The following is a 144,179-nucleotide window of genomic DNA, read 5'->3' on the forward strand; positions in this document are numbered from 1 at the left end:
CTGAATGAGAGGGCTTCCCTGGTGGCGCAGTGGTTAAGAATCTGCCTGCCAATGCAGGGGACATGGGTTCGAGCTCTGGCCCAGGAAGATCCCACATGCTGCGGAGAAACTGGGCCTGTGGACCACAACTACTGAGCCTGAGCTCTAGAGCCCGCAAGCCACAACTACTGAGCCCGCGTGCCACAACTACTGAGGCCTGCACACCTAGAGCCTGTGCTCCACAACAAGAGAGGCCACGACAATGAGAGGCCTGCGCACTGCCACAAAGAGTAGCCCCTGCTCACCGCAACTAGAGAAAGCCCGCGCACAGCACCGAAGACCCAACACAGCCAAAATTAAAGAAAGAAAGAAAGAAATTTATATTTAAAAAAAAATCTGAATGAGAGTCTTGCTGGGTAAAGTATTCTTGGTTGTAGGTTTTCCTCTTTTATCACTTTAAGTATACTGTGCCACTACCTTCTGGTCTGCAGAGTTTCTGCTGAAAAATCAGCTGATAGCCTTATGGGAGTTCTCTTGTATATTGTTTGTTGATTTTCCCTTGTTGCTTTTAATATTCTCTCTTTATCTTTAATTTTTGTCACTTTGATTACAATGAGTCTCAGTGTGTGCCTCTGTGGGTTAATCCTGTATGGGATTCTCTGCACTTCCTGGATTGGGTGACTGTTTCCTTTCCCGGGTTAGGGAAGTTTTCGGCTATTATCTCTTCAAATATTTTCTCAGGCCCTTTCTCTCTCTCTCCTCCTTCTGGGATCCCTATGATGTGAATATTAGCATGCTTGATGTTGTCACATAGGTCTCTTAAACTGTCTTCATTTCTTTTCATTCCTTTTTCTTTTTTCTGTTCAGCAGCAGTGATTTCCACTCCTCTGTCTTCCAGCTCACTGATCCGTTCTTCTGTCTCACTTAGTCTACTACTGATTCTTTCTAGCATATTTTTCATTTCAGTTATTGTATTCTTGAATTCTGTTTTTTGTTCTTTTTCTAATTCTTTGTTAAAAACTTCTAATTTCTTACTCTGTGCCTCCATTCTCCTCCTGAGTTCCTTGATCATCTTTACAATCATTACTCTGAACACTTTCTCAGATAGATTGCCTATCCCCATGTCACTTAGTTCTTCTTCTAGGGTTTTATCTTGTTCCTTCGTCTGAAACATATTCCTCTGTTGCCTCACTGTGTCTAAATTGCTATTTGTATTTTTATGTATGTGGTAGGTTAGTTAGGTTTGTCAAACTTGGAGAAGTGGCCCTCTGAAGGAGATGTCCTATGCATCCCAGGAGTGCAATCCCCTCTCATCACCCGAGGGCCAGGGGCCAACTGGTCCCAGAGTAGTGTCTGGCCTGCATTTGGATTTGGTCTGCAGGCTGCCGGACTGTAATTTTCTTGCTTCTGGTGTCTGCCCCCTGGTGGGTGAGGCTGGTCTAGAGGTTTGTGCAGGCTTCCTGGCAGGAAGGGTCAGTGCCTGCCCCCTGGTGGGTAGAGCTGGGTGTTGGCCCTCTGGTGGGCAGGGCCATTCTAGGGGCATGTCTAGACGCAGCTGTGAGCTCAGGAAGTCTTTAGGCAGCTTGTCTGCTTAGGGGTGGGGAATGTGTCCCCACCCAGTTAGTTGTTTGGCCCGAGGTGTCCCAGCACCGGAGCCTACAGGCTACTGGGTTGGGCCAAGTCTTGGTGCTATGACCCAAACAAGATGTCAGCCTTCAGGAGAGTTCATGCAGATGAATGCTCCCTGATACATCCACCTCCATTGTCTATGCTCCCAGGGTGAGCCATAACTGCACCCTACCTCTGCAGGATACCCTCCAAGACCAGAAGGTAGATCTGGCCCAGGCTTCTATGAAGTTACTGCTTTTGCCCTTGGTCCTGGTGCATGTGAGATTTTGTGTGCTCCCTTTAAGAGTAAAGTCTCTATTTCCCCCAGTCCTGTGGAGCTTTTGCAATCAAGGCACACAGGCCCTCACACCAAATGCTCTGATGGCTCCCCTTCCCAGTGCTGGACTCTCAGGCTGGGGGCCCTGACATGTAATATAATTTTATATTATATTATATATAATATATATAATTTTATATAATTTTATATCTGTAATATAATTTTTCTCCAGTTTGTGGGTTGCCCACCTGTGGGGTATGAAATTTTATTATATCACATATCCGTTCCTCCTACTGGTCTCATTGTGGTTCCTTCTTTTATGTCTTTAGTTGTAGAAAATCTTTTCTGGCAGGTTTCAGACTTTTTCAACCATGGTTATTCTACAGATGGTTGTGATTTTGGTGTGTTAATGAGAGGAGGTGAGCTCAGGGTCTTTCTACTCTGTCATCTTGATCACTCTCCTCTGCCCTTGCCTCCTTTCAGTCTGTTCTCAACACAGCAGCCAGGGTGATAATATTAAATTGTACATAAGACCATGCTCCTGCTCAAAACTTTGATTTCCCATCTCATTCAGAATAAATGTGATCGTCCTTGCTGTGATCCCGAAGGCCCTCATCTCCTAATACTGTCCCCCTAGTTTAGTCTACTCCTCCCCACTGTTCCTTGAACTCACCAGGCATGCTTCTACCTCAGGGCCTTTGCACCATTCCCTCTGCCTGGAATACTCCCTCACTATCTCTGTTTCTTACTCACAGGTCATCTTCTCAGTCAGACCTCCCTGATCACCTGCTCTAAAATTACAGAGTCCCCTCGCTCCAAAATTTTAAACTTAATTCTTCCTTCCTTATTTTTTCTCTTTACCATTTATAACTATATAGCATACTATATATTGTATTTACTTATTTACCTTATTTATTGTCTTTCTCCCCACAAAAATGTAAGCTTCAATGAGTTCAGGGTTTTTGTCCATTTTGTTCACAGCTCTAATCTCAATGCCTAGAAAAGTAACTGGCATATAGAAAGTATTCAATCAGTATTTGTCAAATAAACAAAAGAACTGATGGACATGAAATAAACATGACTGATAACTTTGGAAACTGTCTTAATTCATTTGCTTCTTTTTAAGCATCTAACTAGGACAAAGGAGTACATGAAAATTAACACTAGATGGCACAATATTACAAAGAAAGCAACCTAATCCTTTCCTCTGGACTGGAATTGCTTCAAGAAAAGCCTAAGTGTTGCCAAGTTTCCTCTGGCCTCCCCACACCCCAGCCTGCAGATGTCATGTTTTGCTGTAATAACTCAAATTTCACTGATTTATACTCCACCTGCATAAATGTTATTCTGCCCTGTTGAGGATTTCAGTGCTTCCATGTGCCAGTCCATGTTACCAAGTTCCTCCTCCCCAACCCTTGTAACCTCCCAACCCACCTGCAACTGGAGTCATTAATGCACTAGAGCCTTCAAGTTTCCAGAGCTGTGGGTGGTCTGTGGTGAGAAAGAATCTGTCCCCTCTGGGTCACACTCTGTTGCGGGGGTAAGTGTCACAGGTTTTTACCCCCAACCTCTTCTCTCCCCAGAACTCACATTGGATCCATGGGTTCCAAGGGTTGGGGATGGATCTGAATGATAGCTACCATGGAGTCAAGAATCACCATTTCCCTGCACCAGTTAAAGGCTCTCTTACTGGGACAACTTTAGCACATCTTGACTACTCACTCCCTAAAGACTGGTTATCCCAGAAGGTGACTCAGTGCTCATGCCAAGAAGCTACTGTCACTAATCAGTCTTTGCCAGTTCATATTAGGTTGTGGTGACCAACTCATTCCGGTTTTCCAGGGACTTTCCCTGTTTTAATGCAGGAAGTTTCACGTTCTAGGAAATCCCTGACTCTGGGACAAACCAGGGCAGTTGACAACCCTACATTAATCCCAGATCTCACTCCACTCAAACTCAAACCAGAACTGTGTCACATCTGTGTAAAATTTTTAATGCACATATTTTGTTCTCCCCTCCCACCCACGTCATCAGTCACCACATCGGTCAATTCTATCTCCCTTTTGTCACCTATATTCATTTTCTCCTTTATATTCTCACTGCAAAAGTTAGTGGGAAACTACAGTAACCAAGACAAGACAGGACCACTGAAGATCCAGAGCCTTCAGGAATGAAGCTTTGGATCACACCACCTGGTACAGGTGCTGGCTCAGAGTAAAGGAAATATAGAATGAGTAGGGGAAGAAGGAAGTTACAAGTATCAACTACAAGCTCATGACCAGAGAGAAGAAAGGACTAATATCTAAACGTTAGTTTCTTTTTTGCTCACTGTATGTCTGTATATGTGTGTGTTTATGTATTTGTGTATATACCAACTAATTTTTTCTTCCTTCGCAATGTAAGAATTAATGGCAGTGGTTAACTTTACAGTTTCATCTTTAGTGTACAGGATATTCAAGAGGGACTCTAACTGAACTGGAGGAGTAACTGACATCATTCAAAGATCAATAAAATGACATTTGCGACCTTTTTTTTTTGTGGAAAAGGTGAGAGTGCCTATTTCTACAAAGGACAGCTGTGTCTTGTTAAAGAAAAGCTGAAATTTGTTATTGCTGTACAGGAAGTTGAAATACATGTAGAAAGTTGTGTATGGATATTGAATAGGTAAAGTGATGAGCTGTCCCAGTTATTACACCATTGTCTCTCAGTTCAAACCCACACTTTTATACTCTGCTTTGTGATGCTAGGTTGGGACTATGAGAACTATATTTCTACTTTGCCACTTGACTTCCTGCAAGGAAGAGGAGGGAGAAAGGATGCACTCCTTTCCTGACAAGTGGTTATCAATTACAGTATTCAGCTTGGGGGGGCACTCCTAGAACCAGCCTCACATGTCTAATCAAAGATATCAGCAATAGTCAGCTATTGAGACCACATCGGAGGTCTCAGGATCCTCTCCTTCAAGCTTCCTTTTGTCCCCCCAACCCCAGGAGTGACAGCTTCATCATACAGTTCCTATCTCTGGGTTAGCTCAGTAGCCCCTTTTTTGCCTTTTCAGTTCTCCAAAACTGCTTAACTAATTCCTTATATTAAATTCTCTCTGTTGAAATGCCAAGTGTGTTTTCTGTTGTTGTGACTATATCCTGACTGATACAGTCACCTGCCAAGTAAAGAACACAACCACCTGAAGTGCTAGCTAGAAACAAAGGAAATATGGAATAAGAAGTAAAAGAGGGAAGTGATAAATATGAACTATGTCCTTGTGAATTTATACAGCAATAAGGATGATAGCACTAATGCATATTTTTGTTATGTACCTACTAACCAATGATTTCTACTTTTCCCCCTTCCCCTTCTCCTGCAGTTTTGTATGGAGTGTTGGTGGAATTTAATTTACAATCTAGTTCATAGGTCACCAGGTCACAAAAAGTCACATCTGGAGCTGCTGGAGAGGAGTGAGGCTCACCAGTAGATCCTGAACATGAGAAGGAGACAATGACTAATGGGACTTTGAGTCTCTCTTCTCGTCTGGGGAGAAAGGGAGAGTGTCATTGTATGACAGGCAGAAGTATGAAGGTATTAAACATGGGCAGAAGGGTGAACTTAAATGCTAAGTAGCAAAAGAGCTGGCTATTTAGATTCTGAACATGCTTGTCCTCAAATCCATTCTTTGCCCTTCTGCTGCACTGCTCTGGACTGCAGGGGGCTGACCTCTGTTAACTGTGATACCCAAACTCACTATCAGCTGATTTCTAAAAGACTGAAGACAGGGAGGGAAGGAATACGCCAGGACATTTCTCTCCTCTCTCTTCTAACTCAGGCACTTCTTTGGCAGGGACTGCACCTCCTTAGTGGACCCAGCTCCCACTAGACAGATCCTTAGAGGTCCTGGTCTCCAACAGATGACACGCAGCTCTGGGATTCAGTAACACAGTTTTTCATTTATGTCTCTCCATGCTACAAGCTGTGGCTCTTCTGCTTAACTTTCTCAGTTAGGCTCTCAGCTCTTCTATCACCTGGTAATCACTTCCACGCATTACATTTTCTCTGTTGTAAATACTAGAAGTGGGTGCTATTTTTCTGGTTGTCCCTGTCCCTGACAGCTAATCCCACTCCAGATCCACCGTAATACTAAGTCAAAATTCTGCAATGCTCCAACTTCTGGGTATTTAGGTACAAATATACCTACCCACTTACAAAATTAGGGTTTTTTTTTTTTTGTTATTTGTAGTTGTTGTTGTTTTTTATAAACTTATTTACTTTTGGCTGCATTGGGTCTTCATTGCGGTATGTGGGCTTCTCATTGTGTTGGCTTCTCTTGTTGCAGAGCACGGACTCTAGGCGGGCAGACTTCAGTAGTTATGTCACGCGGGCTCAGTAGTTGTGGCTCACAGGCTCTAGAGCGCTGGCTCAGTAGTTGTGGCGGACGGGCTTAGTTGCTCCGCAGCATGTGGGATCTTCCTGGACCAGGGCTCGAACCCGTGTCCCCGGAGTTGGCAGGCGGATTCTTAACCACTGCGCCACCAGGGAAGTCCCACAAAATGAGGTTTGTAGTAGGTTATTTATTGCAGTGTTGTTTGCAATGCCAAAAAGGAGAAACAAACCCCATTTCCTATAGGGAACTGGTTAAACAAACATTGGGACAACCACAGAGCTGTAAATATACCAATGCATATTATTCAGTGAAGAAAGCAGAGCACAGAACAGTTTAAATAGTATGTTATCTTTTGTGTAAGAAGGAGAAGAATAAGAATATGTTTGTACTTACATAAAGAAACACCAAAAAATACACACAAGAAAAATAATAAAACCAGTTACTAATGGGGGTGGGGCAAGGAAGAACAAGGCAGACAGAGACAGGAGGGAGAATTTTCAATATATACTCTTTATGTTGTTTTAGTTTTTGAGCCACAAAGATGCATTACCTATTGAAAAAGTAATAAAAATTATTAAAATGCATAAAAAGGAAAAAACTGCAACCTAGTCAGTAAATGATAAACATAACCAATATCAAAACACTTTATATAAAATTATAGGAAAATGAAAGATGAGAAAAGACTACGTATTGTATAATTTCAACTACTCTGCATTCTGGAAAAAGGCAAAACTACGGAGACAAGAAAAAGATCAGTGGTTGTCAGGGTCTGGGAGGGAGGGATGAATAGGTGGAGCCCAGAGGATGTTTAGGGCAGTGAAAATACTCTGGATGATATAATAATGATGGATACATGTCATTATACATTTGTCCAAACCCACAGAATGTACACCAAGAGTGAAGCCTGAGATAATCTACGGACTTTGGGGGATTATGATGTGTCAGTGTAGGTTTATCCTTGATAACAAAGGTACCATTCTGGTGAGTGATGTTGATCATGGTGGAAGCTGTGCATATGTTGGGGTAGGGAGTACAGGCACACCTCAGAGATGTTGTGGGTTCAGATCCAGACCACTGCAATAAAGCAAATATCGCAATGAAGCAAGTCACATGAATTCTTTTATTTTCCCATTGCATAGAAAAGTCATGTTTACTCTATACTGTAGTCTATTAAGTGTGCGATAGCATTATGTCTAAAAAAACAATGTACATACCTTGATTTAAAAATACATTATTGAGGGCTTCCCTGGTGGCGCAGTGGTTGAGAGTCCGCCTGCCGATGCAGGGGACACGGGTTCGTGTCCCGGTCCGGGAGGATCCCACATGCCGTGGAGCGGCTGGGCCCGTGAGCCATGGCCGCTGAGCCTGCGCGTCCGGAGCCTGTGCTCTGCAATGGGAGAGGCCACAACAGTGAGAGGCCCGCATACCGCAAAAAAAAAATAATAAAAATACATTATTGCTAAAGAAAAATTGCTAACCATCATCTGAGCCTTCAGCGAGTCGTAATCTTTTTGCTGGTGGAGGGTCTTGCCTCAGTGTTGATGGCTGCTGACTGATCGAGGTGATGGTTGCTGAAGGTTGGGGTGGCAATTTCTTAAAATAAGACAACAGTGACGTTTGTCACATCAATTGACTTTTCCTTTGATGAACAATTTCTCTGTAGGCTGCAATGCTGTTTGATAGCATTTTACCCACAGTAGAACTTCTTTCAAAATTGGAGCCAATTCTCTCAAACCCTGCTGCTGTCAATTAAGCTTATGTAATATTCTAAATCCTTTGTTGTCTTTCAACCATCATCACAACATCATTACCAGAAGTAGATTCCATCTCAAGAAGCCAATTTCTTTGCTCATCCATAAGAAGCAACTCCTCATCCATTAAAGTTTTATCATGAGATTGCAGCAATTCAGTCACATCCTCAGGCTGCACTTCTACTTCCAGATCTCTTGCTATTTCCACCACCTCTGCAGTTTCTTCCTCCACTGAAGTCTTGAACCCCTCAAAATCATTCATGAGTGTTGGAATCAACTTCTTCCAGACTCCTGTTCATGTGGATATTTTGACCGGTTCCCGTGAATCATGAATGTTTTTAATGGCATCTAGAATGGTGAATCCTTTCAAGAAGGTTTTCAATTTACTTTTCCAGATCCATCAGAGGAATATCTATCTATGGCAGCTACAGCCTTATGAAATGTATTTCTTAAATAACAAGACTTAAAAGTTGAAATTACTCTTTAACCATGGGCTGCAGAGTGGAAGTTGTGTTAGCAGGCATGAAAACAACATTAATCTCATTGTACATCTCCATCAGAGCTCTTGGGTGACCAGGTGCACTGCCCATGAGCAGTAATATTTTTAAAGGCATCCTTTTTTCTGAGCAGTAGGTCTCAACCATGGGGTTAAAATATTTAGTAACCCGTGTTGTAAACAGATGTGCTGTCATCTGGTATTTGTTGTTTCATTTATACAGCACAGGCAGAGTAGATCTAGCAGAATTCCGGGAGGCCCCACGATTTTCAAAATGGTAAATGAGCACTGGCTTCAACTTCAAGTCACCAGCTGCAGTAGCCCCTAACATGAGAGTCAGTCTGTCCTTTGAAGCTTTGAAGCCAGGCATTGACTTCTCCACTCTAGCTATTAAAGTCCTAGATGGCATCTTCTTCCAATATAAGGCTGTTTTGTCGACACTGAAAATCTGTTGTTTAGTGTAGCCACGTTCACTCATTACCTTAGCTAGATCTTCTGGAAAACTTGCTGCATGCAGCTTCTATGTCAACACTTGCTGCTTCACCTTGTACTTTTAAGTTATAGTGATGGCTTCTTTCCTTAAATCTCATGAACCGGCCTCTGCTAGCTTCAAACTTTTCTTCTGTAGCTTCCTCACCTCTCAGCCTTCATTGAATTGAAAAGTTAGGGCCTTACTCTGGATTAGGCTTTGGCTTAAGGGAATGTTATGGCTGGTTCAATCTTCTATCCAGACCACTAAAACTTTCTCCACATCAACAATAAGGCTGTTTCACTTTCTTAGCGTTTGTGTGTTCACTGGAATAGCACTTTTAATTTCCTTCAAGAACACTTCCTTTGCATTCACAACTTGGCCAACTGGTGCAGGAGGCCTAGCTTTTGGCCCACCTTGGTTTCAATGTGCCTTCCTCACTAAGCTTAATCATTTCTTGTTTTTGATTTAAAGTAAGAGGTGTGCAACCCTTCCTTTTACTTGAACACTTAGAGACCACTGTGAAGTTATTCACTGGCCGAATTTCAATATTGTTGTGTCTCAGGGAATAGGGAGGCCTGAGGAGAGGGAGAGAGATGGGGGAACAGCCAGTCGGCGGAGCAGTCAGAATACACACAGCATTTATCAATTAAGTTCACCATCGTATATGGGCATGGTTAATGGCTCCCCCAAATAAATATTACACAATACTAACATCAAGGATCATTGATCACAGATCACCACAACAAATGTAATAATAATGAAAAAGTTTGAAATATTGCGAAAATTACCAAAATTGACACAGAGATATTAGGTGAACAAATGCTGTTGGAAAAAATGGCACCAACAGACTTGCTTGATGCAGGGTTGCCATAGACCTTCAATTGTAAAAGAACACAGTATCTGCAAGCACTATAAAGCAAAGCACAATAAAACAAGGTATGCCTGTATAGGGGAACTCTCTGTACCTTCTTCTTAATTTTATCATAAACCTAAAACTGCTCTTTAAAATTCTTTAAAAAAATTAGAGGAAAGGTGAAAGCCAAGGGAGGGAGAGAGAAAGAGAGCAAATACGTGGAGAGCTACAGTCCTCATTTACACAAATGGTAAAGAAGCCATAGTGGATATGTTAACTCCCTTCCTCCATCAATTCAAGCTTTGGTTGCCTTTGGCTAGTGTAAGTCAGTTAAAGTTCTTTGCCTAGTCAACTGACCCTTAGACACCTTTGATTCCTGAGGTGTCTAAGCCTGCCTTGTTTTTTGTTAAACTTAATAACTGGGCATGTAAAAGAAAGCATCCAGACGCCACTAGCTTTATAACAGTAACCCTAATACTATAACCCTAATACAGTAACCCTTTGATAATCAGGGCCAATCACACCAACCAATACTAGAAGCCTTACTTCTCTAGCTGTGAACTGAGTTTCTTGACTGATCACAATGTTTTATGAAACACAACAATGGTACCAAAAAAAAGCATTCAGTGATTCCATGGATTATATCAATGGTAGAATTATGACAAACAGAAATGGCAAATAATGCAGATTAAGTGTCAGTATTGATGATTAAAAAATGTTTCCCCCAAGGCTTCCAGATAAAGATGGCAGATTGAGTATAATAATTCAATTTCACTTCCTCTGAAACTCCACTGAAAGTACGGTAAAGAGATTTTTTTTTTTTAACTCATAAACCTATAAATCCAGAGAGAAGAGAAGAAGAGACAATAGCAACAAAATATTAAGGCTGGAATGTGGAAAAGTGACTTAGGATATAGTGGGGAAAGCCAAGAACTAAATTGATGTATATCACAGAATCTTCCAAAGGCTCAGGAACTAAGTGGACTTTTGGAAGTGGGGGGAGGGGGCAGGGTAAGAAGGGATATTAAATAAGGACTGATAGAATGCAGTTTTAAAATACATTCCCAATCTCCCAATTCCTCCCAACCCCCTTCCCCGTTGGTATCCGTACATTTGTTCTCTACGTCTGTGTCTCTATTTCTGCTTTGCAAATAAGATCATCTATAACATTTTTCTAGATTCCACATATATGCGTTAATATATGATATTTGTTTTTCTCTTTCTGACTTACTTCACTCTGTATGACACTCTCTAGGTCCATCCACATCTATACAAATGACCCAATTTCGTTCCCTTTTATGGCTGAGATACATACACACTATTGATACTATGTAAAAAATAGGTAATTAATAAGAACATACCGTATAGCACTGGGAACTCTTCTTAATGCACTGTGGTGACCTAAATGGGAAGGAAATCCAAAAAAGAGGGGATATATTTATATGTATAGCTGATTCATTTTGCTGTACAATAGAAACTAACACAACATTGTAAAGCAACTACACTCCAATAAAAATTAATTTAAAAAAATAAAGTACATTCCCCACCCCTTGAGTGTGGGCTGAGCTTAGCGACTTTCTTCTAAAGACTAGGGTATGGGAAGAGAGACACAGGTAACGAGAGAACCCAGAGACACCACCTTAGCTACATGAGCACTCAAGTTTAAGATCACCAGTCACAAGTCATGTTGGTGTCATGTTCTCCTGATACGATGCAGTGAAAAGGGCAGTTCATCTGTGGCATTCTTCCCTCAAATCCATATTCCTGATGTAATCATGACAAACCCAAACATCAGGCAAACCCAAATAGAGGGGCAGCCTACAACACCTGACCTGTACTCTTCAAAACTGTCAAGGTCACAAAAGACAAGGAAAGACCAAAAAACCGTCACAGCTTGGAGACTAAGAGATCATGATGATTGAATGCAGTGTAATATCCTGAAACAGAGAAGGGCATCAGTGAAAAAACTGGTAAACTCCAAATAAAGTCTGTGGTTTTGTCAACAGTATTGTCCTCATGTTAATTTCTTAGTTTTGGTAAATGCAGCTTGATTATGGAAGATGTTACCTTTTGGGGAAGCTTGGGGAAGTGTGTACAGGTACTCCGTACTATCTTTGCAACTTTTTTGTAAATCTAAAATTTCAAAATAAAAAGATATAAAAATATAAAATGGAGAAAAGGAGATAGAGCTCTACTTCCCCTCCCTCATGGCATTAACTCTTCCTGCAGAAGACTGGAACTGGTAAATGCAGAATGACTGAACAGCTGTGGTGCAGGTACCCTACTGGGAAACAGGAGCAGGACCTAAACTGTGCACACTGAATGATAAGACCCAACGCCAGCCTTAGAACTGAGCGCCTGGGCCCCCCACTTGTTAGAGAGCCCTATGAATCAGAGAGATGAGAGAATAAATTCATGGAAGAACACATGGGTATTGTTATCAATCAAGGCCCAGCACCCAGTGCTGGCACAGTGCAATCTATAACCTTAAGTATGTCCCTTTTGTGACACTAACTTCATTTGAAGATGCTTCTCCCCCTCGCTTGCTCTTGTCCTCCTTTCTCCTCTAAATAAAAGGTGACTGTCCCTGAATGCTGTATAGGAGTGTGGGTTGTGCTTCTGCTGTCAAACACAGACTTTGCTACAGAAGGAATATGAACAGCAAAAGCACTTCGGTAAGAGAAAATACAAATTAATTAGTTTGACAATCTTTCTTTCTGAGAGCACGGATGAAATAGATACTTGCATATTAAAGTCTCAAGAGTGTCGGATGTCCATCTTTTTAAATTTCACTTCAAATTCTAGCTGGAGTATCCAGTGATATGCACTAATTAGCATACTATTCAATACCATTATACACAGCAACTGAGAAACACTTTGTAATATTAAATAATTCATATTACTCTTAAGTCTGTGTGTATATATGTCTAGATATAACAAGTGTGAAGTAAGCTATGTATTTCACACTGACAGATGGATACTAATTCTAGAATTGTAATTTGTTTTAGTTTTATAAAATGGTTAATATGATTTAAACAAAACGTTAAGTTTGAATTACCAGATAAGCAATAATGAGAGATGGAGCATGAGACGACTTCTCAGTTTTCTCCCTCAATGAGTCATGGTTTCCTTAGGCAAGGTTTGCACAACAGGTAACACTTATCCAATGCTTCTCACACCAGAGGCAATTTCCTCCCTTGCCTCACCTTGGGGGCAGGCATTTGGCAATATCTGGAGACATTTTTGATCGCCATGACTCAGGGCTGGGGTGCTACTGGCATCTGGTAGATAGAGGCCAGGGATGCTACTAAACATCTTACAATGCACAGGGCAGCCCCCCAGAGCAAAATAATCCATTCCAAAATGTTAATAGTGCCACAGCTGAGAAGTCTGTTTTAGATAAATCTAGGAGCTTGGGGTTCTCTAAGCTTTGATGTCTCTCATATACTACTATTCCACTTGTCAAGACCCCACTCTTCCCTAATTTAGCTTAACCTGACATTCATATAAAATGCTTGGCAAAGTATGTGGATTCACATACTAATATAATTTACCAAATCACAGAATCAGTCTCTGAATTTGGTTTTCAGTTACCTCAGCCCTATGACTACAAGCAATAAGAGATTTTTACAACACTATCCCATAAAGGCTTTTGAGTTTTATTCTATTAAGGCAACACTTTTGCAATTTGAGTATGTCACCTGCTTGCTTTAAATTACCCCATGCGATTAAAGGCACCCATCATGGTTTAATCACACCTGTTCCCCTTTAAATTGAACTATGGCAACAGCTATCTGATTCCCCAGAGCTTCCTCCTCAGTGCGTACATAGTTCCATATAATCATACAAAATAACTTGATTGGCTATTTTTCCATTGCATACGGAATGCCACTTTACCATCATGGAATATGAAAGAAAGTCTCTGCATTTTGTCTGACCTCTATGTAATAACCGTTTCCCTGAGGACATGTTGCCTGCAGCCCACTGTCTGGAACCACTAGATAGTAAGCTCCATGGAGCCAGGGACCAAGCCTATCTTATTAATCACTGTATTCCCAGCACCCAGGCTGTACTTGGCACATAGCAGGCACCTAGTTAATATTTGTTGAATTAATTAGTAAAGTTAAATGTCAATTCCTCTAAGAAACTTTTTTATTAAAGTGCTTATTACATATGTTTCTTCATCTGCTTTTCCTCCTCAACTAAGTCTCTCAAGACAGAGACCTAATAACAAAGATACTTAGTAACCTAGTTACCAAGGTACAGGAAAGACCTTTCAAACAACTCATACAATAAAACCAACATCCCTGCTACTATCGTCAAAAGAGACAGTGTGAAAGAACTGAGAGCTTAAGAACTTATAGGCTCTTCACATAGGGAAGTAAAACTGTGGAAAGGCTGAATAGCTTACGTTTCTAAGTACACGCAGTACTGGTCTCCAAGAGATAACCAAACTGCTTTCACTCCTATCCTCCCCAAAAATGCCCTCTTGAAATGGCCTGAATTTTTTTTTTACATCCTAATAATGAAAGAAATTCTTCCAAATTTAAATTCATTTGAACAGGCATTCTTCTTTAAAATAACAATTATATCTGAAAATGTTAAGAGGTTGGCTATTAATAATCCATGTACTCATTAGGGCAAATCACTACAGTAAAGTTACTTTTTTTCTAATATCAGAGACTCTCCAAAACAGGAATGTAGGTAATTTTAGTGCAAAGAGAGCTTTGACAGGAGAAGATAGGCTTGAATGGACTGGGGCAACGTGGTAACTAGGGTAGTTAGCACCAAGCACTATGAAGTAGAAGAGAAGCAGATAAGAGAAGTGAAAGGATGCTGAAGACAATATACACCAATTTACAAACTGCCTAAGATCACTTCAAGACTTAGAGAACATAGGTCTTCCCTGGTGGCGCAGGGGTTAAGAATCCGCCTGCCAATGCAGGGGACACGGATTTGAGCCCTGATCCGGGACGATCCCACATGCTGTGGGGCAACTAAGCCCATGCGCCACAATTACTGAGCCTGCGAGCCACAACTACTGAAGCCCAGGTGCCTAGAGCCCGTGCTCCGCAACAAAGAGAAGCCACTGCAATGAGAAGCCTGCGCACCACAACAAAGAGTAGCCCCCGCTCGCCGCAACTAGAGAAAAAGCCCGTGCGCAGCAACCAAGACCCAACGCAGCCAAAAATAAATAAATAAATTTATTTATTTTTTAAAAAAAGACTTGGAGAACATCTTCGGCTCTTGTTTCTGCACTTCACTTGCTCTCTGGTTAGTACTGTGGTTCACCTGCTTCTAAATTAAGGATTACATGATGGATTCTGGGAGGAGGCTTCTTCTGAACATGAAGTCCACTAAATACCACCACTGTGCTGCTCACTTTCCTTGCAGCCACAAAATTGTGCATGCCCAATGCCCCTGTTACTACTGTTGAGGCAACAATTAACTTTCTGCCACTTTGGAAGGTCTAGAGCTCTCAAAAAAGTCTTGTGACTAAATTACCTGACACAGAGCTAAGAATGATTCAATGACTGCTTACAGAGTATAAAAACTGATTAATTCCACTCAAGGGGAAAAAATCACTGACAAAACCAAACACTTTTACTAATTACTGTACTGCCACTCCATAAACACATGGTAGCTTTTATAGTAAAAAAAGATAGTTCCACTATGCTGAATTACAATCACTTAGTTGAACGCTAAGCATAATTTAATTTTATTAATTTTGAGGGGATTTGTATAAAATCACTTCCTTAATTTTATGAAATGCAGATTACAATACAGACTGTTTGCCATGATTTAATGCATAGCTTGTTTTTTTATTTTCCTTTCAGTCTATGTATATTTGATTAATAAATAATAAAAATAGAACCAAACACAGCAGTAGTTCTCAGCTTACCTTCTTCCAGTAGAAAAAGTTTCCATTTCTCCATGGATAAACCAATGTTTACGGGAAGTGTGACAAAAAGTCACTTTGTTTTTATATTTCAAAAAAAAAATCCTAGGGGTGGAGCCCCTCATGGCGCAACTGTGTGGGCTGAGGCGGTACTGGGCACCCCTCACCCTGCTGGCATCGCTGCTCCTCTCCCGCTGAGGCGGCCGACGGAGAATGTGGCGTCCATGGAAGCAAGGGCATCTACTAAGAGTGAGGTGTTTCTCCAGCCACACACAGCTGCACAGACTTTTGCCGAGTTTCGAAGAGTGTGGGGAAATGCCGGGCCTCCATCCCTAAGTGGTGGTACAATGTCACTGACGGATCCTGCCAGCAGTTTGTGTACGGAGGCTGTGGAGGGAATGACAATAATTCCATGACCAAGGAGGAGTGTCTTGCAAAGTGTGCTGGTGTCACAGTAAACACCATCGATGACCTGTCCAGGAATGGAGCAGATTCCTCTGTCCCAAGTGTTCCCAGAAGGCAGGATTCTGATGACCTGTCCAGTGATATGTTCAACTATGAAGAATACTGCACTGCCAAGGCCGTTCCTGGGGCTTGCCGCGCATCCTTCCCACGCTGCTACTTTAATGCCGAGAAGAACTCTTGTGATAACTTCACCTACGGCGGATGCCGGGGCAATAAAAACAGCTACCCCTCCAAGGAGGAGTGCGTGCAGCGCCGCTTCGGCAAGCAGTTGTGTCCTGCCCTGGCCTGCACTAAAGCGGTGGTCCTGGCAGGGCTGTTCGTGATGGTCCTGACGCTCTTGCTGGGAGCCTCCGTGGTCTGCCTGATCAGGGTGGCGCGGAGGAACCAGGAGCGCGCCCCCCGCTCTGTGCGGAGCTCTGGGGACGACAAAGAGCCGCTGGTGAAGAACACTTACGTCATGTGAATGCCCTGCCGCCAAGGGGCTGCCCTCCTCAATCGCCCGTTAATGAAGAGAATCTGGGAAGGGAGGGGAGACAAGTGTTGAACGCATCTGTGCTTTTTCAAATAGAGTGATTGGTTTGTATTTGCGCGATCATTAGGGCTTTTGGTCTGTTTGTTAATCCAGAAGGTAAGAGGGCTGCTCCCTGGTCTCCCGGGATGGGTTTGCTTTGGAAATTCTCTTAGTGAAGGGCTGTGCACGTTGCAAATGGTCTTAGCCCTAGATCAGAGTCGGTTCCTCTTCGATTTATTTCTTTGCTCCACGTATAGTTTTCTTAGCTTATGTTGAATCCTATTGTCTCCTTTCCGATCACAAAAGTAATGTTTAATAGTTTCCTTTGTTTGTTTTCTGTTTTGTTTTTTAAAGTAAGCAGAAACATGTTTTTTTAATTAGGATTCTGAAAGGAAGAAGTAAGATGTACAAGTTTAATAAAAACGGCCTTCCCTTTAAAAAAAAATCCTAAAAGTGGAAGGAAAAAGCAATCATTAGTTTACTTCCTATATATGGTTTGACTAACTTTTAGTAACCATAACCCCTATGTTCAGTACAGATTAGAAGAAACCTTATATTCAGACCATTTTAACTCTTCAGGGTATGTGGATTCTATCAGGAATAAACTTTTAATTTTTCTTTTAATTGAAACAGTGTTTACTATTAAAAAATCACATGGCACTGAGAAGCAGAAAAGAAGATTTGAATAAATGGAGAGAGATATACTTGTGGATCAGAAAACTGGCCCTTCAGCCATCCATGCACTACGGACTTCTGCCAGGTGGTTAGCTTCCCTAAGCCTGTCATGAAATACCGACAGATTTCCTGCTTCCCTCAACTAGTCAACTGGTATCTTTGGATTTTCTCTTTCAATCTAATCCACCTGCCATTATCTCCCTGCCTTTTGAATTGTATACATCACTTTATCCCTTGAGTTTCCTTTGCCTAAAAAGAACCCTTTCTTCACCATTTTCTGTTCTTGGTAAGATGCAGCACTTTTTTCCCAGGTCACACCAGCCCAAGAGTAAAGTATTAAGTCTCCCAAATCCGTATGTCTCTGACTCTGATTCGGACTCTACCAGCACTTCAAGAGCTCCAGGTTCCCTGCCACAGCTTTGGGTGCCCCAACGGCTGCCTCATGGATGCTCTACAGAAAAATCCTCTTAATTACCCACTTGGTTGGCGCCATTTGCTCTTCTGCTGCTGCTGTTCCCTGGCATTGCTAATGAACAAAACAGCAGCCATGCTGCCGTGGCCACCGACGGTACTATAGCTAGCTACTGGGACCCACCAACAGGTACCAGTCCTGATGGAACCTGCCGATGTCTGTGCCATGGGTCCTGTCCTCTGACACTTCCCAAGCCTTGCAACTGATGCTATTGACACTTTCTGTTCTCAGTGTTACAGCCACTATAATTCCTACACCATTTTCCACTTTAGCTACCATGCTCTATCATTCTGAGTCTGAGAGTTGGGCTGTAGAACTAAATGCATAAGCCATTTAGATCATCTGTCCACTACAATGCTGGCCAAATGTCCTTCAATCAAACATAGGCTGCTGAAAAATCTTCCCTAGTTTAAAAAATTAAGCATTTATTTATTCTGCCTTTTTAGGAAAAACTTAATTCATCTCCAGTTGATAAAGGAAAGCTCCTCTTTATTGAAGAATGCTAGATAGTGATAATAAATGTAAAAAGAATGGGAGAATCAGAAAATCACCATTTGGCACCCCCTGCCCCTCAATGAAATAATTGATTCAAGCAACAACCATCAGTGGATGTCAAAAAAGATAAATAAATAAAACAAATATGGCAAAATGCTAGCACTTACTGAATTAAGTGGTGGGTAAATTCTTTTAATCTTCTGAAAAAAATTTTTTCAATAGCAAGTTGGGGCAGGGTCAAGTCTCCCTTAAGGTGAGGTCTTTCTCATGAGGATTGGTGTTCCTTTATGTAAATGGAACCCTGGAGTCATCTACCCATGCCAGAAGCCAGATATATACTGACTTGTGAGGTGAGCACAGCTTCAGCCTGAGCTGAGAGCCCGGCTACACTTCAGTCATAGTGCCTTCCTGATGCCTTCCTCTTTCTGACCCTTTCAGCTCTGTTTCCTCCCATCTGTCTTAAGGACAACCCTTGAAAACAAATACGAGTTTACAATTGCATAGTCACAACAGGGAGCAAACCAGAACCATCTGGGGAGCTTTTTCAAAAGATACACACCCAGAGCCTGACCTATAGATATTTCCATTCTTGGGCGGGCCTTGGGCACATGATCTTGAAAAAGTCTCCAGATAACTCTGATATACCTCTCTGAAAGAGAGGTGTTTCTCTGAAACTATACTTAGGCTTTTTCCTGAAGAATCTATACAAACATCCCTGACTTACAATGGTTCAACTTAACAATTTTTTGACTTTACAATGGCATGAAAATATGCATTTAGAAGAAACTGTATTTTGAATTGCGAATTTTGATCTTTTCCCAGGCTAGCGATGGCACTCTCTCTTGATGCTGGGCAGCCACAGCCCCCAGTCAGCCACACAATCACAAGGGGAAACAATTGATACACTTAAAACCATTCTGTACCCAGACAACCATACTGTTTTTCACTGTCAGTACAGTATTCAGTAGATCGCATGAGACAGTCAACACTGTATTATAAAATAGCTTTGTGTGAGATGATTTAGCCCAACTGTAGGCTAATGTAAGTGTTCTGAGCACCTTTAAGGTAGGCTGGGCTAGGCTATGGTGTTCAGTAGGATAGATGTACTAAACGCATTTTCAACTTACAATATTTTCAACTTATGATTTCAACTTAGGTTTATTGGAACATAACCCCATCATAAGTTGAGGAAGATCTGTATACATAAGAAAGGATGGGGGCAGATTTAGAAATTGAAAAGATAAATATCAACTTAGGAAACTGAAAAAAATTCAAATTGTTGGTATGGTAGTTATTAATGCTGCTCACTGGTGTCTAATTCTCTCTTTCCTAAACCCAGAAAACTGCACTTTCCCCTGCTTGTTTGAAGTTGGACCTAGCTGTGTTACTGGCTTTGGCCAATGAAATATAAGCAGCAGTGCATGTGTCACTTCCAAGCAGAAGGCTTCAAGAGACAGCGCACAAGTCACCATATCCCCTTTTCCCTCCCTTGGTGATGGTGGAAGCACATGTTAAGATGTGCTGAGATCCCTGGGTGACTACGATGAAAAAGCCTCTGTCATCCCAGGACATGAAATGGGAGTAAGAAATAAAGATTTTTGTGGAAAATCATGGAAATATGGAAGTTGTTCATTTCTGCAGCATAATCTACTCTATCTGGACTGATAAACTGGCAAACTTTCTTTCACAGAGCCAAAGCAATTTAAAGAGAATCAGTTCTGTCTTCATCAATGACTAAAAATTTACAGAGACGGTGTTGATAGAGGGAAACGGGGGAGCTTTAGGGTCAGAGCTACCTGTTTAAATCCATGGTGTCATTGTTTGTTGTAATAATAAAAATAGTATATAATGTCTGTGTAATATACAATTACTTTAGTAACCACTAACACTTATGAAGTGCTTACTATGTGCCAGGCACTGTGCTGAGCACTTCACATGGATTATTTCACTTATTCTTCCATAACTTGCCCAAGGTCAGAGAGCTAGGAAATGGCGGAACAAGGATTCTAACACAGGCAATGCAGGCACAGAGCCTGTGATCTTAACTACACCTCTATTTGCCTCACTCATTTGCCTCTTCTATAAATGGAGATTAGGCAATATGCAAAAAGGTAACATGAGTGATTACTTATCATGACCTATGGGAATGCAGTACTGTAAAAAGACAGGGAGCACAGGCACAATAATCAAATGCTACATTACTATACTTGCATTACTTAATGGCTAGTATCGAAATGATCACTGTTAACTTCTTTAAAGAAAGGTTTTTTAAAGTAAAGATACAGTGTACAAACAAATAGCACCCATAAAATGCCCAATGATGTAGTAACTGTATCCAGTAGCTCTAAGCCATTATGTCTTAAAGTCCAGGAAAAAAGTTTTCAAGAATAGCGAGAGGATATTTTACGCTCAGCTAGCCGCAAATGATATACTGGGATCATTCATTTTAATTACCTTACGTTCATATATCAATTGTTAACTACATAAGAAAACACCATTATTAAATGTGAAGCCATTTGTTCTGGGCCCTTTCTTCGTTTGTTTAACTTCCTCCTTTCTTTTGCTTCCTTATATAATACCGTAAGAGTACAAGTACAGACTTTCTACATAGACCGTCATGTCTTCTGCAAACAAAGACAGTTTTATTTTCTCCCTTCCCAATCTGTATATCTTTTACTTCCATTTCCTGTCTTATTCATTAGCAAGGACTTCCAATATGATGTTGAAAAGGAGTTGCCTTGTTCCTGATCCTAGTGGGAAAGCTTCTAGTGTCTCACCATTAAGCATGATGTTCACTGTAGGTTTTTTGTACATGTTCTTTATCAAGTTGAGGAAGTCCTCTCTATTCCTACCTTACTCAGTTTTTATGATTAATGACTATTGGATTTTGTCAAATGCTTTTTCTGCATCTATTGATAGGATCATGTGACTTTTCTTCTTTAGCCTGTTGATGTGATGGATTACACTGACTGATTTTCAAATGTTACACCATTTTATATGTAACTGTATATAATTCTTTTATACGTTGTTGGATTCCATTTGCTAATATTTTGTTGAGAACTTTTGCACCTATGTTCATGAGAGATATTGGTCTGTAGTTTTCTTTTATGTAATGTCATTGTCTGATTTTGATATTAGAGTAATCCTGGCCTCACAGAATGAGTTAGGAAGTACTCCTTCTGCTTCTATCTTATGGAAGAGACTGTAGAGAATTGGTATAATTTCTTTCTTAAATGTTTGGTAGAAATCACCAGTGACCCCATCTGGGCCTGGACTTTCTGTTTTAGAAGATTATTACTTATTCAATTTCTTTAATAGATAAAGACCTATTCAGATTGTCTATTACATGATCTTTTGATAAGAAGGGTTCATTCCACCTCTCTTGCTAAGATCTTCCATAACTTATGGCTTCATAATTTCCTTCTCAGTTTGGCATATGCCTTTTAGTCCATTGTCATCTCTTATCACTCCCACTCCCTGCATATCTGACTACTTACATTTCTCCCAAAATGTCAAACTCTGTCATACTCCCATGCAGTTACAAGGGCTTCTCTGTATTCCTAAGGCATCCTTTTCTAACTTGTATTTATCCTATCGAACTCAGCTTTCTGCAGAAGCGTTTCCTGATGTTTCCAGGCAAGTTAGCTGCCGCATTCAACCTGTATAATAGAGAAACAAAAATTATTCTTTAAAATTACCAAAAAAGTCCAAACTTTTTAATAGTTATTTTAAATGTTCGACGTAATTCAAGGTATGCAATAAATACTGACCTGGTTGTGGATTGTGTCCTTTATAAATTCATTATCTAAGACAGACAGACACACTTTGACACAGCACATCAACGACGATACAAACACTGAACAATAAAGTATCATTTCAAGATAAAGGTGAAGTATATATCAAGATTGAAGACAAACGTGAGTACTCATTTAGATGTATGCTTAGATGTGTCACTTATTAGGAATGCATTACAAAATGTTTGAGTCTTTTTGTTTCTTTTTATTTATCCTGAATGATTAAGCGCTTACACTCTGAAGTCATATAGACTTCAAACAAACACTACTTATAATCTGTGAGATCTTGGGCAAGGGAGTAAACCAAGCCTCAGTTTCCTCATGGAAATAAAAGATAAACAGTAACTGGTAGTGATATTAAATGATGGTATTGATATTACTTGAATTATTAAAAATAGTGTCATTATGTAGACCTCTCTTTAATTCCACATACAGTGATGGATAAAATATTTTTTTATCATGAATCCTTAGTGCCCTGTGAATAATAGCCTGTTGAAAAGAGAACCCTTTCTCCAACATAGTGCCCCTTTATTCATTTTTATAACTTTGACAGAAGTAGTTGAATACAGCGGCCACTAGATGGGGCAACATTCCTAGCAGAGTAATCCTTCCTAACCAAGAACTTTCAGTATTTATTAAAAATAAATCATGTCTAGAAAAATAATCACTCATAATTATAGGTTACCTGGATACATTTTACAGGGAAACATACATGACTTTGAATACCTCAGAGATATTAATATGAGAAAACAAGCAGGACAAAGATTTGAATACACCATAGTCATATGTGGTATTACGGGCTGAACTGTGTTCCCCCAAAATTCACATGTTGAAATCCTAAACCCTGGGACCTTAGAATGTGACTGTATTTGGAGGTAGGGTCTTTAAAGAGGTAATTAAGTTAAAATGAGGTCATTAGGGTGGGCCCTAATCCACTACGACTGGTGTCCTTATAAGAAGAGGAAATTTGGACACAGAAGTGTACAAAGAGAAGACGATGTGAAAACACAGGAAGAAGACAGTTATCTAAAAGTCAAAGAGAGAGACCTGGAACAGATGCTTCCCTCAGGCCCGTTAGAAGAAACCAACTCTGCTGAACCTTGATCTTGGACTTCTCACTTCCAGAACTGTAAGAAAAATATACTTCTGATGTTTAAGCCACCCAGTCTGTGGTACTTTGTTATGTAAACCCTAGCAAACTAATACATGTGGAAAGGAATACCAGAAAGAAAACTCCATGAGGGCAAGAATTTTTGTCTTTTTTGTTCATTGTTTTATCCCAGGCACCTACAACGATGCCTGGCACATAATAGGTATCAACAAATATTTGCTTTGTGAACTGATAAAGAAGATTAATAAAATTCTTGCCATAGATGACTCTATTAAATACCACCAATGTTTCAGTAATGCTTTATATTTTCATAAGACCTGAGGACACAAACACCCAGTGCTCTTACCAAGTGCTGTGGTGTAATTGGTCTGCTGCCACAGCTCAAATGTACAAAATCCACTGGTGAAACTCCTGTTATGATTCAGTTCCGGAGTAATTTCCTGAAGAACAGAAGAGCTAAGAAGACAAAAATGCTGCTGTAATACAATAAAAGTGAATTAGTCCACATAGAGAAACAGATCAACCTAGTTAGACCCATCCTGGTGAAAATGCCACATACAGACATAGCTTGCTGGTACTGCTGTCCCCTCAAAAGCATTTGGTTAGCTGATTTCACTGCAGTCACTGTGAACAGCCTGGAATCATAATTTAAAGGAAAAGAAAATAAATAAGGACTTTTCTCTGTTGTTCTTAAAGCATTTCTTATGTGGACATAGGAAAAAGACTAATTAAATTTCCTTCTGACTTATTCAATTATGAATTCATGGTGCATGTCTGTCTCAAACCCATCTCCATGTCTTAATGTCATCGCTGTCACCATCAATCAATACTTAATTTGGTACCCTGAATATGCTAGGGAAATAACAGCAAAATAAAACTTGAAAGAAATATGGAATAAATACTCTGATTTTAACTTATATGCAAATATACTTTAAATAACAGCTAGAGGAAAAATTCACCAAAATGATAATAGTTCTGTTAGAGGCAATAATAGGAGAAGTAATTCTTTCTCTCTTCAAATTATTTGTAATTTCATATAATAAGTCTCAGTTTTTAAAGCATAAAGTTCTCAAAAAACATTCTAACTTCTAATCACTACTGGAAGAAATTTTAGGACTAGAAATTCTCCCAAAGGGAGAGGGTGATACAATAATATTTATTTTTAAAGTACATTTAATCAATACATTTATACATAATATGCATAAGAAAGCCAGAATACAACAGTTTCAGGGGCAAGTGAAATTCAGCGTTTTAAAATCTAAATCTGTAAATTCCGATCTATTCTGAAAGTAATCTAAAAATCAAGTCAAGTCTTGTTCTCAGCTTGGGGCCTGGAATTAGCTCCCGAACTGATGCAACCTGAAACCAGGGCCAACAAGTGTTTACCAAATTCTTTGTCCCAAAGGGTGAAGCCTCTTTTCTAATTCTCCAGAAATGATGCTGTTGGAATTGCCTTGAGAATTGAATCAACGCAGCAGGCAGGAGTACAAACATTAAATTCATTCTGAAATATTTTCCTTTCCAGCAAAAATGCAAGCTAAATACTTTTTCACAAATTGATTATGCAATGTGTAATCAAGCCCTCCTTTATTAAAAGTTTTAATTAGCCGCCTGTGCATTTGCTCCTCATTCCTGGGAACCGCGGCATAAACAGGAAGTTCATGCCTCTGGGGCTTATTCGTTATGGAATGGAAAAAATGAAGCTGTGGACTTTCTCCAGGATAATTTAGAGAGAAAGGATCATTAAATAACTGTACTCCCCTCCTTATCTGCTCCAGAAGGCTTATAAACCAAGTGACTGCACAAGCTGTACTCCACCCCCAGGAATATAAGCAGTTCCTTCCCACATGTGACTGGAGATCAACTTGAGAGCTCTGCATTAGCCGTGAACCACACACTAGTGTCTGTACCCCAAAGCAACGATGATCAGCCACTCTCTCAACACCTGTTAACAATCGTGTGTGCTCCACTTTCTACCCTGACCACCACAAGGCTCCAGACCTAAAACTAGAGAGAAAGTCTACCATTTCAATTACCCAAACACCACAAAGTGTTAGATATTACAAGGCCAAAGGGAGAACTTTGTGGTGATGGAATAGCTCTGTATTTGACTGTAGTGGTGGTTATACAAATCTATGCTTGAGACAAAATGGCATAGAACTATATATACATTTGCGCCACTGTCAATTTCCTGGCTTTGATACTACAGATAAGTAAGACGTAACTATTGGGGGAAACTGGGTAGAGGGTACCTATAACCTCTCTGCACTGCCTTTGCAACTTCCTGAGAATCTGTATTTATTTCTGCATGAAATGTTTTTAAAAGTGCACCTGCTTGTGTGCATCACCATACTTTGAACGGTTTGCATTCGGACAAGTTTTATCGAGAATAAAACACAGCCTGGTTTTCAAAGGTGAGGTTTCAGCCACCACCCAGCACAAAGCGTGAGGTGCGGAATACTCTTGTCTGTGCTTTTCCCTCCGCCTGGGATTCCCTTTCCGACCTCCCGCCCCGCCAGTCCCCAAGGGTGGCTCCTTCTCATCTTTCAGGTAACGCCTCAATGCCACCTCCTTACAGCAGCCTTCCCTTGTCCCCTTAACTAGAGTAGCTGCCCTCGGCTATCCTCTGAGTCCCCCGTGCCCTTCGTCGCGCTCTTCCCCCCGTATAATGACTTGTTTACTTGCTTGTTACCTGTGTCAACTCCACGAGGGCGGGCCCCGTGTCTGCTCCTTGCCCGCTCCGCCCCTAGCAATGAGCACGCTGCTTGGCGACAGCAAGGGCTCGGAAAGGATTTTACTTGAATAAAGGGCACCACACTCGAATTCACTCCCTTGGGCTCGAGGGTGGTCGCGCCGCTTTCTTCCCCTCACACGATGGGTGCTCCCAGTCTAGGGCTGGGCGCGGCGCCCTCACTCTGGCCACACAACACAGGTGCCTCTCTGCCTCCTCCCTTCACTCGGACCCTACCCCGCCCAAGGAAGGCACCATTTTCTTCTAATTCGTCTGCCCAGAAGGGGCGCCTTTTTCTTCTTCGTAGCCTTTTTTCAGGCCATCCTCTCTACCCCGTCCCCTGTCTCTTCAGCCGCAATTCCTAGCCCTGTGGCCTCCGCCCCTCCCTTCCGGCACCGCCCCACCCTTCCGGTGCTGCCCCCGGCCCGGACCCCCGCCTCAGGGGTCCTTCGCCCCTCAGGCCACGCCCCTCAGCCCTTGGATAGCGGGAAGCTCCCCAGAAGCTGCCGCGCGGGAGGGGAGGGCGGTGGAGGGTGGGGGCGTGTCCTCCTCGGTCCTGGGCGTCGATTGGCCGGGCCGCGGGCAGTGGGCGGGGCTGCTGGCTGGGTTTCGGGCTCCTGGGTCGCCTCCGGGCATTCCTCGCCGCTCCCGCTCCGGCCCTGGCTACAGCGACCTGAGAGTAACGACTCCGGTTCGGGCATCATGTCTGACAAGCGGCCATCAGCGGAAGCCCAAGCCCGGCGGCTTCCCGACTCCTTCACGGGTGAGCCCTGTGCCCCTGGCGAGGCCCTTGGGGTCACCCGCCGCCCCTTAACCTTCTCGAGAACGAGCCTTAGCCCAAAGGTCCCAGGAAGGTCTCGGATGGTTCTTAGCCGAGCAACCGCTGCTCAAAACCGCGGTTTCCCCACTCGTACGCTGAGAATGACGAGCCCTACTTCGCGGGCTGGGGGTCAGGTTTAGGGATGTTAGGGTGCTGAGTGCAAGCCCAGTGCCCGGCACACTATGGACCCTGCAACAGCGGGCGCGTCTCCAGTGCCCACAGCCAGAGCAGGGGCTCGCGTTATCCAGCGGCTGCCAGATGCCAGGCCCTGTGCCAGCGCTTTCCGCTCATTATCTCGTGGCATGCACGCGGACGAGGACGTGCCTGAGTGACTGGCGGCCAGCGAGTGGTGGAGCCGGGCCCAGACCTGCACGCCACACCCGGGAGCCTGCGTCTTCGCCCCACTCCCCCTTCCTTCCCGCCCCACCGGAGGCCAGCTCCTTTACCCAAACCTCGCCCACCCCCAGAGTGCGCCGCCGTCCTCCCGAACTAGAAAGAACTCCTACCCCCCACCCCTGCCAATTTCCTATTAAGCCGCAAGACCGACCTGTGTAGTTTCGCCACATGTTCCCGACACATTTGCGGAAGAAAAGAAGGAAGTCTCTTTTTAGCATCCTTCCTGTATCTCTTTCCAGCTTCACTTTCTGCCCCATTCTGCCCCATCCACTTCCTTTGTTCTAGAAACCTCGCCTTCCGGACTTTTGTCCCTCACAAGGAACTGTAAGTTCCCCACCCTACCAGGGCCTTCCCAGTCTTGAGGCAGAAATTGTGTGAGTGACTCAATTTGTTGCCCTGTGACTAGTACCCTTGAGAGGGCTATCACCTAGAACCTTTATTGGCTATCCTTGCGGGGGAGGAGGAATTCATAAAGAGAGGCAATAAACCACTTGGGAGTACTGGTTGCCTCCCCGGGGCTCTTAGTGATCCAAGGGAATTATTTCTAAGGATGGAATTTCAGACAGAATGACATAGTGAAAGAAGTTCAGGGGACTGGGTGGGCTTTTCCATCACCCCACAAAGAACACTATACTGGACTCATTTATTCTGATTATTTGTAATGCCAGCCTTGTCCACCGATCCCATATGTCCCCATTTCCTTTCCCCAGCAATCTTTGTCTTTAGTTCCTCCCCAGGAACATCAAAAGAATTACAGAAATCTTATTTCCTCTTTTCTGTACCTTGGACAGTTATTTTCCCAAATCAGGAGTGTGACAGAGAGGATGTACTTGAAGAAACTGATACTCAGAGAAGTTAAATTACTTTAAAGTCACACAGTTTATAAGTAATGGAGTCATATTTGAAGTCTGGGTTTGACTGATTCTAAAACCTGCTGGTATAAAAATTGTGCAGTCCGGCCTCTTTGATAGTCAGTTGTCTCTTCCTAGAAAGGAAGGCAGGCAGGATCCTTTCATCTGTACCCTGATGTCCTGGTGGGAAACTAAAGGACTGTGAGGACAATGTTAGAAGTTTGGTGAAACTGCAGTGGGAAATCTGTAGAAGTTCTTTGGGAATAAACATGATCTTTGTACTTAATGTTAGTTGTCTTTCATGGGCACAGAACAGCTTTCACTCCTAAACTCTTCTTGTTGGTTCTACACTACTTTTTAGACAGAAGTCTTTTAAAAATCTATTTAAAACTGTGCACCCTTTCCTCTGAAAATCATATATACAAACAAAATTTTGCTTGGTCGCTGTCACCTTTTTTTTTTTTTTTTTTTTTTTTTATTTTTGGCTGTGTCGGGTCTTCGTTGCTGCGCGCGAGCTTTCTCTAGTTGCGGCGAGCGGGGGCTACTCTTCATTGCAGTGCACGGGCTTCTCATTGCAGTGGCTTCTCTTGTTGCGGAGCACGGGCTCGTGGCATGCGGGCTCAGTAGTTGTGGCTCGCGGGCTCTAGAGCTCAGACTCAGTAGTTGTGGCTCACTGGCTTAGCTGCTCCGCGGCATGTGGGATCTTCCTGGACCAGGACTCGAACCCATGTCCCCTGCATTGGCAGGCGGATTCTTATCCACTGTGCCACCAGGGAAGTCCCGCTGTCACCTTTCTAAAAATGTACGCCTTAGAGACCTGACACTGGTAGGAAAACCACTACTAGAATTTATTAAATAGAATTTATCGAGTGCTTGCCATATGCCAAATACAGCCTAAATGCTTTGAAAGCATTATCGAATGCAATCCTCTAGCAGCTCCACAAGGAGAGTGTCATTATCTACCACTTTACAGCAAGAAAACGGAGGCTCAGAGTGGAAAAATCACCCACACCTGTGAACGAGGTTCAAACTTGGGCTGATTTTCCAAATCATTTTACCTATCCTAGAGCTGCTTCCAAATTGCATACCCAAAAGGAGGAACTTGTCAAACATCAGTACTTCACTGAAGGTGAGAGACAGTAAATAAAGCCCAAAGGAACCTGGCTTCAATCAAGACCCCCTGGCTAGACAGCTCCAGAGGGCTGCTTCTGAGAGAAGCAGTGGAATATAAAAGTCCAAACTGCCCCTTTATGATTTTGCTGATAATTAGTCTTAGGAACATAAATATGACCAAACCTAGGGCAAGACTAGTTTTTCTTAAAGCCAGTGCATTCGCTTTCTAATGAAATAATGCAGGTGGATTGCAAAGAAATGTATGGTTATAATTAAGAGCCATGTCAACAGAATAAATCCCTTCGGAAGAATGCCTGAAAATAAGCAGAATCAAGGGACTGATTTGTTTATTTCAGTTGTTATAGCCGACCAGATTGGAGAGAACTTTGTAATTTATTTAATAATTAATCTGAGTTAAACCATCAATGGTCATAGATTAACTCAAGTGACAACCAAGTCTACAAAAGTTGGCATTTATATAATTTTTTATAATTAAATAGGTCATTGGTTCCACCTGATGGTGTAACTTGTACACTGTAAAAGACACAGTCACTGATCACCTGGTCAGCTTTGAAGAAAAAAATTTTTAATGTTGATAAAGTGATAAAGATTGGATTCAGTCTGTTTTTTAAGAAGATGTGGGAAAACGTTTTCCTGAAAATTACTGTAACCAGAAGAAGTGAGCACCTCTCCTCCGTGTCTGCCTGGCATCTTGTGCCTACCTCTGTCGTAATGTTTATTGCACAGATTATAAATATCAATTATAATCACCTTTGTTAGACCAGGAGAGCTTCTGAAAGCAGTGATTGTGTCCTTCATCACTGTAATAAGTTCAGGGTCAAGTGCATAGTAGATTTGCAAAAATATTTGTTGAAAGTAAAAGGAAGCAGGGAGATAAAGACCCCCATAGAGTAGATCAAGTTGTTAAATGTTTGGTTACGTTGGTGGAGATGTTTTTCTGTTTACAGTTTATTTTTATTAAGTTTGTTACAACCCAAACTATTGATTTTAGGGTGTGGACATGTTCCTCACACAGATAGACTGTCTGGGTTTATATTATCAATAAAGGGATTATAATTGTTATGATAATGTACTGTACTTAAGGAATCTCCTCTTACTTATGAAAGTGTGGAAAGAGCAGTTAGAGGTCACAGTAGAAAGAAGGAAGTGTGTGTCAGTTGCCTGTTGACACACAAATCGTTCCTCCATTCTTTTTGAACCTTTGTCTATACTCTGAGCCTCTATACTCTAGATTAGCCTTGAAGATACGAGCAATAATGTGTCTGTCCTAAAATATCAGACAATGAAAATTAGACACCAGCCTTACCTAGTTGTGGATATGCACTGATGGTAGGATGGTATAGGATAGCGAAATGAGAGTGGAATCTCCAATTTGAAGATCTGAATTGAGACCTCAGTAGCATCACTTTGGGAAGTCTCAGTCTCCAGAGTCAATTCCTCGTCTTCATGTTGGGCTTAATCTTACTGTGGTATCTAACTCCCAAGGTTTTAAGTATCAAATGAGAAAATTTATATGAATGTACTTTTGAAACTTTAAAGTGTAAATTATTAAGATATTATTTAATGGGGAAAACAAAGAATAAAAAGGTTAACAATGACTGTTCGGGAAGCCTAGTAATTATACAGGAAATTAAAATTTATGCACAAAAAGTTGTATAAAAGACGGTCCAGGAAACTTCGGGACTCCAACTTACCTCCCCAAATGTGGTCTGTTTCTCCTCCAAAGACAGAGTCCCCAGGCAGGTTGTTAGTCGATATTTTCTCTATGGTGTTCAGGTCCCAGAAGGCAATTCACTTAATACAAAGTTTATTCCTATAAACTGTATCAGTAATGACCTTAAGGTTCTGATAATAATAATGGCTACTATTTATTGAACGCTTCCTAAGTGTCAAGCATTTTACATATTTTCTCCTGTAAGATAATGACTGTTCTCGTCCCTCATTTTACTAATGAGAAAATTTAGTGGTAGAATGGAAATCTGGCACCAAAACTCCAAGCTCTTAGCCACTGTTTAGCTACTCAGCCTCAGTTGAAGAATGGGAAACCTCATGATCTAGTTTCCTTATGCTTCTGTTTCCCATTATTTAATGAAAATGATGTTGCCCTCCAAAGACTTTTATGAGAAAAACCTAATTATAGTTACTTTTAAGATATCCAAGTAAAAGAGCTGGAAAAAAAACAAAACGGAAGAAGTAGAGGGGGTTTTGTTCTGTTTAGTATATTTCAGGCCTAGTCTAAATTTAATTAACTTAATAACATTATGAAATTGATTTTCTCTCCAGTTTTTCTGAACATAACTATTTTTATCTTTCCAGACATGGGTCATATTCAGCCCATCCTTCTACCTTCCTGAATTCTCTCACCTCACAGTTGAAAAGGGCTGATTTTAAAAAGAGAAAAGGAAAGAAAACATTTGGGGAAAGCATTATGACCACTGCTTTGGGACAGAGGACGATTCTGAACTGTATTCTTTTTTTTTTTTTTTTTTTTAAGTAACATTGGTTTATAAGTTTCATGAATACAACATTGTATTTCTGTTTCTATCTACCTACCATACAGCATGCTCACCACCAAAAATTGATGAACTGTATTCTGGGATCCTGTATGCAGACATGTAATTTCCATTTATCTTCTGTAATACTCAGCCTTTTCTTCCCCTCCCCAGAAAACAGCAGTATCTGGGAATTCCCTGGTGGTCCAGTGGTTGGGACTCTGCGCTTTCACTGGCAAGGGCCCAGGTTCAATCCCTGGTCAGGGAACTAGGATCCCACAAGCCGCATGGCACGGCCAAAAACAAAACAAAACAAACAAAAACCAGCAGAATCACTCAATTCATTCAACAGCTGTTTACTTAACAAATGTTGTTCAAGCATCTGTTATGCACTGGGTGTCTTCCATGATAGCTCACTTAACTCTTCACACTGACCCTTGAGGGGGTACTCTTATTAGCCCTCTTCTTAGATGGTTAGAGTGAAGCACAGAGAGCTAAGACACTTGCCAAAGATCACACAGCTAATAAGTGGCAGAGCCAACTCTGAAGCCTTATGCTGTACTACTTTAACAAGACCAAAATCTCATGAAGAAGACACTGAATAAGATAATTACAAGTATGATAAGTAGTGTTTAGAGAGGGTGAAGTGCTATAGGTTAGGAGAGGGGACCCTATTAAAGACTCAGGGGTTCAAATTTAAAATCATTGATGATAGTCTCACCTATTTTTTCCTCCTGTTTTATGGCTAGAAATATTTGAATGAAGGAAAGCTACAGAAAATCCTCAAGATGCTTGGGAAATAAAATATTTATTTAATTTCCTGATTCTTCTTTTTTTAAAAAAAATAAATTTATTTATTTATTTTTGGCAGCATTGGGTCTTCGTTGCTGCACGTGGGCTTTCTATAGTTGTGGCGAGCGGGGGCTGCTCTTTGTTGCGGTGCGAAGGCTTCTCATTGCGGTGGCTTCTCTTGTTGCAGAGCACAGGCTCTAGGCGCGTGGGCTTGTGGCACGCTGGCTCAGCAGTTGTGGCTCGCAGGCTTAGTTGCTCCGCAGCATGTGGAATCTTCCCAGACCGGGGCTCGAACCCGTGTCCCCTGCATTGGCAGGTGGATTCTTAACCACTGTGCCACCAGAGAAGCCCTCCTGATTCTTCTTGAGCTAAGCACAGCATTCCCTTTATTTCAACTTTTATTGAAAATCTTTCTTAAAAGGACTAGTCCATTTCCTCTCCTTACTGTCTCATGGTAAACACATTTTGAGTTTTGTAATTCAAGTCACATAATGCTTCATCAGTACTAGTTCTTTTAGTCTAGTATCTACAGGTTTATAATAGGGCGGAAAAGTTATGGTCTTCAGTCATGGTTCTTAACTTGATACCATCTGGCCTGTAGCCACTCCAGTCCAGAGCATAATTTCTTCCCTAGAGGTTTAAGGATAAGGGCATTTGAAGAACTGTAAACCATGCCTAATTAAAATAGTCTTTTGAAAGATGGGTTATAGTGTGTGCTTGTTTGCTTTCAAAACCTCTGCCCAATGAACTGCAAGTTGCAGTTGCCAAGTAAACAGCATCATTTTTTCAACATCTGTTTATTGACACCCTACTATGTGCTAAACTCTGCTTTTCTCCCCTCTACCTGTTTGAATCTTTCTCTCTACGGGATGCTGCCTTCACTTTTGTTGTCTCTCTTCTCTTAACTCCTTTTTTCCATTTCTCTTATTTGCCTTTTCTTCTATCGTTTCCTTCCCTTTTCTGTCTTTCTCCTAAAATCCCAGTCATTTGAAAAACTCAGTTATAGTAAAATTCTGATTAATTGAAGATGTATTTATATTCAAATAAAATATTTTATCTGCCCTTTTGCCTGTTTCCGCCTTGAATTCTTATGTATCAGGTCTTTTAAAGACCTTGTTTCAAAACAAAGGGAAGAGAAACTAGGAATCTGGGAACTGTACCCTTACTTGAAATGCCAGAAGAAAGATCAGACGTCTTCTTTAACTCACAATGTCCTCCTCCTCAAATAGATGACTGTATGAGATGGAACTAGAATGCGTCGTGTGGCCTGGGGACCAAACCTGGCCGACTGCTTACTTTGTATACTGCACAAGCTAAGAATAGTTTTTATTATATTTATACATTTTTTTAAAAAAGAGGAAGATTTGAAACTTATATGGAACTCAGATTTTAGTGTTCCTAAATTACATTTTCCTGGAACACAGCTGTGTTCATTCATATATGTATAGTCTGTGACTGCTTTTGCAGAGTATTCAGTGGTTGAGACCGACTTTCTGGCCTGTAAAGCCTTATGTGTTTATTCTGTGGCCCTTTACAGGAAACGTTTACCACACCTTGACATGGAATCTCCAATGAGGAGTAGTTGTGGCCAAAAAGAACACTTGTATGCTGAATATATATGCTTGTAAGAAAAACTCAAAAAATGCCAAGACCTTTCGTTTCGACCTACTATTGCCCCTTAAAAGTTGCTATTAGAACCAGATAACGTGTTTTTGAGACTAAATTCTTAGCCATGCTATCTTTCCCCACCCAAACAACAACGTTTTTGGCAATTTACAACATGAAGCATTTCATCTGTATACTGGGAAAGAGGAAGGAAAAGATTGTGCTTTAAATGTAGGTATTTCAATAATTCTTTGGCTTACCTTTTCTTTGTGTAGTAATGTGTATGACTCAGTCAGATTTTCACATACTGCGTGAAGGTATGTTTCTGGCCTTTGCTTGAAGAAGAAATCCCGTATCTTTTGAACTTTAGAATAGAGTCCCAATGGTAAATGGAATTTATTATTTCACATGATTTCTAGTAGTGCCAAATTCAATCAACCGTAAAGGAAATCAGCTGATATGGGATCATTAACAATATGCAGTACTCTGAAATTATGCCTGTTATAATCTTGAAAAGAATATTTTACTGCCTGTCTGGAAGCCAACCCAACAAAAATTACTGTACAACTTGGTTTTGTTTTTTGTTTTTTCCATTTGTTTCATGGTTTTGTTTTGTTTTCTTTTGTCTCTTTCCAGAAATTCTTTTGCTTTAGTACTTTGGGACTCTGGAAGGAATATGTTATACCTACTTTACAGATTTTTGTAAACATGAGAAATAATGTGTATATGGAGTTAGCTTGTGGCTGATGTGTGATAGGCATTTAATAAATGGTGATTATTAGTGTTAATAAAATGTACCTCCAGAATAAGAGAAATTTAAGAATTGTGTAATTTCATCTTTTCAGCAAAATTAGTTTACACAATAAGGATGTATGGAAACTTTGCTGAAAGTATATTCAAAGCAAAAGAGTTTCTAATTGAGAAAACTGGACACAACCTAAATGTTCATCATATGGAACGATAGAATATTATTCAACCTTTAATAATAAAGAGTATTTCCTGACATGAAAAAGTGTCCACAATATAGGGGGGAAAACAGATTTAAAATTATTATGTATACCATTATTTCATTTTTGAAAAAAAGGACACATATATATTGTGTGTCCAATAGCAAGGCAGAAAATAATCACCGTCCAGAGATATAAAAGTATAGATTATTTTTCTTCCTCTATTCTAAACTGTAATTTTAAATGTTATAGTGACAGTATTTTACTTTTAAAATAAGAAAAAAAAGTAATATTTTTAAAAATTTACGTTAGTTTCCTGGAGGTAAGCCCAATTTGAATGCTCAATTAAAAAATGTTAATGTATGGGCTTGTATCCATTTTCAATACCATGCTTTGGTTAAAATTTTATTCTACCACGGTTTTCAGGAAAGAGTTTTGTAGTAAAAGAAAAAAAAAAGTACTCTAAACCATGGCAAAGTGGTATTTACAACCAAGTATCATGGGATCCCTAATCTTTAAGATTGTTCCTACCCAGCAAGTATCAACAAGTATATCAACCAAAATGTCTCAGAAATACCTATTGTTCATTATTTGTCTTTTACCTCATAAAGGTAGGAGGGAGGATTCAGTCATCAGGGTAATAAGTGGGAATCTTGAAGGAAATGAATTTCATAAAATTTGAGGGAGTAACTGAGATTTCTTTTCCTCTTTGGGCTGTACTGACTGGAAATGACTAAGAGTTTGTTTACAGCCTGGTGGAGTTTAAGCCTCACCTCTCTGAGGAATGTGATTTATGCACCTTTTTAAGCTATAACCAGGTGGGGAAGAGTTTCAGGGTTGAGAATGGGATCGTTTCATTTTAAAGGCACTAGAATATTATGAAATAGCACCATTTCTCCAGTGTGTACGCTCGGATTATTTCTAGCTGAGCATTTGAAAAGTGAAAGACAGGGCTTCCCTGGTGGCGCAGTGGTTGAGAGTCCGCCTGCCGATGCAGGGGATACGGGTTCGTGCCCCAGTCCGGGAAGATCCCACATGCCGCGGAACGGCTGGGCCCGTGAGCCATGGCCGCTGAGCCTGCACGTCCAGAGCCTGTGCGCCACAACGGGAGAGGCCACAACAGTGAGAGGCCCGCGCGTACCGCAAAAAAAGACCAAGTCCAGTTTTCAGAAAATCCACTTAATTTCTTCTTCCTCTTGATTTGCATTCAAATCCCGTATACTCATCTGGGGTTTTCAACAACATAGTGGAAATTGAGCACAAAAAACCTGGGCTGTACTTTCCCGTTTGTCCTTATGTAGATAATAATTCAATAACTTAATAATTTGATTCACTAATCAGCTTCTTGAAGGTCTTTGAATGTCCAGGCCTAGCCTGGCAGGAGGGAGGCACGAAGTGAGGGAAAAATTAAGTAGTTTCAGAGGCTTTTATCAAGAAGAGTAAAAGCTACCTATTTTCCCATTTTTCATCATGGAAATTGAACACTTGAGTGAAATAGGAGAATGACAGAAAACTGTCATCTGTGTTTACTGAGCACTGCCTCAGTCCTGCAAGGCCAGTCTGATTATTTCAAGTAAGGACACAAAGGTTCAGAGAGGTAAAGATCGCACAACTAAGAAGTCACAGAAAGTTGAAACTTAAACATTCCCTATTCTCAGGAAATTCATCTAATAAGGGATATAAATGCACAAGAAATTACATATCTAGTTGGAAAACTGGCTAAGTACTTTATATCCACTCTCTGCAAGGTACTGTGCTAGACACTGAGAATATAAAAATAAAAAAGGAACATCCCTGCCCTCAGGGAGTTTATCATCTATTACAGTTCAGGACACAGAGTTTTGCCTGGAATATGGGAGACTTGGGGCAGTATTTTAGAAAGCACCAAATGCTGTCAGATAAGTATTTGTGGCCCATCTCTTCCTTGTTTGGAATTCCTTTCATTTTGGAAACCTAGACCTGAGCCTGGCAATGAACCTTGAGACTGTCTCTTGCTATAAATAGGCACAGCTGGAATTAAGGGGGCTTCCTCTGTAAGAATATCAGATTCATTCCTGGAACTCCTACCATGCTTTCCCAGCTTGGATTCTGTCTTGAGGAAGTGCTCCAAACACAACAACTTCTTTAATAAGGATTTTTTTTTTTTTTTTTTAATTCAGAGGCAAAGGGTCAAAGAGTGAATTGATTTAGAACGTGGCCTTTGGAGTGAGAAGACCTGTGTTTGAATCCCAAGTCCTCCATTTTGTGACCTTGGGAAAGATATTGCTTCAGTTACTTCATTTGTACGGTGGAATTAAAAACACCTAACTTCCCAGGGCTTTGTAAGGAGTAAATGAGATACGTGTCTAAAGTAACTTATTACAGTGCATGAAGTACAATAAACTGTCTAAAAAGGCTGCTGTGATTCGTATCCGTCATGACAGCACCTGATAGGCTCCTCCACCTGTGGAGAAGTGGCGTTGCTTGGAGTATTCTCTCACTGAACATGTCCGTACCCCTCAAAAGGATAACTTAGAAGCCTCCAGGATTAACTTAGCTCACTTTTACTTAAGTACGCATTAGGATGTTAACCTGACACTATGACACAGGATCGGAAAACTACAAAGTCGTGTATAACCAAAGTACTCACGTGTATTTCTGGTTTTTCATCTTATGTTTTAGAGCACTTGACCTGGATACCCACGTGTGTCTTTTCTTCGTGCTCCCAGCCGTCACTCTGCTTCTTTCTTGGCCTCCTATTTAGTCAAAGCCCCATCTTGCTGCTGTCTTCGCCCCTCCTGATCTGAGTAGTAACCCATGCCTGGCCTACCTCTTCCCCTCTGACCACCTCCCTCCCTCCCATTATTAAAACAGCTCCTGGAAAGACAGCAGACGCCTTCTGTGGTTGATAAGAAAAGCGATCTATCCCTCGGCCTGTTCAGTCCCTCTGTCCCCCACAGAAAGGAAAAACAAACTAAAAACGAGGAAGACATCGGACACAGAGAGTGGGAAACACAACTTAGGAAGGGAAGGCAGTTTCCCAGGATGACAGTGAAAGGCGATCAGAGGAATGGTTGCTGCACCAGGAACATGAATAGGTCCAGACACGACTCCAAGACTCTTCTTTGGAAGGTGTAATTGGTAGAATACCTGAGCCTGCTGAAAGGAGGTGTAGATGATTGATGAAACGTTTGGGGTTGAATCAATAAGTACATTGAAAACTAAGCAAAGGGGAAAAAGACAGACATTGACTCCAGAAAAAAAAAAAAAAGTTGTACAGGAAAAGAAAACGAATTATGCTTCACTACGTGGCTTAGCTCTGAATGGCATTTGCATATTCATGAAATATAAAATTTGATATTGATCTAACCAAAATTATGATGCAATTCCAAGGATGGGTATATTTATGTGGGGGGAGGGGTAGAAAGTCAACAGATAAAGCTCAACACTGAAAAAAGCAACAAATAACCAAACCAGTGTATTATTTAGAAACAGGGGGGTTAAATACGACAATACTCAGCCGAAAGAGCGGTTGCCTTGAGTAGAAGAAATTGCAAGAGGTGAGCAGGGGACTGCCCTCTTGTACTCGTGGAACTGTTTGACTTTTTTAACTTTATGCAAGTTTAACTGATAAAAAATTAAAACTAAAACAGAAGAAGCACAAATGCATAGCGACAGGCTAAAAAAGAAGGTGAAAGAACACTATCTAGAGGGGAGAAACATAGGTGACAAATTTTATTTATTTACTTCGAAAAATGCATGCACATAGAAAGAGTTTGGAAGAATATTTATCATCTCTGAATTGAATGATTTTTCCCTTCTTATACTTTTCTAAATTTTTCTGCAGTGGGGCATGTATTATCTTTGTGATCAGACAAAAGCTACTTCAGGGAATTCCCTGGCGGTTCAGTGGTTAGGACTCCACGCTTTCACTGCCAAGGGTGCGGGTTCAATCCCTGGTCGGGGCACTAAGATCCCACAAGCCTCATGGCGCAGCCAAAAAAAAAAAAGAAGGAAAAAAACGATTCCATGTTACAGAAAAGGGAAACTATTAGAAATGTGAGAGGGAAGCTATGTACAAAGATGTTCGTTATAGCATTGTTCATAATAGTAAGAAATCAGAACCAATATGGATGATACATTGTGCATATACCCAGTGAGATATTTTACAGGTGGCCTTTTTAAAAAGAGGACCTAAATGAGCTTATATGCGTGTATCATATGATTTTCACCTTTAATTGTGCTGTACCCTCGGCTTCAATTCACTTTGCCCTCCTTCCCCTTTTCGTTGGTATTTTCCTTAACCATTACATCCTGCAAGAAGCCCCTCTGACAACCATCACCATTGCCTACCCACCCCACCCCACCCTACCTTCACCTCCATCCCAACGGTGTGGTGTGAGTTACCCCATTCTGTGTTTTCAAAATATGCTGAACGGACACTGTATCTGCACTTAGTATTATAATGATCTGTTTGTCTGTCTTGCCCGCTAAACTGTAACCTTCTTGGTAGTTGGGATTGGCTCTTACTTTTATCACTTCACTGCATAATAAAAATTAGGGAAAGTAGTACCTGCACTTCAAGGTTTTTATGAGGATTCGATGGGAAAATACATGTAAACAGCTGGTGTTCAGTGAATAGCAAGGATGAAGATGATGGGGGGACCATGCTAAGAACAGTGATAAGAGCTGTATGTTTTTGGTTTTCACAGATAGCCCCAGTGCAGGCCTGGGACCTTGTGGATGGATTTTGGTGGCCATATCATTCTTGTTCACAGTTTTAACTTTCCCGTTGTCAATATGGATGTGCATAAAGGTAAAGAATATTTCATCAACATCTGGAAAGGGGTCAACTCCTAAGTACATAAGCCCACTGTGTGTGTGTGTGTGTGTGTGTGTGTGTGTGTGTGTGTGTGTGTGTGTGTGTGTGTGTGTGTGTGTGTGAGAGAGAGAGAGACCATACTGGCCTATAATTCTTAACTCTAGTCACCAATTATCATGGAATCTTAAGACTTCTTTTCAGCCACTGCCCAGTCAGCCCCTCCTGACGATTAAAGTAGGGATCACCATCTAAAATTTTCTGGAGTCAGGGATGTGGGGTAGTCCTGTGAGAACAAGTCCTCCAGAGTCAGGATGCTGAGGTGTGACTGCTGATGCCATTATTTACTGTGTGACCTTTGCCATGTATAATGTGAGGAAATAGCAACACCTGCTTTATAGGGCTGTTGTGAGGATTAAATGAATTACGTACTTATCACAACACCTGGCACGTGTTAGTAATACATTAATAACGTTAAAAATGTCTATAAAGTTATTAATACTGTGATAAATGACTATCATTTTCATATTCCTAAAAGAAAATATGCTCTAAGAATTTTCAGATTATGTTACTATTATAATTTAAGGAATCAGAAGACAAGCTATGAGGACTTTAGCGCTTTTTTTCCTGTATTGACAATGCATGAGTAACTGGATAATAATGTTAACAGCTGAGGAGCGTGGATTTGCTTCTGTATACTCTTCTATACTTTCCAGATTTTATACAAGGAGTATCTATTGCTTTTATGATCCATAATAAAAGTAAATAACTTGGTTATTTTGGCAGGGATGATTAAACATTAACCATGTTACCTATAGCTATTATCTGGATTATAGAGAAGAAAAGAAAATAGAGGCATCTCACTTGTTTGGAGCAGAAATATGTATTTTGAAAGCTATGCATATAAATACTTGTACTCCTCATGTTAAATTATTATTTGTGCTTTTAATCTAGATCATAAAAGAATATGAAAGAGCCATCATCTTTAGACTGGGTCGCATCTTACAAGGAGGCGCCAAAGGACCTGGTCAGTACTAGGATTCTGAACTGTTTGCCTGGAGAACGAGATTCGTCCTTTTACTGATGTGATTTCCCTTATGAGGGTCTCTGTTGACTCAGAAGAGAGTTCTCATAGCAGAAGTTGTGCAACAATAGCAGTGCTGCCTACCAGAAATTACCCTTTCCTTCCTGCCTCTCCCCTCCCTTTCCTACTTGAGTTGATAAGTTTATCTTAGGCCAAGAATAGCCACAGCTATCGAAATTAGAGCGTGAGAGTCCCTACTGAAATAAATGCTTTCAGTCATTATTTTTGGCAAACTTCGATTAAGCTCCCACTGAGTTCCAGGCTCTGGGAATTCAAGGGAGATGAAAACACAGTCCCTGCCCTCAAGGATCTTACTGCCTGGAGGTGGGACACCAACAAGGAAACAGGTAGTTACAATCCCACGTGATAAGTATTATGGTCAAACAGTCACAGATGGCTGTGGAAACCCAGAGAAGAGTGATGACCCCAACTAGTGGATGCTTTCTGGAGGTGACATCTTGCCAGGAAAGGGTGTGAGGCAGGGGAGAGGTGTTCCCAGCACAGAATATGTGCAGAGCAATGCAGAGGAGAGCATTGTAGGCTCAGGGAACTGCAGGCGGCCCAGCCAGAGTGCAGGACGGGAGGAGAGCGTAGTGGGTGAAGAGGTAAGCGAGGTCAAGGTCGTGCAGGACCTTGTACGGCTTGTTCAGGGGTTTGTGTTGGTTCATAGGAGAGAAACTAGAAGGATTAGAAGGATGACTTGGGAAGTGATTGCGTTGGTCTAAGGGAAAACAAATGGGCGACAGTAACAGTGAAGTAAGGAGATGCAATCCACAGGTCTTGTGGGGACAGTTAGATGTGGGAAGAAAGAGCGGGCGTCAAGGATGACATTCCTGGCTTCTGGCTCATTCACTGAGGTGAACTGCTTTCTTTCGGTTTATCAGGTTGATTCTGTTAGAACTGAATGGTGTGGTGAGCTGGTCAGGTGCTGGTGTCTCTCTCTAATCTCGTGTATGTCTCTGTTGCAGGTTTGTTTTTTATTCTGCCATGCACTGACAGCTTCATCAAAGTGGACATGAGAACTATTTCATTTGATATTCCTCCTCAGGAGGTAAGGTTGTCTTTTGCTGTGAGTAACTGAGCTATCACCGGGGAAGGGGCCTGGCGTTGAGAGGCAGCAGGGGACAGTAGTCAGAGCACAGCTTTAGGGCTGTCTGCCCTCACCATTTTCCGGCTGTGTGACCTTGAGCAAGTTCTTTAACTTCTCTGTGCCTCCGTTTCCTCATCTATAAAATAGAGGTTATAATAACAGGACCTACTTTATATGGTTCTTGTGAGGAATAAATGAGATACTCTATGTAAAGTGCTTAGAGCAGAGGCTGATAGGTAGTAAGTGCTATGAAAGTGCTTGTCGTTACTATTATTACAAAACGTACTGTCACGTTAATGTAAGTATAATATTACTGTCATCACCGTTGTCATCATTTTTACTACCACACTTCTCCTCTCTGGGTTTCTGATACGATATTCTTCTTACGGTTCTTGACTGTATTCTAAATAAATTGGTTAGAAGCCAAAGAATTAGAAACTGCCCCTTTGGTACTTTAGATAAGCATATCATGTTTTATATTAGTAATTATTTCAGGCTTTTTCAAATTGCTCCACAAATCACCATTGAAACGCACAGCAGAACCCAGAAAGTAGATGGTTGCAGTGAGACGGAGGAATTCCTCCAAACTACAGTGGTGGAGCCAGGACTCAAAGGCAGCCCTTCAGATTCCCTGTGCAGTGCTTTCCCCACAGCTCCATGCTAATTGCATCCTACAGCAGCTCCGTCCTGGCCCTTGACGCAGTGATGGCCATCCTGGCACTCGTGTCTAAGGAGTTGTAATAACCGTCGCAGATAGAAAGCCTAAAAACATGATGATGGGAGGGACAGAAGAAAACGGCCAGTGTTTTCTGGCCACAGGCCAGGTACTCAGCAGAGTGGTGGAGCCTTGTCACAAAATCCAGAAACCAGCTCAGGCATTTCCCTGCTGGCGCTGAGCCAAGTAGTTAGGGAGGTCAGACTTCATAATCCACACATACCGGGTGAAACCGGAAATCATTTTCACCCACAAGAACAAGACTGAGAGCATTGCTGTATTCTCTGCGTGGAAGATTGGCCCTTAGGAGCCCCGTTCAGGGCAGCGGGGAATTCTCCTGGCACTTTCCTCTGTAAACATGGCAGGCGTCTGGCAGGGTCACTGTGAGCTTCTGCCTTCCAGCTGCTTTCTAAACACAGAGCGGATTGGAACTTGGCAAGCAGTCCTTTTTCTGATCCCCTGTGAACTTACTGCGAAGGGAGATAAACACTCCGCCCACAATAATCAGTAGATAGCGAGGATGCAACTTTACAAAGCTCCAGCTGTGGCAGAGTCACAGTGGCAAGAACTCATTTAGAAACGATACACCTTTTCCCATCACATCGTAGGAAAAGATTAATTTTCACACAAGATGGTAATATACTGTGTATCTATTTACAAATCCCCCACTTCTTTTCCAGGTTAGAAGTATTTTTAGGTTACTAAAAAAAAAGGATTACTGCTTTGATGCCTTGCAGAACTAAACTGCTGTGTATTATCATTGTTTTTATTACTTTCCACATACATAGCTCGCTACACTCGCAAAAGGGCTTCGTTTCCAAACATCTTCTTCTTTGACCTTCAGAGAAATTTGCATAGACTTGGGCCGTATTATTAGCCCCATCTCACAAATGAGGAATCGCTAAGTCAGTCTAAAGGCCTTGCTGGAGGTCACCGAGGGAGGTGCCGGCAGAGCTGAAACTATAGTTGGCGTCTCCTGACTCTCTCACTCCCACTCTTCATCCCTCACTGTATTCCTGGGACCGCATTTCAGTCCCGTTCATCTCTTGTCTACTGACTACCTGCTGTGTGTCAAGCGCTCTGCCAGTGCTAGAGATACAAAGACAAACTTCCCTCAGGAAATTCATAGTCTAACAAAGTGATGATGTAGATAAATCACGTCACTGCAGTGAAGGGGCAAAGGAAAGAGTGTTTGACTCTGCCGAGTGAATCAGGGAAGTTCCATAGAGAAGAGGACACTTGAACTGTGTCTTAAATGATGAGTCAGGACACTCCAGCCTGAAGCCGTGGGGGAGAGGGAAGGGAGGACATGCAAGGAGAGGGCCATCTGCAGAAAGGCCTGGGGCATGGAACATGGTGCATGTGGGGACCTGCATGTCATCTAGCATAGAGTGTGTGCAGGAGTGGGGAGGAATGAAGGCAGAGGGCAGATGTCAAAGGGCTTTACACCAAAGCAAGGACTTTGCCCTTGAATGTGATAGGAAGCACTGATTCATTGTGTCCTGTTGAGCATTTCCACGTAGCCTGCTGTAAATATACTTCCACCTTGACCTCACCCTACGAAAACAGTTCCGTTCACTTTTTGTTCTAGTAACACTCTGCTACTTACAGTTCATCAAACCTCGGCTCCCCGGTACCTCTGTTCCTTTCACACATTATTCTCTCTGCCCTGAATACTCTTTCACTCTATCCTCAGAAAATGTTTATTTCCTTTTTCAAGACTTAGTTCATGTATCACCTCTGCCACCTAAAACTGTCCATCCTTAGTCCCTTAGAGCTTCCCTTGATTCCTCAACCTCTTTGAAAGTGGGAACCAAGTTTTTTCATACCTTTATCCCTGGAACATAGCACAGTGCCTGCTGCTAACTGCTACTAAGTCTCAGTATTTGTTAAGTGATCGAATGAAGGAATGGAATTAATAAATAAATGAATGTACTTTGGTAAAATTTTGTAGACATAGTTAACATTCTGATGCTTTGCTCTCTTAGTCCCTTGGGGCTGCTGTAACAAACCACCGTAGACTATGTGGCTTATAAGCAACAGAAGTGTATCGCTCACAGTTCTGGAGTCTGAGGAGTCCGAGATCAAGGCACCAGCAGCTTCGGTGTCTGATGAGGGCCTGCTTCCACTGTCTTTTCATTGTGTCCTCACATGGTAGAAGGGGGGAGGGATCTCTCTGGGGCCTCTTTTCTAAGGGCACGAATCCCATTCACGAGGGGTTCACTCTCATGACCTAATCACCTCCCAAAGGCCCACCTCCACACACCAACACATTGGGGATTGGGTTTCAACATGGATTTTGGGGGAACACAAACATTTAGTCAACAGCACTTACTAAAGACGATGAGCTAGTGTTTTAAGGTGTTCTGTCACATACCATTCCTTACGGTTTTATTAAAGAAAGAGGTGGTTGACAGTTGTAAAATTGCTTCCTTTGTGTTGTAGATCCTCACTAAGGACTCAGTGACAATTAGTGTGGACGGCGTGGTCTACTACCGCGTTCAGAACGCTACCCTAGCTGTAGCGAACATCACCAACGCTGACTCAGCAACCCGTCTTTTGGCACAAACGACTCTGAGGAATGTCCTGGGCACCAAGAACCTTTCCCAGATCCTCTCCGACAGGGAAGAAATTGCACACAACATGCAGGTGAGGAGTGCACCAGTGCTGCATCTCACAGAAGTTGGAAAATAAAGCAAAGGGTCAATGGGTATTTGAGAACTTTTCATCAAGTCAAGTTGGGGAATCACCGGCCTTTTTTTCTTTGTAGAAAAGTTTTACCAAACTTGATGGAAGGGGATTTTTTTCACATAATTAGCTCCTGGGTTAATAACACTCCGATGTGTGCATTGTTTTTTAATTCCCTCCAGTGTGTATTTTTTTCTCCCAGAATTAGTGTTAACCTTTTTCTTTAGCATAATAGTTCAGAGGCCGTTCTGCAAGATAGCGCAGGTGTAGTTAAAGCCATATTCTGTGCGAGTCCCGTGACTGCCTTTGCAACTCTTACGCTTTCCAGTCTTGCTTACGTAACAGATGACGAATCAAACCTGACTTGTTCAGAAAAGATCAAGTACTATAAATCTGAACTGTTATTATTTGTATAGACTTCACTGTGTGTGAAATCTCTGGTCTTACTTGATGCCCACAACAACCATATGAAATAGAATAGAATGATTTCATTCCTACCGTTGTAAAGGGAGGATACTGAAGCCCAAAGAAATAACGTGGCTCACACAGAGTCACATTGGCTCAGGAGTCTGCTGGCCACCTGTTTTTATAAGTGAAGTTTTATTGGAATACAGCCACACCCATTGTTTAATGTACTACCCATGGCTGCTTTTGACCTACAAGGGTAGGGTTAGTTGCAACAGAGACTGAAAATAAACAATCACTATATGACCCTTTGAGAAAAAGTTTGCCAGCCCACGTTAGCTTATTAGTAACGGAATCAGGATCCGCTCCCCAGTAACCCAGCCCCCCACTTCAGCCTCCCTGCCTGCATGGATAACTGATCTCTCTGCAACCCTCCACCAGTGCCTTTCCCGCTCCAAATCCCAATGAACAGAGCTACCTTAGGCCACGGGGTGGGGGCTGAACATTTCTAGCTTCCTTCTCTCTTCCTAACAGACTACTCTGGATGATGCCACTGATGACTGGGGAATAAAGGTGGAACGTGTGGAAATTAAGGATGTGAAGCTCCCTGTGCAGCTCCAGAGAGCCATGGCTGCTGAAGCAGAGGCATCCCGGGAGGCCCGAGCCAAGGTAACCTTTTTTTTTTTTTGTAGCCCGTTTGTTTTTCCTGTTGAGTTTTCTTTTTTAATTACACAAAGTAAAACGTGTTTGTTGTAAAAAATTGAAACGATCCTGAAGTAGTGAAGATGAAGGCTCTCCCCGTCACTTTACATTTCCCCCAGAGGCCAGCACTCTTAACAGCTTAGTGTACATACTGGAAGATTTCCATTTGGGGTTTATTTGACTAGGTTGTTAGTCTACTGGCTTGTTTGGTTTACAAAAGTGGGATCATACAATACATAACTGTTCTTCACCTTGCTTTTCTCACTCAACAGTATCTCCTGGGAATAGCAGTACACAGAGATCTACCTCGTTCTAACTGCACATCCCATACATTATTCTCCCAGTCCCCTATTAAGGACACATTAACAGTTCTGACTTCAGAGCAGATGGGCAATTGCATCAGTTTGCTTACCATTCATTCCTTCCTTATTTTTGTCTTCTGTTTCATTCTCTGTCTTTTCCCAGGTTCTTCTTTCTTCTTACTATTTCCTCTTCCTTTCTCTCCTCTTCTCTTTTTTTCACTTCTCTTTCTGTTTGTGGCCTCTCCCGAGGTCACAAGTGCACGTCTGACTCCCAAGTGCACGTCCCAAGTGCACGTCTCCCCAGTTGAACGCTGAAGGAGACACACCAGCCCCGATTCCAAATTCACAGCAGAGTGATTCTTTTCAGTCCAACTTCACTCAAAGATCCTAATAAGGTCCCACGGCCCCTTACCTATGAATGGGTGGAGGAAGAGGGATAGTTTTCATAGGAGTGGTTGCTGTGGATGTGACAGATCTCCTAGGATACCAGGAGCGAACCAATTTGTTGCCATTAGAAAACAGTAGTAACTGGTGATAATTGGCTAACCACAGAACCCTGCCCTTCTGTTAGGATGCCCTGTAAGCTACGGATTGGTCACTATAATTTTTTAGCCAGCACCAAATAGAATAGTAGTTCATTTGACACACTGCATCCAGAATTTTCTACTGACCAGGATTTTTAGATTTGCCTGATGTGTTCATTGATGCTTGTGATAACACTACAACACCCTCAAGTACTTTCTCTCCAAACCATCATATTTTATTTAGAAGATTAAATTACATTTGTGCTAATGATATTAAATATGCCCCACTATAATTTAGTTATTTGGAAGATTAGGAATCGCTTTTACCTAGAATATGTCATTAACCAAAAGCCCCATTTCCAAACCATATTGAATAATAGAATTTATCATACATAGAATACGTAGAGTATCGGAGCCTGAAGGGTCCTTAGGGATTATCTTCTGAAGGTGACAAGTACCTGGCCCAGAGGCTGCCACTCCACCCTCAGGCTCCCAGGCCAGTAATTAACCACAGCACCGTTTTCCCCTGAGCTTGACTTGACCTTAGAACAGTGCTGAAACACTCCAGGCGACAGCCTGCAACTGCTTGGAATTGGCCCTAAACATGAAACTTATTTGCCATCTCACACTTTAGATGAAAACGTCAAAGCCCAGAAAAGTTATGTGTTTCCCTGAAAAGCACACAGTTGATTAGTGACCATGGAGATTAGAATTTCTTCTGCTCCCCACTGCCTCTTCTGGGACTTTCCAGGATGGACCGAGCCTCTTCTACCAGCATTCTCACCAGTTAAGAAAGAGAACTCCTGACTTCCCTTTCTAACAATAAGAAGAGATAAAGGAAGCTGGTTAGAATTCTGAATTACTGTGCTCTCACTTGGGTGAGGCTGTCTTTAAGGTTGCGGTTAACACGCAGAATCACCATGAGTCTCATCCTTCCATAAGGTACAGTGACCCCGCAACAGCCATAAGGCCCTGCACTCAAGTTCTCAGGGAAATAGGGGTCACCATTTCTTCAACAAATAAATTGCAGAGGAAAAGGGTGGGAGAGTCTATAGATGAAGAGACTTCAGAGAAAAATTCCTCAAGTTAATTGGCCGTCAGGGAAACGCAAATGCAAGTCACAAGCAGATGCCACGCTAACCATCCACCAGAACGGCTTAAAAAAAGAAAAAAGGAAACAAAAGATCCAAGTGTGGGCGAGGGAGGAGGTTTTGTTGGTGAGAATATAGATCGGTACAGCCGCTCTGCAGAACTGTCTGTCTGTCTGTATCTGCGAGGAGTGCACATGTTTGTGTACCAAAGGGCACATGCTGGAGTGTTCACTCCAGTGCTCCAGCAGCAATTTGTAATTACCCCCGACTGGCAACTACCCACATATCCATTGCTAGCTGGATGGGTAAATAAACATGTGGTTCATACGAAGGTGCACCGCACAGCAAAGAGATGAACGTGTAAGTGCTCACAAGCGTAATTGTGAGAAGAAAGGTCACGAAAGAGGACAGATTATCCTGAACGTGTTATGATACGTTAGGGGGACCTCTTTTTAAAGTTTTCAGACCAACTCTTAATGACTGGAAATGGAATGTCTTCCGTGCTTGCAAATTCTCCCTTATTTCCTTTTTCACGGTTCTCAGAAGAGTGCCTGGCATGTGCTTTCAGGCTCCTATCTCTGGGGCTACTCATCTAATAATTGAGAGGGTGGGGTGCAAGAATGCAGGTCACCTTTCTTGGCGCTTCCCTCAGAGCAGCCCCCCTAGGCCACAGGAGGAGACAGCAGGACGGCCCACGTACCTGAAAATGCCAGCTTTCAACACGACGGTCTGTAAAGACGAAGTGCAGATTGACAGGGGACTACTGCACTTTTTGCAGAAGGCGCACACACCCATGGGTAGCTTGCGTTGCTTCCTAACATCCTACCCATAGTGCCCGCTTTGCCTGTATTAGACACAGCCTGTGGTATTGTGTTCACCTCTTGGGCAGCTCACTCAGAGCAGCTTTTCTATTAACAAAATGTGAGACAGCCGGGTGGGTCTGGCTTCCCAGCCAGGAGATGGTGTATTGATTGGTAGTGGGAGATGAGCTATCTTTGCAGTTGGTCCCTGTCCAGACAGAAAAAAGGACCTAACTGGGCATCTGAGATGACGTGGAAAGAAAATCAGAGCCTGCCATTCTCGTGGCAGGGTCGGCTTGTGCGTTCTCTCCAGTGTTTGCCTGGGAGGACAGTTCCCGGAGTCCCTTTCAGTATGGCTGGCACTGGCCCCTTCTCACACATCTAGTAGGGCATAATGGTTTGCCTTGATAAATTTAGGTTTTTATCCTCTAATCTGGGTTCCATCTCCCAGTAAGTATCCCCTGTCTCACCGAATGCACCGCAATCCAGGAACCTGGACTCAGCCTCTGTTCCCCTCTGGTCCCGTCCCAGTCTGCCCCACACTGTTGAGTCTCCCTCCTGAGCAGCGCCCCAGTCTGTTTCCTCCTCCATCCCCACTGCCGGTGACTGGCACCAAATCACTCTGAAAGCTCTCCCTCTCGGTCTTTTCTCTTCCTGATGCTCAGACATCTGTCGGAGTGTTTGCTCAAACTAGATCTGATGAGGGTTCCCATCGCCTCTGGGATGAAGACGAACACCCGAGCTTGTGCTGCCCTTCCTACCCGGCCCCATTCCCCCCGCCCCCCACCTTCCCACCTTGTCCCATTCGTCTCCCACCTTTCCCTCTGCCCCGTTCACCCCCCACCTTCCCACCTTGCCTCATTCATCCCCTACCTTTCCTTCTTCCCCATAGTGCTCATCCCCTTACAGGGTCCTGGAATACACCAGCTTTTTTACACCTCAGTACCTTTTCATGTGTTCTGTCTGAAATATTCTTTCTCATCTTAATCCAGACAGCAAGCCTTTCGTCCTGTAATGTTCAGCTTCTTCTGTAACCTCACCACTTCACCTTCTGCAAAAATTGCTTTCCTCTCAGTGCCGGCATTTGTACATGTCTCTGTCAGCATTTGTCACACTGGAATGAAATGATCTGCTTCCAGTCTGTCTCCCCTACTTGGCCAGGAGCTGAGGGAGGCAGGGGAGTCCGCCTCTATCCCTAGCCCCTCACAGGGCTTGACACCTGGGGGGCCCCCAACGTTTACTGTATACGTCAATGAAATTGTACTGGTCATAAGACTATTGCTTTCAATTCTGATATTCACAGCAGTGTTAAGAACCATTAATATTTTGAGATCCCTGTGAGAACAACCTAACTACCCTTTTAGTCTTGAGGATTATGGTATGTTTACACCTCTTCTCCTAGGATTACGAATTAGAAGTAACTGCCTTGATTTGACTTCTGAATCTTTTAGGAATTAGGGTATAAGTGGATCCAAAAATTAGGTCTTGAGTTGGCGCTTGCCCTTCCTACATAATTAGCCTCCGTTTATACACTCAACATATAATAGACTTTCTCTGTCTTCCTCACAATGGTCCCATGAGGTAGGTGCTATCCCATTTTAAGAATAAGAAACTGAGGCTCAGAATGTTAAATACAGTAAGTCCCCTACATACGAACCTTCAAGTTACGTACCTTCCAGGTGCGAACTTTCAAAGATGCAAACGTGCGTTAGTGCGTGTCCAGTCAACATAAGTTAGTGCACGTGTCTGGGTTACGTTGTCGTGTGCGTGCATCCTCTCCAAGTGGTTGTGCTTTTGTGTACGTTACAGTACTGTATAGAGTACAGTAGTACAGTATCTTTATTTCAAGCCCAGGATGTCTGGAAGCAAGTGTAGAAGCAGCGGTATATAGCCAGTTATGTTAGTTGGGTACCTAGGCTAACTTTGTTGGACTTACGAACAAATTGGACTTACGAACGTGCTCTCAGAGCGGAACCCGTTCGTTTGTGGGGGACTTACTGTAACCTTTCTGAGGACACTCAGCTAGGAAGGGTTAGGTTTGCGATTTGAGCTTAAGACCATCCAGACTCCATCGCCCCTGCCGTCCCCACCACTCCAGTGATCTTCAAACTTTTTGCTCATGTAACCCCTCAAAGAATTTAGAAAAACTCTACGTCCCATCTCACATTTTAAATAGACATGTAAAATTTTTCATTTTGAATGTATATACTTGTCAAGCATATAAGTCCTGGCATGTTTTAAAAATTGACATTTTGAAATGAAACTGTTAACATCATTCTTTTAAATGTATCCAGTGAAATTTTGATAACATAATGATTTCATCCTCTGTTTTATAGAATGATGAAAGAATAAGTTCTTTTAGCAATTAGGAATTTTTCATTTTTTCTTTTTCTCCTTGAACTTTTATTTCCATTCCACCTCCCCCACCGAGTCTTTTCCTAATATAATGTATTTTGTCATGAATTATTTTCTCACCCTTCTGGAACACATTTAGTATATAAGTTAAAATATTTTAAAAATTTCTCTGACTACAAGCAAGGGTCTCAATGAGATGAATGAGGAATGAATCCATGTCTTTGTAGATGGTTGTTACTTATTGCTAGAATAAGACAATATTCAGCATCAATTCTACTTTTCATTTTTACAGGTATAAGGAGTAAGAAACCTTATTTATATAAATAAGTAGATGGAATTGGAAGTTTTTCTTTAAGTAACTTTATACAATTCTTAGCACTCCCTCTGAATTTACGTGCTAAAAAATCCTACAGTGATCTTTCATCAAAAAATACTTTTAATTATCCATCGGCTTGCAGTACAATAAGGTCCTCTTCCCTTTCTTTGAAATCAAAGCATTGGAAATCCATCTGACTTGCAAAAGGCTTTGTATCCAGTCACTGGGGTCATTCACTTTCTCAGCCCCTACACAGTATTCTGAATCGTCCCCTTGTTTGGTGCCCTAGAAATGGGAGAAAGGCAATAAATAGTAAAAGAGAATGTCTTGCCCTCGGGCACATATTCACGCAAATCAGTTACAGGAAAAAGAACATACAGGAACTGAGTCTGGAAATTGATTTCCTTAGAATTATTCTGGCTGACTCTCAGGAAGGCTCTGTGTACCACCTGAGCTAGACGTACCCCGGTTTGAACTGCTCAACACCCGCCTGTGTTCTCTGGTTTGACTTCTCCTTGCCACTGTTCTGTAGGTCATTGCCGCTGAGGGAGAAATGAATGCATCCAGGGCTCTGAAAGAAGCCTCCATGGTCATCACCGAATCTCCTGCTGCCCTTCAGCTCCGGTACCTTCAGACACTGACCACCATTGCTGCTGAGAAAAACTCGACAATCGTCTTCCCTCTGCCCATAGATATGCTGCAAGGCATCATGGGGGCAAAACAGTGAGCCATGTAGGCCGATGCAGAGATGAGCTCTTCCCTCCTAAGGATGAAGTGGGGACCAAACCAGCCTCTAACCCATAAGGAGGGAATAGGGTGGGAACCTTGACTTTCTTCCCTCCCTTCCTTTTTCCATATGTTGAGTGTGATGTTCTTAGAACGTGTAGTGCTCCTAGCTAGCCACAGATGAAGGTTGTTAGCTTGTAAATAGTACCTGAGAGTGATGATTTATGTAAGATAATCTCTCACTCTAAAATACTTCAAAGTTCGTATTTTTAGATTGTTATGCGATAGGTTAAATCTTCTTTCGAATCTCATTGAGTCATTCTGTGCCCTCTGTCAGCAGCCAGGCCAAAAGGAGGAAGGCAGACTATCATCCCAACCCGACACCCTGGCTGGACAAATGTTTTGCAGAGAACAGTGACCTCGGGCTACAACCAGCTTCTCTGGGCCAGATGTGCCTTACTTCCGGGGAGTCTCAGCTAAGGAAATTTCCCTAACATCAATTTACCTTCTAAACTCAAACTGCCCCACCCACACCCCCGATGCTGCAAAGTAATCCTTACTTAAGGGTAGACATGTCCTTGCCAGTACCTGTTAGCACTGGAGAAAAAGGGGAAGACCAAGGAAAATGATGACCCTAACCCTTGAAAGACTTCTAAATCCATTGCTGTAGACGTCCTTTTAAAATAACATGGGTGGTTTGTTTTTTTAACTTCTCTGAGCCCCTTTATGAGTAAATGATTCCTCTGTGGTCTTTCAAACCAGCTAAATACTTGTCACAAAAGTGCTTTTTTTTCTCACTTTTGCCTATTTTCATATATCAGGTTCTAAGTAGTTTTGATTTTTTTAAATAAAATTTTCTCTAAGTTCTATAAGCCATTGTTTATATACCCATTTGAATAGCTTAAGGGACTAATACTTTAAAAAAATATATCTTCAGAAAACCATTATATTTTACTGTCTGCATGCTATCGACTCATGTACACTGTGAGCTATCTTGGTTACCATTCATTAAGTAGTAGAAGGAATTCATAGTCTCTCGGGCACGCAGTATCCAAGGAGCTTGGGAAGATGCTCTCAAGCTTAGCATATCTATATAGGTATAGATCCTTTTTATTTCCCTGGTGATTTTTTTTTTTCTGTCGTATATGGTGATGCTAAAGGAGGAAGTGGTCAGCCCTTCTGAACCACCACTGCTGTAATATTAAGAAGCATCTTCCGTTTCACAAATGCCTGTGAAGCCAAGTAGCCTGGCATTCTTCTATTGGTCTGGAAAGCCGCCTGGTGACATTTGTACCACTTCCTCTTTGAAGCTCTGAGTTCACCTAGAAAAGTCTAAGAATAGCAGCTTCCTTACCCAAAGCTGCCCTTCATATCTGTCCTTAGCTGGGTCACTCTGTCAAATCCCAGCCTACGAGAGTCCCCTCCTGACAGCCCATTTCTAAGGTTATTTTACAAAACCTTGAACCACCGTGGATCCAGGTGCCTGGTAGAGTTCATTAGATATACAATATACAGAGCATTCTGGCTTGGAACTCAAGCTGCATTTATATTTTGAATTTTTAAATAATGATTTTGTCTCTTTTGTGAGGTGGCTCACCCTCGACCACTGAGGACCAGGAGACAACCACATATCCTGGCTGAAAATCTCTTGTCAGACTTAGAGGTTCAGTGCTTTCTGTTCCTTGAGTCTATCTCCAGATACCAAACAACCTTCGCTCTTCTGCCTTGTGGATTCATAGTCCAAAAGGTTGGAATTAAATTGCCTGGGAGTGAGGAGGCATAGAAGGAGCTCTAGGATGACAGTGTTAGTACGAGAGTTTTTTCCAGGTGGCCTCCCTTTCCAATGCTGTACATAATAAACTGCACTTTTACTCATTTTCTTTGGGTGAGAGTTTTCTTTGGGTGAGTCTGGTTCTGCCTGCATTTCGTGTATGTGGATTTCGTTTTTCAGAAGCGGCACATCAGTTCCTCCAGGCCTGGACTAGCCGCTTTGGCTTCTATGCGCTTTTCCTGGGCCAGAGGCGGAGGAGAGGCCGTGGTCCATCTGCCGTCTCTCATGTCTTGGCTCCCTCTGGTGCACCTGCCTGCAGTTTCCCTGGGGAGTTTGAGATCACTGAATCCTTGGCTGGGCTCATTTCCCTTTGCCTTAATCCAAACAGGACAGGACCTCACTTCTTACTGTCACCCAGCTAATCACACTGGCATACCCCCTACTTAAAAAGAGAAATAGGGCTTCCCTGGTGGCGCAGTGGTTGAGAGTCAGCCTGCTGATGCGGGGGACACGGGTTCGTGGCCCGGTCCGGGAGGATGCCACGTGCCGTGGAGCAGCTGGGCCCGTGAGCCATGGCCGCTGAGCCTGCGCGTCCGGAGCCTGTGCTCCGCAACGGGAGAGGCCACAACAGTGAGAGGCCCGCGTACCTCAAAAAATAAATAAATAAATAAAAGAGAAATAAATGATATAAAACTAATGGGTGTTACCTGCCACATCCAACCTTCAAAGAACCATCTTGAACTAATGGCTACCGCTTGTGGAGCACAAGGTACCTGGCCCTGTGCTCGAATATTTATACATACATTCTATCATTTCATCTTCAAAACAACTTGATGAGGGACTTCCCTGGTGGTCCAGTGATTAAGGCTTTGTCTTCCAATGCAAGGGGTGCAGATTCATTCCCTGGTCAGGGAGCTAAGAGCACATACCTTGGGGCCAAAAAACCAAAACATAAAACAGAAGCAATATTGTAATAAATTCAATAAAGACTTTAAAAATGGTCCACATTGGGGCTTCCCTGGTGGCGCAGTGGTTGAGAGTCCGCCTGCCAATGCAGGGGACACGGGTTCGAGCCCTGGTCCAGGAAGATCCCCCATGCCGCGCAGCAACTAGACCCGTGAGCCACAACTACTGAGCCTGCGCGTCTGGAGCCTGTGCTCTAAAACAAGAGAAGCTGTGACGGTGAGAGGCCCGCGCACCGCGATGAAGAGTGGCCCCCGCTCGCCGCAACTAGAGAAAGCCCTCGCACAGAAACGAAGACCCAACACGCCCAAAAATAAATAAATAAAAAGCCATGCTTGTAAAAAAAAAAAAAAAAAAAAATGGTCCACATCAAAAAAAACTTTAAAAAAAGGACTTCCCTGGTAGCACAGTGATTAAGAATCCACCTGCCAATGCCAGGGACACGGGTTCGAGCCCTGGTCCGGGAAGACCCCACGTGCTGCGGAGAAACTAAGCCCCTGCGCCGCAGCTACTGAGCCTGTGCTCTAGAGCCCACGAGCCACAATTACTGAGCCCGCATACCACAACTACTGAAGCCCACGCGCCTAGAGCCTGTCCTCCGCAACAAGAGAAACCACCGTGATGAGAAGCCCGCACACCGCAACAAAGAGTAGCCCCCGCTCGCCACAACTAGAGAAAGCCCGCGCGCAGCAACGAAGACCCAATGCAGCCAAATAAATAAATAAAAATGTTTATAAAAGTAAAAAAACAGCTTGATGAGACATATTTTTAGCCATTTTATCGATGAGGACCCTGGGGCTCAAAGGTTAAAAGTTACCCAAAGTCACATGGGTAGTGAGGAGCTGACTCGGGATTTGAACGTGGATCTAATTCCAAAGACTCCTAAGTTGTCTGAATGTATCCTGGCGAGGCAGTGCCTGCCTCCTCCACTTTCATATACACACCACCACCCACAGTCTTTTTATATGTAAATCACTTTTCAAGACTGTCAAGGTTCATTTGACTCGTGAAACTTTGCATTCATACCCAAGCAGGCCTTAAACTCTAGTTTTGGACCATCAGATCTAGGCTTCGGTCCAAATGAAGTAAGTAGATTGGGTGTTGGTAACCACAACATTGTTAGAACACACCGGCCTGAGTGGGAGGAAACCAGGGTTCCATGGACCTTTGAAGTTTCGTGGCCTTTTAAACTTTATTATCTCTGTGAGCTTCACCACGCTGGGCTTCACAAGGTTACTAGCTAGTAAATGGCGAACCACCTGTTTCCAAACTTCTTTTTAGCAGCAACCCCCTTTTTTCTTTTTCCAAAGGAAACTATAAAGCAAAAGATTTTAAATGCCTCTTATCAGGATAAATTCTTAAGTTCACATTTATAACATTTACTTAATGTCAATCGATGAGGCTGTTTTGAAAAAAATTAATGTTAATCAGAGTTACAGAAGGCAATTACAGCCTTAAATTAGGCTCTACATTCAATTTCAAGTGTCTGTGATATTTGCTACCACTTTAAAAATGGAATTTGAATCAAACATTTGTAAAATCACTGAAGCACCTCATAGAATTGTACAGATCCCAGTTTTTTTGTTTTTTAATAAATTTATTTATTTATTTTTGGCTGTGTTGGGTCTTCGTTTCTGTGTGAGGGCTTTCTCTAGTTGCGGCAAGCGGGGGCCACTGTTCATTGCAGTGCGCGGGCCTCTCAGTGTCGCGGCCTCTCTTGCGGAGCACAGGCTCCAGACGCGCAGGCTCAGTAGTTGTGGCTCACGGGCCTAGTTGCTCCGCGGCACGTGGGGTCTTCCCAGACCAGGGCTTGACCCCGTGTCCCCTGCATTGGCAGGCAGACTCTCAACCACTGCGCCACCAGGGAAGCTCCCAGATCCCGGTTTTAAAATCACTGCTCTTGAGGCTTTTCCCACTACACCCTTGAACTTGTAAGGTGACCTCAGATGGGTCATACTCCTTTCTGAGCCTCATTTTCCTCACCTGTAAGATAAGAAGTTGAGTTCCACCTGTTTGGGTCTCAGACCTTTAGAGAAAGTGTTGGAAGCTATAAGCACAAATTTGTACACAACTTTAAGAGATGCACTGACCCCACCACCATGCCTGTCCAAAGACTCGAGAACCATTGGACTAAGATAGATGATCTTCAAGATCTTTCCTAATTTCAGCAGCTCTGGGCTCAGATCAGGCTGGGATTTGCCTAAAGGAGTCACACTTGCGAATAGGATGCAGCCCTTTTCAATCCACCCTATAGCCAGAGTTTGTTGACGAAGGAAATTGAAACAACTAACAGATTTCAGGAAGCTCTAGAAACTTAGTAACCATAATGGAGGCTGGGAATCTTCCCACGAAGATTCTGAAGAAAAAACCAAAACAAAACAAAAGGCTGGCAATTAAGCCCTCTGGAAATTACTAGACGTCATAAAACTGTAAGGAACCATTACTGTTCATTATTACTTTTAGCATCTGACTCCAAAAAAGTCTCCCACAGAATGCCTGTCTACCCAGTGTCCATTTACCCCCTTCCTCCTTCCTAGGAACCATGACTTTAGGTTTCTCCCCGTTAGAGCTCTTATCTCAGGGGAAGAGGAATCCAATCCCAGCTCCTGTCATGAATTTTACTGGCCTATTGATAATTCTATCCCCCAGCCCATGATTTGGTCAGGAATGGTCATGTAACCCCATACGGGCTCTTGAGATCTGAGGAGAGGTTTTCTATGGACTGGGGGATAGTTCCTCCTCCCTTTCCTGGGAGAACTTCTCGAAACAATCCTTTATCTTTTCCTTTGGGCGTTGCCATGCATGGGTGTGATAGACAGGATGCCTACAGGTATTTCACTACCAGATCGGGAGTGGCAGAGCCCAGAGAATCAACAAGAAACCCAGACAGACCCAATGGGTTTAGTCAACCAAGATGGCCCCCTAAACTCTGCACTACCATTTATGAGAGCATATAAGTGTGCTTATGGTTTAATTTGATTTGAGTTGGTTTTCCACTGCCTACAGCCAAAAATATCCTATCTGATCCACAGTGTAGTGGGTCTTTACCTCCATGGTTAGGTACTAAGTCCTGCTGTGGACTAGGATCTTTGGTTTTACCAAATAATAATAATAACATTTTTGAGCATTTACTATGTGCCAGGTATTGTATTAAGCATAATCTCATAAAAGTCTTAGTTGGGTGGGCTCTGTTCTTATTCCCATTTTGCAGCTAAGGAAGCTACAAAGAATTGAAGTAAGATTACACTGATGATTAGTGGTGTAGCTAGAATTTGAACCCAGGTCTGACTTCAAAGCCCCACTTTCAATCCCTGTATTGTATCACCTCCAGTTAGGTACTATATGAATACAATATTACCATTTTGCAGGTGGGGAAGCTGAGGCTCACAGAAATTTTCTGTCCTATCCCTAGTGCCTTGCACATGGCCTGGCATAAATATATATCTGTTGAACTGAACTGTCCAAGACAGGATTCAGGATCCAAGCCCAGACCCACCTCTTTCCAAGAGACGCCCCCCGGGCACCTGTCATGGCATTTCACAATGACTTCTCCATTGTAGACGATGGAATCCAACGTCTCTCAAAAACCGTTAGGAAGAGAAAAATATATGGTTGAAGTGATAGTGTTCCTGACTCATTATTTTGTCTTTGGGAGAAAAAAATATGGAGTCCAAGCAACTCCATTGCCTCAGACAACTTCCTTTCTCAGAGTAGACAGACCTCTCTCTCTGAAGCCACAGACACTAACACACCGAAATTGGCCAATAAACTGCCTTGAATGCCAATAAATGGAAATGAAGAACGCATGGCAGGTTCACCTGCCTTTGACCTTCCACAGCGAGCTGGCTCTGTCTAGACAAGCCTCCACTTTCCTCTAGTGAAGGCCCTACAAGCTCTAGGTGGTAAAGGCTGCCTTTGTTCCAGAACTTTGCATTTGTCAAGTTGATAGCTTTGACCATGAAAGTGGCCTTTTGGAGTAGAGGTAGGCATTACAAGATCAAGTTCAAACCCCTCAGCGTGGCATTTGAGGTCCTCTGTGAACTCTCTGCTTCCCCACCTTCTGCTCCAGCCCCCTGGGCTGCTGTCTGTCCCTGAGTACAACATTCTCCCTCAAAGCTCCATCTTTGTATAGCTCCATACCCTGCCTGAGATGACCTGACTCCCGACCACTGCATGTTTCACCTGGAAAATTCCTTCCCCACTACTCTCATCACTTCTGCGATGAATCAGACTCTATTGAGGTAGGACCCCTAGGGAATTTACGGTTTTAAAAACTCCCTGGGCAATTAGGGTGATCAGCCAGCTTTGGAAACAGCAGTGTAAACACACACACACCCATCCCACCACATAAACCCTCACACTGGTTTCTGTTCTTCCGCGGTCCTATGAACGAGTTTTCCCTCTGTAAGTTGATGGGGATGGGTGGGGGAGAGGCATAGAACAAAAAAGGGGAAAACGCGGAGAGAAAAGACCAGAAGGATAGAGGGGAGGGAAGGGGATCTGTCTCCCAGCAGTTCCTTGGACTGGTTTGGGATCTCCATGGAGAAAGTAAGTTCGTGGAGACGTCTAAGAGGAACTTCGTGACAAACGGAGCATCAGCAAAGAGTCAGGGTCTGGGGGACCAAGTGGGGCACAGAGGAAGTCCCTCTTCCACACCCCAAAGGCTGCAAATTTCGGGAGCATCCAGGAGCACCTCATGTCAGCAGAAACACTCGTGGGAACCAGAGGAAGCGAGGAAGATGCAGGCAGATGTTACAGGGTGTGGTACCTTGCCCACGTTCTCCTACAGGGAATGTAAGTGACTCAGGGGTCCAGCTGCTGGCTTTGAACTCCTACCGACAGTGTTCCAAGGCCAGGCCTCCCAATGACTGAGTGTAGTGGGGAGATAAGACACACTCCACCCCTGGGAGACCTTCAAATCCTTTGTTGGCTGATTTGACTTGGGCTCCAGAACATTTTAAATCAAACAAATATTTGTACACCAAAGTTCACAGCAGCATTATTCACAATAGCCAAAAGGTGGAAATGACCTGAGTGTCCATCGATGGATGAATGGATAAAGAAAATGTGGCATATACACACAATGGAATATTATTCAGCCACAAAAAGGAATGTGATTTTTACATGTGCTGTAAAATGTATGAATTTTGAAAACATTATGCTGAGTGAAATAAGGCAGACAGAGGACAAATGCATGATTCCACTTATACGAGGTACCTAGAATAGGCAAATTCATAAGACAGAAAGTGGAATAAAGGTTGCCAGGGGCAGAGGGGAGGGGGGAATAGGAGTTATTGTTTAATGGGCACAGAGTTTATGTTGGAGATTATGAAAAAGTTTGGGTATAGACAGTGGGGACGGCTACATAACATTGTAAATGTATTTAGTGCCACTGAATTGTACATTTACAAATGGTCAAAGTGATAAAATACTATGTTATGTATAGTTTACTACAATAAAAAATAATAACAAAAATGGGACTCTACATTAAATTTTTTTTTTTTTTTTACTTTGGCTCAAGGACTCCCCAAAAGCTTTGCTGAAGTTGCTGGACTGCACAGCCATCTGAGATGCATCCACCCAACCCCTCTTCCTCCCTCCTTCACTTGAGGTCAGACTTGCATCTCAGTCTGATGGCTCTCCAGCCTCCTGGTTCCCTCCCAATTTCCTTCCACATAAGCATTTTACCCCTAGTACAATCTATACCCATTTCACCTCACTGCTTCTCAGTGGACCATGATTCACACACGAGGTGAATGAAACTCACTCACTGGTTCACAGACACAGCCATGCCTCCCCCTTCCCCTTCCCTGACTCGGGCCCTTCTCAGAACAATGACTAAGACAGATGAGCCACAGCAGGGTAACACACTTCAAAAAGCTTTTTATTGAATTCAATTATTTCCAAAAGCACAAATACTTGAGACAATTTTGCAAGCACCCTGAATTTTTGCAGGGCTGTTTTTGGCTACTGTAAAAAAGCAAACAAACAAACAAAACAACCACCACACACACACACACCAGAGTGGCCCTGCTTGCTGTAAGGTCTCCTTGCAGGATGGACAGTTCTGAAAGGCACTGACCAGTAACAGGGTGGGGCCTTCCTCAGGCAGCCAGCTCAGCTAGGGCCCTGTCCAAGGGATCCATAGACCAATAGCTGTCATCCCAGCCAAGGAACCAGCCCACGAAGGAGGGAGGCTCAAAGCCTTGCTTCACCATGGTGATAGGGGTCCGCCTATCACGATTAGCTGGGTCTGTCTCGATGTACCGCTTAGCTGCAGACACATAGGCAGGAGAAGAATCCTTAGGGTCTCCCTCGCCAAGGAGACATGGTTCCCTGCCTAAGATGGTTTTTTGTCCCACTGACCCCAAGGCCCAACCCCGCACTGGACACCACCATCCCTTAAAGGCAATGACACCCACACGACTCCTCCACCGCCCTGCCCAGGAACACGGGAAGGAACGGGGGTCACAGTTTAACCTCCAGCTTCACGAAGCTTATGTCATTTTTCTCTAGCCGTCCCCTACTGGAAGATATCAAAGAACCAGCTTTTGGGTTTCCAGCTCCCAAATCAGATCTGCTCAGCTACCAGGGATCTGCTTTCCCATGTCTAAATCCTGACAAGTTTGGTCCTTGGGCATTCTGGGAATCTGAAGCAGCTCCTAGCTGCTGCTTCCTTTTGGTGGGACCTAAGGCTTCTGCAGAAAGTGAGCTGTTCTTTCACCAGCCCAGGGAGGGCTCACCGGGGGCTGACCACGGATGCGAAAGTCCCCACCTCTACCGTCACAAACGCCCAGACCCGCAGAGGAAGCTGCTTCCACCCCACCGCGTGACACAGACCCACAGGCACCCTTGGGTCCTCACCAGAGGTCAAGGCTTCCGTCTTTTCCTCTTCTTGAGAATCCTTTCCAACCCAGACAAAGACCTGGAAGAGAGGCGCGAGATGAAATGGCGTGAGGCGTGCTGACTCTACGCGCTCCTGGAGGAAGCGCGGCAGGTTCCAGGTGTGGACCAGACACCCCCTCGGCTGACAGAGCCCGCGGACCAGGACTCCAAGGATTTGGAACAGAGACGGCAAACTGGTGACCTCCAACCTGCTCTGTAGGCCCACCACCCTCTAGGGGGTGGTCTGCTTTTAGACAAACTGAGTGACTAGCAGATTACATTCAATCCAGACTTCCAACTTCCCTTGCAAACGGGGAGGATCTGGCAGCTTCACCCGCACGTGGATGACGAAGCTGAGTAGCAGCTGCCCCTCGCAATGGGAAGTTCCAGTTTGCCTCAGACTCCACCATGCCTTCGTGTCTCCCCAGCTCAGCCTGCTTCACTCACTAACAGGTGCCGTCAGCCACTGAGGTTGAGACCCCTGTCTAGCAGTTCAGGAATGATCCTTTTCTGGGCATTTGCTTGTTCAACAAATGAGCAGCCTAACATATGCTCACTGGTTTCCTCACCCAACGAACATGCATTAAGAGTCTGCTACGTGCCAGTCTCCATGTGTCTGAGCCAACATGGTCTAAGGCTTGGAATAAAAACAACTCACCACCACTACCACCATCTTGAATCTTATGACAAGCTTGTTACACCAAAAAACCTATCCAGCTGATTTTTATTTATTTTGATATGTATCTAAAATATCTTAAAGAGCATGTCATTGATAAGATGGTATCAGACAATAAAATGCCAGACTTCCTCGCCCTCACTTATTTACAAATGTGTTCCCTACTGCAGTACATCGGCCCCTCAACACCAGGTATTGTGACTGTACTGCTCATCACAGGACTCCCAGCGTCACAGCATTTTGCCTGGAAGACAGTGGTGCTTCAAAAATGTTGGCTGAGTGAGTGAATAAACAGATGAACGTACAGATTAAGTAGTAAATGGAACAAAGCTGCCAGCAGCTGAACGGCTAAACTGCAAACCTTTTGGTACTGATCCTCCAACTGGGGAGCCCAAGAAACAGCCCTGCGGGTCGAGGGGAGTCTTACACCTGCATGGCTGCTATCTCTAACCCTGACAACTCTGGGAGAAGCCAGCTTGATAGGAGGGGTTATGGACTGCCACCCCCCACGAGAATGCAAGCCCCGTGGGGACAGGGAAATGTCTACTTCTAGGTGACACCCCGGACAGTTTATGCCTGCATATGACATGCTGCAAAGTTCAACTTTCTTTACCAACAGATTTAAAGGAAGAGTTCACGCTCCCCTAAGGCCTGGGAAGTAACGCTGGTCGTCTGATTTGCATTTATATGGTGCTTTGCAGTTGGCAAGGAGATTTTATCTACCTCTCATCTGCCCATTCTGCAGATGAGAAAATGGAGGCTCAGACAGGGAAAGTGACTTGCAGCACCGTGCTTCACCCACCTGGTCCCAGATGTCCAGAAGCATGACGTCATCGGTGGCCAGGTCTTCCTGCATGAGCTCGCCAGGGACCTCTTCGATCTGGGAAGGAATGGAAGAGGTTAATAACAGCGCACCAGCAAGCCCCCCCCTGCCCCCCCCCCCGTAGGCCTGCTCTATCTGCCCCCTTGAGTGAGATGCAGAGCTGGCTCCAACCTGCATGGGTCTATGCTGGTCTGTCAGAAGGGTACACTCCCTGCCCCTGCTGCGGCTGCAACAGCTCCGCTCCCTGGAACACACCTCCCAAGGGGCAAGCAGAGGGAGCGCCCTCCGCCCTCCGCTGGGACTCACCACAAAACGTCCGATCTTGTTGGAGCAGGCGAAGAGGCGAGGAGGGTGGGCATCCATCTTCTTGTCCTTCAGCCGTGGGGACGTGCGGTAGGCGGCCTTCCCACCCAGGGCCTCCCAGAAGCTGTCTGTGAGGGGAGGCCACACCAGTTACCAACTGACCCCCCCCTCCCCCCTCCAGCACTTCTCTTTAGACCCTGGGACAAACCCTGCCCTAGCACAACCAACTGCTCTCAATCCGCAGCCTGCATCTTAAAATCCCAGGGTGCCAAAGGAGGAAGGGGCCTGAGGGATTCGACGGTGATGAAACGGAGGCCCAGAGAGGGAAGACTTGGCAGTGGACACACAGCCAGGACTACTTCTTGTTTGAGACTGACGACAGCACCGCGGGATGGGGATAATTATCCCCGCTCAACATATGAGGCGGCTGAGGCTCAGAGAGGTTAAGCAACTCACCCAACATCACACAGCTAGTATGCTGTAAAGCCACGTATCATTTCTACTATACCTGCTCTGTCCACATGTGCTATTTAAATTTAATTGCATTTTCCCACCAGTCACATTTAAATATTCATTAGCCTAAACATGTGACTAGTGGCCACCAAATTGGAACTGGCAGACATAGAACATGTCCATTCTCTCAGAAGGTTCCAGTGGACTGTGCTGCTCTAGACAGAACTACTCTTCCCCATTTCTGCTAAGCATCAAGCAGGAGGGATTGGGCTTAAAAGTAAGAATGGAAAGACCTAGGGTTGGCATAACAAAGGTGTTCCTGACCCATGCTCTGGAAACAAAGCAGGCTTGTGGCATTGTGACCCCTCTTCCAGCTGACTTCCCCACCTGCCCCAGCCCACACTGAGCTCTCCTTTCTCTAACTCCTGGATGCCTCCCTCTCACTGACCATAGCCCTCATTTTCATCTAACTCACTTTTTTTTTTTTTTTGGGCAGCGCTGTGGCATGCGGGATCTTAGTTCCCCGACCAGGAATTGAACCCGTGCCCCTGTGGTGAAAGCGCAGAGTCCTAACCACTGGACCGCCAGGGAATTCCCTAACTCACTTTTATTAACGCACATTAGGGGACAGGTGCTCAGGAGAGGGGGGAGGATATAGAAACCCCCAAGCAGACAGAAGGGAGGGAAACATAACAGCTGCATCCCCAGAAGCAGCAGAGGCCCCTCTGCCCGTTGCTCCTACCTGGCTCGCTGCCTTCTGCCACTTGCACAGGTTGGGCCCGAAGCACCTGGAGCAGCTCCTGGGCCCCGGTCTTCTCTGCCTGGCTGGCTCCTGTACCCACCCACAGGTAGGCGGCTGAGGGGGTTTTCAGGACAAAGGCATCGTTGGAGTTCAGCACGCCAGCCTTGGGGATCACCTGGGAGGGCAGTCCTCGATTAATCAGGAACCAGATAAAATGTCCTCAGCCCCCTCCTCGTAGCCCAGGAGACGCTGCAGCAGGACCAGCTCTTAGGTGAGGTCACAGACTTTGGGCACTGAGGGCCTTAGTTGACTCCCATGAGTCATTAGTGCACTGTGGCTAGCCAAGGAGATTCTAGAAATCTGGGCTGCATTAACAGAAGTTGGGTGCCCAGAACAAAGAAGGTGATAATCCCATTCTCCTCTAGGCTGCTCAATAGGATTATGTTCAGATCTGCACCTTCCACCATGAAAGGGAGAGCAGCCAACTGGAATGTAATGAAGAACAGTGTCCAGATTGTGAAGAATGGACTGCCTGTTAGGTAGTGAGCTGCCCGTTATGGAAGGTATACAAGGGGCAATGGGCATTTCTTGAAACAAGGGGAAATCTAAGACATACAATCTTGCTGCCAGGGCAGGAAGGTACAAAAAGCTACTTCTTAACCCCTCAGCCAAACCCACCCAATCCCGTGCCCGGAGATCTCCCCATCAAGCCTGGGAGGTTTCAGAGAGGCCAATCCTGCCTGGGGTCCAGGGCCTGAGCATTACCTCAACAGCTCGGGTGGCTCCAGAACTGCTGGCCCGGACCTGGAAGAGGCGGGTACTGGCAGGAGCTGTCTGTCCACCCTCGCGGGAGGTGCCACCCCTGTAGACGATCATGGGTTTCCCGCCAAACAGGCTCATGAGGTGAGCAGGCTCCTTGCCTTGGACCACACGGCTCTGGGAGGGAGATAGGAGAGCAAGTCAGGAAAGGGGGTGGAAACGTCAGTCCTGTACGACACCAGGCTCACCGCCACCCCCTGCAGCCAGCACAGCCTGGGCTCACCCCTCAAATAAGGCCGTCACACTTGGGTCTGTGCGCGGGTGGTGCATGACCCTACAGCACACAGGGGCTGGCAGGGGAACAGGAGTTCCAGGAAGGCCGGACACAGCACTATTGCCTGAGGCCCCCCGGGCACTGCTTCGGTCGCTCCCCTCCCACGAGGCCCTGCCTTGCTGAGCCTGAGTCTAGTCCAAGAACCAAGAGAGCCCACGTTTGCAAATATTCCCTTAAATGGAAGCACAGGGACTGTTCGTGCACTTTCTTCCAGGATGGTGATGTCAGCCTCAGGCATGAAAGCTGGCAGAGTGGTGAGAATAGAGCCTTCCAGATCTGGAGAGACCCCTCCTGCACAGCCAGTGCACCCCACAAGCAGACTGCAGTCAAGGGCTTAGTGGTGGGAGGGAGAGGGCAAGGAGGTCTAAGATATATCACGTCTGCTTCTGCCCTGTGTGCCCATTTCATTTCGGATCCCAGTTGTGACCCTGGCTAGCTAAATCTAGAAGACAATTGCACGTGTGGGCCGGGGGCACTGGAGTCGCTTCCCAGCGTGGGCCACCACTGCTGGGTCAGAGCTCAGATCCAAGCTCCGCCCTGACAGCGAGAATTCAGGCACGGGCCTCAACCTCTCAGTTTCTTCCTCGGTGAAATGGGGCCAAGAATGCTACTCCTAAGGCTGATGTTGGGATGAGCTGAGGCAGTAATCACCCCACTCAGCACCCGGCACCCAGCCTCCAGGACCCGGTCAAAGTTCAAGGCACCAACCCCAAATCTGAATCCAGAGCCCTGCTCATTCCAAGGGTAGGATAGAGAAAGGAGGATTCTGTCTCCTTCTCCCATGTCTTCCCCCACCTGCTGCCCTCCAGGGCCCAACACTGTAGCCAGAGCAACCTTTTAAACTCATGAATCCCTTCACATTACATTTACCATGTTAGCAACGTCCCCTTGTTCTCAGGGTCAAGGTCAACATCCTCACGGTGGCTTCTGGGTGGTCTGGTCCCTCTGATCATCTCCCCAGGCTCCTATCGTGGCACCCTCCCCTCGCTTTAATAACCAGTGCCCCCTCCCACCTCAGGGCCTTTACATGTACCCTTCCCTCTACCTGGAATATGCCTGGCTAACTCCTACTCAACCATTGGGTCCCAGCTGAAAAATCCCTCCCTGGATGGGGGCCCTGTCTACTCCAATTAGCTCCTACTTGGCATGTATGTGTCCTTATACTTAACACACCTGTATAAGGGGTCTATTATGGGCCAAGCATGGCTCTAAATGCCTTACAAATGTTAACTCTTCATCCTCACAGCAATCCTGTGAGATAGGTACTGTTATTAACCCCAGTTTGAGAACACAGAGGCATAGAGAGGCTAAGTGACCTGTCCAAGGCTGCCCAGAGGTGAAGACTAGATTTAAACCCAAGCAGGCTAGCTTCATGTCTGTCCCCTGAACTAAACCCCCACACTGCCTCTCCTGCTCCTCTGGTGTCTTATCATTTTCACTCACTGCACACGTCGTTATGTGTGATTGTCCAACCTTTGCCTGCATGTCTGCTGAACATCTTTCTCCCCCCTAGACTGTAAACCACATCACAGCAGTTCAGGGCAGGGCAGGGGTGGGATCTGTGGGTTCATGGCTGCAGATGCAGTGTCAGAGCCCTGCATAAATGTTCGCTGAAAGGATGGATGGATGAATGGAATGATGGACAGTCAGATAGATGAGTGAACAGATGGACAGGGCCCAGGGTGTGGCCCCGAGGGACAATGGGCTCACCTGGACAGGGGTACCTCCCAGTTCCTCATCCAGCTGGGCAGTCAGGATGGCAGATGCGGCGACCTCATCCTGGGTGGACTGGGCACCCTGCCTGGAAGGGAAGTGATACTCAGCACTGAGGTTTGCAAAGAGCTCCGAGTCTCTCCTTCACCCTGGGCCTGAGAAACCCACAAATCCCCAGATTACAGGTAATGAAACTGAGACACAGGGAGGAAAAGGGGTTCTCTCAAAAGCAACCAGTGCCAGGAACCAGACCAACATGCCACATCCCCCAGCTCAGCATCTCACCTCTTATAGAGATCTGACCACAACCAACAGACTTCCTCATCCTAAATCTGCCCTGCAGGGATATTTACAGTGGGTGGCTTTCTGCCCCACCTCTTCCTATGACTGTCTAAATTTCTCATAACCAACATGTGTTATCTGTATAAGCAAACAATCTGACAAATCAACGTGCTGATGCAGCTATTAAGAAAAAAAAAAAAGGCTTCTCGTGAATTTTGTAGCGTGTGTGTATTACCGTGTCCAAAAAAATTTCTTTCAAGCTGCTTTTAAAAGTCTGAGGTTGTCATCGTTAATCATTAGAGAAATGCAAATCAAAACTACAATGAGATATCATCTCACACCAGTAAGAATGGCCATCCTCAAAAAATCTACAAACAATAAATGCTGGAGAGGGTGTGGAGAAAAGGGAACCCTCTTGCACTGTTGGTGGGAATGTAAATTGATACAGCCACTATGGAGAACAGTATGGACGTTCCTTAAAAAACTAAAAATAGAACTACCATACGACCCAGCAATCCCACTACTGGGCAAATACCCTGAGGAAACCATAATTCAAAAAGAGTCATGTACCACAATGTTCATTGCAGCTCTATTTACAATAGCCAGGACATGGAAGCAACCTAAGTGTCCCTCATTGGATGAATGGATAAAGAAGATGTGGCACATATATACAATGGAATCAGCCATAAAAAGAAATGAAATTGAGATATTTGTAGTGAGGTGGATGGACCTAGAGTCTGTCCATACAGAGTGAAGTAAGTCAGAAAGAGAAAAACAAATACCGTATGCTAACACATATATATGGAATCTAAGAAAAAAAAAAAAAAAAGGTCATGAAGAACCTAGGGGTAAGATGGGAATAAAGACACAGACCTACTAGAGAATGGACTTGAGGATATGGGGAGGGGGAAGGGTAAGCTGTGACAAAGTGAGAGAGTGGCATGGACATATATACACTACCAAATGTAAAATAGATAGCTAGTGGGAAGCAGCCGCATAGCACAGGGAGATCAGCTCGGTGGTTTGTGACCACCTAGAGGGGTGGGATAGGGAGGGTGGGAGGGAGGGAGACGCAAGAGGGAAGAGATATGGGAACATATGTATATGTATAACTGATTCACTTTGTTATAAAGCAGAAACTAACACACCATTGTAAAGCAATTATATCGCAATAAAGATGTTAAAAAAAAATCTGAGATTGTCAAACTGAGAGGCATTCTACAGAATAAGACTAGTGCTCTTCCAAAGTATCAAGGTTGTGGAAGAAGAGTAAAGCCTGAGGGCTTCCCTGGTGGCGCAGTGGTTAAGAATCCGCCTGCCAATGCAGGGGACACGGGTTCGAGCCCTGGTCCAGGAAGATCCCACATGCCGCGGAGTAACTAAGCCTGTGCGCCACAACTACTGAAGCCCGCGTGCCACAACTACTGAAGCCCGTGCGCCTAGAGCCCGTGCTCCGCAACAAGAGAAGCCACTGCAATGAGAAGCCCGTGTACCGCAATGAAGAGTAGCCCCCGCTTGTCACAACTAGAGAAAGCCTGCGTGCAGCAACGAAGACCCAATGCAGCCAAAAATAAATAAATAAAATAAATAAATTTATTAAAAAAAAAAGAGTAAAGACTGAGGAACTGTCACAGATTAAAGACATGATTAAATGTCACTAAGGAGACGTGATGACTAAATGGCATGTGAGATCCTGGGTTAGATCTTAGACCAGAAAAAGGATATTAGTGGGAGAACTGGTGAGATTCAAGTAAGGTCTGTAGATTAGTAGATAGTATTGCAACAATGTTAATTTCCCGGTTTTGAAACTTGAACTATGGTTAAGACATGATCATAGAGGGAGCTGTGTAATGGGTATATGGGAACTGTCTGTAGTATTTTTGCAACTTTTCAGCAAGTCATTTCAAAATAAAAAGTTTTAAAAAAAAGAAACCCAACCGTCAATCTTCAAAAAGTTTGAGACTGCATATAAGAGAAACAAAATGAAAAAAGAAAACTACTATACTGAGATACCATTTCATAAACTATAAGGTTGACAAACAGCAAAAGTTTGATAACACAGTCCACTGGTGAGGCCGTGGGGAAACAGACACTCTCATTTGTTGCGGGTGAGAATGCAAATACTACAAACTCCACCTACGGAAACTGGGTGCTATCTATCAAAATGACGAGTGCATTTACTGTTTGACCCAGCAATCCCACTTCTGGGAACTTGCTGCAAAGATATTTCTCTACACATTCAAACTGATGTTTGTTTAAGGTTACTAATCACAGCAATGCTTCTAATAGCAAAAGTCTGGAATCAACCCAAGTACGCAACAGCAGGGAATTTGTTAAATAAACTACAGGATAGCCACGTAATGGAATATTATGCAGCTGTAAAAAGGAGTGGGGAAGTTCTCTATGTACTGACAGAGACCAAGCTCCAGGAAGTATTAAGTGAAAAAAAGCAAAGTGCAGGATAAAATACATAGTTTGCTAGCTTTTGTGAGGAAGGAAAAGAACTAGGAATATAGGGTGAGATTTTCTTATATTTGCATCAAAAATTACTGGAAGAGTATACAAGAAACTAATGAAAGTGGGCATCCATGGAGGGGTGGGGGTCATAGAGCAAGGTGGGGAGGGACAGAATGGGGACAAGCTTTCTCAATACATGTGTTTTTATTCTGTTTCGATCCTTGACTTGTGAATGTATTATCTATTTTTAAAGAATTAAAAATAATTTTTAATTAGAAAAGGTGGGAGGATGAACAGTACTTAGAGTGGGATTGTGGGAGAGATTTTCTGTTTGTTTGTTTCTCCCTAGTCCCCATGTCTCCTACAATGGACATGTAAGGCTTTTATGAGAATAGTTTAAAATTTGTTTAGAGAAAAAAGACAAGAGGTGTTGCCCTGTGGACGAGAGCCTTTCCCAGTGGATGGTGGCTGCCCCGGCTCAGGTCCACACATTCGCAGGCTTCCCTCAGCCCTGTTCACATCCCTCCTTGCTGCCATGCTCGCCCCACAGCACAGGGCCCCAGACCCTCACCAGTTGTAGATGATCTGTCCCTGACGGCCGCCATGACGGTAGTTGTACAGAATGATGTAGCTGTCACCACCGTAGAACTGTCCATACGTGGCGGGGTCCACGGGCACTTTGTTGGAGCCTTCAATTCTCCAGATCTACCAGAGCAAAGCTGGGCTCAGACACAGTGCAGCACCCCCAGTCCCCAACTCAGACCAGTTGAGAAACCACACAGTGCTGGGTAGTGGTTACAAAACACGACCGCACTCGGACTCAGACTAAAGTGAAATAATCTGCCCAAATCACACAGCCACTAGGATTCAAACCCATGTTTCCTGCTCCGGATCCTTATACTGCAGCCCTGCCCCACCCTGTACTTCCTCCTTGTAGAAATCAGCACAGGGACTGGTAGTCGCATGATAGTGTACTGGACCTGCATGATAGTATTTGCAAAATGGGTTTAGTGGGTGTTACACAGTATAACACAGGCTAAGGGTACAAATCAACAAATGACCTGGATCCAAATCAGGATCCACCCCCTTAGAGGTTGTGCAGCCTTGGACAACTTGCTCACTGTCTATGAGCCTCAGTATGAGACTAATAAAGGATGTTGGTCTATTCATGAAAGTCTAACACAGTGCCTGGCACAGGGTAATGGCCCTACAGGTGGCAGCTACTCTTAATTATTAGAACTATTATTATTTTATTATTAATGTTGCCATTATCTGTATCATTATTAAGTTGTCTGAATTTTATAGATCACCTGCAGAGGCAGGGCCATCACTAAGTGACCTCAGAATGACACCTGCTGGCAGATCTCTTTGCAGAGCTCCGGTAACACGGTGTCAAAGTGGTCACAAAGCCCTGCAGCGCCACCTGGTGGTGCTGCAAGTCCCGGGAAACAATCTCCGGACTTTGAAAATTCTCGAAGGTGATGGAGTGGGCTAAGCCTCATTTTACAGGTGAGGAAAGTGAGGTTCAAAAAGGTTAAGTAACTTGCCTGAGGTCACACAGCTGAGCTGCCAGGGCTCTTTCTACACTGCCCTATCCTGATCATTTTCATTGCATCCTCCCCTCCCACTGAAGTAATGAATGAGTGATGAATGAAAAATAATAACACCAATGACAAAAACAATAATAAATAAAAATTAACACTTTTGCTACTTCTATTATGTAGGATGGAATCAGTGTTTGCCTGAAGCAGATTCTACTTCATAAACATCTCTGAATTCCACCCCCCCACACTTCTCCGTCTTCACTGTGACCTTCCTGATCTCAAGGTCATTATCTCTTCCCTAGACTATTATAACCTCCTCATGAGGTCTCTGCCGTCATTATCCTGTCTCTAAATTCATTTTCACAGTGAGTTTAGGAAGCACAGAACTGAGCCTGTCACATTTCTGCCTTTAAAAAAAAGAAAAAAAAAAAAAACCCTCACTAGCACCTAATGGTTACAGGATCAAGTCCACACCCCTGGACATGGAACTCAAGGCCCCTCCTTGAGGATGCCATCAGCAGCAGGCTCCCAGGACAGCTCCCTGCCTGGAATACCTACTCTTCTTCTCTGGCAGCAAACTCCTACTCATACTCTGAGGCCCAACCAAAAGGTCCCCACCTCTGTGAAGACTGCCCCAACCACCCACCTTCACTTCCCTTCCTGTGTTCCCATAATCCCTGTGCACCTCCCATCTCCCACTGACCACACAGGTCTGAGCAACCAGCTGTGGCTGTGGTCACCTCCCCTCCCAGACCAGGTACTCTTCATGGGCAGGGTGGGGTCTCAGACACTCGGCATGGAGCCTGGAAGACAGTAGGTGCTTAGGGTATGTTGGTTGCAATAATCCAGCAAGACAAAATAATTCCATCCACCAAAAACTGTGGTCAAAATCTCTTAGAGAAACATCTTCAGAGAAGCAGAAGGCAGTGGGTGGGCCAGAGGTGCCAGGGAGGGAGCAAGGAAGGGGCCTGGACACACCCACCCCAGCCCCCCAGGTACCTGTTTCTGGCCTGTGCCATTGTCATCCATGCCATGCTGGGCGGCCATTGCAGTGGAGGTGTGCAGGGTGGCGGCGTCGAAGGGCACGCGCTCTATGTTGGCGATGTGGCTGGAGAGATAGGTCAGGCCCAGGCCATCCGTCTGGTCTAGGTCGCGCCAGTTCTTGAAGAACTGTTTGAACAGTGGGGTCTCGCCACCCTCAGGAAGGACGGAGACCTGGAAGGGGAGGGGGGAGAGCAGGACATGCTGGCTTGGGGTCCCCCTGAGGACAGGGGCCACCCAGCAGGGGTCTTCAAGGGAGCCTCAGACACCCAGTCCACACTGAGGTGGGATACCCACCCAAAATGGACCCATTCTCACTGTCCTACCTGGCTCCAAGACTCACCTGGGTCTGCTTGGGGTAGTCCATCTTGGAGATGAAGTCAGAGGCCGTTTTGAGGGCAGCCTTCCTCTCCTCCGTGTTGGCCTGCCTGCCTGTCAGCAGAGGGAGGGTAAGGGGTCGGGGGTCAGTGCTGTGCCCCCGCATCCAATGGTCCAGGGAAAGCAGAAGGCCAACCTCCCTCCCTCCTCTTCCTAGACTGTGGACAGCCAAGGCCAGAGAACTCAGAGCTGATCACACCATGAGTTCGCGGGGGGCCAACTGGGGGTCCTGCCTGATGATGGCAAGCACACCGACCACTGTGGCCCATTTACTGAGCTCAGAACTATACAAAAATGATGGCATTTCATCCACACAACAACCTTATGTGATAAAGATCATTATCTTGTCCTCATTTACATATAAGGAAACCAGGGTCTTAGAGAGGTGAAGTGACTTGACCAAGGCCGCTCAGCCAGTAGGAAAGTTGCAACTCAGACCCTCAGGCCCCCCTCCTCTTCCCTAGACTCATGAGCCAAATTCCTGCAAGGCTGCTGGAGCTCCCACTCGAGGTCCTGTTCAAGCCCTTCCCCTGTCCCCAATACCTTTCCAGACAAAGATTTTCCCATCTTTGCCATGGTCCAGGATGAAGCAGTCCTCGGACTTCAAGGCCCCCTGGGCGAAGGGGTTCTCATCAGCCACGAGGGAGACCGACATGGTGCCCGCACCATTGGAGACCTGGGAGGACAAGGGAAAGGCAGCCCAGCCCATCAGTGACCTCCACCACTTCAGCCTAACCATGGGCGCCCCCAAGACCACACGTGGGGAGACCCTCGTCTCACCCCCACCCCCAAACGACACTACAGGGTAACATGAGGACTTGTGCCCTCAAGCCCTGAGGCTCATTCAGGATTTCTTTGTCTTTTTCCATTATGTCACAACCACATCTGCGACCTACACACAGGTGTAGCATGGAAACTGCACACGGAAAGGGAAGGGGAAGGATCCAATGCAGGAATGCAGGTGGCATAGGAAAAGAACTGTATAGTTGGTGAAAAGATATTCAACCTCATCAGTTAAAAAAAAAAAGGAAATAAAGAAGAAAAAGAAAAAGATCTAAATGCAGTGTAGGATTCTGGATTGGAACCTGGAATGAAAAATTGGGGAAAACTGAATAAAGTCTGCAGTTTAGTTAGTAGTATTGAACTGATGTTTCTTAGTTTTGACAAATGTACCTGGTTATGTTAAGATGTTCAGGAGAAGCTGGGTGAAGGGTATACGGGAACCCTCTGTACTATCTTTGCAATATTTCTGTAAACCTAAAAATTATTCTAAAATAAAAGTTCATTGAATTTTTTTTAAGTGTACCATACTCGTCAAAATTCAAAAGATTGACAATACCCACGGGCTTCCGTGGTGGCGCAGTGGTTGAGAGTCCGCCTGCCGATGCAGGGGACGCGGGTTCGTGCCCCAGTCCGGGAAGATCCCACATGCCGTGGAGAGGCTGGGCCCGTGAGCCATGGCCGCTGAGCCTGAGCTGAGCCATGGCCGCTGAGCCTGTGCTCCGCAACGGGAGAGGCCACAACAGTGAGAGGCCCACGTACCGCAAAAAAAAAAAAAAAAAAAAGATCGACAATACCCAGCATTGAAAAGACTCTGGGTGAACAGACACTTTCAAACCTGTGATGAAGGTAACTAGGGAGCCCTTCTAGAATGCATTTTAGTAATACATATCAGAACTCTAAAAAATAAGTGCTCCACATTTATTGAAAACTTACTATGTGCCAGGCACTGTTCTAAGCAATTTATGTAATTTATATAATTTAATCACTTCTACAATTATACAACTCCTTTAATCCTTAAAACAACCCTGTGGTAGTCCTAGTAGTATCCCCATTTTATTCACAAGGAAACCAAGGCACAGAGAGATTAAGTAACCTGCACAGCTAGAAAGTACCAGACCTGGGATTCGAACCCAGGTAGTCTGACTCCAGAACCGGTAATTTTTTTTTTTTTTTTGGCCACATCCTGAGGCTTGCAGGATCTCAGTTCCCGGACCCGGGACTGAACCACAGCAGTGAGAGCCCAGAATCCTAACAACTAGGCCACCAGAGGACTCCCAAGAACCAGTATTTTCAATCACTGACTCTTTATTCAGCCTATGACCCAGCAATCCATGTCTGGGAAACTCCCCTAATGCCACACTTCGCCCAAGTGCACAAAGAGGGACTGTCTGCAATCAGAAAAGGTGGAAACATTCTAATGTCCATCAAATAGGGATCTGCTGAGATTCCTACATTCCTAAAATAGAATACTACACAGCCGTTATAAAGGACCACGTGGATCTCTATTACAGACAGATATTCCTGACCACGTCAAGTGGAAAAAAGGCCACAGAAAAGCATGAATCGTTTGGACCCATGAATATCAAACAGAGATGGAAAAATATATGTAACTAGACACAGAAAGCTGTATCTGGAGATTTCTTTACCAAAAGGGTAACCACGTAACCATGGTAACCCATGGAGAGGAGAGGAGGCGAGGTTGACTTTTGTTTTTGAGTGTCGTTCCTTTTGTAATTAAAACCCATTTTTAAAACAGTACTGGCTACCTTAAACTAGTGAAATTGCACTGACTCGTATTTTCTTCTTATGTTCCTGAGAACTGCTCAGTACTGTTATTTACAACGCGTATGTGTTACTTTAGTATCAGAGTAAATGTCAATAATGTGGTTTTTCTGTGGCCTTGATGAGAATCTTCACCTCATGTTGTTGTTATTTTACCACAAACAAGCCTAGGGCACGACATGGGTGTCACAGGCCCAGAGGCCAGAGTTCCCGGGCTCAGGAGCAGCCTCGATTCACTTTTTTAAATCACAAGAAGGCAAATTCCCCGGCGGTCCAGTGGTTAGGACTCCGTGCTTTCACTGCCGAGGGCGTGGGTTAAAGGGAACTAAGATCCCACAAGCCGCACAGCGCGACCAAAATAAATAAATAATAAAATCACAAGAAGAAATTATAAATAAAGTCATTAACCATAACCTGCCCCTCAACACACACACACCCACACCCACACCCCACACACACTTTTGTACTATTTCCCTGTATTTTCCTACAACACTCCCATCAGTTTCCTCTGTGGACCCCCGGAAATCCTGAAAAGTTGACTCGACTGCCCTTCTCCCCACTTTACAGGCTAGGAAACTGAGACCCAGCAGAGAACATGTGCTGCCCAAGACCCCACAGATGAATGTGACGCACATGTGTCTGCAGTCGCTCGCACGCCCTTACTCCCGGGGCAGGAAGGCAAAGGCAGCAGGTGGGCATCTACTGGAGGCGTGTGGAAGCCGAGTCCCCCCCACCCCACCCCCACGCATGCTTTGCTCAAGGCCCCGTGGCAGCGGAGCTCAGGAAGACCAGGTCTCCTGACCCAAGACCCAGGGGCCAGCGCAGCTGAGGCTCACCTTGTAGAGCTTGGCCAGCTTGCGGTTGGCTGCGTCCTCCTTGGCTGTGTCCTCGGTACCCTCGGGCAGAGCCGGCTTGGGACCCAGCACCTGCAGGAGAGGGAGACACGGAAGAAAGGGTGGCGGTGAGCTCCTGGCAGTCTCCTCCCCCAGGGAGGGGACTGAATTCCTGAGAGAGCTCCCTCCCCAGGCAGGTAAGGACCACGTGGGCGTCCATCCACAGCGACCTTCCACTTAGGGTAAGGTCCCCTCCAGAGACATCCTGCATCTCTTGACGTGTCTCCTGTGTGCAGAGCTCAACCAGGGCTGCCTGTCGAGTCCTTCCCTCCTTGTTCCTTGTCTCCAGGAGCTCCGTGCTCCTCTGCCTCCTGGACAGTCCTTCAGGTATTTATTCTACCATTTCCTCCTAGCCTTCTAAGAATGATAAACAGAGCTATGAATACCTTCCACCACATGCCTTTAACAGACCTCATTTCATCTTCGCACCCATGCTGAGAGGCACAGATTATCACTCTCGTTTCACAGGAGAGGAAACTGAAGTCTAGAGAGAAGTACCTTGTCCACACAGCTATAAGGTGGCTAAGTTGGAATTTGAACCCATATCCCTGTGATTTTAGAGTCTATTTTCACACCTCCATTCTGAGCTACTTCCAGCCTCAATGGCCCCAGCTACTGCTCCTCTCAAGCCATGTTTGGTGTCCAGGCTCCTCCCCATAATAATCACCTTCTGCTCTTCCTAAAAACCAGAACTCAACAGCCCCAGACAAGCAGGAGACAAGTGGCACGGAGCAGAGCCCGTGGTCTCCTCCTTTTCCTGGTGACCTCTGCCTCTGTTGATATGTCCTCAAAGCACAACGGCTGACAATGCCATCATGCAATTTGATGAAATGGGCTATAAACCACTAGGAATGGTCAGAAGAGGAAAGAGGGGATTGGGTCTCCATTGTCTCTTTCTGACCTGGCTCCAGCACCAGGCTCACCCTCGGAAGACGCCAAGACCCTCCTTCTCAGCTCCTTTGGAGGACCTAGCCCTCCCAGTGGGAGGGTGTGGCTCACAACCCCGGGATGTACCAGGTCCTGGGATTCCAGCCCCACTTCTCAGGGGAGTCTGGGAGTTGTCGGGGAAGCTGCTCTTCCAGCTCGGTGGAAAAACAAATTCACCTCAAAACTGCCTGTTGGATGGAGGAAAGAAAGGAGCCTCCTGTCCCTCTTCTCAGCCCCACCATGCACTCCTGGGATGTGGCCGTGGGTACCTGGAGCATCGCCTCCGGCTCGGAGCCCTCCTCGGACACGTGCACACGGGCCCGGCCATTCCGCTCGTTGTCTCGGATGCCCTTGGACAGCTCTGTGGCCTTCAGCCTCTCGAAACGGTTGCTCTTGGAGCCGCACCACTGATAGATGTCCTGTAAGACAGGGACCCCACATAAGGCAGTGCCGCATATAAGCCCTGCCCAGCGACATGGCAAGGAGGGAACTATGGGGGCGGGCGGTGAGCTCACCTTGTTCTCTGCTTGCCCGGGTGACAGCCGGTGGAGCACACACATGCCCACATCCAAGCACAACAGGTGTGATCTGTGTGCACCAGGGTATGTGAGTGCATGATTTTGGATATGTGTTTTTTCACAGGTACCCCTACACATAGAATGTGTATAGAAATGTTTGCCTGCTGGTGGGAGCAGAAATTAGTACAACCACTTTGGAAACCCATTTGGCTGTACCTTCTAAAGCTCTGTATACCGGTATCCTATGACTCAGCAATCCCTCTCCTGGGAATACACCCAACAGAAGTGCATGCAAAGACCCGTGCAAGGATGTTCAGAGCAGCACCACCTGGAATAGCCCCAAACTATCCCAAGTGTCCGTCAACAACAGAATGGATCAATGAACTGTGGCATATCTGCCCAATCAGTTCTTATATAACAAGGAGAAGGAACAATTTACAACTAAAGGCAACAATACGGATGGATCTCAGAAAGAAAATGTTGGGCAAAAGAAGTCAGAGATCAAAAGCAAAGATTCCACGTACATGAAGTTCAGAAACAGGTGGAACCAGTCTATGCTGTTGGTTGAGAGAGTCTGGGAGGACGGTTATCCTTGGGGGTGAAAGGATGAGAAGAGGACAGACGGGGAATTCCCTGGTGGTCCAGTGGCTGGGACTCTGTGGGGCCCACTGCAGGGGGCACGGGTTCCATCCCTGGTCAGGGAACTAAGATCCTACAAGCCACGCGGCCAAAAAAAAAAAAAAAAAAAAAATCTAAGAAGAGGACAGATGGGGCCTTCTGGGGGCTGGTGATGTTCTGTTTCTTGATCTGGGTGTTAATTACACGGGTGTGTTCACTCTGAAATCTATAGAGATGCACACTCAGGATTCACACACTCTTCTGTGTACCTGCTACACTTTAATAACCGCTTACACTCAGTGTGTGCCTCCGTTTGCATGGACCTTACACCACGTGTATATATGAGGTTGGGTGTAGAACATCCGGCCATGTCCTTCTGCAGGTACGAGTATATGTGGATTTGAGAAGAATGTGTACAAAGCATCAGTCAGTAAGGTGGGCCTGGGTAAGTGCAGCCCACACACGTTGCCACATACAAGTGGGCATGTGCAACTACACGGATGACGTGCACATTGTGGGTCCCTGAACAACATGCCCAAGTCTCCATGTGTAGGCACTCATCGTGATGCCATGCCCACGCCTGCTGGGCAAGAGCTTATAGTTTTTTTTTTTAATTGAGATATAGTTGACTTACAGTGCTACATAAGTTTCACGTGTACAACATAGTGATTCACAATTTTTAAAGACTATACACCATTTGTCGTTGTTATAAAATATTGGCTATATTCCAAAAGCCTATAGTTGCTGCACATGCGCGCCATGTATTTGCAAGTGAATGACTACGTGTAAAAAGGTACACAAGATGTGCACGTGAACATGCCAGGGAGTCTGTACGTCAACTGAAGCCAGAGTGCGCTGTGCGTGAGGTCTGTGTGCGGGCATATGATGAGTCTGAGTCTGCACGCCAGGCACGTCTGCACCTAAATCTCTGCAGGTATGTCTGACTGCTACACAGAGCATGTGTGTGCATGGGGGCTGCTGTCTCTGTGGCTTGCCCTACTTGTTCACGTGGATGCGTCCCCCTCCCCAGAGTCAGGCCTGGAGCACCTCAGTGGCCCCTGGGAAAGGGGAGGGCACAACTTACATTGCCCAGGTCCAGGATGAAGCAGTCGCCATTGTTGAAGCTCTCCCAGGACACAGGCACCTCGGTGCCGCGGGGCACACGCCGCCCTTTGACCTGGAAGAGTCTCTGCACCACCACCTCATTGGGTACCACGTGCTTGAATCCTGATGCCACGCCTCCTTTCTGTTGGGTCAAGGAGACAGCGTTAGTCCCCGGGAGAGCGTCTGGGGAAGGGATAGGGATGAGTTGAAGGAAATTCTGGCCTATGCACCACTGGACTTCTAGCAGATTCCCTACCCACTGCACATTGCTGCCACCCCTTTGAATCTCGTACTCCACTAACAAAGACCACTGGGCCCACTTTCCTGGATCAAAAAGCTTCAAACATTCCTTTCTCAAAAGCTGCATTTTCTAAGGGATGTTCTAAGGAACTCTAATCCCCCAAATAGTCTGCAAGGAAAGGATTCCATGATCAAATAAGCACAAGGAATGCTCCTTACTTGCTCCCTGACTGTTACATAATGTACATCCACATAATAAAGGCTCTGGGAAGTCCTCTGGTAAATAAACCTGCTTGCCTTTTGTTTTAGAGAATATTTCCCTGCCTTATTGAATCAAGAACTGCTTTTCTCCTCCTCATCCTGCCTGTAGCTCGAGTGTTCTGCAAAACCCACTTTCAGAAGCACTCACCCGAAGCTTTCCCATCCTTCAAGGCTCTCTCGGTCTCCAGCCGAGACCATTCCCCTCCCTCCTCTGATGCTGCTGCAGCAAGTCCCACCCAGCTGTGCCTTCAGAGGCAGCTGTGGGTAAACGACAGAGCACTGACCTCAGGTTCAAGTCCCTGCCCTGCCACTACAGTGCTGGGTGACTTTGGGTAAGTCTCTTTCCCTCTCTGAGCCTCAGGCCTCTCCCTTTTGAAATGGTGACAAAAGCCCCTGCTGTGCCACCTTCTGCAGTCATCACCAAGTTCCAGGGAACTTCAGGAAGGATTCCTGGCAGCGGTCAAAACTGCCCTTGGCTCAGTAGAAAGCCAAATAAAGTGGGCTGGGCGTCCTCATTAACAGTTCCCAGCCCCAGGTGCTCATCGACCCCAAGCCCCAGGGATGTCAAGTCAGAGCTGCGAAGGTCCTTATGAGCTTCCCGTTTTATGCATGAGGAAACTGAAGCCCAGAGAAGTGAAGTGACTTACTCAAGGGCACTCAAAAAGCACGCGGCAAAGCTAAGGAGTAAAACCTTGCCTCCTGTTCCCAATCTGGCACTCACCTCCCTGCTCCACACGTCAAGGGCCACTAAGGCCAGAAATGTGGCCATCCCCTCCAGGCCCCTTGCTGACACCTCAGTTTGCAGAGCAAAGCCAAGTCTGACTTGCCGCACAGAGTCCATGAGGGCAAGGGACAAAGGGAGTGAGTATAATTGGGTTCCTATTACGTCTACACGCAGTAAGCAATATAGAAGTGGTTGTGAAATGATAATGCCCACTCTGCCGGGCATTCTGTATGTGCCATCTATGAGGGAGGCCTCATCATCCCCAACTTACAGATGAGAAATGCAGACGCCAGAAGTGAAGAGACTTGCCTAAGATCTCAAAGCTAGTAAATGGTGGAGCTAGGATGCAAACCCAGGTGTAACTAAATTTGTAAGGGCCACATTTTCCCCCAACATCAGGTTTTCTTAGAGCAAAGGTCACTAGGGTCACCCAGGATGGGATGCAGGAACAAACCACTGTTCAGAGCAAGGTTCTTCAAGTTGAAATGTTTTCCCTGTTGTGAGTGGAGCGCCCTCTGGTGTCCTTTCTTAGTACTAGCATGAGGCCTTTCAAGAGCATCCCCTCGGGCCCAGCAGGGTGGCCAAGATATTCGCAGAGCCTTTCTTTCCACCTGGCTTCAGGGACCCTCCTGCTGGGGAGCAGGTAAGGAAAGGCAGCTGGGGAAGAAGATGCAATGCCCCGTGCTCACCTGGTAATGACCGCAGAGGCTGCCACTTACTAGGCCTGTGACAGAGGCTGAGGCACCTGCTTTATGGCCATGCGGTGTGGTCCCCACAAGCCCCTGAGGTAGCAACTCTCATTACCCCACTTCACAGGCATGGAAACTGAGGTGAAAAGAGGTTCAGCCCCGTGCCCAGGGTCCCAGATAATTGGTGTAAGTTTTACCCCCAAGTTTGCCCTTCTAGGGACCAGCCTTGCCCAAGTCTGCCAGCCCAGGAACTCCTGAGTGTCTGTGGGCACCACTGACCCTGGAACCTCATTCATCTGGAGGTACAGAGACCGTGGATCTGAAAAGCTTTTCCAAAAGGTGCTGAACGGACACATGGACCATTTTCATGGATTCCTCAGAGAGGAAGAAATGGGGAAATGAGGGAAGAGAAAGACCCTTAAATTGGAGAAATACATCTCTAAAATATTTTACTTGTACAAGTGTGCCTTTTATTTTTTATCAAAAAAATAGAAACTTTCTTTTAAAAAAGGAAAAGTGTTGTTCAATGTCATAAATCTTGGTTCCAATAAATTCTCTGTATATGAATTTATAAATTAAAAGAATACTTGATTTCTAATGAGTATGGACAGGCATTTCCTGATTAATTAACTCCTCTAATCTTCCTGATCTGGGAAATTAGACTTAGAAAGATTAGTTAGCAAAAAAATAAAAGTAAGCTCTTAGGAGACATTAGTGGATCTCCAAGTATAAGGGGCAGGACTTTTTGGAAAGTTTTACTATTTTTCACTATTTTTACTTTAATCTTTAGGATTGATTGTTGCTTTCTATGGTCTAATCATTAGGTGGGCAGAGATTGGCATCAAATTATTTAAACAAAATTTAATAGGATATTGTTTTAAAAGCCACTTTCCAAATTAAAGTGATGATATATCTATATATACATATATATGTATAGATTCTATATCTATACATAATATACACATCTATACGTTCATATAGGGACTTCCCTGGCAGTCCGGTGGTTAAGACCCTGCACTTCCACTGCAGGGGGCATGGGTTCGATCCCTGGTCATGGGGAAGGTTCCACATGCCGCGCGGTGCGGCTAAAAAAATAAATAAATAACATATATGTTCATGTATATATAGAGAAAAATTATGTACCATTTGGTGTATATCTTCACGAGTAGAATCATGGGGAACTTTTACTTCCTAGAAGCCATATTTCTACGCTTGACATTTTACAGTAAGCTTGTATCACACTTGCAGTCTGAAGAAGGATAAAAGCTATAAAGATCTACATTTTAAAATATGTTATAAAACAAAGAAAAACCTACTGATCGGGGCTGGTCCCCTCCACCCTCTAAACTCAGGGTTCCTCATCTAAGAAACAGGAGGGAGGACAGGAAGGGTTCAAGTGATTCTGTGAGTTCCCATTGCGTTCGGGAGCTTCTAGGACTCAGGCCACCCCAGACTCTGCTTGAACCAAGGTTTTCAAATAATGCAGCCCCGTGGGGTCTCTAGGGTTCTGTCTGGGAGTCAGGAGGAGGAGGAGGGATCAAATGCAATGACTTGAAGGATGTGGAGGTCACAGAACCGGACAGCACAGGCCCCGTGAAAGCCCTTTCCAGCGGCTCTCGTCCCCTCCCTGCCCCTTCTCACACCCCGAGGACGGAACTGGCTCCAGGAGCAGGCTTTCACAGAAACAAGTCTTGCGTAACAAGCTCTGCTCCTTGGAGATCTATAATTGATGAGGGCGCCAGGCCGAGAACCTTGAACTGGGCCTGCCAAGTGCAGGGGCGGCGGGAGGACTTGCAGAAGGTGGAAAACAGGACTGGCTTTGGACCTCACGTTTCCACCGAAAGCCAGGGCCTCTCAGGACTGAAGTCCCAAATCCAGGCTTGGGCTGGGAACGCATCCCCTGGAACATTCCTCAGAGTATGGTCCAAGAACATCTTGGAAAAATCACCGGAGGGTGAAGGAGGCTTGCTAAACATGCAGATTCCTAGGCTCCATCTGAGCTAAGATCAGAGACCAGGGAGTCTTCAAATGTCCACTCTGAACTCGTTCTGTGCGAGGCCCTTCACACCTGGGTTTAAATCCCAGCTCTGTCACTTACCAGCTCTGTAAGCTGCTTAACTTGTCCACAAGTTAAGTCACTGCTGTCCAGACAGCAACAACAAAAAGCAGGCGCTGTTGCTCAAGGGGCTTGATAACTATTTGCTGAATGAATGACAAATATGTGAGAGCGCCCACCTGGAGGCACAAGCAGGGAGAGGGGTGGCCTTGGGACCTGAACCAACCTCTCTGACTCCTGATCGAGTGTCCTTTCCGCTTTCTGCTCCAGGAGCTGCAAAAAGCCCTGGTCCTTCTCCAAGTCCAGGGACTGGGTCCCAAGCTTCTCACCCCTCCCTCCGTCGGTACCAGGGCCCCAGAAGAGGCTGTAGAAAGAAGGTAGAACTGGACAGCTCCGCAGGAGGCACTGTGGGCGTGGATGTGACTGACAGGGGTGCTGGTAGCCTCCAGGGACTCCAACCCTGCTCCACCCAGCGCAGGGCTGAGGCCCTGTTCCCACAACACACCCTGCCCTCTGCTATCTCAGTCTCATGAGAGCTTTTCCATCACCTAATCCCTGATGTGTCAGCTGAGCAGACAGCGTGGCCACCCTGCTAACACAGACAACCCAGAGGCCCAGAGATGGATGATGACTTCTCTAAGGTCACACAGCACATCAGCAGCATAGATGGGGCTTAATACCTATCCTAGAACCCTGCTCATGAGAAGCAGGTTGGTGTAGTGGGAAAAAGCTGGGAGTCAGGAGATCTGGGTTCTGGTCCTGGCTCTGGGACTGACTGGCTGTGTGACCCTGGACCAGTTGCTTAACCTCTCTATGCCTCAGTTGCCCCTCCCTCTCTTAAAATAAGAGATTTGAACTCTGACATTAAGACCATCAAAGCTTATGATCCCCTCCTTATCCTGACCAAAGAGAACCCCAGCTTCGTAAAACTACAGCTTTCCAGGAGCCCTTCCAAGGTGCCAAGCTCTGTGCAAGGCATTTCCCAGCTATGCCTTCACCAAATCCTCTCCCCAGGCCCAAAGGGCAGGTACAACTGGTTCTCATGTAACAGAAGAGGAAAGGGAGGCTCAGGGAGGCCAAGTGGTTTCCCAGACGTCATACACAATACACGGCACAGCCTCTTGGGGCTTCCAGCTTGGTTTTGCTCAGCCCTACCTGGCTTGGGGCTGGGGCTCAGACGCTTCAGAGTTCAAGTTCAAGGGGGATTCTAACAAGCAGAAGGAGAAATGTGATCAAATGTGTTTCAAATACCTAACATAGGCCCCTCTGTTGGCAGGCTCAAGCCCCGGGAAAGCAAGGTTCCCACCCATGGCCCACCCCTTACAGCTGGGGCTAGGAAGACCACCCTGTGAAGTGATGGAAAATTTTCTTCTCTCAATTTAATAAGAAACCAGAGGCTCAGAGAGAGAGAGTGATTTGTCCAAGGTCGCGCAGCTAGGAAGGGCCCAGAGCTAACCAACTCCAAAGGCTGAGCTCTGACCCATCTGCCCACATCACCAAACAAGACTGAAAGATGATGGATGGACCTGAGTGAGCCCTGCCATTGGTGCATCTGTCCCTGCTGCCCGGCACCCACCTTGTACTTGAGGCCATGCTTGAAGTAACCAAGGAAGGTGGCAGACTCGAAGCCCTGGACCTCACGGTGCTGCACAGCCCGACCGTTCAGGTAGTCATCCAGCTGCACGGTGAAGATAGCAGCTGCCCCGCTCTCATCCTGGCTGCATTCATTGCCTGGGGGACATCAGAGCAGCATGAGCCGGGCTTCTGTAAAGTGGCCCCAGCCTCCCACGGAGGAGGAGTCTGGAGCCCCCAGCAGTGCCCTGGCCTGGCTGTAGAAGCTGGGCAAGCCCCTGCCTCCTATGAGCTTCGGTTAATCTATCTGTATAATGGGGGAGGTGGGAGGCTGACTCCAGGTCTCTAGGAGTCCTCACAGCTCTGACGCTTCCCCCTGCACTCACTCTCAACCTTCCTGAGCACGAAGTCAGGCTAGGGAGCATCAGAAAACCAAGGCACAGGGCTTCCCTGGTGGCGCAGTGGTTGGGAGTCCGCCTGCCGATGCAGGGGACACGGGTTCGTGCCCCGGTCTGGGAGGATCCCACATGCCGCGGAGCGGCTGGGCCCGTGAGCCATGGCCACTGAGCCTGCGTGTCCGGAGCCTGTGCTCCGCAACGGGAGAGGCCACAGCAGTGAGAGGCCCGCGTACCACAAAACAAAACAAAACAAAACAAAACGACAACAACAAAAAAACAGAAAACCAAGGCACAGTGAGGGGGCAGGACTCACAGAGTCACACAGCAGAGCTGCGGCAGGGCTCCAGGCTCCGACTCTGAAGGGCAAACTGGAGTGTGACTGGAGCTCTGCAGGGGGTCCAGGGTCCCCAAATCACCTCCAGTCTGTGTGCCATAGTGGCTTGTTTAACCCTCACAACAGTCCTATGAGGTAGTCTAGTGCAATCATCAGGTCCACTTTACAGAGACACTGAATATCTTGCCAAAGGGCAGAGCCGGGGTCTGAACTCGGGCAGGTGGGCTCTAGAGTCTTGGGAACATGTAACCAAGGGTCTGGCACACACTTGATGCTCAATAGTCACTTAATTCCCGTGGGCACTTCCTGGCGACCATGCCTCAAAGGTCTGTGCTTTACAGCAGAGGGGCTGGGATGGGGGCTCGGGCGGGGCCAGCCTCACCCAGCCAGTAGTGGAGGTCGTACTGCAGGTTCCCACTCCTCAGCTTCACCGTCTTCAGGATGACATAGGCATCGCCTGTGAAGAAGTCTCCATAGAGTTTGCGGGGCACGGGAACCAGGTCGAACTTCTCTACACGCCAGATCTGCAGGCCGGGCTCCTTCCCTGCCTTGAGGAACTCGGGGTGTTCCACCACCATGCTGCTGGGCTGCAAGAGACGGGGAGGAGCCTGAGTGAGGGCAGGAGCCTCGGCAGGGAGAGACCCCACCCCGGGGCACGAGGGAGGGTGGTTTCCAGCACCAAGAGCATCTCACTTGAGCCGCTGACTCTCCCCACCCCGTTCTATGACCCCTGCTCGACGAGTGAGCAAACAGGGCAGAGTTTAGGCTCCAAACCCTGTCTGTGGCCAGCATCTGTCTCCCCTCCTCAGCTCCCTGGTGATGGGGGGACAGAAGGCTCTCTCTCCCTTCTCTCTTCCTTTCTTAGTGCCAATTAGATGCAACAGTCGAGGTGCAGAGAGGTGAAGACGGGGACCCCCAGCTAGGAAATGACAGAGCAGGAATTGGCCCATGCTCTAAGAGCACGAGTTTTGGGACCGTGGGGAGACCCCTCAGATGGCAATGGTAAATCTGGGGGTCGCCAGGGGCTCAGCTTGTTCCCTTCCAGTATCCTCAGTGGTCCTCAGAACTAGAAGGGTCCTCAGAGAGTTCATTATCCAACTCCACCCTGCAGACAGGAAAATTGAGGCCCCAAGAGGGGAAGGGGACTAGCCTAAGGTCACACAGCCTGTCTGCTTTTGCTCTTTGGAAGTGGGAAGATTTCCCATGCCCCAACCATGTCCATGTCCACACCTCCAAGAAGGGCCTAGATGACTGAGCCCAAGTGGCCTCCTGCGCTGTCTGCCTCCTCCCTCCTGCCCCCCAAACCCCACCCCCCCAAATTCCATTTCTTGGAAAAGGCGAGAGGACGCAGCCGGGGTCTGCAGGAGCCTGTTGGAGATGAGGTGGTCAAGGATGGGGGAAGGCCATCAGGCATGCACTGGGGCTAGACATGGAGCAGAGTGGGATGGTTAGCTTGGAGTCAGAGGGTGGAAATCAGCAGGCGCAGGTCACCTCGGGCCGGATCTGGTGGAAGAAGTCAAAAAAACAGATGGGAGAACTCAGGCAGAGGGACGGAGAACACAATAGGACAGCAGGAGTGAGGAGAAACCAGACAGGGCAGAGGAGGTAACAGAGGGGCGAGAATAAATAACAGGAAGGATGGTAAGCAGGCGGAGGTGAGATCATACAGGGAAGAGGGGGAAAATATTGAAGAGGCAGAGAGAAATTAGATGAGAAAGAGGAATCTGAAATGGAAGAAGAAATCAGAAGAGGGAAGGAGAGAAATGAGGCAGAGGGAAGGAGAAATCAGGCAAGGAAGAGGAGAAATCTAGGGGCAGAGATGGGTACGAAATCAGAAGGTAGCACCGAGGGAAAAAGAAATCCGGCCAAGGTGAGGTTAGCCTCTAGGGAGGGAAACAGCCAGGGCCCTGAGGCTCCCACCCCCATCCACCGGAGCCCCGGAAGCAGCAAGAGATACTTACAAAGCAACAAAACAGTTTTTCCATTCTAGACCTGAAATACTCCCCTTTTCCTAGCGCTGTATCTGCAAGAACTTACAATAGAGAGTTACTCCGGGAGCCCCCCGGGGCCCCCCGGGCACTCACCCGCGCCTGGGTCACCCCCCGCGACGCGGTGGCGGCGCGGGCCGGCGGCGACAGCGCGCACAGCGCCAGGACCAGCGCGTCCAGTAGCGCGGAGCGGTGCGGAGCCATGGCAGCGACGGCGGCAGAAGACCTGGGCGGCAGCCTCTGCCTCCCCAGTCGCAGACCTTAAGTAGCCGCCCGCCCATCCCGCCCAAGCTGGGGACCGCCCCGTAGGGAGGGCGTGCGGCAGGGCTGGGCCCCCGCGGGCCTGGGAAGGGCGGGGATCTGGCCTGGATTTTAGAGACCTCGGGGTTCCCACCCGGACAGATCCAACTGGGCGTGGCCACCCCTTCACCCCAGGTCAGGGGTGGAGACCAAGCAGCAGGCGCTAACTCAGTGCACACTAAATGGGCACACGTAAGAATGGCAGGGAGTTCACCCATCTTAGCCTCCTGTGTGGTCCATGCAAGAACCCTCCCCTCTCCACCCCTAACGTCTCCAGCAACAAATCCCCTGAACTAATATTTATTGAAGGTTTTCCACTTCATGTGAAAACTGACACATCCCAACATCCTTTACAGACTGGGTACCATCGACAGCCCCATTTTAAAGAGGGGAAAACTGAGTGCAGAAAGGTCAAGCAATTTGCACACTACTAGGAAATGAAAGCCAACATTTCACTCCAGGTGCTCTGAGTGGACGACCCACTTAGGCAGCATGTGGCTGTCACCAGCTGAGGACACAGTCCGGGGGGCTGACCTTCACTGGACCCTTGAACAAGCCAGACAGAGAAAGGCAGGCAGATCTCTCAACTTCTTGGATTGCAGGTTCTGTTTTACTCAAGACTGCCCGTCTTTCCTTCCTTTTAAAAAAGTTTTTATTTTGTAAAAGGTTGTTTTGATAAAAACTTAAAGTCACGTTATTTATGCAAAGTTTTGCCTCTCAACCCCACTTACACCTTGGGGCAACCAACCACTTCTATCTTCCTCCTTCAGCTGATTTCAGTGTTTGGCTTCATGTCTTAAATAACAAGCCCTTGTTGTTTGGGTTTTTTTCTTTTTTTGGGGGGGGGTGTTAGTTTTGGTTTTGTTCTTGTTTTTTTCAGTTTTAGGTCCTATTGGCTCTCCCTGGGGAAGTCAAGGATTCAAGCCTCTTGCCCTTCTCCCAGGCTCCCTTCCCATCTCTCACTCTCCCACTGGAGGCTTACAGTCAGTCACTGGGTTAGAAGTGCTATTCGAATTCACCCAGGCCTGCTTCCCACCTTCTCCAGCCCCTCTCTTCTCCCTCTCACTACTCTGCCGGGCCCAGCTTCTCTATTTCCAAGTTCCCTTTGCATCCCAAATCTCCTCCTTTCCCAATAACAGGGAATGCAATGACAGGGAAGAGAATGCAGAAGCTGGAGACCTGGGTTTGATTCCCACGTCCACTGTGTGTAAGTTACTTTCTTCTTCTCTGCCTCAGTCTTCTCATCTAGTAAATGGGTATAAAGTGGTTGCTGAGAATTAAACCAGTCTCTCTGTGTGAAAATGGCCTGGTCTGACAATTAGTAAATGGGAGTTCCCATCCCCCTTCCCCACGAGCTTTAGTCATCCGCACCAGCTCCTCCTGGAGCCCAGTTTCTATCTAATCAGGCTGAAGTTTGCCTTCCATCACACACAACTTCCTCCCATTTAAGATGGACTGTGGGTCAGATACAGGGCTAAATGAACACACACACGGAGAAGACAAATCAGACTGCAGGGATTATAAGAAAGCTTCATGGACAAAGGGACTTGTGACCTGGGCCTTGAAGGACAGGGAGGAGGGAGGTTGAGAAGAAGAGGCATTCTGAGGAGGGAACAGCATGGGCAAAGGGCAAATGCAGGCCACATGCAGTGACTAAGGAGGGGTCCTGTCTCAAACACAGGAGCAAGAAGAGATGAGGCTGGAGAGGGTGGCGGGGGTCACAGGGGCCTGTGTGTCACACTGAAGAGTCTGAATTTTATCCCAGTGTCTGTGGGGAACCACAGAGAGATGCCCGAGTTCTTGAAGCCCTATGTCTAGTCCTGGGCCTGTAGAGCCTGCAGTGAATCAGCTCTGGCCTAAATTCAGAGAGCTCTTCCCTCTCCTTAGGCATTTCGAGGGTTATAAAAACCCCACAGTTCTCATATGCTCTTGATGGAAGTATAAACCAGTCTCCCCTCTCTAGAGAGCAATTTATGACCACAAATTCGAAACACATATTGCAACAACAGTGCCATTTCCTTCAGTATCACTTGCAGAGGAACGTGGAAATATACATGCAAGGATGTTCACTGAAGCATTGTTTGAAGAAAACTGGAAAGGACCCAAGTGTCCCGGTTAAACAAATTATGGAGCCGCCATACAACAGACCACTCTGCAGCTGTGAAAAAAGAATAAGCTAGTGCGGACCGTCCCTGGCACATAGTAGGTGCTCAATAAGCACGGAGAGAGCTCCAAGTGCAAAAAGCGAATTGTACAATGACTATAATGTGACTCCTCTCCTCTGTTTTCTGAGGGTGTCTGTTTTTGTATACATCCTTAAAAAAATCAAGGAGGGTAAACAGCAAACCGTCAAGCCAGTTTGTTTGAAAGGGATGAGAGGTTGGGGTTAAGCACCCACATCGCTGCCATTGGCACAAGGGAACATCTTAGGGTGATGAAAACATTCTAACTCTGGATTATGGTGATGATTACACAACTGAAAAATGTACTAAAAATCACAGTCCCGTCTGCTTACCATGGGTGAATTGTTCTGGTATCTAAATTATACCTCAATATATTTGTGTGAAAAATTTTTTTAATGTGCTCTAGGGATTGAAACTATTTACAAGTATTTATCCAATGAAGTTTTTTTTGTTTTTTTGGGTGTTTTTTTTTTTTTTATAAAAGACTGATCTACGGGGACTTCCTCAGTAGTCCAGTGGTTAAGACTCTGCGCTTCCACTGCAGGGGGCACGGATTCCATCCCTGGTCGGGGAACCAAGATCCTGTATGCCACGTGGCATGGCCGAGAAAAAAAAAAAAGGACTGATGTAGAAATAATACCTTTAAAATAGAGAATGATACCTGCTCATTAGACAATTTGGAAAATCCAAACAAGCAGGAGGAAGAAATTTCCTTGTCATCCCTGTCCCCCGAATGACCCTGAGTCGGCATCTGGCCCAGCTGAGCCGTCCTTTCTGCTCAGTTGGTGATTAACAGAGGGCTGTTGTGGCTTGGCCTTGGTGCCAGGGGTCACTGACACTAGCCCAGGGTCACTGGCCCCTGGTTAATGATCACAAAGGCCCTGCAGCTTTGCCTGTCACATAGCTCTGGAGCCTGGGTCCTCAGCACTAGAGACCTGGTGAACAGGCCCTGGCTCCTGCCCTCGGGGAGCCCATGGCCTAGAAACTCTCACTACAGGGCAGTGATGTGTGCAGACTGTGATGGGGACATGGTCTTATGCTGCTCCCTGCCTGGAAGAGGATGAGTTCAGGGCGAGGGTGGGGGCAGGGGCCAGTGGGGGGACTTAAATGCAAAAGAAAAACTTCTAGGTAGAAAGGAAGAGTCCCCACCCAGTGCTAGGCTTCCCTCTGCCACTGACTTCCTGGGGGACTTTGGGCAAATCACTGTCCCTATCTGGGCCTCAAGGTCCAGATACCCAAAAGATGGGGTAGGCCCTGATGCTCTGACTCTAAGCCTCATTCCTAGCCCAGCATTCCCAGATACTGGCTCTACAACCATATCCAGAACCGACACGTCTCTAAGCCTCAGGGTTTCCATCTGTAAAATGGGAGCACTGGTCCAGGTTGCCTCTACAGGTCCTTCTGAATGAGACGGTGCAGGGCCCCTGAACTACACAAGGGGGCACGGCGGTCACCGATGGCAGCATGCCACCTCACCTCTGGATCCAGACATCTCTGGGAGAAGAGAGGGAGGAAGGGATGGGCGGTGTCTGATTCTGAGTCTCCTCACAGCAACCAGGGGAAAGAGGTATTAAATTTCTCATTTTATAGACCAGGAAACGGAGATTCAGGGAGTTTCAGTCACTTGATTGGGGTCATTCAGCTAGAAAGAGGCACTGCTGAGATTCAGACACAAGGCTGGCTGGCTCCAGTGCCCAAGCTCTATCTGGGGATCAAGCAGGGCCTCGCAGCACCATCCCACCTGGGCAGGAAGGGAGAAACAGTACCGTTTACAGGTAAAGGGTTGCAGGCGCGGACTCAGTCAAGCCCGAGCCAAGCCTGGCAGCCCGAACTCCGTGGGGTGGCCGTCCCTACCACGCGTCCCAGGCTGAAGAGGTTGCAGCCCTCCAGCCCTGCACCTGCACCTGTGAGCACCCAGGACAGAGGCTTGTCCTAGGAAGGTCCCCAGGCTGCAGCCACTGGGTGGAAGATGGACTGTGGTACCTACACTCTGTGCCACTCATGGGCACACAGGTCAGGCACGGTCTCCTGTACTTGAGAGGCAGCCCGGCTCTGCCACCACTCGCTACGTGAGTACACCCTAGTCCCTGCCCTTCTCTGGACCTCAGAGATCCCCTTGACCTCTGATCTTGGGTGTTCCAGGCTCCCGCCTAGTGCTACACACAGTAGGTGGCTTTCAGCATCAGCCCACATCTCTCCCCTGTAGTTGGATCCAGGACCCCCACCACCAGCTCTGGCCCTGCTCCTCTGTGACCTTAGGCTAGCCTCCGTGTCTCCCTGGACCTCCCAAGGCAGCTACCAGAGATGGGAGCAGGCAGCCTCACCCTCCGCCCCCGGCCTCGATGTACAAAAGGCCTTGGCTGGCCCTGGAAGACACCACCCTGTTCTTTTTTCTTCACCCCAAACACTGTTGTTCTTGATTCCCAGGCAGCTGGCTACTCATGGAAAGTCTTCTCTCAGAGCTTGCTTGCTTTCTGGGTCACTGCTGGGCTCTGGGTCCTCCTGGGAATACCCACCCCTCTGGTTTTGCTAAATGGGACAACAGGCAGTAAACAGAGAAGGCAGTTATAAAACCCAGTGAAAGCAGACAGGGCCTCTGTGAGGTCTGGGGAGCCCTGGGGACTTGAAAGAACACGTTTTAGAATCTGGGAGACTCAGCTCCTGTGATCAGGGCCTCAGTTTCCTTATCTATAAAATGGGGAGAATGATACCCAGCTCACAGAGCAGTGAGGAGGCCCAGGGCCCGACACACAGTAGAAGCTTCCCAAAAGTTAGTGCCCATTTTTTGAACTGCTTTCTTTGCACAGAGGCCTCTGTTCAGCATGTGCCACGTGAGAGCAGCGTGGTGGTGCTGGAGGAAGGTTACAGACTTCACAGGAGATTCTTGAGTTCAGGTCTGGGCTGTGGAACCTGGAGCAAGTTGCTTTCCCTCTCTGAGCGTTGGGTCACTCATCTGTAAAAAGGGATAGTAGTGCCCAGTTGCAGGACAGTTGGGAGCTCAGCAGTGAGACTGTTGGAGTGCATTGCACAGAGTAGGACTTATCTGTAGCAACGCTCACTAGTCCATCCTCTCTTTGTAGACTATGACACCAAGAACAAGAGTGTAACTTCTGAGAATCACATAGCAAGTACCTGGCAGAGCAGACCTAGAACCCAGGTCTCCATTCCTGGGCCAGAGGTAAGGCCTGAGCCCGTGACATGACAAGGCGCCCTGTAAGGGCCAGCTGGACCTCTGCCCTGGCCCAGTCTACCCTGGGTGTGGACAGCTGGCGGGGAGATGGCCAGTGGGACTCCAAGAGGCTGACTATCCCTGGGACCAAAGCCACTGGCTCTTCCCCAGCTTCGGAGGCAACCCCACCTAGTGCTGAGAGCCAGGGCAGGACATTCAGAGGGGAACTAACCCCACCACTTCCTGAGCCTGTGCCCTGGAAGCAGCCAGATCTGGCCGTGGGTGTGAGTCCGTGCCCTCCGTGCCAGGGTCCACTTTGAAGTCGGTGTCCCCTTCTCTGGGGAGGCAGTGGCCCTGGGAGGCTTGGCAGGCCAGCAGCTGGAGCTGCAAACAGCTGTATCGTAGCCCCTCTGGCACCCCACAGCCCACCGATAGGGGAGTCCAGGCACAAACACTATCAGCAGCAGGACAGTGAGGCCCAACTACGGGCACTGCGGTGCAGGACCAGTAGAAGATGGGAACACAGTCTCCACCCGCCAGCCTCCTGGGGCAGCAGGGCCTACGGGGCCCAAACCAGAGCCAGAAGCAACAAAGGCCACAGGAGGCAGCTCCCTGCTCCACAGAGGAAAGGCTTTCCAACAGAGAGAAAAACAATGTGCATGATTGTGGAAAGAGCTCCCAACAGGAAAAGCTGTGTATAAATCCCGACCTACCACTTCTAGCTCTGTGGCTTCTGCTCTCTGAGCCTCAGTTTCCTCTTCTGTAAAATGGGGATTAGAATTGCTTCTTCCCAGAGTTGCTGTGAGAATGTCGTAAGGTAAAAATACGTTTGGGGCTTAGCACAGTGCTTGGCCTAGCGTATGCACATATAGAGGAAGCTGTGGTGGTTGTTTGCTGGGGGCTAGGAAGCGTCTCTCTCTCTCTCTCTCTCTCTCTCTCTCTCTCTCTCTGACACTCAAGTTCCTTATGTATAAAATCAGGGTTAAAATGTTTTTCTCAAAGGTGAGTGGAGAGCACTGAATGAGACCATAAATGTGGAAGATCCTAGGACCATGCCTGGCATAAGACAGTTCAAAAATGCCGGTTTCCTTCCCCCTCTTCCAGAGAGATAATGAGTGGCCCAGTGGTGACCCAGTCAAGGGGACTCAGATGATGAGCAAACCAGCCCATTTCTAAGGACACTTCAGGCCCTGGGACTTTAAGATTCTGAAAGAAACAGCAAAAGGCAAACAATGTTTGAGCATCTGGTCAAGGTCCCCCACTGTCTGTCTGGGGATCAAGTTCATCCTTCAGCAGGACCCAGCTCCCTAGGCCAATAATCACCATGATGGGAGCAATAATGACAGGACCTCAGAAGACGGTGACATATCCCTCCTGCTGCAGGCTCCAAGTGAAGCCTTTCTCTGTCCCCAAGCTTTGCACAGCCAGTGACAGCCAAGACCTCCTGTAAACAGGAGCCCATCTTCTGGGTGTCAGTTTGTACCTTGCAGGCAGAACTTCCAAGAAACACAAAGGGGGCAGGTTCAGGACAGAGGAGAGAGTCCAGAATCCAGGAGCAGAATCCAGGAGCGGAGCTTAGGTGAGCTCGGGATACCAAGAATGCCCAGTAGGGTGAGGGGTGCACAACCTTCCATCCAGGGGAAGACAAGACAATATCCAGGCTGAGTTTGGACAGAGCCCAAATCCCTACCTCGGCGGGGGGGGGGGGGGGGGGGGGGGGGGGGGTGGGGTGGGTACTTGGGCCAATGGCCCTTCTGCAGTGTTTCAATTTCCTCCTCTATAAAATGCGGTGATGAGTCCTACCCTGGGGGTCATCTGGGAGGAGGGTTGAAGGAGCTCCCAGCACTGTGCTTATTAGCACACAGCAAGCGCTCAATAACTGTAACACCCAAAGACAAGCGCCCGGCATGTGTCCAGGACCCGGAAACGAACAGCCCACTGGCCCCCATACCCACCCTTGACTTCTATCTCTGCACCCTTGCATCCAAAGCAGGGTAGGACTGGAGGGTCCCAGCCAAGGCCCAGAGACCTGGAGGGATGGCTGGTGCCAAGGATAGGAAGGCTTCTTAGGAGGGGGCCTCAATCCAGCACTTCAAGAGTCCCCCTTGCCTCCCACCCCATCCACAAACCTCGTTATGATGCCCTCCCCTCTCCTCTGGTCTCCTCCCACCCCAAGGCACAAGGGCTCTGGAGTCACTGCCCGATCCCAGCCCTGTCTCACCCTGCAAGTGACTCAACCTCTCTGAACCTGTGTCCCTGGGTATAGAAAAGCCAGACTATCTCACAGGCTTGCTGGAACTTGACACTAGTAAAAATCAGTTATGGAAAAACTCCAAATGCTATAGCATGATTAGAAATTCTCTGCAATTTATCTCAAACTTTTAAGTACAATAGAACTACCAGAGATTCAAAGATATTTTTTATCCTTACTAATCGCTTTAATTTTAATAAGGCTTTTTAAAACGTACTTTCCCCTCTTAAACACAAACAGAGGTATAGTACTGGAACCCTTTTGTTCCTTTCCCAGCTCAGTGAATAATCGTAACCAGCTGGAAGAAATGAATGAGATCCAGTCCACAAAGCACAGTGCCTAGCACATGACAGGGCTCCGGAACGGGTGCTGTCTCCTTTCCCCAGATGTTCTCCCAGCCTCACCTCCATCCAGGCACCTGCCCAATGACCCGCATCATCAAGCCCTCTGAGGGCTTCCAGAACCCTCTGGGACACTCCAGAGTCATCCCACCAGGCCATACACAAGGGCTGAGGCCAGAGCAGAGACGCTCAACCCCACATACTCCCCATTTACACTCACTTCCCTCTCCCGCCTCCCAGACACTGTCCTGGTTCAGGGTTCCCACCTCTTCTCTGGAACCACTGCACCAGCTTCCTCAGTGCCTTTGACTCTCCCTTTATCCACAGGGATCCCATCATTCCCTGCTCAAGACCCTTCCACGGACCCTGGTGCAAACTGAAAGAAGTCAGGACTCCTCAGCTTGGGTTTTAAGGCCCTCTGGGATCTGGTACCTACACGCTCTTGCAGCCTCATCACCCACTGACAACCCCCTCCACCTTCCCCCCGACACCCTCTGCGACACCTCTTGCCTCTATACTTCCTGCCTCCCGGAGAGCTGCGGTGGGTGGTGGGGGGGCGTCTAGCCTCAGCTGTGGCTCTGACTGCATGACCTCAGGCAAGCTCTTTGCCTCTCTGAGCTTCAGTCTCCTCATCAGGCTATTGGAGGCCTTGTGCAGATGAGACAAGGTAAGGGAGTGAGCGTCAGGTGCCAGGAGGGCTTGGGCAATGCTAGCGCGGGAGCCACAGCCTCCCCGCTGCACCTGCACCTCCGTTTCCCCCACTCTGACAGCAGCTGGTAGGGATGGGCTCCTCTGCCCCAGCAGCCGTAGGGGCTCTCTCTCCCTTAAGCCCCGCAACTAAGACGCGCTCACAGCCGCAGTGGCAGCCAGGGAGGGAAGCAGGAGGGAGGACGGCTTAGAGGAAAATTACCCGGCTCCGGCCCAGCCAACAGGGGCTCACAGCTGCTTCTGACAGAGGGGACTTGGGGGCCTGGCAGGCTCTTCCTGAGCCATGAACTTGGCCCCAAGCCTTGACCCCTGTCTGAGCTGGTGGGGGGATACTCTGAGCTCCAGTCCTCTGGGACACTCCCACTCTTTGGCATCCAAAGAGGCAGAGAGGAGGAGACAAACCAGACAGGCCTTTGTGAGAGGAGAAAATTGGCTCCTGCTGCCACGTGCTGGGGCCCCAGGCACTGACATGAAAAAAGGACCCTCTGTGCGCCGTTGCCGTACATCAAACCCTATACCCTGGGGACCTTGTTCCTGCGTCATATACTTTGAACCACGCCCAGCGTCCCATACACCGTGTTCTCTGTGTCCCATACCAGACCCTGTGTTCCTCATACCTTGTCCTGCCTGTGTACCCTGGTGCACAGTCCACGTGCTGCGTCCCATGTCACTTACACCTTGGATCACACACCATGCACCATGTCACTTCTGCTGTGTGATGTACTCTGTATAGACGGTCCCTGACTTGTGATGGTCCAACTTAGGATTTGGGGACTTTACGACTGTGCAAAAGCAATACACATTCCCTAGAAACCTGGTAGGGGGACTAAGATCCCACATGCCTCGTGGCCAAAAAACCAAAACATAAAACAGAAGCAATATTGTAACAAATTCAATAAAGACTTAAAAAAAAAAAGGTGCTTTCAATTTTGAATTTTGATCTTTCCTGGGCTAGCGATATGCTGTACTATTCTCTGTTGTGATGCTGGGCTGCGGCCGCTCCCAGACAGCCACGCGATCACCAGAGGAAACAACCGGTACACTCATAACGATTCTGCACCCAGACAACCATTCTGTTTTTTCACCGTCAGGACAGTATTCAACAAATTACATGAGATGATCAACACTTTATTATAAAGTAGGCTTTGTGTTAGATTTTGCCCAAGTGTAGGCTAATGTAAGTGTTCTGAGCACATTTAAGGTAGGCTAGGCTAAGCTATGACATGTGAAGGCAAGGTAGGTTAGGTGTATTAAATGCATTTTGACTTAAGATATTTTCAACTTATTGGGACGTAACCCCATTTTAAGTTAAGGAAGATCTGTGCTATCTATCATCTTTTGAATCCCACGTCCACTGTCGCAGGCCCTGTCCCTTGGAAGGGTATGCCATAAACCTTGCCCTGGGTTCACACACTGTGTCCCTTGCTCCATGATTCCCATCTGTTGTGTGAAGGTCAAGGAGGACAGGCTCTGGGACAGACTCCTAGTACTATCAACCGTTACCTACACGACCTTGCAAAAGTTACTCCCCTTCTCAGTGCCTCAGTTTCTTTGGCTATAAAATGGAAATGATATTGACGTTTACCTAAGAAGTCTTGTCGTGGGGATTGAAGGAGATATAGCAATTACAGGGCTTAGCCCAGTGCCTGACACACAGTGAGTCTATCAGATGTTTGCTGTATTGTTACAACTGTGCCCACGTATCTGTACCACATCCTGTGTGCTGCCTACCAGGCTCGCTTGACCCCAGCCCCTACTGTGCATCAGACACTCTATCACGTTAGTCCAATTCAACCAAAGAGCTACAAGGAGGCTATGCCTCCTCCCCTACGGGAGAGAAATCCAAGGCTCAGGGAGGGGCGATAACCTGCAGGAGGTCACAGAGCCAGAAAGGGTGAAGCTGGGAGTTGCACACGGGTCTGGGCATCCAGAGGGACAGAAAGTAGATTAGTGGTGGGCTAGGAGGTGGGTGTGCAGAGTGCTGGCCAGCAGGCACAGGCACCTTTTAGGGGTGATGAGGGGTGATAAAAATGTTCTCAAACTGGATTGTGGTGACACTGGCATCCCTCATGTAATTTACTAAAAATTACTGAATTAATTAAAACCAGTGAATTATATGTATGTAAATTATATGTAAACTTACTCCAGCAATTTACATAAGTTATACTGCAATAAAGCTGGTTTTGGTTTTGGTTTTTTAAAGCCCATGCGCTTCCCGGGCACGATTCCGCCAAGGCATTCGGCAAGAAAAGTGCTCTCCGTGAGTTCGTGCTGACGGTCAAGCAGAGGCTGAGCAGCCCCTCTGAGGCCCAGGGGAAAGCAGCCATGAGCCACATGGTTCCCAAACACCTCTACAGACCAGGTGTGCAGCAGAGTTACCTGGGGAGCTCCTGAAAACCCCACGCCCAGCGTCTGTCTATAGCTCGGGGTGGGGCCTGGGAACCTGGGGTGATGAGGCTCAACCTGGACTGGGAAACGCTCATCAAAGCCCAACATCTCCTCTCGCACTTGGGGAAACTGAGGCCAGGCAGCACTGGGGACTTGCCAGATCTAGTCCATCAAGCAGTGGGAGGGCCTGGGCTGGAATTGGGGCCGCTTCCTGGTTCCTTCTCTCCTTCCCTCCTCCTCCCACCCCACTCCTCCCTGGCCCTCAGCCTCCTGGTGACTCAGGGCTCTGAGTCATCCAGGGGCACCGGAGAGGAAACTTCTTAGGAAAAACAATCCCCAAACAAATCTTCCCCTGATCTGGGAACAGAATAGGCCCAGGGGGTTAAAAGAGGAAGGGGAGGAGAATACAGGATGGAGTTGGAAGCTGGGACCCCAAGACTTGGTCTTTCCGCTCCACCACTGAGCCCTAGAGAAGGCGCTTCCCTGCTCCGACCTCAGTTTCCCCTGAGTAAATAACACCTGCTCCTGCACATAGAAGCTCAACGTGGGCCAGGCAACATGATAAGTCCTTCTCAGCTTTGTCTTGCTGACAATGCTTCCCCAAAACTCATGGCTAGCATCATACCCATTTTACAGATGGGGAAACTGAGACCCAGAAAGGTTCAGCCCAAAGTTACACAGTTAGGAAGTACAGAGCAGAGTCCAAATCCAGGGCTATCTGACTCCAAAGTGCTACTCTCACTCCTTTTAAAAATATCTACCGCGTAGCGTGCCATGCTGATCTTGTCTCATAAACCGCGTAAGGTCAATGGCCCACTAGGGGCTCAACCACACATGATTTTCTCCTTTCTTCCCTGTGTCAGGTCCTGCCTCAGGACTCCCCGGCCCAGTGGGGCACACACATGAACTTGGGTATTCACCCAAATGGCTCTAGGCAGCAGGAACACAAGGCAGGAAGCGCCCAGGGCCTGCTGAACCACAAAGGAGCATTCGAGCAGGGTCTTGAAGGATGAATGGAGGTTTGTCTTTGGGGAACAGGGAACCAGCACGCCAGGCGGAGGGAACAGCAAAAGCAAACGCTCGGAGGTGTGCCCCCACTGGAAAATGCAAACACTGGCGAGGCATGCCTGGGGTTAAGACCTGGTGGGTAAACACTGGAGCAGCCTGACTGCTAGGGGTCCTGGCCTGGTCTGAGGCAGTGGAGGATTTTTTAAGCCCGGAGAGAATAGGCTCGGAGCTGGTTTCATCTCTGCAGAGGGCCTGGCTGGCGGATGAACTGGGAGTCAGGGCTGGGACTTCCCCTGAGGCCTCCCCGGAGCTCCTCTTCCAAGCAGGCCTTGGGGACGACCCTAGATCCCTTGCTACTCACCCATGGGTCAGCGTCGCCCCTGAGGGCCTCTTCCTCCACCATAGCTGGGCTGGGCAGAGGACAGGCGGGCCTCTCCTAACCACATCAATCTAATCACATCGGCCTATAAATAGGGCCCTGCGGCTTAGTCTGAAATAGCTGTGCCAGGCCCAACTCCACAGGCACACAGTTCCAGAAATGCTCCTTCGCCTTGACGCAGTTAAAACCCAAAACTTCCTCAGGACACGACTGCTCATGCTCTAATTCGCTTTCTTAAACACGAGGCAGTGGGCTGGGGGAAGAGCCCACCCACCTACTGCAGGCTACTGGAAATGGGCCTTGTGGCTACTCCTCTGCTTTCCGCTCTCTGGGGACGCTGAGCAAGTCACTACCTCTCTCTGGGCCTCAGTCTCCCCAAATGTAAACTGGGAGGTTGCACTTGATATCCTTGGGGCCCTTCTAGCCAGGATGCTCCCCAGAATTGTCTAGGGGACATTGTTACCCCTTTCCCAGTCTACTTGGGAACTTTGAAATTGTCAGTACTTTTTTTTTTTAAATGTTGAGCCTTCTTTTAATTAATTTATTTTTTAATGTTTGGCTGTGTTGGGTCTTTGTTTCTGTGCAAGGGCTTTTTCTAGTTGTGGCAAGCGGGGGCCACTCTTCATCGTGGTGCGCGGGCCTCTCACTGTCGCGGCCTCTCTTGTTGCGGAGCGCAGGCTCCAGACACGCAGGCTCAGTAGTTGTGGCTCACGGGCCTAGATGCTCCGCGGCATGTGGGATCTTCCCAGACCAGGGCTCGAACCCGTGTCCCCTGCATTAGCAGGCAGATTCTCAACCACTGCGCCACCAGGGAAGTCCCGTCAGTATTTTAAAAATTAGAATTGCAATAAATACTTGAGACAGGCCCAAGCCATGCCACTGAAGGACTGGGTGACCTTGGAGGAGTCACTATCCCTCTCTGGGCCCCAGATTCCTCAGTCATAAGATGAAGGTGCTGGTAGATTGATGCCTGAGGTCTATGACTTTTTTTTAATTAAAAATTTTTTTTGTTTGTTTAGTATTTATGAGAACCATGATAGGCCAGTCTTGTGCTGAGTGCTGGTGCTAAAAGACAGCTAAGACCTGGTCCAGCTCTCGGAGCCCAGCCCTGTGCCACACCCCAGTGGGGGAAGTGTAAAGGCATCTCCAAACCACTCGGCATCCCACTATAGGCTCCCTTCAGGGCTTCTGGGGACACCTTGTTTCCAGTTCACATTACAGATTTATGGCCACAGAGGAGGACTCCCAAAGGGGCAGATCATGCCAAAGACTGGGCCATTACCAACCAACAGGGAAATAAAGATAACCAAGCCACCACTAGGTACCAGGCATATGCTTAGGACTTTACTTCCCCATCATTAATCCTCAACAGCCCTAATATCACCCCCATTTCACAGATGAGGAAACTGAGGCTGAAAGGGGTTAAAGGACATGTCAAGGGGCACATAGCAAGTCAGAGCCAGAGTGATGCTCAGACCTGCTTGCCTCTGGAGCCCAGGGTGTAACCAAACCCCAGCGAAACACCTCAGGAGGGCCAACCAATGGGGGAATGACCCAACAGGACACAGAACAGAAAGAGGCACAGAGCATTTTACTGTGTGTGTGTAGGTGGGTGGGACTGACAAGGCTTCACCCAGTGATACTCATTCTCTCCAACCAGTTCACAGTGTTGCCTCTTTGATCCGCCCTCCCCTCTGCCTCCCACCAACAGCTGATTGTTCTCAAATCCCATTGCTCAAGCCACCCCTCAGCTCAAGACCTGCCACGGCTCCCTGACACCCAGAGGATCAGGACCCTGCGTTCAAAGCCTCTCCCACGCGCGCTCTCCCAGTCTCCCCACCTCAACCCCACCCTCCTGCTTTAGCCACTCTGCTCACTAGTCCCCAAGCACAGAGGTTCCAGCAGGGGGCCAAGCCTTTGCACGGGCACCTCCCTTGCCTGGAATGCCCATCCTCTCAGCCTCATGCCTGACTCAGGGGGAAGCCCTCTGTGGCTCCCAGGGCCCCAGGCATCAGCCACCGCAAGTCTGGATCTCCCAGGGCAGGACAGGGTCTGATTCACCTCCTCTCCCCAGTGCAGAAGTTCAGCAATGAAAAAAATGCAAGGAACCCAGAGAACACTACCCAGTACACATTTCAGGGCTGCCCAACACCAAGCCTTCTACTGAGGAACAGCGTCAGGATGCCACAGTGTGGAAGAGCCAGAAATTACAGCCTCGGGGTTCATCAGGGTGGGGCTTGTGACTCTCTTTCAAGGGTTCTAATAATGAAATCGGGGCAAACCTCTCCCCTACTTTAAAACTTCCAGTGGTTCCCCAGGGGTCTAGGAAAAAGTCCAAACCCTAACCAAGGTCCCCAAGGGCCCACACGACCAAGGTGCTGCCTGGTCTCCAGGCCCTTCTCTCGTCGTGCTCCCTTCTTTGAGTTCCTCAAGGCCACACTCATGCTGTTCCCTCTGCCTGGGGCTCTGTCCCTACCCACTCAGCCACCTTCTACTTCTTCTTCAGGTCTGAGGGTTTTCAGGAAGGCCTCCCTCATCTGTCCAGACAAGATCCCATCACACCCACCCAATCCCATATGCTCCCATAACGCTGGTCCTTTCCTTCATAGCTGAGGAAAGAATGAATTTGTTATGTGTAGAACAATGTATGTAAGACCCAAGACGGTAAGACCATGAGGGTTGGAAAAATCTCGTTCGTTGCTGATTTGCCATCACCCAGTCCAGGGCCCAAATATCTGTCAGGTGAATGCAGGCATGAATGAATGAACGAATGAATGAACTACGTTACTATAGTATCGTATATATAGTAACTATGTTATTATACATGTAACTCGAGAAAGAAGTAGTCAGAATCCTGCTGAATGTTTGAGGGAAAAAACCAGGGCCCTGATTAGGAAGGTCAGAGAAGTAGGAGATAAAGTGAACGGTGCAGCCCACCAGAAGCAAAAAGAAGAGAGAGCTTCCAGAAGGAGGAGGTACCCGAGGCTCCAGAGAGGTAGGACATGGAGAGCGGAGGAAACACCACTGGATTTTGACAAGGAGGAGGTCACCGGCGGGGTCCCATCAGAGGTGGGCGTGAGGTAGGGTACAGCACAGGGATGGAGGAGGGAAGGGGTGAACATGTAAAGCCCTCAGCTGACAGGTACTCACTCGGTGGCTGCTCACTTCTGCAGAAGTGGGAAAGCAGAAGATGGTTCCTGTGGCATTGTCGCCAAAAGCATTAACACAGCATAACTCTTTCTGGTGACGGATCACTCTGAGGCACTTCGGCTCTGGGAGTTGTCGGGGCTCGGTCTCAAAATCAGGAGCATCAGAACCAAAACGGCCCCCATCCCTCCTATCTGGGCAGCTTCAGGGCTGCCCCTTTATCTAGAACCCTCGGGATACGGCTACAATTGGACAAGTCCCCCTCTCAGGACCCAGCAGGCCTTGTAGGAATCCCCAGCTTTGAGGACACAACATTCTGGAGACCATCGGAAGACCCTTTCATCTAAGCTTGGGGAAAGAGGAACAGCTCCAGCTGCAGTTGGCTTGTCGTGTCACCACCACCCCCCCCCCCAAACCCCCCGAAGCCAGCTGGGCTGCAAGGATGAGTAAGCCCTGAGGCATTCAGCCCCTTCTCCTTTTGGCAGCTAAGGGTGATGTCATGACCTGGAGGGGTGTTTTCCAGGCTCTCCGCACGGTTGCTATCACAAACTCACTTCTTTCTGTTCCGACACTGGAAGCTGGGTTACTCCCCTAGGGCTGATACTTCCCCTTTCCACAGCTCACAAAGCCCTTCAGCATCTATGAGCTTGTGCAGTACTCACGACAACCTTGTTAGGTGAGTGGGGGAGACCAATGCACCCATTTTATAGGCAGCGAAACCGAGACCCGAGCTGGCACCTGAACCAGGTCTCCTGCTTCCAGCCGAGGACTCTGCACTCCACCCCCTGCCTCTCAGCCTCCTTCAGCGGGTCACCTGTGAACCTGATAGTCAGGCGGGCCCCGCCCTGCCGGCCATCCCAGGTGGGTATGACTCATCCACTTTCCCCATGACTCACACTTCTCACTCCTCCTATGGTCAACAAGCCTGGAGCCTCCTTGGCAGCCGTACCCCAGCTTTTCTCACCTCTCCAAAGAATTCCTACACCTCCTCCTCACGGGAGTCCACCCTCTTACAGAAGCGCTAACAGAGGCCTTGAGAGGGAAAGCGCTTTCCCACAGTCACCCAGCACGCAAGCAGCACAGCCAGGCTCGGGGTCCAGGAGCCCTGGCACCCAGCCCAGTTCTTGCCTCTTCCCCACGGGATCACCCTTGTCTGGCCTCCCTCTCAAGGGACCGTGAGGGGTAAATGAAGTAATGAGCAGAAGCATTCGCTGAGCCTTACTAGAAAAACCTCGGCGACTGCCTTTGAATCCACTTGTGGCGACCAGCAGCTGCTTCCACAGTCCCCTCCAGACTCCCCTGGGCAGCCAGGGCTAGGTTTAGAAGGACGCCAGGGTGTCTGCACTGCTCTACCTACCTTGCAGGCTGCTGGGTGAAGACGGTTGCTCCTGTTGGGAGGTGTCAGGACCAAGGCGGAAGCACGGTACAGGACGTTATCAGCACCACCTGTAAAGAAAGGGCCAAGACTCCCAGGGTCAGGGGCTCAAGGTCATCTGGTCAAAGCCCCATTTGATACTTCCACTCGTCCCCAATCCCCACCCCCCCTCCACACCAAGGTCACATAGCCCCTACTTGCACACCTCCAGCCACGGGGCACTCACTTCCTGCCAAGGCTGCAAGACCTTCTGTTGGACAGTCTGGCTGGTTAAAAGGCTTGTCACAAGGATGTGCTAAGATCTCTCTTCCCATGCCTCATACACACTAGTCCTAACTCTACCCTCTGGGGTCACCCAGAACAGGTCTGCCACCCTGCTTCCCAATGTCTCCATAGAGACTTGAAGACAATGACCCTGGGCCCCTCAAGTCTTCTGCAAGTTGTACACCCCCCTTCCTCCAGCTCTTCCTGAGATCAAGGTGTCTGGTTCCCTCCCCCTGCTTCCCTGATCTACTTCAAATGAACCCGGTCCCTACTGACAGCACAAGGCTCAGAATTCAACATTTAGCCGAGCTCTATCCAGGGCGGGGCAAGCAGAATTCTCACCTCCGTCATTCTAGATATCATGCCTCTATTAATCCAGCCTAAAGTCCCACGAGCATTGAAGGTAACCTCATTGCATGACTGAATTTAGCTTATGGTCAACTTCAGAGCTGTGGTTCAAGATCCTGGAGTTAGACAAAAATGGCCCCTCATTTAACTAATATGTAACTTAACCAAGTTCCTTCATCTTTCTGAGTCTCCGTTTTCTTCTCTGTAAAAGAGGGATTATGTTAGAACCTATCCCATAGGCTCATTATGAGGATTAAATGAGATAAAATATGTCTAGGGTTTTGAACAGCATATGTGCTTACTCTGATTATTAATCTCTAAGCCTTTTTCTAACAATTATATCTTTCTCATCCTGTACTGGTGCAGATTGGGGACCCAAGCTGTTTACATGCCATGTCCCCACCTCTATGCTTAGCATTGCTCTATTATTGTAAGACTGTATTATCACTATCTGGTGATGGGTCTCTCTCTCCCATCAGACTGTGAGCTCCATTAGACTGTTTTGCCTTTGAAACTCCAGCGCTGGCATGTGACCTAGCAAACAGCAGGACCAGTGGGTATATGCTGGATGACTAAACGAAGGGCCAGCCTACGCCGGCCCCAGAGTAGATAGTGCAGCCCAGTCTTTCAGCTCCCACACTTTCAGGGACGACCTGGATCGTCACCCTACCTCACTCCCAGACTCATTCACAGCTCATCCACATTCAGGGAGCAGCTGAGCACACTCGCTCCTGCCTGAACTGGTCAATTTCTCTGCACAAACCTCCAAGCCAAGGGGAGACAGTCCAAGATTCCAAATGCAGTGGAGCCCTGCAGGCTCCTGGGATTAAGACACAAATGAACCCTATTCTTAGCTGACAGTAAATGGCGCAGACATTCCTGCGGATGTCTGCATTGTGAGTGGCACCAGTGCATAGCAAGGGATCTGGAAAGAGGTTGGGCGCTTATCTGGGCCCCATGACCTAGATGCCCCTAAATGCCACTTCCATGGGCCCTCTTCAAAGAGTTCCACAGAAACTTCCCAGTTCCACGGGATAGATCAAAGTAGAGCTGGGTTCCTGCAAATGACTAATGACGTCCCACTTTCTGTTAACTCCCTGAGGACAAACCTTTCAAATCCAGCCCCCTTCTCTGACACACCTCCAAATCTCACGCTCATCCTCACCGGCAGTGCTGCATTTGTTCCCAAGTGCCACCTGTTTCACCCTCAATGCTCTCCATCTCAGCATCAGCACCGTCACCCACCATGTACACACGGGGCCAGGCCAGACACCGAGACACCCACCTCTTCAGTCTTCCCTGCTCTGTCACTCTCAGCTGCAAAACTGCCTGCTAGTTCTATCCTAATGCATCTACTTCTCCCCACCCCGACTGCCAACATTTTGGTCCAGGCACCATTGCCTCTCACCTGGGATACTGCAGTGCTTCCTACCTGGTCCTCCTGCTTCCTCTCTCCTCGCCTACAAAGCAAGCCCAGACCACTGTTACTCCTCTGCTCAGACTCGACCATGGCTCCCCGACAGCCCCCAGGTAAAACACAAGATCCTCAGCGAACCTTTCAAAGCCTTTTACGATCTGCCCCCATCAGCGCCTTGAGCCTCAGCTCTCATCAGTTCCTGTCTTCCACCCACACCCCTCCAAGCTCCAGCCAGAGGCAGCTGCACTCTGTTCCTTGAATCTTCCTGTAATCTTTGCACAGACTGTTTCCTCTGTTCCCAAACTCTCTTCCATCCCTCCTGTTCTTTTCTCCCGCTCATGATCAAGTCCAGCTTTCCTCCAAGAATTCTTCTCTAACCTCCCCTTCCCCCGTGAGGCTGAGCTCCTCTGAGCCACCACCCATCTCCCCTGTCACACTGTTAATGGTCTGTTTCCAAGTCAGCCTCCCCCATCAGACCAAGACCTGCTCCTGGCTATCCCAGCGCCTAGTCTAGGGCCACCACAGCTCAAGATTCATCGAAGGAAAAAACTGATAAATCACATGCATGCACACATGCGTGTACACGTGTGTGCACACGTACATAAACACTCATGCGCACACGCGTTCACAGAGACAGCAAAGGGTACAGGTGCTGCCATCTATGGGCAAAAAGAGCATTACATTCTTTTCCAGGCTCTGGACACCGGGAGCCCCAGAGTTTCAAACTCAACTGGGTTTAGAATTAGCTCCAGCTAACTCCAAGTTGGTCTGTTTTCCATTTTGGACCTTAAGGCTGCCACAACTTAGAAACAAGGTCCATAAACCACTAGCTCGAGTCTACCACCCACATGTTGGATGGAGCCATAAAGAGGAAGTGTCCTTCCAGTACTCACCGTCCCAGTCTGGGGCTCGCGTGGCGCCTGTTTGCTGAATTATATCTTAGGGAGGGAGAGAAGCGCTTTCTAATAGTCAGAGCTGCCCACAAGTGGAAAGAGTGAGCAGAGAGCTTGCTGTTAGTGAAAGCGTACAAGCACCAGGAACCCCATCTGTCTGGGTGGCTGAAGAGGAGCTTTCTGCCCTGGAGGGGTGGTGGTGGTTGGGGGAGGCTGGAACAGAGGTGTTCTATCCTAAAAGACTGCTCCCAGCTCGCTGGGAGGACCCTCAGATTTGGTGGGGGCAACGTGTTATCTGTCCAGTAACGCCAGAAGGGTTCAAATGGCCGCCCCAATGACAACAGCTGTCATTTTTTGAGCACCTACCAAGTGTTAAATTCCTTACATACACCATGTCTCATCCTCACAATAACTCAGCCAGCAGATGTCACAGTCCCTATTTTGTGAAGGAAGAGCAGCAGTTCAGAGAGGTGAAGCAATGTGCTCAGGGTCACACAGCTAAGATGTCGGGCCAGCTCCCATCAAGTCAGGCTGCCTCCTCGATACCTTGGTCCCACTAAATTTCAAGCTATAAGGCTGGGCCTCTCGCTCACTAGAGAAAAATATAAAGCTCCACTTACTCTAGACCGGGGTTAGCAAACTTTGACAGTAAAGAGCCAGAGAGTGAGTATTTTAGGCTTTGCAGGCACATGCCCTCTCTGTTGCATATTCTTCCTTGTTTAGTTTTGGATTTTCTTTTTTACATCTTTACATCTAAAAAAATGTAAAAACCATTCTTAGCTTAGAGACATACAAAAACAGGCTGGGGCTTCCCCGGGGCTGTAGTTTGCAGCCTACAGCTACAAAAGAATAATATTTATAATCTTGAGTATAAAAACTTCTGGTGGAAATGTTTATGCCAAATGCTAGGTCCTTCAGCTGTATTTCTCCCCCTTCAGATGGCTTCCTACTGAGTCACTCTCTCCTGAAGAAGAGCCCTACCTCGCTCTGCAATTAGGTAGCACAATATTTCAAGGGCTGTTCAGATTCTAGAAACTCATAACTGTGGACCAAATACAGTTCAACTCAGTGTTGTGAAGAGAGGAGGGAGGCAAATACGATGGGTAGAAAGAACATCAAAGAGAAGACATCAAGAGATGTGGGCTCTAGTCTGGGCCCTTACCAAAGGATTTAGAACCTTACTGTGCAAAGTGTGGTCCCTGACCCAGCAACATCTGCATTACCTGCAAGCCTGTTAGAAATGCAGAGTGTCAGGCCCCACTCCAGATCCTGGTTCCATAGGGAACCAGAATCGCATTTTCACAAAATCCCCAGGTGATCTGTGTGCAAGATAAGTTTGAGATGCTCTAGAACACCCCTTACATCCAACTGCAACATTGTTAACAAAACCCTTCCCCCGAGGAGAGAAAGGGTCCAAAGGCATCTTTTTTTATGTTGTAATATTAAGTCTCTGCCCTAACATCTGCACCACTGACCTCAAAAAGCTTGAGGTCACCCACTTTAGGATGTACAGTCAAGAGACCAAGACCTGCCGCTGGATCTTGTGATTAAGCCTTTGACTGGTGGAAAGGTAGACCCAGGCAGACCAAAGAAGGTGCCCATCCCCATTTCACAGTGGCGGAAACCGGCTAGAGAGGGAAATGACTTTCGCAGGACAACACTGCCAGGACAGACTCGGGGTCTGACCATGACCAAGTTCCTTTCTTCCCAGGTCTTGGATTTAATAATAACTGAAATCCTTTTGGTTTAGACCAGAACTTTTGAAATCTCACAAGTGGTGGAGCAGAAATCAGAGAACTTGCTTTGTGCTTTAGGAAATTCACTTGCTCTCTCTGGGCATTAGCATCCCTGGCCATGGAGTGAGGAGGTGGGACCAAGCAACTCCCGAGGTCCAGCTGTTATGGTCGGAATCTGGAAACGGTTTCAAGGCGAGGAGGCAGTCAGGAGAGAAGCCTTCAGCAGAGGGTGACCACAATCACAACAAAGTCTCTGCACTGGAAACAAAAAGGCAAGTCCCTCTGTCCTAAGCATGGAGGCAGAGCAGTGACCGGGCACAAGCTGAAGGTCTTACGGCAAGTGCCAAGCAGAAACTGGAGTGAGATTCTCTCTGCCTCTTCAGCCTGGGATCTTAATCGTCATCCCTTACTGATGCTGAACTGTGCAGATCTACAGGCATACCTCGTTATATTGCACTTCTGTTTATTGTGCTTCATAGATACTGTGTTTTTCACAAATTGAAGGTGTGTGGCACCCTTCGAGCAAATGGCCTTGTGGCATCATTCTCCCGACAACATTTGCTCACTTTGTGTCTCTGTGTCACATTTTGGTAATTCTCGCCATATTTCAGACTTTTTCATGATTATTATATTTGTGATGGTGACCTGTCATCAATGATCTTTGCTGTTACTACTACGACTCGCTGAAGTCTCAGATGATGGGTAGCATTTTTTAGCAATAAAGCATTTTTTAATTAAGGTATGTACATTTTTTTTGACAGAATGCTATTGCACACTTAATAGACTACAGTATAGTGTAAACATAACTTTCACATGAGCTATGAAACCAAAAACCTTGTGTGACACGCTCTCTTGCGATATTCACTTTATTGTAGTGATCTGGAATCGAACCCACAATATCTCCAAGTTATGCCTGTATTTGCTAAATGAAGAAATGAAGTAGATGCTTCAGGAAAATGGTCCCTGAGCCTTCTAACAGAACAGCTTGCCTTTTGATAACCAGCTTCCAATGCTCCTTAAAGAATGCTGCCACCCTTGTGAATGGCTGGTGGAAATAAGGAACTGCTACAACCTTTCAAGGGTGGCAATTTGGCAAAATGTAGCAAAAGCTGTAAATACATCATTTTTGACCCAACAACTTCATTTCTTGGGCTCTCTTGTAGAAAATAATGAAAGAGGAATAATTTATGCACTAGAATGTTCATTGCAGGATTGTTTATGAACAGCCTGGATGCCTAATAATACAGGATCAGTTAAGTGAACAATTCACACCATAGATACAATAATAGAGAATAATAAAAAATCAGGTCAGCATTTATCATTTTAATAATAAAAACGTAAAACTTGTTTTTTACAAATAAAATGCATTATTTCACTTCTTTAATTCCCCCAGACTATTGGAATGAAAGATTTTAAATAAACATGCATTTATCTACTTAGGTAGAATATACTTTTGTTTTCTAATCATTTTTTATTTTTTAACATCTTTATTGGAGTATAATTGCTTTACAATGGTGTATTAGTTTCTGCTTTATAACAAAGTGAATCAGCTATACATATACGTATATCCCCCTATCTCCTCCCTCTTGCGTCTCCCTCTCACCCTCCCTATCCCACCCCTCTAGGTGGTCACAAAGCACCGAACTGATCTCCCTGTGCTATGTGGCTGCTTCCCACTAGCTATCTATTTTACATTTGGTAGTGTATATATGTCCATGCCACTCTCTCACTTTGTCCCAGCTTACCCTTCCCCCTCCTCGTGTCCTCAGGTCCATTCTCTAGTAGGTCTGCATCTTTATTCCCGTCCTGCCCCTAGGTTCTTCATGACCATTTTTTTTTTGATTCCATACATATGTGTTAGCATACGGTATTTGTTTTTCTCTTCCTGACTTACTTCACTCTGTATGACAGACTCTAGGTCCATCCACCTCACTACAAATAACTCAATTTCGTTTCTTTTTATGGCTGAGTAAGTATACTTTTAAAACTCTCTTAAAAATTAAATTTAGAGTACTAAATAACATGAAAAAATATTTATGTTATAACGTTGGAAAAAAACTGAAAGGAGTAGAAGATTACAAACGTGGTATGACCACAATTATATGGGGGTAAAAAAAAAAAAAAATGTGCTGAAAATATCAGGAAGGAAATGCACCCAAATGTTAGTGGCGATTATCTCATGTTGGCAGAATTATGGACAGTTCTTATTTTTTTATGCTATTTTTATTTTCTAGATTTTCTATCATAAAGAGTTATATTTAGAACAAGAAAAAAAGTCATTGGAAGAGGCGGGGAAAAGTACCCATATCCCATGGGTATCCCACCCATACCACTTTGCCACTCCCCCCAAATTAACTGGTATTTACTGAGTACCCACCAAGGGCCCAGAACAGCCACAGCCACTATAAAAGGAAAATTAAGGGCCAAGCCCCACCCTGAAGGCTCACATATACCGGGTATATATTCTTTGTCTGGCAAATAAGCCGAGCCCAGATGATATCCTTGCTGAAGCTGGAAAGAAATAAGGTTGTTTGCTTAACCAGTTCAGCAGAATAAATAAATCTACTCCCACTGGTGCGGTGGCGCCTTCATCCGAGTTCCCTGAGAAGCTCTGCGGCTCTAACTGCTGCTGGAGCCCCCTTGGGAAGAGCATGTTTCAGGGATACATTACAGCCCAGGAAGAAAACTGTTACCCCTCAGTCCAAGCATTGAATGTAAGAGGTTCTGAGGCAGAACCAGCAAGGTATTGGAAGGAGTAGGATGGGGGGCCTGGGAAGGAACCTAACTGGCCACGTGGTCCCTGGGGACCCCTGGGCATGAGAGCTCACATCTCCAGGCCTCAGTTTCCTCATCTGTGAAATGGGACCCATAACAACCTCAGGGCTACCGTGAGGCTCAAAAAAGAGAAAGTAAGGCATTTCAGCTCTCTAGGCTGAACATCAATTTCCTTATCTGTAAAACTCAGTCAATATCTCCTCCCTAGTAGAGCTGTTAAAAGATTAAACAAGGCAGTGAAGACAAAAAGTGAACACAGACAGTAAGAATACTACAGACAGGGGCCCTCATCCTTATTGCTTATGGAACAGGGACTAGGATACATGAATGAATCCTAGGCCTCAACTTCCCTATCTGTAAAATGGGCAACCAATTCAACACACAAAGACCAAATTTATGAACAGTAGCTGAATCTCCAGCTGGCACTGGTGCAAGTCACTTAAACAAAAATGATTGCTGTGGGCTCACTTTATGCTTACAGACGTGCGGGTCCCATGTTCCTGCACTGAGCACAAAGCCCTGACTCAGAGGCCACCAGAGCTGGGAAAGCCTGATGTTATTCTATCCACCCCCCTAGTGCCAGGAGGACACCGGGGCCCAGAGGAAGGCAAGGATTAGCTCAAGTCACCCAGTAGTTTGTCAGTGGCAAAACCAGGACCCAAGCCCAGGCCTTCTGCTGTCCAGCCTTGCCCACCACGCCTACTGCTGTCCTCTGCCCTGCCCTTAAATTGTTGATGTGGTCCCAGGCAGGGCAGGGGGGAGCAGTCAGTCTACAGCCGGGGGTGGAGAGTGGGGAAGAAAAACCAGAGAGCAGCAGGAACCCAGCCTGCCTGTGGTCTCCAAACTCTCAAACCACACCAGGCTGAAATATGACACAGGCTCACTCAGTTGAAAGGGAGGAGATATTTTTACTTAACATCCCCCAGCTGCCTGAACACTGGTCTCTTTCTTTCCCTCCCCCCCAAAATGCATAGCTCCTGGGACCTGGTTTTCCCTGCTTCTGCCAGCATTTTCTCAGGAAATAACCGTGGGGCAAGAGGGGTGCCCACTCTTCCTGGCTTCCTCAGAAAGCTTTCCAGAGCATGGGCTCAAATGGTGAAAGGAGGGAGACTGGGCCTGGCTGGGCCCCCTGCTAACTCTCTGAGTGACCCTGGGCAAGTCTGTGTCCTCTCAGAGCCTGAACTCCCTAAAACGGAGGGGAGATGGACCTACACTCTGGAGTCCTGTAGACAGTACAGAAAAGCATCAGTTTACGCACAGTCCCAAGAGGCCCCTCCAGGCCTGTGTGCTGCAGAGCTGAGCTCCCCAAGCCACACACACTGATTTGCATCCCTCGTCACAGCCACAGCAAAACTCCCCCTCAGTTCTCATCATGTCAGGACTAAACAGAACCTCCGGGAGAACATTTAGTGCAGTGATTAAGAGCTACAGCTCTACAGTCAGACCTCCAGAATCCTGTCACCGACACCTAACAGCCTCACAACCCGAGGCACGTTATTTAGCCTCTCTGAGCCTCAGTTTCCTCCTCTATAAAAGCAGATAATAGTAGCTACCTTAGAGGAACGGTTGTGAGGAACCAACAAAGTAATTAATGTTCCAGCGCTTGTTTTACTAAAAGGTAGCTTTTTATTATTATCACGGAGACCAACATCTCCATTTTACAGATGAGGTCACTGAGGCCCAACAAACTGGGACTTGTCCAAGGTCACTCAGAAGAACTCAGACTACAGCTCCACTCCCAGGTCAGTGTGTCTAACTTCTCTTAGCCCTACAATCTCTAATAACCAAATATACATGCTCAGAGACTAGATACAGGCTGTAAAGTTTTCTTGAAGAAATGCCTCAGCAAAGGATGACAGACCATACAGAAATCATCTCCATGACCTGGCAACTTCTCATGAGAGACCCAAACTGCCCACATGGAGTGGGGAGAAGTGACCCTCTGGCACTGGATGGCTAAGAAGTGTGAAGGCATCCAGTCTACAGCCCTTGCTTGTGCCAGCTTGGCAGAAGTGCACACAAGGCTGTCAACAGGGGCCACCTCTTGGGAAAGAAGCGGGTTAGAGGGATGAAGCCCACTCTATACTCTTCTTTACGTTTGAATCTTTAACAATATTGTTTTGCTTTAAAAGTAAAACCCAACACTGAACAACTCAGAATAACAGCAACCTTATCCAATAGCTACAAGCCTATTGTCTGCTTTGAGATGAAATTTACTGCAGGTTCTGACAGGTTCTTCAGCTGGGCTTCCAGAATCTGCCACTCTAGTCCATTCCGTGGTCTCTGCTCTGGTTCAGACCTGCACTCTCTTGACCACCCAACAGCCTCCTCGGGATCTCCCTGCCTCCAGTTAGCCCCTTCCAATGCATCTGCTACATCAGCCACAAGATTAATGAGAGTTTTGATCACTGCCTTCAGGATAAAGTAATTCCAAGCCCTTAGTTTACAATCTAGTTCCATTTTGATTTACGGTCTCGACTCCCACCACTCCACCTTTCACTCATCTGCCATTCTAGCCATGTTGATTGTTCAGAAAACCTCAGTGCCTTTGCATGAGCTGTTCCAGCTTCTTAGAATGCCTTTTCCCCAATCGCTTTATGCCCTAGAAAACTATTACTCATCTCCAAGGCCTGGGTCGGCCAGACAGACTTAATCACCCCTTTAGGCTGAAGTAGCTCTCAGTATTGCATGTTTGTTCCAACCACTACAGATGAGAAGCATCTTGAGGACAAATAGCTTTGTCCTCCTCAAGGCTCTGGGGCCCCTCACAGGGTAAGACACAGAACATGGACCCAGAAGAGCTCTAAATCCAGGAAGGAGGGAAGGAAGGAAATGCCATGAGAGGCAACCCCTACAGCCTCCTCCTGGGAGCCGCTTGCTTTTCCAGATTCATGTCAGTCCACAATAAAAAAGACTATGGAAAATTCTGGAGGAAAGTTCCTTTCCCTGATTCACACGGAAACATTTGCTGCTGTGAAACTCACCCGGGTGCCAATGCAAGCTCCCCCGGCTGTTTACAATTTCCCTGGCATTTATAAATAGTGAGGCCCCAAAGAGGAAAATGGAGTTTCAAGGGAGCTGGATGCCAACTGTCCCCACTCCCAGCCCACCTCCTTTGTTCCAAGGCCTCTACCCCTTAATTAACATCCCCAAGAAACACCAGCCAGCACCCCAACATGTGGGTGTGTGTTGGTGCAGGGGTGTTGCTGCAGTGCTCAGTTTCTTCGTGAAGGGAACTCGAGACTCAAGAAAGAGTCTACAGTCCCACCAGCTAGGAGTCAGCTAAGTGAGGCCTGCAGCTGGGTCCCAGCCCTGCCCCTTCCTCACTGTGTGACTATCAGCTAGTCCCTGCACCTTCCTCATTGCGTGACTATCAGCTAGTCACAAACTCTCAGGGCCCTTCAGTTTTCTCAACTGTGGAACGAACAGGGCTGCGGGGAGACTCCAACAAGCTATGGTCACTGTAAAGTAAAGTGCGGCAAGAGTTCACAGTGCCCTGGTCAGAAACATGGTCCTGGGAGAACAGGACCTGCAGGATTAAGCCTAAAAGCCTCCAGAGGCCCTGCCTTCCACAAAAAGCAGTTACCCCCAGGGCAGCCCTGAATGTCCTTGGCCCTACAGAGTTCTGGGTGTTGTAAAGATGTCCTCTCTGCTCTGAGGAAGATGTGAAAGCAGGATAAGGAGTGGATGTCTGGGCAGATGAGGGGCTGCAGAAGAAGCCAATGTCCCCTGCATCCCCCACAGTCTCCAAGGACCCAGGCTTCCTTCTGGCCACTGTCCAGAGCAGCCGGCCTGCACTGAGCCAGGAAACACTGCTGTAATCACGATCTGGGGCGTTTGGACCCAAGAAGAGATGGGGGCCTAGAGGGAAAGGGAGATTCCCATCACTGTCTTCAACTCTGAAAGAAGTTTCCGTGTGCGTCAGGGAAGAGAACATACTCTGCAGGGCGGGGGAAAAGACAGTACCGACAGGTAGCAAGTGCAAGCGGATTCCGGAGTAGGAGGAAGCACTTTCTAACAGTCCTGGGCCCTGAAAGAGGAAGGAGGTCGAGGGCTCCTCATCGTCGGGGGAGCGCAGGCAAAGGCGTTAACCCTGGATGGAATCCAGGATCCGCGGAGCAGACCCGCCCAGCGGAGCCACCGCCCAGCCCGCGCGCTGGAGACCGCCGGCAAGCGAGTGCAGGGGTGACCCCGGGCCCACTTAACCCCAACCGCGCGAACTGGGTCAAAGTTAGTTCAGGTGCTTGCAGCAAACGGGGCCTGTGGGGGGAGGCCTGAACCTCCTCCTCCCCTGCCCTAAGCCCCCAATCCAAGTCTCCTTGGTCCCCTGGAAGACCAGCAAGGTGAGGGAGGAAGCTCTTCTCCAGCGATGCCCCGGCTGCCGGGCCGAGATCCAGGCGCGGGCAACCTCGGACCGGACCGCGAGAGGAGGGAGAAAGACCCAGAGGCCCGGGATCCCCAGATGCCCCAGGGTCGTGGTCGCTCCCCTCCCCTACCTGCTGCTGCGGCGCTGGCGACGGCGGCTGCTGGGTCCAGCTGTGCTCAGCTGGTTCCTGGCTGCAGGGCAGGGGCGCTGAGGTCGCCGGGCTGGGATGGGCAGGGCGCGGGCGGGAGCCGCCCTCAGGGCGGGGCCGCCGTGCGGTCGGGGGGGAGAGGGGAGGAGCGACGGCCCCTCCCATAGGCGGCGGGGAGGATGGCGACTCTGGCTCCGGGCTGGCGTTCGTGGAGTGCACTGCATGTGACTTTGCCCCAGACCCCTCGCTACTTGCCCAAGGAAAGCATCAAGCTCCCTGCTTTACACGGGAGGAAACTGAGGCCCGGAGGCGGAGGGGAGATCTGAAGGAACCTGGCGGGCAGGGGAGGAGACCCGGGGAGAGCTTGAGCTGGGCTGGGGCCAAAGAGCTCAGTTGGAATGGGCAGCGTGCGGAGGCGGATTCAGCTCCGGGGGAGTTCAGGCTTCAGAGGCAAAACCACTGAAACCTGGGCAACCCACAAAACCGGGGAGGCGTATAAGCAGCAGCTAGACCCACTGAAGGGAACAAAGGATGAGAATGATTCCCAACTGCATTCAGAAACAAGAAATATAAGAAATGCCAAAGCGCATCCTTGTCTTTAAAATATTAAGCGGCGGCTTTGGAGTCAGACCGCCTGGGGTGGACCCGCCCTGACACTTACTAGTCCTGTAACTTCGGGCAAGTGACTTAACGTATCAAAGTTTCAATTTCCTCATCTGTAAAATGGACATCATAATTTCCTCTTCACGGGGCTGTTGGGAAGACTCAGTGAGAGAAAGACTCTTAACACAATGGCTGGTACCGTGGGTTCTCTATAAATGGACGTTCTTATTAGTGTGACGGCGGATATTACTTTAGATGATAGAGCAAATCCACCTTGTCAAAAGATGAATGCCACGTCACTTTTAAACAAATGTAATATTTTATTTATAGCAATAGCATCTCACATGCATGTGACAGAGAGCCATTTACGATGGAGGAGGGCATAGGACAGCCTCCCAACAGTCCTGTGCACATGTGATATCCTGGCCTCTTGCAGCTGCTCTGTGACTCCGAGTTGGGAGGATTCACACTGCAGGAGACTAGAGCAGATGACTGCGAGGTCCATTCTCAGCTTAGGTGCTGGCAGCAGTCCCATGTTCAGCTGGGTAAACCTCCCTCCAACAGAAGGTAAAATGTACCAAGTCAATAATTGCCGAGTGCTGGGAATAGAGACAGAAAAGCTTGTGTTGTCAAAGTAGCAGAGAAGCTAAGAGCACACACTCACTTCCTGGTTTTTCCTAGTATTTCCACTGAGTAGCAGTCAGGGAAGCCACAGGGCCTGGGGAAATCCCAGCCTGGCTCTTCCTCCTGCCCCCAATCCCTTTCTACAACTCTAGTAATTACAAGAACCATTTCTTGAACACCTTGTGCCATGCTCTGGGCTTCCCACATGCTACCGACGTTCATCCTCACCTTACCCGTTCCCTGCTCCCCCAGGGTAAGCGTTACCATGTGCAGTTTTCAGATGAGGAGACCCAGGCACAGAGAGGGTTAAGTAGCTCTCCCGAGTTCACACAAGTGACACTGTGCATGTCTGAGTCCTCGGCCCCCTCTTCTTTGCTCAATGTCCTCTGTCATACTCTGCCACTCTTCCTGGCTTGGCAAACTCTGTCCAGTTCCACTTTCTCTGAGAACTGAAGCAGGATGCCTCACCCCCAGGAGGCTCCCACCCTCACCCCCAGGAGGCTCCCACCCTCTCTCTGCCACTCCCTGCTTTTTCCCAGAGGCTGCCTGTGGCCCACTGCGGGACAGGTGGGGAGGAAGGCATAAACACAGACTATTTGGTTCTAGGCTCTTTGATTACAGTCCCTGGTATACACATGACCTCGAATTATCTAACTTATCATTTCTGACCCCAGCAACTTCTCTCAGGCAAAGAGAGGGAAACCTCTGAATCTGTGTCTTCAGATAACTGGAGGATATGATATTGGCATGGAGGAAACATTGGAGAACATCTAATCCAACCCCTCATTTTAGAAATGGGGAAACTGAGGCCAAGAGAGCAGAGAGGCTTGCCCACAGAACACTCTGACAGCTCCATTTGGTCCTGGAGAAGCCCATCAGTCTAGACTGTTACGAGAAATAATTTTAAAAAATGATTATGACAACAATAGTGACATCCAATAAGACATCGGAGGGCCAAGCAAATTCCTAGCGCTCTGCTCTATATACGTCAATGTGTGTCTCACAGCTAATCAGGATATATCTTGGCCTGACCCTTCAGTCAGGGTCAAGTCAGCCTTGCGTGGATGCACAGAGGTCTCCTCTACCTTGGTGTCTTATTCTCATTTCTTTCTAGACTCTTTTTTGTACTCCTCTCCCCATTGGTCTAGGGATCAGTAAGGACTGTTTGCCCTGTAGCTCACCTTCAGAGTGAATGTCTTCTTGTTCTTGCAGATATGGATCTCCTCTCATGGAAGAACTTTGACGTCTTTTGCCAGAAGACCACCTCTTTCCCAGGAGTGAGGGTGGGGGAAACAAAGGCCACACCCAGGCCATGCAGTAGACAATTTGGGGGTACCCGCTCCCTCTTCTGAGACTGCCTTTCCCCATCCACAGTGGTGGCCCTCACTTGGTACCCAAGTTGGTACTATAACTCTCACCCCACCACAAACACAGTTGACACCATCTGGAGTGGACACCACAACCAAACTGCACTATCAGAGTTTGGAATTAGAATTTGGGACATAAGAGTGGTGACTGATTAACTGGGCATGTGAGGACTGGTCATCTCTGAAGGCCAGTGCCACCATTGTGAGGCAGCTGTCTTCCACAGAGAAAGCCAATGAGACTCTCATTAAATGACTAGATGGGTGTGAAGAAACGCAGGGAGGAAAAGGCTGGACTGACCAGGGAAGACTTCTGGATCTGTGGCCTCTTTTGGACGCAGACCTCTCCTGGAGCTAGCTTCAGAAAAATAAATTATAAGGACAGGTGTCTTTTGAGCAGTGAATGCCTTATAGAAGTAGAGCCCAAGTGGAGATGTTATGCAAAGGAGTAATTGAAGAAGTGCTCTCAGGAGAGACCTTGGAGTTATCTCAAGGAGCCCTAGGGCAGGGATGCAGCTGGGCCTCAGAGTCAGACTAGAAGCAGGACCTGAGTACTAAGGAAACCCAGGAAGTACTCTCACTCCATCGTTCATCTCTGCCCATCTGCTTCATTGCTCTGGCTCACATGAGAAAAGCATCTCTGCTTTCCACAAAATGCCTTTGACCAGCAGTGAGCTGGACTCGTTGTCTGTGGCCCACATGCTAACTTAGGCAGATGCCTACCCTTTATCCAACTGACTCGAGCCGGAGTGGAGGTGGGTTTCCCCCATTCAGGTCTCTGCATTGAGATCGCCTGTTTGACTGGGTACTCAGTAGAAGGAGGAAGTGTGTTTGCTTGGTTTTCCAATATATCCCCAGTGTCAAATAGTGCCTGGCACAGAGCCAGTGCTTAGCAAATTTTTACTGAATTAATCGATCAGTAAGTGAGGGAAACAAGAGATAAGTTTGGCCGGACAGAGTGAGTTGGGATGCCTCAGAAGGACGCAGGAGAGGGCTGCGCTTTGAATTTCAAGAGCCGCCAATCCTAGCATCTTTGGAACGCCCCGGGCAGGAACGTGTGTGTCACACTATTTTAATGAGAACTTAGAAGCATGTACCATACAATCACTGTCAGCTCAGTCCTAACGCATAGTTTCTATATTTCCACATCGTTTGAATCCCTAGAAGGCCTGATCCTATAATTGTGCCCCACACATGCCAATAAAATGCTGAGCGGCCTGAGCTTTGGAGAGCGTCCTGGTGCTGATTTCCCCTCCGTCCAGCCTCCCAGGTTAGATTTTCAAGGAAATTGTAGAAGCGCCCAGACACCCTTCTTCCTTCTGCCATGCCTGTCACTGCTGTCCACAGCTACACATAGCTGGCCCTACGACAGTGGTACTTTAAATAATAAAAGCTAAAATTGTAATCATAGCTACCACTTTGGGGATGCTTATTGGCCACTTTATTATTGCAGTTAAGGTTTACAACTACCTCCAAGTTAGGTATAATCTTCAATTTCACAAATAAACAGTCTCAGAAAAGGTAAGTAACCTGATTAAGGTGTCACAGCTGGGTGAGTGGTAGCCTGGGATTTGAACCCAGGTCTGTCTCCAAAGTCCAGGCTCTTTCTACAGTCAAAGTGAAAGTCAAGGGGAAGATAAAGGCTTTTCCATACCTTCTGTTCACGATCAGGAATTATTTCTCTTCATCTTGACAATGTTAGGGCCTGAAGTTGGGCCCTTCCCTGTACATTTCATATAATGTTTGATGAAAACTGAGTATTTCTTTATGTGGAAAGTATCTGGAGTTGTTTAAGAAATGTAAGCCTCTTTTAAGAAAGGTTGTACACTGCTGTGCTTTACAAATAAAAAGTAATTCATAAAACCCCTTAAACACACACACACCCAAAAACCTTGGACGAAGTGCTATTTTTGTATCCTTTTATTCTGTATCCGCATAGGAAGTTCATGTTTTTTGTTTTTCCCTTAGTTATTATTTACTTACCGCTTTTCTGAGTACAAGCCCTGTGCCTGGTGTGAAGGGAATAGAAGTGAATCGGTCATAGACTCAATCTTTGCAGGGTCTGTGGCTAAGGAAACAAGACAGTTACAATAGGGTGTTATAGGAACTAAGAAAGAGGAAGCTCAGCGTGGGGACGGGAGGAGAAGCTGGGGAGCAGACTCCAAGAAGACTGCAAAGAAGGAGACGAGCTGGGCCTTGGAAGATGCCTCTCTGTGCTTCAGTTTCTTCATCTGATATCTGTGTCCACCTCAAAAAGTTGTGGGAAAATGAAGTGAAATTATCTATGTCAACTGCTTGCTGCAAGGCCTGGGGCATAGCAGGGCCTCTGTAAACAGAAGCTGGTATCATTTACGGGAAGCCTACAGGTAAAGACACGGAGGAGTTGAAGAAGGGTGAGCTTGTGCCATCGTGTCTGGAATGCAAGGTACCAGACTGAGTTATGAAAGATGAGGCTAGACAGCAAGATGACAAGACAGCAAGAGGACAATTAGTCATAGGTGCCTGCTCCGGGCATTATCTCCTTCAAATCTGACAGCAGTTCCTCAGATCGAAACTACTCTCCCTCCCAGATCACAGATGGAGAAACTGAGGCTCAGAGAAGTGAAGTCCCTCCTTTACATTGCACAGCTGGGAAATGGCAGGACTGGGACGAGAAGCCGGATTTCACTCCAAAGCCACTGTCCCCCAGGAGGGGCTAAGAGCAGGCCAGGCTGAAGGGACGGGGCAGCGGGAAGCTGGCTCTCATGCAGCAGACCCACGCTGTTGTAGCCGGATCAAGAAGAAGTTTCTGCGGAGGGGCACAGGGGCCTGCTGGCCTCGCAACCCTTGCCTGCCAAGGATTTAGCAGGAAGAGCTGGCTTTTGTTCTAGATGAATCAGCGCAGCTGTTTCTGAAAGCCCAGCCCCACTCTTCTGGGCTCAGCGGACCAGAAGGCATTCAGCTGCCCCAGCAGGTCACCAGTGGGGTGGGGGCAGGCAGAGCTGTGTGCACTGGGCCGCACCATTTCCAGAGAGTTATAGTTATCGCTCCGAGGAACAATGGGCTTTTCAGAGGTTGTGCTGCATCTTGGGCTGCAAGTTGTGGTAGAAACACAATCAGACCAGCAATGCATTACCTTCTTTGCGATTTGAGGAACGGAAAAAACAAACAAAAAGTCGTCCATAACAGCTGATTGGGTTGATCTCGTTCCTCTGCTTTCCTGCTCCTCCACTTTCTCCTCCTCCTTTCCCTTCCCCCTATTCTTTTGTGCTTCCCTCTTTCTTTTTTCCCTCTTCCTCCTTCTCCGCTTTCTCCTTTCTCACTGCTGTTTCAGCAGTAGCAGTGCTTTGCTGGAGTCCAAATAGCCTTGCCCGGGGAATGAGAACACCCGCGTTCACTCCCTGCCCTGCCTCTTTCTTGCAGGATGGTCCTGGGCAAGTCACTCACTCCTCTGAACCTCCGTTGTCTCATCGGCAAATTGGGACAATAGAAGTAACCGCCTCTGAGAAAGGTTATACGTGGCTCATAAGCCCAGGAGCTTTTACAGCCCCTGCTTCTGCTGCACTGGCCCCAAGGAGAGCCAGAGGGCCTCTGTCTCTTAAGATCTAGTAAACTGTCCTTCAAAATGTTAGACTTCAGGTCAAGTCACCCTAGGTTGTCTTCTGTGACAAATCAGCTGTGATTTGTAAGAATGTCTTCAGAAACTCACAGGGCAAATGCAATCACTTCAGTTTTTTTCTTCTCAAATCAAAACCACCAACTTGAGAAACCTGTTTTTAGGTTTCAACAAGAAACTCCGAGGCTGAAGCAGCCCAGCAGGGAGAGGGTCTGCCCATGTCCACACCAAGCAGGGAATCTGGAGTTTTGCTTTCTCCCTGGCACACAGTGGTGCTTTACCGACCCTGACCTCAGACAGGGGACCCTGCAGATCCAGGTCCCTGAGCAGGTGCCAGGGGTCTCCAGGAGCTGGCCAGCTCCCATACTGCTTAGCCTAGACCCCATGCTCAGTTTCTCACCCAGCCATTCTCCAAGGTCCCAGCCTTCCAGTAGTGAGAATATTAGGCGGGATCGATATATTAGTAACCCTATGAGGGATATAGTGAAAGCTATGATAATATTTATATGTACTAAAGACACTTGGTAATGATGAGCCTAATCATAATCTAATGAGTCGAAATCACTTGTTTTGTTTTAAACTAAATACCATATTCAGCTCACTCCAGTCCCTTTTGAGTTCACTCATAGGCCAGGCTAATTGCCAATACTGAGATCAAAAGTAGAGCCATGGTGAGTATTGTTTTTAGGTTGTTTGTTTGGGTTGCTCAGGGGAGGGGCAGTAGGAGAGCAATTTCCAGGTTGAAAAGGAGGAACGTGATTGCTACTAGGAAAAATTTTATGGAAAAACGTAAGCGGGCGGATCCTATAGGGTCAGATCCACGTTCCTAAGGGCTTGTTTTTTCTGCATAAGTGTTTAGTTGAGGGAGTCAGAAGGCGATGAGCACAAGTAATGAGGCCAGTGTTGTATTTGTTAATAGGGTCAGTATTAAGTTTATTATTCTTTTTCGGAGTGTACCGAAACTAACTGATTGGAAGTCAGTTGCACTAATTAATACTAAAAGAACTATGAGCCTCATCAATGGATAGATATGTAAAGGAAGAGTCATACAACATCTACAAAAGGTCAGTATCAAGCAGCAGCTTCAAAGCCGAAGTGGTGGTTGGATGTGAAGTGGAATTTTAATTGGCGCAGGAAACAAACAACAAGGAAGGTAGACACAATAATTGCATGTAGTCCGTGGAATCCTGTGGCTATGAAGAAAGTCGATCTGTAGACCCCATCTGAGACCGTAATACTCTGATGCTTGTAGGATTGTAAAATAGATACCAAGAGTAATTGTAATAAAGAGGGCTTGAAGTATGTGTTTGCGATTTCCTTCCATAATGCTGTGATGGGCCCAAGGAATGGACACGCCAGAGGCCAATAGCACAGAAGTGTTGAGAAGCAGTACCTCTAAGGGGTTTCGAGGGTGAACGCCTGTTGGTGGCCAGCACCTGCCTAATTCAGGTGTAGGGGTGAGGCTTGAGTGATAGAAGGCTCAAAAGAAGCTGGTAAAAAAAGAGGACTTCTAAGACGATAAATAAGATTATTCCGGGGCTTCCCTGGTGGCGCAGTGGTTGAGAGTCCGCCTGCCGACGCAGGGGACACGGGTTCGTGCCCCGGTCTGGGAAGATCCCACATGCCGCGGAGCGGCTGGGCCCGTGAGCCATGGCCGCTGAGCCTGTGCATCCGGAGCCTGTGCTCCGCAACGGGAGAGGCCACAACAGTGAGAGGCCCACGTACCGCAAAAAAAAAAAAAACAAAAAAAAAGATTATTCCGTGCTGAGATCCCTTTTGGACAGTTGGTGTGTGGTGGCCTTGGAAAGTGCTTTCTCGAATAACATCTCGTCATCACTGATATATTGTTAGAGTATTAGTTAGTAGGCCTAGTATTAGTAGAATTATTGAGTTGAAGTGAAATCATATGATTAGGCCTCATGTTATGAGAAGGGCTGAAAGGGCTCCCGTAAGGGGCCAAGGACTAGGGTTTACTATGTTATGTGGTACGTGTGGATTTGGTGGGTCACTATGTGTTTTTGTGCAGATATAAGCTTACCAAGAGGGTAGATACATAGGCTTGAATTATAGCAACAGTGAATTCGAGGACAGCGAGTAGGGTGAGAAGAATGAATGTAATGAGAGCAGTGAACGTGCTGATACTTATTAGCGCTAAGGTTGTTTCTCCGATTAGATGTATTAATAAATGACCTGCTGTAATATTGGCCGTTAGTCGCACAGCTAGTGCTACTGGTTGGATGAATAGGCTGATAGTTTCGATAACTACTAGCATGGGGTTGAGGGGGGTGGGCATGCCTTGTGGTAGGAAGTGATGCTTTTGTTTTGTTGCGGAGACCTAGAACCACGGCACCGGCTCATAATGGGATGGCTACCCCCACATTCATTGAGAGCTGCGTGGCGGGTGTAAATGGGCGGGGCAGTAGTCCGAGAAGGTTGGTTGACCCAATAAATAGGATAAGTGACATTAGAATCAGTGATCAAGTCTGTCCTTTATGATTATGGATGTTTATTATTATTTATTTATTTATTTATTTTGGCTGCATTGGGTCTTCGTTGCTGCGCGTGGGGCTTTCTCTAGTTGCGGTGAGCGGGGGCTACTCCTCGTTGCGTTGCACGGGCTTCTTATGGCAGTGGCTTCTCTTGTTGCGTGCAGAGCACAGGCTCTAGGCATGCGGGCTTCAGTAGTTGTGGCATGCGGGCTCAGTAGTTGTGGCTCGCGGGCTCTAGAGTGCAGTCTCAGTAGTTGTGGCGCACGAACTTAGTTGCTCCGAGGCATGTGGGATCTTCCTGGACCAGGGCTTGAACCTGTGTCCCCTGCATTGGCAGGCGGATTCTTAACCACTGCGCCACCAGGGAAGCCCTTATTATTTGTTTTGATGTGAGTTGGATTAGCCATTGTTGAAGGGAAATTATGCGATTGTTAATTAGTTGTTTTGATGTTGGAAATAAAATACTTGGGAATATAATAATTAGAATGACTATGGGGAGGCTTATTATTGTTGGGGTCACGAAAGGGGCAAATAAATTCTCGTTCATACTGTCTCTCAAGGGGTAGGTTGTTTTTGCACTTTAGTGAGTGTTGACTTTGGGTTGGGGTAGTAGATAAGTTTTGAGATTTTTAGTTGAAATATAATAAATAGTGTTAGAAATATAGATGAAATGGTAATAAATCACATTGATATATCTAGTTGTGGTATGTCATTAAGGAGAATCTTAGCTCTCAGTCTTTAACTTAAAAGGTTAACGCTAACCTAGCTTCTTAATGAGCTTATAGCATAGATGCGGATCATTTTTCAAAGTATTTTAGAGGCACTAACTCAAAGACAATTGGCATGAAGCTATGGTTTGACCCACAGATCTCTGAACACTGTCCGTAATATAAGCCTGGTCATGCTGACATTAGGGTTGTTTGGTTTAGGCGTCCTTGGATTACATCTGTTTTTAGACCTAAGGAAGGTACGGCTCATGAGTGCCATATGTCTTTGGAAGAGAGTAGTATTCGGATTGTTATCTCTATAGGCAAAACTACTCAGTTATCTACTTCTAGCAGTCGTAGTTCTCCTGGTTTTAGGTCTGATGTTGGGATTATATAGGAATCAAAATTTAGGTCTTCGTAGTCAGTATATTCATAGCTTCAGTATCATTGGTGACCTAGTCTTTACAGTAACAGATGGATTGTTAATTTCGTCTATTATGTAAAGGCTTTGTAGTGACGGCAGGGCGATTAAGATCAAGATAATGGCCGGCAAGATAGTCCAGATAGTTCCTACTTCCTGCTCATCTATAGTGCTAGTATGTGTTAGCTTAGTTATTATTAGTGAAATAATATAAAGAACCAGGGAGCTAATTAAGAAAACAATTATTAGGGCTTCCCTGGTGGCGCAGTGGTTGAGAGTCCACCTGCCAATGCAGGGGACGCGGGTTCGTGCCCCGGTCCGGGAAGATCCCACATGCCGCGGAGCGGCTGGGCCCGTGAGCCACGGCCGCTGAGCCTGCGCGTCCAGAGCCTGTGCTCCGCAACGGGAGAGGCCACGGCAGTGAGAGACCCAAGTACCGCAAAAAAAAAAAAAAGGAAACAATTATTAGTGTGTGGTCGTGAAAGTGTAGTAGTTCTTCTATGATGGGCGATGTTGCATCTTGAAAACCTAGTTAGAAGGGATATGCCATAGAGATATACAAGATTTTCACCTGTGACTTAACTTCAACAAAGTTATATAAAATTTTACTAATATCTCATTCATGGAGAAAGACATAGCGGCTATGGTGTTGGCCTGAAACTGATAAAAAAGGGTTCGACCCCTTCCTTTCTTGACTACTTTAGATTGACGTGGATTGGCTCTTCAAATGTGCGGTATGGTGGAGGACATCCATTTAATCACTCTAAATTTGTAGCAGTGAGTTCCCCTGTTAGTACTTCTCGTTTGGATGCAACTGCTCCTCAGATAACGAAGATTATCAGCATGACTGCTGTTAACGAGATGAATGAGCCTGTTGATGAACTAGTATTTCATGTTGTATAGGCATCCGGGTGGCGGAGTATCGTCGAGGCATGCCAGATAAGCCTAAAAAGTGCTGCGGGAAGAAGGTTACGTTGACACCCACAAATATGATTACAAAGTGAACTTTTGCTCATGTTGAGTTGAGTGTATATCCTGAGAAGAGTGGGAATCAGTGCACAAATCCTCCTACGATAGTGAAAACAGCTCCTATTGAGAGCACATAGTGAAAGTGCGTGACTACATAGTAGGTATCGTGAAGGACAATACTAATGATGAATTAGCTAACAGGACAATGCCTGTTAGTCCACCGACCGTGAAAGGGAAGATGAAACATCACGGCCAGGGACCATTTAATATTACCTCCGTGGAGTGTTGCCAGTCAGCTGAACACTTTTACCCCTGTGGGAATAGCGATAATTATAGTGGCTGATGTAAAATATGTTCGTGTATCAACATATATACCTACTGTGAATATGTGGTGGGCTCATACGATAAACCCTAAGAACCCGATTGATATTATAGCTCATACCATACCCATATATCCGAAAGGTCCAGATCAAAATTTGTGTGCATTTCTGCCCTTTGGGACTCCAGACCTCCCTCCCTTTTTTTTTTTTTTTTTTTGTCTCCAGGTGCCCTACATGTCCCCCTTCAGGGATGAGGGAGAAACCTTTAAGCAGTTAAAGGTGAATTACCCAAAGAGGGTCTTTAAGCTCATCTTTCCCTAGAGATGAAAAAGAAAAACATATAAATCTTCAGAGGGCAACCTGTCACACTCTTTTAAAGTATACAACTTAATCATGGCATAAAATGCAATCCGTACAGTCTGGTTTTAGGGGACCCACGGAAAGCTGTGCGAACCTTAGGTGCTGAGGGCCACGGGTCGGCAAGCTCTACATTTTATCACCATCCAGACAATTCCAAGCTTGTATAGCCTGGTATCAGTGGCCACACACGACCTGGCCTTGCTTTATCTTTGCAACTCCGTCTCGTCCCCTCCTGCCTGAACCCTGTACCCCTCTGCCACTGAATCACCTGCTGATCTTCCGGCAGATCCTGCTTTCTGTCACCTCAACACCTCCAGAGCTTTGTACCCCAGTTCTCTCTCTCTTCGGATTGCCCATCTTGACATTTTCCTCCTGTTTAAATCTTTCCTACCTTTTCAGATTTAGCTTTGGGGGGAACCTCCTTAGCAAAGCCTTCTCTGACTCCTACATGGTATGTCATACCAGCTGCCCCTCCGTGCTCCAATGGTCCCCTGCGATGCCTCTGTCATAGCACTTCCTGGACCATTCTGCCAAAATAGCTTCCCCTGTCCTGTTATTCTTCATCCCAGAACCCTGCTTAATTCCCTTACAAATGATGGTCATTTGTAATGATTCAGTTACTGGTCTGTATACTGTCTCCCTCACTAGACTATGAGCTCCCTAAGGACAAGGCCAGATATCTCATCCTCTACCACCTATGAAAGTAGGCAGCACAGCATCCTGGACAGAGCAGACCCTCAGAATACACTTATTAAATTGAATTGAAATGGCACTGATCGCACTGTGTTAATAATCATCTGTTTATGTTTCTAGCTCTACCAGTGAACCCCTCATGGGCAGGGACAAAGTCTCATTCACTATTATGCTCCCAGTGCCCAGCACAGAACTTGGTATATAATGGGAGACTAGTAAATGTGGAATGAATAAATGAATGAATTAATTAAATGAATAGGGACTTCTCTGGCGGTCCAGTGTTTAAGACTCTACGCTTCCACCACAGGGGGCACGGGTTCCAGGTTCGATCCCTGGTTGGGGAACTAAGATCCCGCATGCCACACGGCACAGCCAAAAATAAATTAAAAAAGAATTTTTTTTAATGAATAAAGAGCAGAACTAATATGAAGACAGGATGAACAAACGATCAAATAAAGGAATTCCAATAACCTTTCTGATACAACCAATTGATAGCTGTTACTTTCACTATTTGAAATAAACATAAGCCTCCTCTCTTGATTCTGTCTGCTTGTACTACTGGAAAAAAAATTATAATGGAGTTGGTCAAGTCTAACCTTTAAAAAACAGTCACCACAGAAATCCAATGACTGGAGTAATGAATAGGCAAGACATTGCTATCAATTTACATTAATTAGTAAGGCTAAGATACCCTCTCAAAATGTCTGCTTCCTTAACCTTCTAGGTTTGTATCAAATATCACCCTTTCCAAGTTTCATATTTTAAAGAAGTTTGAGTCACTGTAACAACCCTGAAATGTGTGTGTGTGTGTGTGTGTGTGTGTGTGTATAGGGGAAACTACTGTTCTCTACAATCACGCAGAACTTCACTTTGGCACCAAATGTGTAGGTGTTTTCCCCACACTGACCAATTCTGTGACACCAGCTGGGTGTCCTACAATCCAATTCAATTCTGACATTATCTACTTGGAGTTAGCATCAGATCCCACAGGTTAAGGGCTCAGTCCCACAAGAATGTCCTCCACCTCCACTTCAGATGCCAAAGGCAAGCCCAAGCCTCCAGTACCTCTGACCAACCAGCTGTAAGTCAGGGGTTCTCATGACCCTCTCCTCAGGTTTGGTAATTTGCTAGAATGGCTCACAGAACTCAGGAAGACAATTTACTTACTAGGTGACCAGTTTACAATAAGGGATACAAGTCAGGAACAGCCAGATGGAAGAGATACACAGGGCAAGATGTGGAGGAAAGGTGTTGAGCTGGGCTCCATGCCCTCTCTGGAGTCACAACTCTCCCAGCAGCTGTATGTGTTCAGCAACCTGCAAGTTCTCTGAACCCCATAGTTCAGGAATTTTTATGGAGGCTTCATCATACAGGCATGATCAAGTATTAACTCAATCTCCAGCTCTTCTCCCCTTCTCAGAGGATGGAGGAAGTGGGGCTGAAAGTTCCAGACTTCTAACCACAGCTTAGTTTTTTCTGATGACCAACCCCCATGCTGAAGCCATCCACCAGCTCACCAAGAGTCTCCTCATTAGAATAATAGTCATTCCTACCCACCAAAGTTCTCCTCATTAGAACAGACATTCCTATCACCCAGGACATTCCAAGGGATTTAGGAGCTCTGTGTCAGGAACCAGGATCAGTAAACCAAACATCAGTACAAAAGATGCTCCTGGCAGCCTTACCACTTAGGAAATTACAAAGGTTTTAGGAGCTCTGTTTGTTCCATAATACTTACATATTTAAATGCTCAGTGGTATCAAAAATACTTAAATGTCTTCAATATAGTCTTTAGTTTTAACTACAATAGCCAACTTTCCCCAACTTTCCTAAAGTCAGAGCATAGCACCCGATACAGGACTGCCAACAATCAGGAACTTAAACCCAGGACTGCCCTAGACTATTCTGGATGGGTAATCAGCAAACCCACAGGTATTTCTATTTTTACATAGTTGTGATCTTCTCATTTAAACAATTATGCACATAGCTTTTTTCCCCTCGCTATATTATTATTTTATTTATTTATTTATTTATTTTTTGCAGTACACGGGCCTCTCACCGCTGTGGCCTCTCCCACTGCGGAGCACAGGCTCTGGACGGGCAGGCCCAGCGGCCATGGCTCACGGGCCTAGCCGCTCCGCGGCATACGGGATCTTCCCGGACCGGGGCACGAACCCGCGTCCCCTGCACCGGCAGGCGGACCCCCAACCACTGCACCACCAGGGAAGCCCTGCAATATATTCTTTATACCTGTAATCGCTTCATCTCCGCTGACACCTTCACCAGAGCTCTGGAGAGTTGAGCAAGCTAACAGGGAGGAGGCTATTCTAGTGGGTGAGAGGGCAGGCTTTGTGGTCACACAGCTTTGTGGAATCCTGGTTTTGCCACTTCCTTGTTATGTTACCTTTGGCAAGTTACTTGTCCTCTTTGATCCTCGGTTTTCTTACCTGTTAAATTGGAAATAGTTGTGCCTTATGCAGAGAGATGGAATAAAGATTCAATGGGTTTTGAGAAATGCATGTGTAATATGTAATCCAGTGCCTGACACAGAGTAGCCCTTCATAAACAATAGCTGCTATTAATGCAAAATCAAATATCTTGAATTGCCTAGCCCAAGATAATTCTCTTTTTCTTTGTCTTATTTTCATATTTTATGCTAGTTTTACCAAGATATGGTCCTAAACTTAAAGCTTATATGCATGTGTATATTTTTCAGATACAATTTTATCATTTAATTGCTAAGCTTTATATCAGAAAATAATAAATTTCTTAGCAAATATTAAAAAAAGCTGCTCTTACTATTGCTATTATTATTATTATTATACTTTGCTTTTCCATAACGTTCATGTATCATCATTTAACCCTTACCAAATGATTTCTTATTCCTTATTCTTATAGGTGATTCTGCAAGGTACATCCTCAGGCATACAATGTTTTTATCTCCCCAAAATTATCTCTTCAGATTAAACTACCAGGAAGAGCCAGCATGGCCACACAGGCTTTTTCTCTGTCTGGCGAGCACCTGATTCTTCAAGAGCTTCATTTTCAGAAAGCCTTCTCTGACCTCCAAAGAGCAAATCTTCCCTGCCCCACTTTACCTAGAACACACCATCTCTCTCATGGGTACTGTTAGGTCTTCTCCTTCCAGTCCGATTTCCACATGGCCCCAGAAGGATTTTTCTAGAAATACATGTAAAGCACTCTGTGGGAAAACAGAATCTCTTAATGGTTAGTGAGAGTGTAAATTGGTAAAAGCCCAAAGATGGGCAATTGGAATACTTATCATTTGATCCAAGAATTCCACCTCCAGGAATTCTTTTCTACAGATGTACTCAAAAATGTGCAAAAGGGCACATCTACAAGGTGATCAGGGCAGCAATGCTTATAGTAGCAAAAAACTGGAAATCACTTAAATGTCCATCAATAGGGGATGATTTAAATAAGTCATGTAACATGCATACACTAGAATACCATAGATTGGTGACGCTCTATGTAGTAAAATGGGGGCATTCCCAAACTATATGCATATTTGTCAGTGAAAAAAGCAATGTGTAAAGCAGCATGGATACAATGCCAGCATATGTGAGAAGACTGAAAAAAAGAGAGAGAGAGAGAGAGAAAGAATAGATACATGTGTTTGTACTTGTATAAAGTACTTTGGAAGGATACATAAGAAACTAGTAACATTGTTCACCTCTGGAGAGAATCTTGGGATAGCTAGACACGGGCAGAAAGAGGATTTTTCTGTGTATACCCTTTGTTGCCTTTGAATTTTAAATCATCTGAATGTATCCTCTATTCAAAATAATAACAATAATAGACAGAAAACACATGTTGCAGAGACACAAAAATACTGCAGTATGTACTTGTTGCTAAAGAGATGGCAGAAGAATTCATATTCTGGAGAAAATTGCTCTCCTGTTGGGGAGAAAACCTTCTAAGGGTCTTTTGGGTGTGCAGAGCCAAAGCCCAGCTAAAACCATCAGAAAGTAACGGGTGACCTCTCTGGGTGAGAGGCAGTTCTGATTTTAAGTAATTCTTTATCTCCTCTGAGGTGGACCCAAGAGCCAGGAGTTTGGGGCACTGAGACCTGGGGAAAGAAAAGAATAAAGAGAAGGAACTAAATAAGAATAAGAAATAGGAACAGACCTCCAGGGCTGAGATGGCTCTCATAATGGTGTAAGGCTGGAGGCCTTTAGAACAAGTGACTATTGTTTTAGGGGGAGCCAGATCTTGCCATTATGAATGTGGCAGGATGTGAGGGCTCAAACCATTTCAATACCAAAACAGTCTGCAGTTGCCTCCCTTTTTTCGCCTACTTACCACAATTATTCTCCCTTATTTATTGTGCAGTTTGAAAGGTGAGTTGTCCCTACCCTTAAAAAAAGGGAACTCTTTTTCTTTCTCTTTTTTGGTTTATTTGTATTAATTGCTGATGATCCAGACCCTCGATTTAATAGATCATCAAGTCCTCTGTTAACGAACGGGAGAAGAGCAGAGGAACTAGAAGAGAGAAAGGGGCGTGACCCTTTGGAGGTGACCAAAAGGGGAAAGAAAGATTTTCTCTAAAGTAGAAGGAGGTCAGAGGATGTGAGGAGGAGAGGAAAGTGACAGGCAGGGGTTGACACAAGGACACTCCTGGCCTGGGAGCTGATCTGGGGCAGTTTATCAAAAAGGAACACGACCCAAAGCACAGTTGAGCCAGGTGAATTGAATTAGCAAACAAGGCTTCAAGGGACATTGTTTGAGCAATAAGGAGCAAGGCAAGAGCTGAGTCATTGTCACAGGTCACTCAGCCATGACCAGAGAACCTCCTGTTCCCTGCCCCAAACTCATCCCCACACGTTGCTCCTCTGTGGGCAGCTGGTGAACAGGTCACTCTAACAGCATTGGAGCTGTTAGATGCATTAGCATCTCTAACTCACTGGATGCCTGCCCAGCCATGCCACACAACTTCAACGTGAACCTGCCCCATTACTCCAGGTGACATCATGCCCCAGGACAAAACCCATGAGCCCAAAGCAAGGGAATGGGCACCTGGACCCAGCGGAATGGTGACAAGAAAGCTCTGGGCATCTGTACTCAGTGCGGGAAGAGGAATGAGAAAAGTGGGATTTGAACTGAACAAGCTCAAATCCTCCTGAGATGGGACAGTGCTTAATGACACCACTGTTACACGTGAACAGGGATAATCTGGAGAGCAGTGTCTGGCAAATCTGACCACGTTACGCACTTTCAATGGCTATACTCCACCGCTACGGCAAATTCCAAATTTCTTAGCCTGGTGTATCAGTCAGGGTAGCCTAAATTATGCTGCAGTAATGAATGAATCCCCAAATCCTAATGGCTTAACACAACATAAATTTATTTCTTATTCGTGGTACACACTGCATGCATGCACTCCACTTACAATCAGTCACGGACCCAGACGGATGGGGGGGCTGCCATAGTGCAGCTGTATCACTTGGAACATGAGGGCTCCTTGGTTACTTGGCAAGGCAGGAAAGCTAAGGAAGAACTTGACTGCTTTTTTTTTTTATTTTAATAATATTCTTTTTTCTTTTTTTTAAACCCCACATTTGTTTATTTATTTATTTTTGGCTGTGTTGGGTCTTCGTTTCAGTGCGAGGGCTTTCTCTAGTTGTGGCGAGCGGGGGCCACTCTTCATCGCGGTGCGCAGGGCTTTCTCACTGTCGCGGCCTCTCTTGTTGCGGAGCACAGGCTCCAGACGCGCAGGCTCAGTAGTTGTGGCTCACGGGCCTAGTTGCTCCGCGGCATGTGGGATCTTCCCAGACCAGGGCTCGAACCCGTGTCCCCTGCACTGGCAGGCAGACTCTCAACCACTGCGCCTCCAGGGAAGCCCAAGAACTTGCTTTTTAATACTCCAGTCCAGAACTGACACGCGTAACTTCCACTGACAGCCGTTGGTGAAACTAGGCAGGTGATTCTCTTTAACGGCGAGGAGACAGGGAAATGTGGGGAGGAGAAGGATATTTGAGAAGCAGTAAATATCTCTTCATACATAGCATTTGAGACCCTTTGTGATCTCCCCCCAGGATTCCCTCCAGCTTCATTTCCTGCCACTGGCCCCCTTCCCAACTCATAATCCACCTCTGGTCACAGGCATTTCTCCCAGCTCCCCAGACATGTCCTTGAACCATCATTCCCCCAGACCTTTGCTCATGCTGGTTCTTGAACAATAAAATGCCCTTTCTCTACCTTCACCATCTGCCAATTCTACTTTTTTAAGCCCAACTCAAATACCACCTTCTCCGCTCCTGAGCCCTTGGGGTAAAACTAATTGACCCTTTTCAGTTCTGCCACATCTCTTCTTATATACTTCCTTTAGCACTTAGAGTCCATGGGACTGACTTCCTGGCATCTTTCACAGTGCCTGGCACATAGTGGGCACTAGATAAATATTTGTCAAGTAAATGCTTCTACTTTAGAATTTTTCAAATAATACTTTGTTTGTATGTCTTTCCCACACCCATCCACCCACCCCCAATAGGCTATGAACTCTGGATTTCCCCAGTACCCACGAGCACTGAAAAAATATTCTGTTAAATGTTTGGGGGAGAATTGATTAATTTGCCTTATGTTTAATTTTGAATAATGATTTTTAAATAATTGCGAATGGGTCTTTTATTTTATTGGGGGCGGGTCTTTTAAAAATGAACATCAGCTGTGTGTATGTTACACTTCAATTAAAAAGTTTACTCCAAAAACTGAACAAGAATAATAAGGGAAGGGAAAGGGAAGTATTTACTCTAAAAGGGAAGTATTTAGAGAGTAAATGTCACATTCCCGTTTCCACGATCTCTCTCTGGGGATGCTACTTACCCTTCAAGGTCTAGCTAAATGTCTTCCCTCCCTCTGTGGTGCTTCCACATTGCGTTCATTTTTAGCTCTGGTTACATCTGTCTCTCCTGCCGTGTTTTTCCAGAGCAGTAACCATGTCTCATTTACCTTTAAATCCCCAGTTCAAGCCTAGGGCCTGACCCACAGTAGGAATCAACAAATGCTTATGGAAGGATGTAAGAAGGGAAGGAGAGTGAAAAGCAGGGAGGGAGAGAAAAGCAAAGAAGGAATGAAGGAGAAGGGAAGAGAAGGAAAGGAAGGGAAGGGAGGAAGGAAGGAAGAGAGGAAGGAAAAAGGAAAAACCAAGGGCTTGAAGTTCCACACTTGTTTTCTCTATTTGTCACTAACTTGGAAGGTTATGGTACTCCTCTGAGACTCAGTCTCCTCCTTTATAAAATAACCTGTCCAATTAACTCACAGGCTTATTGGAGATCAAATAAAGAAAGGAATATGGAAGCACTTTATTCATTTCCATGAAAACACTAGTTATTATTAATTAGCTGTTGTGTAGCATTTATTCCCTTAATTAACTGAAGACTGCAGTCTTAGTGGACCACCCGTTGTTGGGCAGGACTCCCTTGCAGGGGGTCGGAGTCAAGGTGGGTGAGGTAACATTAGTTATGTCTTATCAGTGACTCATTACCAGAACCTTGTGAGCCAGGTGGGTTGGACATTGGGGACCACTGGGATCACAGTGTAACAAGTGTGTAAATTTGATGACGTTGTTCTATTTTGGGTGTTTTTGTTTGTTTGTTTTTAAAATATTTATTTATTTATTTGGCTGCACCAGGTCTTTAGTTGAGGCATGCGGGATCTAGTTCCCTGACCAGGGATCGAACCCAGGCTCCCTCCCTGCATTGGGAGAGCAGTCTTAACGGGTGGACCACCAGGGAAGTCCCTGACTTTGTTCTATTTTGGATACTTTTTGTACTTACTTTAAATCCTGGGTGCTCTTTTTCTCCTCTGTTAAATGAATGGTAAGGAATACCCACAACAATTGGCTATTACTAATGATTTAAACTCAGACTGAACATTTTTTACACGCTTCGCTCTGGATCAGTTTAATTGGACAGTAGCTCAGGCCTGACATTGCAATGGGAGAGGATGAAAAACTGCTTCAGTTTGCAACTCCTTATCCGTGTGAATCAGGATTTTCTCAATACTATGTAACCAAAATAGAAGGCAGAAGGAAATTAGAAGCTGCACAGATGGAAGGTTACACTTGTCTGGTGGACCAGGTGGGCCCTGTTTAGACCTGATGGCATGGTAAGAAAGAGAACAACATGGGACTAACGTGGGACAGCAGTGTGGCAAGGGATCCTTTATATGGGAGTAAATGGACCCTTGATCACTGGCACAAGCTTCCCCCAGTGCCATGGCCTGAGCACTTCTGGCCTGGTTAGTTTCTGACCCCTACATTGCTGCACAACCCACTGAACTTTCTTGGGTGAGGACCCAGGAGCAGCTGGGAGCCGAGTCTCCTCACTTGTATCCTTGTTCCATGCATATATTATGCGCTGCTTGCTTGCTTTCTTAAGTCAAGCAAAGTAAAACTCATCCAAGTCATCATTCTCACCAGTCTTTGTACCCAGTCTAAACATCGTGATCTGGCCTGACCCAACTAGACCCCTATTGTCTGTCTGCCCAGCTACTTCCCCCCCACCATCTCTGGGAGTTGTTCTTGTCACCCCCTCCATTCACATGAACACCACCGGAACCACAGGATCAGCCATTTTGCACATGCCTTGAACCCTGGCCATGACTGACCTAAGTGAGCCCTTCCCTTTGGATAGGACAATGCCAGTTCCTGGACCAATCAATCCATTCTTCCAGAATTTTTGGAACTGGGTCTAGGGGGGAAAAAATCAGTCACTATCTGAATGACCGAACTTGAGCGTATAAAACCAGAGACTATGGATGTGCATGTTTTCCGTGATGTGGACTGGAAAATGAAGAAAGTTGGTCTACAAAAGATAGAGCAGTGGGCTTCCCTGGTGGCGCAGTGGTTGAGAGACCGCCTGCCGATGTGGGGGACACGGGTTCGTGCCCCGGTCCAGGAAGATCCCACATGTCGCGGAGCGGCTGGGCCCGTGAGCCATGGCCGCTGAGCCTGCGTGTCCGGAGCCTGTGCTCCTCAACAGGAGAGGCCACAACAGTGAGAGGCCTGCGTACCGCAAAAAAAAAAAAAAAAAAAAGATAGAGCAGTGATAGTCATAATTAAGCTGAGCAGTGGAGATGAGAATTGAAGAAAGAATAATGACAGACTTTACATCTTGAGCTATGTTCTTCATGAGTCTCAGGGGCATTTCTGTGCTAGAATTCCATGAGATTGCCCTGAAGGCCCATAATACATCTCCAAATTTTGCCTAAGCTAAGATTTCTATTAATTACAATTAAAGAATTTTCATGAATGTACATTGAGAATCTCCAGTTTCAATATTTTTATCCACTGAAATTGTCTCATTTTCTCATTAAGTAGTTTCATAATTAGTCAGTTTAATAAACTTGAATTTATACAAATTAAATAGCTATGAATTTGGATGCTTTTGACTTCAGGCTTGCATGCTCATGGTCACAAGGTGGCTGCAGCAGCTCCAAGCATCACATCCTCACACAATAGCTACAAAGTTTTTCAAATAAATTTTTTTTCAGAAAAACACTGGTTTTTCTTTTGAAGGATTTTTAAATCTTTTAAAAATAGAATAGGATAATGGTCCCTATATACTCATCACCCAGCTTTCACAACTATCACTACACAATCATTCTGTATCATCTACACTTTCACACATCTTTCCCCTCCTGTCAGATTATTTTGAGGCAAATCTTAAACACTTATTTCTTTTGTAAATCTTTCATAATATATCTATAAAAGATACAAATTCTTTTTTTAAAAAAACTCCACAATATCATGATCACAGCCAAAATATTGCCAACCATTTCCTAGTGTCATCAAATCTGCAAAATGATTCACTTTTCCCTACTTGTCTTAAAAATGTGTTTTGCTTTTTACTGTTTACTTGAATTTGAATTCTTTTTAGTGGTCATAGCTAGGAAATATATATTATTTTCTAAAGATAAAAGGTATAACATGTTCACATGAATAATTCCAACTGAAATGGAGAATTACAGTTTTCAGTTAACCTCATCAATCCTAATCTGTACCTCTATGCCAAATATCTCAGGTCTTAAGGGCACCAACATCGTTATATATTTTTATCCCATAATACACAGTTCTTTTGTCTTTGGATATATCGCTCTAGGGATATAGAGTCAAATGATGATGACTTAAAGTCACTCAAAGCCTTCTCTGTATGGTTATGTCATCCACTGAATCCACAGTTAGGAACATTTGTATTTTATTTTACTTTCTATTTCTAAGGATTGCTTTCTAGTTTTTTTTTTTTTTTTGGTAATTACATAAAATTTTTTGGCAATTATATAAAATACTTAGCTGGCTCCAAAGTTAAACCTACAAAACACATTATATTTTTTTAATATAGATTGTAGATTCTACCCTATTCCTTTCCTCTCTAGTCCCTCCCTCTGCTATAGTAATATTTATTAAATTTTTATAGCTTCTTTTATATGTAGATAAATGATTGCACACTCTACACACTTTTCTCTTACATTTATTTTTTTACTTTAAAAATATATCCTGGAGATCATACCATAGTAATAAAGAATTTTCTTATTCCTTGCTATACTCCATTTGGGGGATGTACCATAGTCTATTCAATTAGTTTTCTATTGATGGGGATTTGGGTTGTTTCTAGTCTCTTGTGATTACAAAGCTATATTGGATAGCCTTGTACGTGCATCTTTTCACCTTTTTGCCACTGCACCCCTGTGATAGATCTCTAGAAGTAGGATTGCTGCATCACCACACACCTATCCAAATGGCTAAAATTAAGAGAGGAAAAAAATAATACCAAATGGTGGTGAGGATGTAGAGCAACTGGAATTCTCATTCATTACTAGTGAGAAAACAAAATGGTACAGCACTTTGGAAAACCGTTTGGCAGTCCCTTATAAGGTTTAACACACATTTACAATATGACCTAGCAATCCCTTTCCTATATTTACTCAAGAGAAATGAAAACTTATATTTACATAAGAATTGTGTGTACCTGAACATTTAAGGAGGCTGCATTCATAATTGCCAAATATTGGAAACAGCTCAAGTGTCCTTCAACTGATGGATAAATTGTGACACATTTCTAAAATCAAATGCTACCCAGAAATAAAAAGGAACAAGCTACTGGTGCATTACAACATAGATGTATTTCAAATACATTCTTCTAAGAAAAAGAAGTCAGATTTAAAATGCTATGTACTCCATGATTCCATTTATATGACATTGTCCAAAAGGCAATACCGTAGGGACAGAGAACACATCAGTGGTTGCCAAGGGCTGAGGTGAGGGGTAGTTTGATGCCTAAGGGGCTGCATGTTGGAATTTGGGGGGGTGATGGAATTGTGGTAATTATGCAACTGTACGTGCTTGTTGAAACTCATAGAACTGTACACTAAAAAGAGTGAATTTTGCTATATGTAAGTTACACCTCAATAAACCTGACCAAAAAAAAAAAAAGATAAATGCACCGGTAATTTTGCTAATTAGTATCAAATCCCCTCTGTGGTAGGATGATTAATGGCTCCCACAGATATCCAGGTCCCAATTCCTGGAACCTGTGGATATTACCTTTTATGGCAAAAGGGATTTTGCAGATGAGATTAAATTAGGAATCTTGAGATAGGCAGAGTATCCTAGATTATCCAGGTAAAACCTAATACAATCATAAGTGTCCTTATAAAAGAGAGGCAGAAGGAGATTTTACTATGGAAGAGAAGGCCATGTGAAAACTGAGCAGAGAGAGTTTTGAAGACACTGCATTGCTGGCCTTGAAGACGGAGAAAGGAGCTATGTGCCAAGGAACAGAAAGAATGAAGCTCTAGAACACAGAAAAGGCAAGGAAATAGGTCTCCCCTGGAGACTCCGGAGGAAGCACAGCCCTGCCAACCACCTTGGTTACAGCCCTGTAAGACTTCTGACCTCCAGAACTTTAAGAGAATAATTTGTGATATGTTAAGTCACCAAGTTGGTGGTAATTTGTTAAAGAAGCAATTGGAAACTAATGTGCCCGCCATAGGAGCTGTACTGTTTTTGCCGTCCCATCAAAACTATCCTGTTCTTTTTTAAGGAAGAGGAAAATTTTCCCAGAAGCCCCTGAGCAGACATCTTTTCATATCTCATTGGCCAGAATTATGTCACATGGCCTTTCCTAAGCCAATCACTGGCAAGAATAATCAGGTTTCCTCCTACCGCTTGCCCTAAGGCTGCTTCATTCTCTAATGACCCACACAGCTGCCTGATCCTGACCACATCAGGGTTCTGCCCTCAAGGAAGGAGAAGGGCATACCAATGGTGCCTACCTCAAAAATTATTTACAGAAAAAGAAAAACCCTCAGATCAAAATATATTTTATACAAGTTAAAAACCCTTGGACTAAACTCTCTAAGGGGCCATCAGTTGCAGCTTCCCAGGCCAGGGCTTTCCCATATCCATCTGGCTTTGCCCTCTTCTCTCTCCCTTTTTCCACAGGAGGTAGGGCCTAGCTGAGCTCTATTTGTGAGTCACCAGGGTTAAATAAGGCCCTGTGAACACATGGGCCTGCCTTCCAGAAAAATGTCCCACTTGCAATACTGACTCAAGTCCTATTAAGGGAATTTTTTCCATTTTCTCTCTGTTTTAGCTTTTCTATGATATACTATCCTAGAATGTCAGAGCTGCAAAGGCCCTTAGAGGTGATAATAATAATACTAGCATATGATAATAATAGTGTTTATTATTATTATGGTAATTATAACAGCTACCATTTATTGAGCATTTATTATCCTCTAAGCACTTTGTATTTATTATCACATTTAATCCTAAAGTCTTCCTGATAAGGTAGCTATTATTATCATCCCCATCTAATAGATTTTGAAATGAAGGAAAAAGAAAGAATTAGCCAAGGTAAGTGATGGCAACAGGATTCAAACTGAGATCTGTGAAGACTCCAGAGTTTTTGCTCTCAAACCCCATGAAGTCCAAAACCTTCCATTCTCCAGATGGGAAATGATAGCTTGGGCAGGGCAGGGTTGGGGTAGAGTAGAGAGAGCACTGGGAGGTACAAGCATCCTGTTCAGGTCACGTGACCAGTGAGCAGTCAAGTGAATGACTACCCCTCTAGTGCAGCAAACAGCTCACAGAGCTTTTCTCTGTCTTCCACAGGAATCAAATATTGATAATCATCTTGTAACTTGAGTTTAATAAGAAAAAGTGTTTGTCTTTTTGCAAAATGAGAGCAAAATGGAGACTTTTCTCATTGTGATTTGCCACATTTGTCTGGCATCATTGGGGGCTTAAAAAAATCTCAGTTACAGCATGAAGAGTGCCTTACAGTTTATAAAACATTTTCAAATACTTCCTCTTACATGATCCTTGCAACAGCTCTTGAAGCAGGAAGATATGATTATCCCACTTCACAGATGGAGAAAGTAAGGTCCCAAAAGGGTACATTACTTGCCCAAGGTCTCATAGATCAGTAATTGGCAGAGCCAGAATCAAAACCTGGACCCTAGGGGCTTCCCTGGTGGCACAGTGGTTAAGAATCCACTTGCTAATGCAGGAGACATGGGTTCGAGCACTGGTCCGGGAAGATCCCACATGCCGTGGAGCAGCTAAGCCCGTGCGCTACAACTACTGAGCCTGCCCTCTAGAGCGCGGGCCTAGAGCCCGCGCTCCTCAACAAGAGAAGCCACCGCAATGAGAAGCCCACGCACTGCAATGAACAGTAGCCCCTGCTCACTGCAACTAGAGAAAGCCTGCGTGCAGCAACGAAGACCCAATGCAGCCAAAAAAAGAAAAAAACCTGGACCCCGTCCCTTGCAAGGAAACTTGCTGGCTATGAGGGCCTGATGTCTAAGGACGGGGAGTTTTCTCTTGAATTTTAGACTCATATTTTCAAGTTTAAACAACTTAAGATTTTGATTGGCTGAGGTGTTTTCTTTTTTTTTTTTTTGGCTGAGAATTTTTTCACTGAATGAATCAATTTAGTGAGAGGTGACATATTTTTAATCTCAAGTCTGCCCGTCCTTCATCTTTTTTGCCTCCAAGGCGAATCTGATGTTTTTTCTTAATAAAGGTGCTTTGCAGTTTTTGCTGAGTTTATTCCTTTACAAATTGCCTTGATAGCTAATTTGAATAACATCTTTGGTTCTGTTATGCTTTTCTAATAATTGCTTTATAATGCATTATTTTTATTTCCAGTTAGTAACTTGATACTTGGTTGAACATTCCTGTTTTTTCCAAGAGCTCTTCAGTTTC

At 46.0% G+C, this 144,179-nt stretch overlaps 2 protein-coding genes and 1 pseudogene across 6 annotated transcripts; 2 read left to right on the forward strand and 1 right to left on the reverse strand.

Annotated features, from left to right (window-relative positions):
* Nucleotides 1-15,818: 15,818 nt before the first annotated feature.
* LOC113619746 (kunitz-type protease inhibitor 2 pseudogene) lies at nucleotides 15,819-16,638 on the forward strand (annotated as a pseudogene).
* Nucleotides 16,639-26,598: 9,960 nt separating this feature from the next.
* On the forward strand, nucleotides 26,599-54,473 carry STOM (stomatin). The gene is made up of 7 exons (XM_027104998.1): nucleotides 26,599-26,727; nucleotides 39,693-39,796; nucleotides 40,754-40,826; nucleotides 41,852-41,934; nucleotides 45,134-45,337; nucleotides 46,316-46,450; nucleotides 52,404-54,473. The coding sequence occupies exons 1-7, from the start codon at nucleotides 26,667-26,669 to the stop codon at nucleotides 52,596-52,598; spliced, it is 855 nt and encodes a 284-aa protein (XP_026960799.1). The 5' UTR covers nucleotides 26,599-26,666; the 3' UTR covers nucleotides 52,599-54,473.
* A 6,721-nt stretch (nucleotides 54,474-61,194) lies between these two features.
* On the reverse strand, nucleotides 61,195-117,874 carry GSN (gelsolin). 5 transcript variants are annotated; one of them, XM_027105002.1, is made up of 18 exons: nucleotides 117,787-117,874; nucleotides 105,840-105,928; nucleotides 87,003-87,207; nucleotides 85,893-86,047; nucleotides 80,327-80,488; nucleotides 78,376-78,525; nucleotides 77,123-77,212; nucleotides 74,265-74,397; nucleotides 73,687-73,775; nucleotides 73,302-73,517; nucleotides 71,330-71,463; nucleotides 68,017-68,107; nucleotides 65,979-66,149; nucleotides 65,214-65,388; nucleotides 64,022-64,146; nucleotides 63,695-63,772; nucleotides 62,196-62,256; nucleotides 61,195-61,605 (listed from the first exon to the last, which is right to left on the reverse strand). In XM_027105002.1, the coding sequence occupies exons 3-18, from the start codon at nucleotides 87,196-87,198 to the stop codon at nucleotides 61,436-61,438; spliced, it is 2,196 nt and encodes a 731-aa protein (XP_026960803.1). In that variant the 5' UTR covers nucleotides 87,199-87,207; nucleotides 105,840-105,928; nucleotides 117,787-117,874; the 3' UTR covers nucleotides 61,195-61,435. The 5 variants fall into 5 exon arrangements, with proteins under 5 accessions (XP_026960803.1, XP_026960805.1, XP_026960800.1 ...); XM_027105004.1 differs by lacking the exons at nucleotides 105,840-105,928; nucleotides 117,787-117,874 and adding an exon at nucleotides 105,705-105,727; XM_027104999.1 differs by lacking the exons at nucleotides 105,840-105,928; nucleotides 117,787-117,874 and adding an exon at nucleotides 88,705-88,838.
* Between the last annotated feature and the right edge of the window lie 26,305 nt (nucleotides 117,875-144,179).

The sequence above is a fragment of the Aethalodelphis obliquidens genome, unplaced genomic scaffold (assembly GCF_003676395.1).
Source record: "Aethalodelphis obliquidens isolate GAN/ISIS:26980383/991018 unplaced genomic scaffold, ASM367639v1 scaffold7, whole genome shotgun sequence".
NCBI lineage: Eukaryota > Metazoa > Chordata > Mammalia > Artiodactyla > Delphinidae > Aethalodelphis > Aethalodelphis obliquidens.

Bases quoted from the DNA above. Each gene is read 5' to 3' on its own strand.
- STOM (XM_027104998.1), top strand. From the start codon at position 26,667: ATGTCTGACAAGCGGCCATCAGCGGAAGCCCAAGCCCGGCGGCTTCCC. The intron at 26,728-39,692 runs GTGAGCCCTGTG...TGGTTTTCACAG, and splicing joins GCTTCCCGACTCCTTCACGG to ATAGCCCCAGTGCAGGCCTG. The intron at 40,827-41,851 runs GTCAGTACTAGG...TCTCTGTTGCAG, and splicing joins AGGAGGCGCCAAAGGACCTG to GTTTGTTTTTTATTCTGCCA.
- GSN (XM_027104999.1), bottom strand. From the start codon at position 88,812: ATGGCTCCGCACCGCTCCGCGCTACTGGACGCGCTGGTCCTGGCGCTG. The intron at 80,489-85,892 runs GTGGGTGCCGGG...TTGACCCAACAG, and splicing joins AGCATGGCCTCAAGTACAAG to AAAGGAGGCGTGGCATCAGG. The intron at 64,147-65,213 runs GTAGGAGCAACG...CTCCCCTCACAG, and splicing joins GGCAGAAGGCAGCGAGCCAG to ACAGCTTCTGGGAGGCCCTG.